Genomic DNA, 121896 nt, shown 5'->3' with positions numbered 1-121896 from the left:
TCTGGGAGGCCAAGGAGGGAAGATTGCTTGAGTCCAGTTAAGGACAGCTGGACAGCTTGGGCAACATAGTGAGACCTCATCTCTACAAAAATAAATAAAACTCTTTGGGCATGGTGGCACATACCTGTACTCTCAGCTACTCAGGAGGCTGAGGTGGGAGGATCATTTGAGCCCGGGAGGTTGAGGCTGCAGTGAGCCGTTGATTGTACCACTGCATTCCACCCTGGGTGACAAAGCAAGACCCTGTCTCAACAACAACAATGGCAACAATAACAGCAACAACACAATTTGAAAAGAGAAAACAAGTGAGACTAAGATGAACCATAAACAGGCGTTAGTTTTATTAGTATTGGGTAGCTGACCAAAGTATTTGCTGTGCTGATACATAAATAATGCCCTATGAGAGGATTCTTTTCTGCTGTGCAAATCAAATTCAAGAAACGTGCCAGAAGAAACAGCACAGTGTAGACTGAGTTGCACAGTAGTTCCTTCGCAATGCTGAAGTGGGTAGAGTAGACCAATTTATTGATTTATTTTTAGACAACATGTTTATCTTTTTGTATTTGTGCTTTAATACAGTTAAGAGAGCCAATAAATAGTTGTCATGGGTAGCCTGGTTTTAGGTCTAAAAGTCTCACAGATACACATATCTTATCTCTTGATTCATTTTGACCTGATAGCCATGTCAGGGATTTTTTCCCATGTGAAGCTACTGAAGTGAAAATAGCTGTATATCCTGTAGACACTTGGAGGGCTGTGATTCAGGGGAAGAATCTTCCCATTTCCTCCTATGAAGAGATGGAAAGAGGAAGGCTTGCATCTCATACAGAAGCTTTGATGGATTACTCATCTCGTGCTTTCCTTGGTGTCTGTCCTTGGGACATTTTTTCACATCAGGTCAAAGTCAAAACCAACAATCACACAAAGAAACTAACAGAGACAACTACATAGATGAACATCCTTACTTTTCCTTTATAAATCTTTTAGAAATGAAAAATACTGAGATTATAAACCACCATCCCCAGTAAAAATTCTCAGCACTGAGGCCCTAATGGGCTTCCCTTTGATGCAGGGCAGGTAAGCCCCAAAGCTGGGGCTTAGCCAGCGAGAGTTCTTGCCTTGCCTTTGCCCAGGAAAGAATTCAAGAGCCAGCTGGTCATGTTAGAAAGCACCTTTTTTTTTTTTTTTTTTTGAGACAGAGTCTCAAAGGCTTGGGTGCAGTGGCATGGTCACAGCTCACTACAGCCTCAACCTCCCAGGCTCAAGTGATCCTCCTACCTCAGCCTCCTGAGTAGCTGGGACCACAGGTGCATGCCACCATGGCTGGCTAATTTTTGTATTTTTAGTTGGGACAGTATTTTGCCATGTTGCCCAGGCTGGTCTCAAACTCCTGGGCTCAAGTGATCCGCCCACGTCAACCTCTCAAATTGCTGGGATTACAGGCATGAGCCACTGCGCCTGGCCTAGACAGCAACTTTTATTGAAGCAGCAGTGTACAGCAGCAGCAGAGGTACTGGTTCTGTGGAGAAGGCCACCCCACAGGCAGTGTGCCCAGAGTGGCAGCTCAGAGGCAGTTCTGCAGTCATAGTTATACCCACTTTAAATTACATGCAAATCAAGGGGTGGATTATGCAGAAATTTCTAGAAAAAGAGTGGTAACTTCTGAGTCATTGGGTCATTGCCATGGAAAGGGGCAGAAATCTCTGGGTGTTGCCATGGCAATGGTAAACTGACATGGCACTCTTGTGGGCATGTCTTACAGAGAGGTATTTTTATCTCTTCCCTGTTTTAGCTAGTCCTCAATCTGGTCCAGTTTCTGAGCATCACCTCCAGAGTCCCACCTCCTATCTCACCTTGTAGACAACATTTCACATGTGTTGTCACAACTCATTGCTGGAGGAATCAAGCATGTCCTTTGGGACTCTACTGGGAGGGGACTGTACTGGGAGGGGACCGTACTGGGAGATGGCTCTTGGAAGCTTGTGCTTGGTTACTTCTGGACCTCGCCCATGTGCCTTTTCCCTTTGCTAATTTTTCTTTGCATCTATTTACTGTAATAAATTTTAGCCATGAATGTCATTATATTTAGATTTCTAGCAAATCACTAACCTGGGAGTGGTCCTGTAGATCCCTGACACAGCCTCCTTTACTAGATTTTTCTAAGTATTAAGTGTGATTATATTGGCATTATATTATAATAATAAGTAATTAATAATAAACACTAATAAATGAAAGATAGCAAAATTACCTTATGATAACATGGAAAACTTGAGTCATATGCTAAAGGACATGAGATGGAAAAAGAGCATTAGCCAAGCCTGAAATTTTCTGCACATTTTCCAAAGTGGATTTTTAAAAAATAACCGCAAATAAGTGCAGAGCTTTTTTTTACACTAGAACAATTAGGATGCCTTATTATTGTCTGAACTCTTCTGCTTGCTTGAGTCAATGAAAACTTTACACATATTGGCTAGATATATTCTCAGATATCTTCTGCATGTAAGCAAAGGGGAGAAATATTGTGCCGTTCTGAGCCTTTGAGAAAATTTGCCTTACCCACTTCCTGTGTTTAAAGAAAGGCAATGTATTAATATCTGGCAAGAGCACATTTGAGATCGAGACAAGAAGACAACAGGATGTACTTTCTTCTTGTCAAGATAGAACTTCATGCCTGGCTAATCAACTAGAAAGTCTGATTTTTGCATGCCTCAGGAAAAAGCAATCATAGGTGGTTTTGAGAGGAGGGTTCTCTAGTGTTTCCTTCCCTCAGAGCCGAGATCTTACATGTAAATTGATGCACTTCTTCCTGGGGCATCCAGCTTTCAACCACCTTCACATTATGTTTAGCAAAAATAGATGAAAATTTGTAGCCATGTGCATATTTTGATTACTGCTCCCGCTCATATACTCAGTGACATGAAAGACTGCCAAGCTTACATAGGACCTAGCGCAAGAAAAGGCTCCGCAGCAGGTCTGGGCCCTGTCGCTTGGGCCATATGATCCTGCAGATACACTTGCATTGGAGGTATCAGTTATGAGAAAAGATGCTATGTGTTCAGTGTGCAGATAGGTAGATTAAAAAGAGAGAAAGATGCTATATGGGTTTTGTGGCAAGTGCCAGTGGAAGAATCACAACTCAAGGCCTTGGGAATCTGGAGCAAGGCTATGCCATCTCTGGTGGAGAATCACATGCCTTTGGAAAAACTACTCCTACCATGCTACAAGGCTCTGGTAGAGACAGAAAGCCTGCCAATGGTTGCCAAGTGACCAGGCAGTGAAACTTCTCATTGTGATCTGGGGCAAATCAACCAAGTTATAAGATAAGGGGACACCAGCAGGAATTCATCCTAAAATGAAGGTGCTGCCGGACTGAAGAGAAGCAGGACCAGAGGGCAGAAGTAAGCTGCATGAGCAGCAGCGCAGACTGCCAATGTACCTACCACTGTTTTCCCATTGCTGCGCCCTCATAGCTGAATGGGGGATTCTTCATTGCAAGTTGAAAAAAGAGAAATTTGAGCTTGCTTTGTAGATTGCTCTGCCCTATGTATGAGTGCAAGCTGGAAGTGGATGGTAGCTTCTCCACAGTCTGCTCAAAGGTGGTCTTGAGAGACAGTGGCAGGGGAAAATCCTCCCAATAGGCAGTGCTTTGAGGAGGGCACTTGGCTAACCACTTTGTGTGGAAAGAGAAGTAGCTTGAGGTTAGGATATATACAAACTCATGAGCAATGGCAAATGGTCTGGTCAGCTGATTTGGGACTTGGAGGGAAAAAGATTGGAGGTCTAGGGGAGAGGGATGTGGATAGACATACGGGAATGAGCATAAAGTGCATAAAATGTGAACATCCACCAGAGAGCACCCTCAAAAGAGTCACTAAAAACCAAGTAGCCAAAATGTCCTAGCCAGTTGACTGACAGACATCTCTGTCATTGGCCACCCCAGTGTTGGCATGATAGACACACGAATCAAGTGACCGTGGTAGCAGAGATTGAGGTCACTCATGGAACAAGCATTGTGGATTCCCATTTACCAAGACTGCCACTACAAAACGTGCAGCTGCCAGCAACAGAGACTAGGGAAGAAGTTGACTACATTGGGCCCCTTTCATTCTGGAAGGGCCAGCAGTTCATTCTCAAGAATAGAAACATTTTCTGTGTCTGGATTTGCCTTTTCCTGAATTCTGGGCCTCAGGCAGAGCCGCTGTGGTCTGTATCTCAGGACAGGGCTCCCAGGCCAATGCATTCTTCCTTGTTCACTGCATTCTTTCCTGGCCAATGCATTCTTCCCAGGCCAGTGCATTCTTCCCAGTTCAGTGCATTCTTCCCAGGCCAGTGCATTCTTCCCAGTTCACTGCATTCTTCCCTGGCCAGTGCATTCTTCACTGTCAGACCCTGACATAGCTGGTAGTTAGAGACTATCTATTGACTGCAAGCCTTAAAAGGCAATCTGGGCAGTGGCACCACTGTCTACTATCCAGAATCAGCTTTTTTCTTGTGTTTTCTCTCCCATTTCCCTCCAGTACTCAGGTTCCCACTGTCTCTCCCATTCCTTTTTCTCTTTCCTGAAAAATCTTAGCCTGCCCTCCGGCCAACCATCTCCAGAGCTAAGTGCAAGAGAGTAATGGGAGAAATATTTTTGTCCCCATCTTCTTTCCTTTAGTGATTGCCAGGTCTGAGCTGGGTTAAGATTTAACAGGAGCTGAGTCAGGCTTCAGTAATCATTCTTTCTGTTTGCATAGCCCTTTGCAGTTCTCAAAGTTCTTTCAAATACAGTTTTGAATTTTACTTCTCATAACTTCTCTGTGAAAAGTTTAGCATTATTTTTCATCTTATGAAGAATCTGAGGTCCAGAGAGGTTAAATGACTTACCCAATCTATACAGGTTTTTGTTGTCAGACCAGGTCTTCTGAATCCAAGTCCAGGGCTTTGTTGGCTATATCTTAGCTACTATCCCTACCTTGCAGTGGGAAGATTGAGGAAAAGACAAGAAATTACTTGCACAAAAAAGATAAGAGCTAGGCTGGTGTGGTGGCTCACGCCTATAATCTCAGCACTTTGGGAGGCCGAGACGGGTGGGTCACCTGAGGTCAGGAGTTCGAGACCAGCCTGACCAACATGGTGAAACCCCATCTCTACTAAAAATACAAAAATTAGCTGGGCGTGGTGGTGGGCGCCTGTAATCCCAGCTACTTGGGAGGCTGAGGCAGGAGAATCACTTGAACCCAGGAGGCAGAGGTTGCAGTGAGCCAAGATTGCGCCATTGTACTCCAGCCTGGGTGACAAGAGCAAAACTCTGTCTCAAAAAAAAAAAAAAAAAGCTAATGTTGAGTGGGGTGATTGCTGACTGGTTTCCAGGACCTACCAGCTGGATGTTCGTAACATACTGAATGGAAAGAACTGGACTAAAGAACGCGGTTTTATCCAAATAATTTTTGTATCTATGTCCTTTTCCTAGAGCCACCAAAAATCACTGGTTACTATCTGGAAATGGAAAATAAGCATTCTTTCCTGTCCCTCAGCCTTCACTGTCCTCCTCTGACGGTCTTCTCTTCACATAGCACCAGAGTGACTCTTCATAAAACATAAGTCAGATCATGATACTCCCTTGCTGAAAGCCTTCTGATGGCTTCCCACAACTCCTAAAAGACAACTTTTTTTCTTTTTCTCTTTTCTTTTTTTTTGTCCCACATGGATCTACCTTTATTTCTTGTGACAAAATATAACATTTATGCTTTTTTTTTTTTTTTTTGAGACAGAGTCTCACTCTGTCTACCAGGTTGGAGTGCAGCATCGCGATTTTGGCTCAATGCAACCTCCACCTCCCAAGTTCAAGCGATTCTCCTGCCTCAACCTCTGGAGTAGCTGGGACTACAGGTGCCTGCCACCACTCCTGGCTAATTTTTGTATTTTTAGTAGAGAGGGGGTTTCGCCATATGGCCAGTCTGGTCTTGAACTCCCAACGTTAAGTGATCCACCCACCTCAGCCTCCCAAAGTGCTGGAATTACAGGCGTGAGTCACCACACATGGCTGAAGACAATTTTAAGCCCTTCCTGTGGCCTGCAAACCTTTACATGGTTTGACCCCAGGATACCTCCCAGCTATCTCCCTACTCCGTTGCTCACCTACCTCCAACCACAGCAGACTCCTAGCTGTTTCTCAAACACATGGGATACATTCCTTTTCCAGAGCATTTGCAATTCCTTTTTTTTTTTCTTTTCCTGGAAAATCCTTTCCCCAGATGCTTGCACCGCTCATTCCTTCACTCCATTCTGGCATCTGTTCAAATGTCTTTCTCAGTGAGGCATTCCCTCACTGCTCCCTGTCACGCAGCCTCCTGGTTGCTCTCTTTCTCTTTACCCTGTTGTATTTTTCTTTTGGGCACTTATTACACTATGACATTATGTAACGTAATTATTTGTTTATTGTCTTCCTCCCCCTACCTCAACAATAAAGTGAGCTCCACATGGCAGACACTGTGTCTATTTTGTTCTTTGTTATGTCTTCAGCTCCTGGAATGGGGCCTGGCACACAGTGAGATTTCAATATAGACTTGTTGAATAAATGAATACATCTTTAGTTTTATTTCTTCCATTTCTTTGTGAGGAATCATGGACTCTTGTCCTTAATTCAACTCTTGGGATTGTGGTGAATTATTTATTCTGAAAGGTATTGTTATAACTCAAAGTATTTACCAAAAAAAATATTAACTTCCAGCCTCTTCCTTCTAATTGGAAGTATCCAGTTACTTCAGCTCCATTCAAGGTAGTCGGGATCCTCTGTGTCAAAGAGGAATACATGGGCTTGACCTCCAAAACATCCATGGCCAGTTCTGCCTGTCATTACCAGCTCCGGTCATCTCTTACTGCAACTTATCTTAGGAGTCCTTAACATAGAGTTCATGAACCTCAATGAAATCAAAGGACGGACTCTGGGGTCTCATGAGTCTTCTGAATATGCCAGAATATAGTGCTCATTTTTTCTAGAGGGATGGGCCCTAGCTTTCTTCAGATTTTAAAGAGGCCCCGTGCCTTCTATAGAGGCTAAGAACTCCTCAAATAGTTGTAATTGTCACCATTTACCACACCTCCATCCATTCTTTGAAGCCACAAAGCTGGGTGAGAGCATTTTATGATAGAAGAGTATTGACTTGCCGGGCACGGTGGCTCATATCTGTAATCCCAGCACTTTGGGAAGCTGAGGTGGGTGGATCACCTAAGGTCAGGAGTTCCAGACCAGCCTGGCCAACATGGTAAAACCCTATCTCTACTAAAAATACAAAAATTAGCCTGGCATGGTGCCTGTAGTCCCAGCTACTTGGAAGACTAAGGCAGGAGAATAGCTTGAACCTGGAATGTGGAGCTTGCAGTGAGCCGAGATAGTGCCACTGTACTCCAGCCTGGGTGACAGAGCTAGACTCCATCTCAAAAAAAAAAAAAAAAAAAAAAAAAAAAAAAAAAAAAAGAAAGAAAGAAAAAAAAAGCATATTGATTGGACAGAGGTTCAGAGGAGCAAAGCCCTAAAGTTCTCCTTTCTTTCTCTAAGAGGGTGTTACAACACAAAGAAATATGATTACTGTCAAAGTTGGCTATGAATACTAAAGGATGAAAACCTAGGGTCATTCTAGCAATCCATCTCTCCTTCCAGCCATCTCTAGTCATTTAGAGAATAATATGTGATGTATGTTCATAAATATTTAAGCATATCTATCCATCCATTCATCCAGTCATCTGTCCATTCATCTCTACATCCATCCATCCATTCCTACATTCCTACATCCATACAAAAAAACTCCCTATTGCAAGTATTTCTCGAATGAATCAGACACATTCTGCTTTCTTTTCAAATTTGAATCCCAGTGGTATAATTCCATTGCCAAGTCCACTGTTGTTCTCTTGTGTTTTATTTATTTATTTATTTATTTATTTATTGAGATAGTCTTACTCTGTCACTCACTGTAACCTCCGCCTCCCAGGTTTAAGTGATTCTCATGCCTCAGCCTGCCGAGTAGCTGGGGTTACAGCCATGTACCACCATGCCTGGCTAATTTTTGTATTTTTTTGTAGAGATGAGGTTTCACCATGTTGGTCAGGCTGGTCTCGAACTCCTGGCCTCGAGTGATCCACCCGCCTTGGCCTCCCAGAGTGCTGGGATTACAGGCGTGAGCCACCTCACCTGACCTTCCATGTTATCATTAATGGAGTTCTGATCTTGGAAATTAAGAATAATGCTTCCACAGTTAGGGAGACCAAGGCAGGTGGATCACTTGAGGCTAGGAGTTTGAGACCAGACTGGGCAACATAGTGGGACCTGGTCTGTACAACTTATGTTTTTTTTAAAAAACATTAGCTGGGCAGGGTGGTGCCCCTGTAGTACCAGCTACCCTCCAGAAGCTGAGGTGGGAGGATCACTTGAGACCGAGAGGTTGTAGTGAGCCACGATCACACCACTGTACTCTGGCCTGGGCAATGAAGTGAGACCTTGTCTTAAAAGTGAAAAGAAGAGAAAAAGAAAAAGAAAAGAATAATGCCTCTAGTAACAATTTCAAAATACTGTCCAACACACTTTGTTTCCTTTTTTGAGACAGGGTCTCCCATGCAATCCAGGCTGGAGTGCAGTGGTATGATCTTGGTTAACTGCAACCTCCTCTTTCCGGGCTCAAGCGATCCTCCCACCTCAGCCTCCTGAGTAGCAGGGACTAAAGGCATATGCCACCACATCTGGCTAATTTTTGTATTTTTTGTAGACATGAGGTTTTGCCATATTGCCTTGGCTGATCTTGAACTCTTGGACTCAAGCAATTTGCCCACCTCTGCCTCCCAAAGGTGGGCATTCCTGCCACCTGCAGGAATTACAGGTGTGAACCACCATGGCCAGCCCCAACACACTTTTGATGGTGGTTAATATTTATCAGTGAGAGTCAAAATAAAAATATTTTTGCTTCTTGAAATGAAAATAACTTTATTTTTCCTGTTTAAGAATTGATGTAAAAATTCACACTTTACTAAGATTTTTTAAAAAGTCAGTTAAAACCAATTCTAGTTTTGCCTAGATGGCATCACTAGTGATATTTTAGTAATTTCTCTCTAGACATTTTTCTGCAGTCACACACACCCATACACATTTACTTTTAGAAAAATGGGATTATATTATACATGCTATTTTAGAATTTGCTTTTCTATTTCATATATGATTAGTAAGTTTCATTTAACATACATTTACATCATTTAATGGCTACAGATAATCTATTGTATTGATAAAATGATTTTCTTTACTTCTCTTTTCTTTTTTTTTTTTTTCTTTGGGACAGAGTCTCGAACTGTCACCTGGGCTGGAGTACAGTGGCATGATCTTGGCTCACTGCAACCTCCATCTCCCAGGTTCAAGCAATTCTCCTGCCTCAGCTTCCCGAGTAGCTGGGACTACAGGCACCTGCCACCACGCCCAGCTAATTTTTTGTATTTTTAGTAGAGATGGGGTTTTACCATGTTGGCCAGGCTGGTCTCAAACTCCTGACCTCGTGATTCACCCTCCTTGGACTCCCAAAGTGTTGGGATTACAGGCGTGAGCTACCGCGCCTGGCCAACAAAATAATTTTTAAAACAACTTTCCATGACGGGATATTGAGATAATTCCCCTTCCCCTATTATTATAAACATTGTTGGGTGAACATCCTAGTGCAAAACATCCATGTTGACTTCTTCAAATATTTCCTTTGGATACAGTCTGTGTCTTGTTCTCATTTTCTATAAAATAAGGAGTTGAATTGGATGATCTCTAAGGTTTCTTCGAGGTACTAATTCAATTCTGGAAGATAAGTTAAATTTGGTTCTCTTGCTTTTGTATATACATACCTTGCACATCCTAGATAAGAAAATATTTATGCTATTCTAAAAATTAAAAATAAACAGTCGGGTGCGGTGGCTCATGCCTGTAATCCCAGCACTTTGGGAGGCTAAGGCAGGTGGATCACTTGAGGTCAGGAGTTCGAGACCAGCCTGGCTAACATGGTAAAACCTTGTCTGTACTAAAAATACAAAAAATTAGCCAGCTGTGGTGGCATGTGCCTGTAATTCCAGTTACTTGGGAGGCTGAGGCAGGGAAATTGCTTGAACCAAGGAGGCAGAGGTTGCAGTGAGCTGAGATTGTGCTACTGCACTCCAGCCTGGGCAACAGAAAGAGACCCACTTAAAAAAAAAAAAAAGATAAACAGACCCAGGGCTGTGGCTCATGCCTATAATCCCAGCACTTTGGGAGGCCGAGACGGGTGGATCACCTGAGGTCAGGAGTCTGAGACCAGCCTGGCCAACATGATGAAACCCTGTCTTTGCTAAAAATACAAAAATTATCCGGGCTTGGTGGCATGCACCTGTAATCCCAGCTACTCAGGAGGCTGAGGCAGGAGAATCACTTGCACCTGGGAGGTGGAGGTTACGGTGAGCCGAGATCACGTCATTGATTGCATTCCAGCCTGGGTGACAAGAGCGAAACTCCGTCTCAAAAAAAAAAGAAGATTAATTAATTAATTAAACAAAAGAAAAGCCAGACTTTTAGAGATCACTAGAGATTCTCTTGGTAGTAGTTTTGTTTTGTTTTTGAGATGGGGCCTCACTCTGTCACCCCGGCTGCAGTGCAGTGGCACAATCACAGCTCACTGCAGCCTTAATCACCCGGACTCAAGCAATCCTCCCACCTCAGACTCCCAAGTAACTGGGACCACAGGCACACAACCATGCCTGGCTAGTTTTTAAAAAAATTATTATTTGTAGAGATGAGGTCTATGTTACCCAGGCTGGTAATATGTTTTAATATCGAATTATAGCTATCAGTTACCTTTTGCCAAGCTTAAACCTGATATTGTCATGTAAATTTATTTAACAAATTTCACTTATTAGCAGAGCATGTCTGAAACTCCTCCTGGAGAATATACTTTATGTATACTTTCACGGCTTAACAGTTCAATTTTTCTCTATTGCTATAAAAACAATTTTAGTTATTCTTGGAAAAGAGAAAGGTTGTATTGACAAAACCTTGCAATTATAAGATAGAGTTATGAGTTTTTCTGCCTAAATTAAGGGACATTGTACACAACCACTGTCCTGTCCTGTTCAACATTCATGTCACAAAAGACAGAAAGGCTGAGGAACTGCTCCAGATTAACAGGAACTAAAGAGACATTACAACTAAATGCAATTCCTGAATTCCGCTTGGGTCTTGAATTCTGGATTTTGGGAAAATTCTATAAAGGCTATTGTTGAGCCAACTGAGTTTGAAATATGGACTGTGTGCTAAATTTTCTGAATTTGATGATTACGTTGTGGTTATGTTAAAAAAATTCTGTTTCCAAGAGTTACACGCTGAAGTATTTAAGTGTTAAAGGGAGTGAAGTCTGCCATTTATTTTCAAATAGTTCAGAAAACAACAACAACAACATATAACTGTGAAGACAGACAGAAAGAGATCAATTTAGAAAAGTAAATGTAGGCTGGGCACCATGGCTCATGCCTGTAATCCCAGCACTTTGGGAACCCAAGGCAGGTGGATTGCTTGAGTCCAGGAGTTCGAGACCAGCTTGGGCAACATGGTAAAACTCTGTGTCTACAAAAAATACAAAAATTAGCTGGGAATTTTGGCATGTGCCTGTAGTCCCAGTTACTCAAGAGGCTGAGGCAGGAGGATGGCTTGAGCCCAGGAGGCAGAAGTTGAAGTGAGCTGTGATCGTGCCACTGCACTCCAGCGTGGGCAACAGAGCGAGATCCTGTCTCAAGAAAAAACAAACAACAAAAGTAAATGTAGCAAAGCGTTAACAACTGATGAATCTGAGTGAAGGGTACACGAGAGTTTTCTAACTATCCTTGCAACTTTTGTAAGTTTGCAATAATTTCAAAAAAATGAAAAGAAAAAAATTTTAAAGTCTCTTTTAGAGCACATTTAACTTTTCTTTCCAAGTGGTGTGGAGTGGGATATGATCAAAGACAATTTTAGCTGTTAAATTTCAGTCAAATGTGAGATGAGACCCTTTCCACAATTTATGACTCTCATATACCACATTATCTGTTCAGTGAAAGGGAATGAATGAAGGAAAAGATAAAAATGCAAAAATAAAATAGACAAAGGCATTCAAGTGAAAAATAAAGAATTAGTGACTGTCTTCTAACAGATTAACTCCGTACTAAGAAAAATTTAACTAATAAAAAATAGAATAGTAGACACCGGGTGCGGCGTCTCATGCCTGTAATTCTAGCACTTTGGGAAGCCTAGACGGCTGGGTCTCTTGAAGTCAGGAGTTTGAGACCAGCCTGGCCAACATGACAAAACTCCATTTCTACTAAAAATACAAAAATTAGCTGGCGCATGCCTATATAGTCTCAGCTACTCAGGAGGCTGAGGGACAAGAATCTCTTGAACCTGGGAGGTGGAGGTTGCAGTGAGCCGGGATCATGCCACTGCACTCCAGCCTGGTGACAGAGTGAGGCTCTGTCTCAAAAAAAAAAAAAAAAAAAAAGAATAGTATAATGAACACCCACTTATCCATAACCTAGAGTTAACAATTGCCAACATATTACCATATTTATTATTTATTATTCATGTATTATTTTTTGCTAATGTATTTTAAAGTAAAGATGTTGCCAGGTATGGTGGCTCAGGCCTGTAATCTCAGCGCTTTGGGAGGCCGAGGCAGGAGGATTGCTTGAGCCTAGGAGATTGAGACCAGCCTGGGCAACATAATGAGACCCCTGTCTCTACAAAAATTACAAAAAAAAAAAATTAACTGAGCATAGTGACTCATGCCTGTGGTCCCAGCTACTTGGGAGGCTGAGGTGGAAGGATCGCTTGAGCTTGGGGGGTTGAAGCTGCAATGAGCCATGATTGCACCAGTGCACTCCAGTGTGGGTGACAGAATGAGACCTCATCTCAAAAACGAAAACAGATGTCATGATCTTTTGCCCCTAATACTTCAGTGGGAACATCTAAAAACACACATTTTTTTCTTCTTTTTTAAAATTTATTTTACTTTTAAGTTCTGGGAGACATGTGCAGAATGTGCAGACTTGTTACATAGGTATACATGTGCCGTGATGGTTTGCTGCACCTATCAACCCGTCATCTAGGTTTTAAGCCCCGCATACATTCGGTATTTCTCCTAATGCTCTCCCTCCCCTTGCCCCCCACCCCTGACTGGCCCTGGTGTGTGAAGTTGCCTTCCCCGTGTCCATGTATCCTCATTGTTCAACTCCCACTTATGAGTGAGAGCATGAGGTGTTTGGTTTTCTGTTCCTGTGTTAGTTTGCTGAGAATGATGGCTTCCAGCTTCATCTATGCCCCTGCAAAGGACATGAACCAACTCTTTTTTATGGCTGCATAGTATTCCATGGTGTATATGTGACACATTTTCTTTATCCAGGCTATCATTGATGGGCATTTGGGTTGGTTCCAAGTCTTTGTTATTGTAAATAGTGCTGAAATAAACATATGAAAACACATATTTTTTAAAAAAATTTTTTCTTTTTTTTTCCTAAACAATTATGTGGATTAAAATTTCTTTTCTTTATATAACATCATTAATATTCCTAATATAGTTTGGATACTTGTCCCCTCCAAATCTCATGTTGAAATTTGATCCTCAATTTTGGATCATGGGGGTAGATCTCTCATGAAGGGCTTTCTGCCGCCCTCACGGTGGCAATGAGTGACTTTTCCCTCTATTAGTTCCTCTGAGATATGATTTCTAAAAAGAGCCTGGCACCTTCCTTCCCTCTCTCTTGCTCCCTGTCACCTTCCACCGTGAATGAAAACTGCCTGAGGTCCCCACCAGAAGCAGATGCTCAATGCCATGCTTCTTGTACAGCCTCTAGAAACATGAGCCAAATAAACCTCTTTTCTTAATAAATTACCCAGCCTCGGGTATTCTTTTATAGCAACCCAAAATGAACTAAGACAATAGCTAACAAGATTAACAATAATTCCTTAAAGCACCTGATTCCTTGTCCATATTGAAATTTCTTCATTTGATCCCAAATGTGTCTTCCATTGATCCACTCAGATAAAGATCCAGTCAAAGACTACATGTTGTACTTGATTATTGTGCATTTTAAGTCTCTCGTGGTCTGAAACAGTTCCCTTCCTTGCTCTGGCCTGTAACTATTTTCCTCTTTTGACCAGCAAATAATCTGTGGTGGCAGGGTGGAGAGGGTGTCAATACAAAGTTTGACTAAGGTTGAGTATATATAACATGGGCTAATCATACAAAAATATTTTACTTATTTATTTATTTATTTTTGAGACAGAGTCTCGCTCTGTCACCCAGGCTGCAGTGCAGTGGTGTGATCTTGGCTCACTGCAACCTCCACCTGCCAGGTTCTAGTGATTCTTGTGCCTCAGCCTCCCGAGTAGCTGGGATTACAGGCATGTGCCACTGCACCCAGCTGAAAAATCTTTTATTTAAACGCCACTGATGTTTGTCTTTCCTAGAAACAAACTGAATATGAACATGGAAGTCAGTATTATTTTTACTATTTTCTCCAGCAGAATGACTTTACCACTCTCAACTTGTGGTTAGCACGAGATATTACATCTAGATACTTCCGAAGGCAGAGGGGAGCAAGAGAAGAAAAGTCATATTAGGACCTAATAATCCTCTTGTTCCCCTCAAAATCCAAACCCCAAATCTAAATCGGTGATACCGACTTTTAAAAGCAAAGCTGCAAATAGGTGATGTGGGTCCCCTCTCCCTCCCCCACTCCAAACAACTTGAGCCTTGTGTAAGCAGCTGCCAGACCTGCCCCGGGGCAAGGAAGAGCATGCAGCAGGTCAGGACGGTATATGACATGCTGGCACAAACACCCGTTGTCCCACCTCCACCCTTTCCACCCTCCGTGCGTCAGCTCCCCTGCAGCACATGCCGTGAGCAACTGTGCTGCTGACAGTGTTATTTCCTGTCACGAAATGAAATGTGTAAATGAAAGTACAAAAGAATGGAGGGATGACTGGTGGCCCTGTCACACTGGTGACACCTAGGGCCTAGCTGTAGGAAACATGTCTGGCTGGCTGCCCCGCCTCCTCACGCCAGTGCTTTTCCCAGCCTGAGCATCTCCATCTCTCAGTGATATGCTGTCCAGGCTTGGAACATTCTGCTCCTTTGGCCACTCCAGGTGTGGGCATCTCTTGCCTCCTGTTTTACATTGGTTTTTCAGTCTGTCACAGTTGAATCCCTTTAGCTGTTCACACTGTACTGAGATTATGGGCCCATGGATCTCTGTGCTGGAAGGGATGTCATTGGCACCAGCACCCACCCAACAAATAGTGGAATGTCCTTGTCACTATTGCTTATATGCAGTTGGTGAAGTGGTTAAGAGCAAAGACACCCTTGGTTCACATTCCTGGCACCTACTGGCTATATAATCTTACACAAATTACTTAGTCGCTTTTAGTTTCCTCATTTGTAAAATGTGTGGATTGGCAGGATGAATATCTATCTGTAAAACACACACAGCAGTGCCTAGCTCATAGCAAGCATTCTATAAGTGTTGCTATTTGCATATACCTGTCCAATCTCTTCATAAACACATCCAGGGATGTGAAGCTCATGAAGCTACCTTTACAAGGAAGCAAGCTCATAAAACAAGACATTTAATCTTTGGTGAATTCCAACAATCAGATACAGCTCCTTATAGTGTGTGATTATTATAGGGAAAGAAGGAAATGTGTTGCCAAAAATATACTGGGCCTTGTGGAAGATTTTTGGCTACATTCTTGTCACCTTGTGGAATTATTTATTCCCATTTTATCAATTTGCATGTGGCAAAACTGAAGCACAGAGGATTTGGGAAATTTGTCCAGAGTCAAACAATGAGTAGATGGTTGAGTCAGGATTTGAACTTGGGCTTTTTAGACTCTAGCATCTTCAAATATTGGAAGATAGTAGTCATTTTCCAATGAGACTTTAGTTTTTCACAGTGGTTGGCACATAATAAGTTATCAAATGATAGATATTGTGATCTATTTGTTTGTTTTGTTTTTTGAGACAGGGTCTTGCTCTGTCACCCAGGCTGGAGTGCGGTGGCACTATCATGGCTTACTGTAGCCTCAACTTCCCAGGGTCAAGGGATCCTCCCACTTCAGCCTCCTGAGTAACTGGGACCACAGGCGTGTGCCACCACGTGAAGCAAATTCTCGTATTTTTTGTAGAGATGGGGTTTCACCATGTTGCACAGGCAGGCTGGTTTTGAACTTCGGGCGACCTGCCTCGGCCTTCCAAAGTGTTAGGATTACAGGCATGAGCCATCATGCCTGGCCATGACTGTTAGTTTCTATAATACTTTGTATGTTGTCAAGGCCCTTTTGAACCATCCCTTCCTGCATACAATATGCATTTATTCGAACCCTCCATCAGATGCTTGGCTTAGGCTCTTCTTGGTCATGGCCAGGATGGAGTGCTCCTGAAGCAGCCTGTTTCATTTTGGATAGCTCTTATAATTGGCTTTATTCATTTATTTATTCAATGAATATCTAATGAGAGCTGAGATCTCAGTATGTCAAGCACTGAGCTATACACTGGGGATACAATGGGAAATGAAAACAGCAAATTCTTCAAAAGAGTGAAACATATTTTGCATAGATTGATCTTCCACCTACTGCTATCACTTCTGCCCTCTGAAGCAACAGAAACAAAAGGTTAATTTGTGCTCCCCACAATAGCTCTTCATATATTTGAAGATGGTTTTTCAGTTTCCTGTGTGACTAAGATTTTTTTTCTCCAGGCTCTCCTTGTAACAGTAGTATTTTCTTTAATACTGCAGATGATCCAAAGATGATGAAAGAAAATAGGTCTTATTTACTTTTTCTGAGACTCTGTTTTCTTATCTGTGAAATGAGGATAATTATACCCAACAGATGATATTGTATTACTTGTCTGAAACAGAGTAAACATGTCTGTGCATTAGTGTGCATTAACAACATTAAATAACTTTAACTATGCAAACGTGTACTATGTATTCTTATAAATGGGTCAGATTGACTAATTTACTGCGTAACCACTCTGTGGGGGTAGGTAATGAATATTCTTATTTTACAGAGAAGACAATGAAAGCACAGAGAGGTTAAGTGACTTGTCCAAGGTCACACAGCTAGTAAGTAATACAGCTGAAACTGGATCGGAGACAGCATGGCTTGAGAACACTGGTTGAAAGTCATTTTTATACTAGAAGGGGCTGAATGAGGGAGAAGAGTCAAGTGTTCAAAAGGTAAAAGGTAAATTAAAGTCCAAACTTGGAGTCTCATCTTTCACCAGTGGTATGTATCAGCTACTATTTTAAATAATTACCTACAGTTTGAAATTCAGTCTCTCAGATTCACAGTCTGGATATCTGGCCTTAAATGGGGCTTCCTTGTTCCCTGTTTGCAGCATCCAGTCCATTTAGCTCCCGCCTCACATGTTCTGGCTCTCTTTATATCCCAATGTACAGTTATTGGCAGCAAATATTAGTTAGTATTTTTTCTCGACACATCATTTGTATGTTTCTTTCACTGCTTCAAGTCACAGCTTACAAACGTATCTTTTCACTTAAGTGTGGTTTTCTTGATATAGTTTGGTTTTTAGCTATTTACCACTCTAAATTTGTCTGCTAAACAGGGAAAGCATAGTTTCAACTTAAATCATAAACAAAGGGATAATTTTCTTTCTTTCTTTCTTTCTTTTTTTTTTTTTTTTTTTTTTGAGACAGAGTCTTGCTCTGTTGCCCAGGCTGGAGTGCAGTGGTGCGATCTTGGCTCACTGCAGCCTCTGCCTCCCGGGTTCAAGTGATTCTCCTGCCCCAGCCTCCTGAGTTGCTGGGATTACAGGCACACACCACCACACCTGGCTAATTTTTGTATTTTTAGTAGAGACGAGGTTTCACCATGTTAGCTAGGCTGGTCTCGAACTCCTGACCTCAAGTGATCCACCCACCTCGGTCTCCCAAAGTGCTGGGATTACAGGTGTGAGCCACCATGCCCAACTGATAATTTTCTTAATACATATAGAGCTTTTACAAATCAATGAGAAAAAGAACAACAGCTATACAGAAAAATGAGCAAAGAATATGAACAGATAGGTCATAGATAAGGAACTAGAAATGACTCTTGTAAATGTGAAGAGATTCCCTCAATTATTACTGGAGAAACACATGTTGAAGTTCTTATATCACTTTTTCCTATGACAAAGATAGATATTTGTCTATATTTATTTCTAGAGATGTATATATCTGATTATATTCACTCAGGTGAGGCAAGGAAAATAGATACTGTCGTATATTGCTCTTGGGAAAACACATTGGCATAACCTCTGTGGAAGACTGACAATCACCTATCAAAATCCTTTGTTTAGGTCAGAGTCTCTCGACCTTGGTTCTTGACATTTTGGACTAGATGGTCCTTTATCCTGTGCATTGAAGGATGTTTAGCAGCATGCTTTGCCTCTACTCACTAGATGCCAGCATCCCTCCCCCAGAGTGTGAAATTAAAACTGACTCTAGACATTGCTAAATATACTCTGGAGGACAAAATCACCTCCATTTAAGAAGACGGGCTGGGGCCGGGCACAGTGACTCACACCTGTAATCCCAGCACTTTGGGAGGCCGAGGTGGGCAAATCATTTGAGGTCAGGAGTTCGAGACCAGTGTGGCCAGCATGGTGAAACCCTGTCTCCACTAAAAATACAAAAATTAGCTGGGCGTGGTGGCATGTGCCTGTAATCCCAGCTACTTAGGAGGCTGAGGCACGAGAATCGCTTGAACCTGGGGGGCAGAAGTTTCAGTGAGCCGAGATTGCGTGCACTACACTCTAGCCTGGGTGACAGAGCGAGTCTCTGTCTCAAAAAAAAAAAAAAAAAAAAAAAAAAAAAGAAGATGGGTCGAGATTTTTTATTGCCGCATACCAATCACCCCAAACTTAGTGGTTTAAAATAACCACTCTTTTATTTGCTTATATTCTGAAATCTGCACGGGGCTCAGCTGAGCATATCCTCTGCTGTTCTTGCCAGTGGTGGGTCAAATGGCTGCATTTATTGGTGGGGCAGGTGGGGCTAAACTCAGCTGGGATATTGAGATGGCTGGCTCTTCTCTGTCTGGTGTCTCTGGTCTTCTTTTCCCACACATGGCCTCTCAGTATAGTAAAAACTGAAGGCACAACACTGTCTCCATGTGGTCTCTTCAGCAGGTTAGCTGGCTTTAACATGACAACTCAGGACTTCCAAGGACACAACAATGAAAGCTGTCTGGCCCTCTTAAAATTGTTGCTGATTTTTAACTAAGTGATTTTTCTATGTTTTTGTATAAAGTGGAGAGTCTGTCTGGAAAATTATTGGACCTTTATAACTTCTTTTGTTTTATTGTGGTATCTGGATAACGGTAGCTCAAGCAGAAATTATGCAAAAAGTTTGCCATTGGCATCTGCTGGGTCCACAATGTTTCAAGCCTTGATTCTCTGGTCCTCAAGCCTTAACCTGCCCTGATCCTTCCTTTTCTTTTTTCTTTAGACAGGGTCTTGCTCTGTCACCCAGGCTAGAGTGTGGTGGTACGATCATGGCCTCATTGCAGCCTCAACTTCTTGAGGATCAGGTGATCCTCCTACCTCAGCCTCTTGAGTAGCTGGGATTACAGGCATGTAACCCCACGCCTGGCCAATTTTTTGTATTTTTTGTAGAAATCTCACCATGTTGCCCCGGCTGGTTTCAAACTCCTGGGCTCAAGCTATCTGCCCGCCTCTGCCTACCAGAATGCTAGGATTAGAGGGATGAGCCTGCACCTTGCCCAGTCTCTCTTTTCTCATCATCATAACTTATCTCACTTTTTAAATTCCTGTCCTCAAGGTCAACATTCTTTAGATGTTAGCTTAACTATCACTTTCTTGGACACGTCTTTCCTGACCACGTCACCTTAAATAAGCTTTTTCACAATCCTGCTCCAACTCGTGTGCAAGTGCTTTTGAAGCCTGTGCTTACATCACGCTTCTGTTGTTACAGTGGCCAAAGCAAGTCACATGGCCAAGTTCAGAGTCAATGTAGGAGAGGACCTTAGTAGAATGTAAATATTGGGAAATGTGGCTTATGGAAGGCCATCGATGTAACTTTTATCCCACTTATTACTCCTAATTTTGTTTATTTCCCTTATTACTGTCTGTATAATCATGTGTTATTATTATTTTTTTCCCCTTGGCTCACTGCAACCTCTGCCTCCTGAGTTCAAACGATTCTCCTGCCTCAACCTTCCGAGTAGCTGGGACTGCAGGCGCGTGCCACCACACCCGGCTAATTTTTTATTTTTAGTAGAGTCGGGGTTTCACCATGTTGGCCAGGCTCGTCTCGAACTCCTGACCTCAGGTGATCTGCCCACCTCGGCCTTCCAAAGTGCTTGGATTATAGGCATGAGCCACCGCACCCGGCCGTGTTATTACGTTATTGGTTTATTTGTCAGTTTCCTTTTATTAGGGGTCCAAACCCCTACTAAATTGTAGGGGCTTTGCTGTCTTATTCAGCTTCCAGAATCTATCAGTGTTTGCTACATAAGACAACAATAAATATCTGTAGAATAAATAATTGAGCTCTGAGTTTTCTAAGCTGTGTTCAGCTCATCTACAAAAGACCCTGTGTTAAGACAATCATGGAAAGGGTTGACATTCCTTCCCTTCTTTTTAAAGCACCGTGTGTATTTTCACAATAGTTTTCTGAAAACAATGACTCAATTTAATCATGTAGAAAATTCTTATATCCAAATGGACTATAAAATCAGATTTTTCTACTTTTGTCATGAATGGCATTTTTCCATTGTATTCTTGAAAACAAAAAGTAGTTGATGATTTCTGTTAGTTTGTTTACATTATTTCAAGTAATTTTTTTCCAGCTTTATTGAGCTGGAAAATAATTGACAAAAGTATAATTGACAAAAGTTGTGTATTCAAGGATACAATGTGATGATTTGATATATGATACATTTTGAAATGATTACCACAATCAAATTAATCAACATATCTATCATATATGTCATAATCCAGTAATCCTGTTTATCTTTCAAAATAGTCTCATGTTCATCCCTTACTTTTTAAAAATTTTAGACATGGGGTCTTGCTTTGTTGCTCAGGCTGGAGTGCCATGGTGCTATCACAGCTCACTGCAACTTTGAATTCCTGGGCTCAGCCTCTCAAGTAGCTATACTACAGGTGTGCACCACCAAACCTAGCTAATTTTTTAGAGTCAGATTCTCGCTTTATTGCCCAGGCTGGTCTTCAACTCCTGGCCTCAAGTGATCCTTCTGTGTTGGCCTCCCAAAGTGCTGGGATTACAGGTGTGAGCCACTGTGCCCAGCTCATGTTCATTTCTTTAGAGAGAAGTGTAGAAATTGTCCAAAAAAAGATTTGTGTAATTGAGCTGGATTGATGATAACTTTTGACATGTTGTTAATTGTGTATTTTCAAATCCATGGTGAGCTCAAGTTTCCTAAAGAGCTCCTTTGTCATCCAGGTGGCCCAGAGGCTTCGCAGGGATTTATTTATTTTTTCTTGTACTTTAGTAAGTTTGTAATAATAACTATGGAAAATTTAGAAAGCTTTGATATAATATACTTTGGGGGAATTTTGACAGCTATGTATTTATGCATGTAAGGTACTCCTAATCTTGCTTTTCCTTTCTGATTATGTGCCTTTGAAGATTACACAGGATCCTGTCTTTCTAGGCAGAACAGGTTAATACTTCTTTGCTGGTTGCCTGGAAGGAACAGGAAGGAAGAGATAAAACCTTGGAGATAATGCATGATTTCAGGATGTTGGTATTATTTCAAATTAAAGTCTATATTCATAACCAGGTTTCTCAATTCTTATGCAAATTCACTATATCAACTCTTCTGGTACATATCCATATGTGAATATAATGAAAATACACTACATTTCTTGTGTGTATTTCTTCAGTTTACACAGATCATGTAATCCTCATCCAGCAAATTTATAAGATATTAGTGGTAATACTGCATATATTGTAGACATGCTATGAGCAAATCTTTTTTTTTTCTTTTTTTTAGACAGTCTTGCTCTGTCACCCAGGCTGGAGGGCAGTGGCACCATCACGGCACACTGAAGCCTTGACCTCTGGGCTCAAGCAGTTCTCCCACATCACCCTCCTGAGTATGTGGGACTACAGGCACACACCACCAAATTTGACCCAGAAAATCTTTTTTCTTTTTTTTTTTTTTGGAGACAGAGTTTCACTCTTGTTGCCCAGGCTGAAGTGCAACGGCTTGATTTTGGCTCACTGCAACCTCCGCCCCCCAGGTTCAAGTGATTCTCCTGCCTCAGCCTCCTGAGTAGCTGGGTTACAGGCGTGTGCCACCATGCCCAGCTAATTTTTGTATTTTTAGTAGAGACGGGGTTTTACCATGCTGGCCAGGCTGATCTCGAACTACTGACCTCAGGTGATCCACCGGCCTTGGCATCCCAAAGTGCTGGGATTATAGGCATGAGCCACCGCACCTGGCCTCAACACAGGAAATCTTAATCCACAATAAATTACAGAAGCAACTTCATTCTAGCTAAGTGACTTCAGGCAACTCATTTCTCTTTTCAGAGACAGTGTCCTCAATTGTGACATGAGAATTAGGGGAATGTTTTTGGGTCTGGGTGCCAGCAGCAAAGCACAACCACTTACATAAAGATGGCTACAGAGCCCCCCCCCCAAAAAAAATACCAAGTTTATATAACTTACTATGCAACAGTGAAATTTATGCCAATTTTGAAGATGTTAGATGGGAATCAGGATGGGATATCACTTTTTTCCAGAAAGTGAAAGTTATGTTTTTGAATGAGAAAAAGAAAAATTTAATTCCCACCGATTTAATAGAATTTAAAATAAAATAATTAAATGTTTTTCCCTTCTCTGACAAGACTGCATCAGAAATTTGGCTATACTGGAACAGAATTGCTTACATCATAATTTAAAGCAAGTGTCCAGAGAGTTTGACAGGAAACATGCAGCCTTCATTGCGAGCCTATGAAGTGTGAGAATGAGGCTGGTTGGACGGAAGGAAATAAAGAAAGCACAGATGGTTTTGTAGACACGCAGCTGTTACCACAGCAAAGAAAGGTCACACTAACATTCTGTAATGTTATTGCAAGGGGTCAATGGGAGGAAAATTTTTCTAAGACTTTTAATTAAGGTGTGGATGGCAAACAGTGTATCAACACCTTACTAGTGAGGCATTAGTCACCTGCACATCAGTCTACACATGTACACTGAGTGCAAAAGGAGCAAATATGAACAGAAAAACATGATTTAAAGATGACCTAGGCAGGGTGTGGTGGCTCACCCCTGTAACCCTAATCCTTTGAGAGGCCGAGGCAGGTGGATCGCTTGAGATCAGGCATTGGAGACCAGCCTGGGCAACACGGTGAAAACCCGTCTCTACAAAAAATACAAACATTGGCTGGGTGTGGTGGCTCATGGCTGTAATCCCAGCACTTTGGGAGGCTGAGGTGGTGGATCACCTGAGGTTAGGAGTTTGAAACCAGCCTGGCTAACATGGTGAAACCCCGTCTCTACTAAAAATACAAAAAATTAGCTGGGCATGGTGGCAGGCACCTGTAATCCCAGCTACTCGGGAGGCTGAGGCATGAGAATCACTTGAACCCAGGAGGCAGAGGTTGCAGTGAGCTGAGAGCATGCCATTGAACTCCAGCCTGGGCAACAAGAGCGAAACTCCGTCTCAAAAAAAAATAAATAAATAAAATTAGCCAGGTGTGGTGGTGCACACTTGTAGCCCCAGCTACTCGGGAGGCTGCGGTAGGAGGATCAAGCTGTAGTCCCAGCTACTAGGGAGGCTGAGGTGGGAGGATCACTTGAGCCTGGGAGACTGAAGCTGCAGTGAGCTGTGATTGTGCCACTGCACTCCAGCCTGGGTGACAGAGCAAGACCCTGTCTCAAAAACAAAACAAAACAAGACAATACAAAACGCTATCTATTCAGACCCTTATAGAATAAAGCACAGTTTGAAGGAATTAATTTCTAACAGCCTGGGGGAAAACAGAAAGGGGAAGAGTGGGTGATGGTGAAGTGAGGTTCTGTCTTAGTTTGGAGCAGGAGAGTGCAAAACAAGCAGAAACCTGGAGCTGCAGAACACAGAGGTGCACAGACTCTTTCCATATCACGGTGTTTGGTCCCCTCCTCTCTCCTAAAGCCTCTGCTGACTCCTTTGTTGCCCACTCAGGGGGCAGTATCACTCATCAAACACTGTGCTAGGCCCTGAGGATTTGAAGTTGAATAAGGCTGTATCTTCAATCTCTAAATCTTCAGGTGCCCAGTCTACCAGCTGTAGGGAAGTAGGCAGGATGGGAAGGGCTGTGAATAAAACCCGCTAAATAACTGCAATGCGGTGTGGTCAGGGTTGCGGCAGGTGTGCGTATGGAGCCATCGGAGCCAAGGGGAGGCCATGATGACTGGCCTTGGAATGTTTCACAGAGAAGGTGAATGTGTGTGTGTGTGTATGTGTGTGTGCATGTATATATAAATATATATACATATATACACGTTAGGGACATTGACCCTCCCATACCCAGCCAGCTTCCATGGATAGATGTGGGGGTCAGTGCCCTTAACCCTCGTGTTGTTTAAGCATCCACAGACATTTAATATAGTCCTTCGGAGATGCAACGACATGTGTGGTGAGGGGTTAGGGCCATCAGGGTACAGGAAGGAGAGGCCTGGCATTTGTCTGGAGTGTGGCTGCTGTTTCTCATCATTAAAAAGAAAGTTCCAGCTTCCTTTAGGTAGTGCTTATTGTATTTATCTCATGGCCTTCACCTATGACCTGGACCCCAAGAGCACTCCATTTCCTATCTCCACCTCAAAGTCTTCGCAAGTGTAACCTAATATAACATTCCAATTTATCCTTGCTACTTAGGAGGCTGAGGCGGGAGTATCACTTGAACTGAAGAGTTTGAGCCCACCCTGGGCAACATAGTGACACGCTATCTCCCCTTGTCCCCCCAGATTTACAATTTAGCCAATCATGGAGGGTAAAGGAGAGATGACAGGAGGCACCAATAACAGAATGTGCTGAGCATTAATGAGAAGTGCAGTGAAGCCCCTTACAGCATTGCCATACTTAATTCTTATAATAACTGCATGGTCTAGGTACTACTATTATTCCCTTTTAAAATGAAAAATGGAGGCGCCTCAGAGAGGCTGAGCATCTGGTTGTGCTAGTGAGCTACAGCACGTGATCTGACTAAAGAGTCTCAGGTCTTAGCCAGTGTATTACCCTGTGTGAATGCACAGTTACAACCAGGAAAAAAATGCAAAATGTGGGCATCCCACTCACTGTGGGGCGTTCTCTCCTTATTTGGAAGAAATAGCACAATGGTGAGGATGTCACATACATGTAAGTGGGTGTGTTAGTCTGTTCTTGCATTGACAAAAGAGGTTTAATTGACCTCGATTCTGCAGGCTGTACAGAAAGCATGATTCTGGCATCTGCTCAGCTTCTAAGGAGGCCTCAGGAAACTTAAAATCATGCAGGGGAGGGAGGGTGGGGGCAAAGTGGGAGCAGGCACGTTACATGGCCAGAGCAGGAGCAAGATAGCGAGGGAGGAGGTGCCACACACATTTAAACGATCAGAACTCTCAAGAACTCACTCACTATCCCATGGACAGTACCAAGAGGATGGTACTAAACCATTCATGAGTAATCTGCCCTCATGATCCAGTCACCTCCCATCAGACCTCACCTCCAATGCTGGGGATTACAATTCAGCATGAAATTTGGGTGGGGACACAGATCCACACCATATCAGTGAGTGACATGGAGATGCACTGCCCAGATTTGCTTGCAAAGAAGGACTTGCTGCCGAGCTCTGGGTGCTGTCAGCAACTGGCCCTTTTGGAGACTGCCTCAGCTGCAGGGTCGCCTTGACCAAGGTCATGTCACGTCCCAGGATGAACGACATCCAATGACTGATTCAGGAGGGTATCTAATGGTCCAGTCATTTAGGCTCAATAATTCCAATGGGCCATCTCTCAGATCCCCCAGTGGGATCAATGAAGGCCATTGGGTACACCCCAGCTACTCCCTTTGCCCATGCTGCTTCCTGCCTGTCCCCCACAGGTGAAACATCTTGTCAGTGTCTCAGAGCCTGCTTCCCTGAGAACTCAATCTGTGACATCAGTCCCATTGATCAGAGAAGTCTGTGTCCTCTTACTTTGTTGGTTTCCTTCATAGCTTCCTTTCACATCAGTTTCCTTTGATTTTTTTTTTTTTTGAGACGGAGTCTCCCTCTTTTGCCCAGTCTGGAGTGCAATGATGAGGTCTTGGCTCACTTCAACGTCTGCCTCCCAGGTTCAAGCAATTCTCCCGCCTCAGCCTCCCGAGTAGCTGGGACTACAGGTGCGTGCCACCATGCCCGGCTAATTTTTGTATTTTTAGTAGAGGTGGGGTTTCACCATGCTGGCCAGGCTGGTCTTGAACTCCTGACCTCAGGTGATCCGCCTGCCTTGGCCTCCCAAAGTGCTGGGATTACAGGCTTAAGCCACCGTGCCCGGCCTTTCCTTTGATTTTTTATGTTCCAGATAAATATCTAAAAACAAAAGTTTATACAATTCTCAAAGATAGGCCACACACAGATTCAATCCCCCTACCCTTTTTTTTTTAGTTAACAGACTATATTTTAGAGCAATTTTAGGTTCACAACAAAATTGAGCGCAAGTGTAAAGAGGTCTCCTACACCCCTGTTCCCCACTAGCCCACTCCACTATCAATCAACATCCATTTCCCTTGGTTTGGGCAATAAATACAGATTGTGGAAATAAATAAGTCCTTTTTAAAACCAAAAATTTTATTAGACTAATGTATATAAATTTTTAATTGCTTGTTTTGTTTTGTTTTGTTTTTTTGAGATGAAGTCTCGCTCTGTAGCCCAGGCTGGAGTGCAGTGGCTCGATCTTGGCTCACTGCAAGCTCCACCTCCCGGGTTTACGGCATTCTCCTGCCTCAGCCTCCCGAGTAGCTGGGACTACAGGCGCCTGCCACCACACCTGGCTAATTTTTTGTGTGTTTTTTTTTAGTAGAGATGGGGTTTCACCATGTTAGCCAGGATGGTCTCTATCTTCTGATCTTGTGATCCACCTTCCTTAGCCTCCCAAAGTGCTGGGATTACAGGCGTGAGCCACCGCGCCTGGCCTAATTGCTATTTTTAACATTTGAGTGGTTTGCAGACTTGATTCCAAGAGGTTCTTACTGTGTGGCCTTGGGAAGACCCTTTAAATTTTCAAGTCCTACTGTCCCATCTTTAAAACGGAAATAATAATTAGTGGGAGGATTTAATTAGACAACATATCCCATAACATATCCTAACTCCAAGCAAAGTGCCTGGCACTTAATAAGGATTCAAAAAATGGATATTTGTAATATAAAGTTGGCCCAGCACAGGCCTCCTATGCTGCAACATATCACCCAAACTCAGTGTAGCTTACAACTGAAGTTTATTCTTTCACACTTCTGGAAGCAGGAGACTGCGCTCAGTTTCACTGGGCCAAAATCAAGGTGTCAGCAGGATCTTGCTCACTTCAGAGTTTCTAGGGGAGAATCCTTGCCTCTGTGCTGGCATTCCTTGCCTTGTGGAGGCATCGCTTCAATCTCTGCCTCCACAGTGGCCAGCCCTCCTCTGTGTGTGCTAACCACCCCCTTTCCCCTTATAAAAGTACATGTGACTGCAGTTAGGACCCATCTTGATCATCCAGAATAATCTCCCCAACTCAAGAAGACCCTTAATTGAATCACATATGCGAAGGCCCTGCTTCTGTCTATGTAAGGTAATATGCACAAGTTCCAGGACTTAGAACCTGTTATCTCTGGGGAGGGAACATTTTTCAGCCTAGCACACGGGTGACACAGTTTCTATCTTTATTAAGCACAATCCAAAACACCTTTGGACCATGAAAACAGTCTTTTGTCCCTTCCATCTTGTTATTCAAAACTATGTTCCTTATTTTAAAAACCTTTCCTCCCTGCCTATCCCAGAAGGGACAGCGGCTCTCAAAGGCAGCTGGGTGAAGTTTCTGTAAGATCTCAGCACTAGCTCGCGCTGCTGTTTTGGAGGCATCTTTCCAAGGCTTTAATTAATTAGAGGATGCATTCTAGCCCTGTTTCCCAAACTTACATATTCCCGATACCTCTGATTCAGTAGATTGCGCGACGTCTGGCAATCCAATTTTTTCTAAGTGCCCCAGGGGATTCTTATCATCAGCCAAGATTTGGAAACAGTAATTTCTTATACAAAGTCCTGAACTAATACCCTTGAAATAGGGGATTCCCCTTCACTGCCGGGTGTGTCGCGGTTACAGGACTGAGTTTGTTGAGGGAGGAGGAATGAACAACCCTGAAAACTAAACTATCCTACCTTGTATATTATTCACTGAAAGAGTTTCCTGGAGGGAAAACTTCCAATTCCAATTAAATCGAGGATGACGACGGCCCGGATTTGGCAGTCCTGCAGCTGTCACTAGCTCGGGACCTCGTGCGTCTGAGTGATCCAGCCCGGGCCGCGCCCTCACCCAGAGCCAAGGCTGTGAGAGCAGCTCCAGCGAGGGGGCAGGGTGGCGGCGGCAGGGCTGCTTCAGGGCCGGTGCCGGTGTCCTCAGAGCGGCGTTTTGGCACTGGGGTGGGCCGGGGCGTGGCTTTCGGCGCCACCTCTGCAAGCGGCCGCCACTCCAGAGTGGCGCAGGTAGGGGGCGTGGGAAGACCTAAGTATATTTATTCCGGCCTGCGAGCGGGATGCTGGGGTTGCTCCAAGGGACCAGAAGAGCTGCCCTGTGTCCCAGAGCAGGCTGGTTCTTCTGACAGCGCTGAGAACCTGGCGCTCGCGCCTGGCCAGGTAGGGGCTGTGACTGGACGCTCAGAACATTTGTGGGAGTGTGGAAATCTCTTTACGGGTGATGGGGCTCAAAGTCTGACGCAGCCGAGGGTTGATGGGGTGCAGTCACGCTCAGCCAGGGGACTTTGGGGGCGCAGTGTCAGGCTCAGCCAGGGAGTGACAGGCGCAGTACCAGCCTTATCTGGGGGTGCTGGAGGCACAGGCTCCGGTTCGGCCAGGCGGGTGTGCGCGCCCAGGAAGGGTAGGAGCCTGCAGCCGCAGCGGGGGGCGCTGGCTGGGGCTCTGCCCCGCCGGCAGTGCGCTCGGGCGCTGTTCCAGCGCGCGGCAGCGAGTGGCGCTGAGCCTCCGCTTTCGCAGCTCGCGGGGAGCGGGGCCGGCGGGAGGGGCCGGGCGGGGCCACCGCCTCCTCTGATGGCAGGCTCCTCCTCTCCCTCCGCCTCCCTCGCTCTCCACCGCCCGCCCGCCCGCCCGCCCAATCCACAGTTCCCGGCCCAGCCGAGCCGGGCTGCTTGTCTGGCCGGCGGAGGCTGAGCGCGACCCTAGCAAGCCGCGGCGCCCGCCGACCAGGGACAAGAGCGACTCCTGGGACCCCACTCTGCCCCGCGCCGCCGCCTCCTCCCCTGTTGTCGCGGGGACGCTCAGGCCCGCGCCGCCCGGGCCACGATTCTCCTCCTCTTTCTCCCGGAGGGGAAGGAACGGAGAAAGCCGAGCGGCGGCTCCGGGAGAGAGCGAGCCGAGGCCCCTGCCCCCGAGGCTCGGGGCAGGAGGAGGAGGAGGAGGAGGAGGCGGAGGCGGAGGGAAGTGCGCGTCACTCTCGGGAGGAGAGTATTTCACCTCCAGGCAGAGGCTGCGGCTGCCAGTTGAGTACGAGCGGCAGCTGCGGGCGCCGGCAATCGAGTGGCTTCCTGGCCATGGAGAGGAGATCTGGACCCGAGGACGCCAGGGACTCCTCTCCGTCTCCCTGGACCGCTGTGTAGGCACCTGAGTTAACGGACGCTAAGCGGGGTAGGGGAAGGTAAGAAGCGACTCGGTCACCCGCCCCCCCACCCCGCTCCACCTCGTTTGCTGCCCTCGGGGGCCACTGCGGGGACGCAGACCCGGGTCTCGCCCACCTTTTCTGCTCCCGGCGGCCTGGCCGGCTCCGGCGTTGGGCATTTCTGCCGAAAAGGAAAACGTCCTCCCGCCCTTCCCCCGTGCGCCTCCTTTCCCGGTTTCATCTCTGGATTGGGACTGACCCGACTCCCCAGGAGTCAGTCCTCTCTTCTTAAGAAAGGGTCCTCGGGAACGGTGTCTTGATTTCTTTCTCTCCACTCTCTCTTTTCATTACGTTTACGGGGAAGGGAACAATGGACCTTTCAAAGTCGGTGCGAACAGCCTTAAACTTTCTGGAGAGGGATGGGGTGAGGGGATAAACCCCACAGTAAGCCGATTACAGTGAAAGGTTGATGGAATGTGCTTTGCAGTCCGGGCTTCAGTGCGCGCGCGCTTGTGCGTTTGGGGTCATCTTTGTCTCCTTACAATTCCCCTGGGTTGGTGGGTCCTCCGCCCTCCGCCCCCTGCCTCTCTGTTAGCTGAGGTAAGGTGAGGCTTTAAAATCGTGTACAGCTTCCTTTAAATCTGGGGAATAGCCTTAGCCCTGGACCCTATTCCCAGCTTTTCTCTGCAGAGTTGGGAGATCCTGGTAAAGGAGGGGGGCCCTCTCTGTGAGGACCCAGAGTGCTGCTGTTAATAGCACTAGTGGCTACACCCTTAGCGATAAAACCAAGGTCCTGAATTCCCTGGATGCTCTCTGCTGAGGGTTGATGAGTGTCACCAGACTTCGACCTGGAGCGGAAACAGCTCACTTGAATTCTCCGCAGGTTAGGAAAACAGACTTTGATATATATCTCCTTTTATCAGCAGTTGGGATTAAGGATAGACTGCCTAATAATTTTTAAAACTTTCATTGTGCACATGAGCTACTCACTGCCTTGAGTTCACTCCCCTTGATTCAGTGTGACAGAGTGATGCGCTGCTGCACAGTTGCATGTATTGAGATGTGCTGCTCTTCCCGGTAAAAAGTGAGAAGAATTTAGAGAGAGGGGAAAGGGTAGAGGCTTCACCTGAGCTGAGGGAGGCCTGACTCCCCAGAGCAGCCAGGCAAATCTGTTGGAAATGGCTCAGTGTTAAAAAAACACCTTTAAAATGGTTAGCCTTATCTTTCTTTGGTTGGCTAGAATGGAGCTACTAATGCTTATTTGACCCTTGAAGGACGCTTGTTCTTTTCAGAATTGGTCTGGGTATCATACTGTGGTTGTGGGTCTGATTACCTATACAAAGGGTTCTTTTTAGTTTGCATTTCTGGGCAAAGCAGAAGAATGTGTAGTAGGCATGTCCTCTGCTTAGTAAACATTGGGTAGCACTTTAGAGTGCTTTTCTCTTCACACCGAAATGACTTCCCCCAGCTTCTGTGTACCTGCATTAGAGGATCAGTTTGGGCGGAACTGGAAATCTGTCTTCTGGCTTTCTGTTCAGTCCTCCTGACGCTGTTTTTTTCTGATGTATGTGTGCTTAAAGGCTCAGAAAACTAAGATTAGAAGCGAATTCTGAGTCATCACCTGTTCTTATTAACCTGTGAATGAGATAGTGAGCTGAGGACTCTCCTGTGTGTGGACAGGGAAATAGAATCTGTAAATTCTTACATGGTGTTTATCTGGATATTCTGTGTCACAGTTAATTATTTGAGTAGTCTCCTTCCTTGATCTAGTCTGTAACCAGTGACTTTTCAGAAATGTCAGATTCATAACAGGAAACCAGAATGGGGCAACACTTCAGTCATGTTCTAATAGGCCTAATCAATGCTGTCCTCAAACAGCTATCAAGAAAAGACAAGCTGGAGGGTAATGTAGTCTTGTGGGCCATTATCTTGAAGTTGACAGGGTACTGCTTAGAGCTACATGCTTTGGGCAAGTTTCTGAAATTGAGAAAGACAAGCCACATTTTAGAAAGAGGAAACTTAGGCCGGGCACAATTGGCTCACGCCTGTAATCCCAGCACTTTGGGAGGCCGAGGCAGGTGGATCACCTGAGGTCGGGAGTTTGAGACCAGCCTGGCCAACATGGTAAAACCCTATCTCTACTAAAAATACAAAAAAAAATTAGCCAGGTGTGGTGGTGCACGCCTGTAATCCCAGCTACTCGGGAGGCTGAGGAAGGAGAATCGCTTGCACCTGGGAGGTGGAGGTTGCAGTGAGCCGAGATCGTGCCACTACACTCCAACCTAGGTGATGGGAACGAGACTCCATCTGAAAAAAAAAAAAAGAAAAAAAAGAAGAAACAATAATCACTACCAAATTCATGGTCTTAGACTCACATGGAGTGCTGTATGTAAATGTGTGCATTGTGATGTGTGCTCTAAAATATGTATGAGCATTGCATCATTCACCCACCCACCATCCATTCAGCTAGCACTTATTAATCACCTATTGTGGTCCAGACCCTCTGGAAGCAATTGCAACACCTGCTTTGTGGAGCATTCATGTTGGTAAAGAGAAGGAGTTGAAGTGGTTGCAACCCGGGAGGCCACAGGGATTGAAGATACCTGTGTCACTTGCAACTAGAGAGATGACAATCTCTGCTATTGAAGAAATGAGCCTAGCCCCGGACATAAGGAAATGAACAATTAGAAGGTCCAATAAGTGCATGTCTGGGAGAATTACGCACAGAACGCTCTAAGAAGCCAGAGAAGGAACAGTTGGGGGTGGGGGAGCAATTTTGTGAGAAATAAAATTTGTTAAATCAGACAAAATAGTAGGGACTGAAAACTAGTGTCAGAAGTACTATCTTAAAATGGTGAAGATTGGAGGACTTGAAGTCAGACTTGGATTTAAAACAAGGCTTGGCACTTGCTAAACATTTGCTGTGGGCAAATCCCCTAATCCTTCTCACGTTGTTTCTTCACCTGAAAAAGGAGTTTTAAAATGCTTTATGGGAATGTTTTGGGGATTCAATTTGAGTAAGTTTGCTATGTATTAATATATGATAAAGTACTGTACAGGCTAATGCTGTCTGGTATCAAAAGGTACTTTCAAAAGTTTTTTAAAGCTATAAATAGATATAAATCATAGCTTAATCAGGTCTCAGCTACAGATTTTCATTTTATTGGCCCTTTCCAGAATGATCTGAATCCCATCTTGAGAGCAAGTCTTTAGACTTTTAAGCTAGTTACTGTCATATGGTATTGCTCTCTTGTCCAGGCTTCTTCCCATCCCAGCCACAGGAAATCTTTTCATTTCTCTTGGATTGTGAGCATTAGTGAGAAGAATGGGCTGTCTAGTACAGTACATCAATTGAAAAGGTCTTGTCTGGTTTTGTACGGTAACATCCATTCTCCCCTCTGCCTCCCAAGCCAAGCTAGCCCTTCTGTTTTCCTCTCTCTCAATATGATGAATATGGAAAAGGAAAAAAAAAAAAAGGAAGAAAAGCTATGCATCTGCCTTTTTGAGAGTATGAAAATCCCCATTACTAGTTTTCTCCATTTGTAAAGAGGTATAATTTTCATCTAGATTGTTAAAGTCTATTCTCTCAATAGCAGCAGCTGCTGTCTAGGCGAATCTGTTAGCAATACTCGCTTTAGTTCTCCACTTGAAATGGACTTAAGCCCATCTGACATTTTAATAAATTGCCTTTGATAGAAATCCAAACTCAGATATTTAAAACTATCAAGTGAACTGTGCCCTTTTGCCAGGGGTGCGGTGGGGAGGGGGGTAATGAATGTAAATCAGTTTTCTAGACACTGCTACATATGCTGAATCTTAGCATGTCGCTTGAAGGGACCTCAAAGATAATATTAAAACAAGGAAGTTGGGACCCAGAGAGGCTAAATAATTAGGTAAGGTCATATAGTAAATTAATAGCCAAGCAGGGACAAGAACTCCTTTGTCCCTGTTTCCAGTCAGCACTTTTTTTTTTTTCTTTCTCAGATATATTCTTATTTTATTCCTGTTTGGCTTTGTTAGCAATTTAATTAGTTTAATGATCAGATAATTTGTATTTGGGCTTTGAAAGTCACTGCTTTCAGGTTTAAGGCAGACACTATGTATATTTTTTCATTGCCTACTACTTACACATGATGGTGGGGTGATGTTACTTGTAACAAATTTCTGGGAAATAAGGAACTAAGTGTAAAAATAGCATTAGCTTTACTTGTATTTTCTATAAACAGGATGGAAATTTAAAGTACTGTAGATGTGCACATTTTTTAGAAGAAGCAAGTTCCTGGAAACCCTGTTCAGATTTGGCTTGTGAATCATAGAATAAAAGCATACTAGAATATGTTTGCATGTTCTTTTTTTTCTTCTTCAAAACTTATGGCTGTAGGTCATGTTTGCTTGTTCTTTTGTTTTCCTGGTACTTGCTTTGGGAAGCCTTTAATATTGGTTGTCAGGAACTATGTTCAGCAACTATTTTATTGCATTCCTAGGATGTGCAAGGCACTGTACTGGTTGCTGTGAGCAATACAGAGATAAATTAAGCATAGGGTTTTTATTAAAATGTCTTTAAAAAAAGTGAAAGACTCATAAACTGTATGTCTTAAAACACAGAATTGCTATCTCCCAACAAATCAGTCCTTTGATCTATAAGGCAAATCTGCTTTGAAATTGTTAATATTAGGGTAACCTAGTAACCAGATTTGTAACAAGACATTTATTTTCTTTACACGGTGAAAAGTGATAAACCTTTTTACATTTGTTGTATCAAGGGTCCATTGTAGTTTGAACAATAAGTAAAAGTTCAATATTTGATAAGAATTTTATGTGAAAAGTTTGCCTGGTAGAGATTGTGGCATTCTTAATCCTCATATTTTTTAATAAGGCTTTACCACTGGTTAGAAGTGTCATTAGGATGTTGTTGCCTGAAAGAGTTGAAATTTAAGACAATCCACATTGAGCCCATGAGAAAAGAATTGACCTCTGACTGAGTTTCATGTAAGTATCTTAAAACATATGAATATCCACTATAAATTTGATATCGTGGTCAGGTCAGATTAAGTCCCCCTCCAGTGTGAAATTGTTATCGATTTGGGGGCTCTTACTTAATTATTGGTGTGCACTTTGGAGACAGCAAGCCTTCTGTTGTCTTAATGGTCTCTGTAATGGTGATTCACTTCCCTGAAGAATGAATCATTTTTTCACATACAATGAAGTTTGGAAAGTTAATTATTAACATTTTAGGAATGGGAAAGATTTAGCTTAACACAGGGACATATGCCTGATTCCTGTTTCAGGAGGAATTAGAAAAATGAGTTCTTGAGGTTTTCTTTTTTTTTTTTTTAAGTTGTGGTTTGAAAAAACATAACATTAAAAAAATATATTTTTTTGAGACAGGAGTCTCACTCTGTCACCCAGGATGGAGTGCATTGGTATGATCACAGCTCACTGCAGCCTCCACCTCCTGGGCTCAAGCTATCTTTCCACATCTCAGCCTTCTGAGTAGCTGGGAGTACAGGCATGCACCACCATGCCCAGCTAATCTTTATATTTTTTTGTAGAGATAGGGTTTCACCATGTTGCCCAGGGTGGTCTTGAACTCCTGGCCTCAAGTGATCCTCCCACCTCAGTCTCCTAAAGTGGTGGGATTACAGGCGTGAGCCACTGCACCCATACTAACATTGCTTTTTAATGCCACCAGTGCCACCACTATAAAATCAACTTTATATGAGGATTTGAAAAATATGCTTGAGCAGGGCTTGGCTGAGTCTGAGGTTGGCTTTAATCTTCAAGTGTTTTTTCTTGCCTCCTGTTAGTGCTTGCAGCACTTGGGCTTGTCACGTAGCCCCTGTTTGCCTGTTATGCTGCTGCTAGCCAGTTTTTTTTTTTTTTTTTTTTTTTGGTGACGGGGCTGGCATGGGGTCTTGTTAGGTTACCCAGGCTGGAGTGCAGTGGCTCTATAGTAGTCCTAGCACACTATAGTCTTGAACTCCTGGGCTCAAGCCATCCAACTGCCTCGGCCTCTAAGTGGATGGGACTACAGGTGCACATCATTGTTCACCTCTTCCTAGCCACAGTGTATCCCTATTCGGCTAAGTGAAGTCCAGCTGCCACTCTAGTGCTGAGTAATTACTTGTTCATTAGAAGTTCTGCCTTTTGACTCTGTAGCACCCTTGAGTCTTGAGGAACATAGAGGAAACTGTTGAGAATGTGTAAGATGGCCCTTTTGTTTGGCTTAGGTTTCACGTGGCCTAGGAGGAGAGGGACTATGACTGTTTTATATTCTGGCCTGGAACTCACCTGCAGGTGACACCCTTTCAAAGAATATGAAAGACTTCTGTAGTGTGTCACCCTCCCCTCCCTCCCATACTTTTTAGTCACTATTGGGCAACGTGTCGTCATTTAAATGGCGGAGTTCAGTGGTAGACTTTAGTTTACACATGCAAAATAAGAAAGATATTAGTAATCGTCTGGTGGTGCACATTTGGGTGAGTAAATTTGCCAGGGCTTTTAGAAAATTAAGCTCTATTCCATTCATAGGGATTTAATAAACTCAAGCAATCACCTCCTCAGCCCACCTTCTTTGCCTCAACATTCAGTTTAATTACTTGTTTACTTGTGTTGTCTCCCTACTCTTTCTACCCCCAAATGCTGGGCTGTGAGCTTCTTGAATGTAGGAACCATGTTTATTTTTTGTACTATTGGGTCTCCAGTGTCTAGCAGAACCCTTTTCTCATAAGAGATGCTCAAAGCTGACCTTGTGCCCTGTTTGAAAAGGCTTTATTCCAAGTGGTTTAAGTTATATTAAAAATAGGCTATGTGTTACAGTTGAAAGAAATAGTCAACTTGGGTTCTGGTCCTGGCCCTGCCATTGATAGAAACTTTACTATGATGCTGGATTGAACAGCCTTGGATTATTTCAGTCTGGGCATCTCATTATTCATTTGAAATATTTCTAGTGTGAAAGGCACATCAAAACATACCCCTTCTGTTTCCTATTGTCATTGCATTTTGGTATCTGTACATCACTAGATCATGAACTTTGGCAGGTCTTTGCTTGTTTTTCAAACACATCCCTGTTGTCTTTTCATTTTTCCCACCTTTCAACATTTTGCCAACATAACTTTCTTGGTTTTTTCTTCCTGAGAAGTATTTTAATGCATTGTCTTTGGCCCTCTGCAGAGAATGCAGCCCACAGGCAGTTCTGCCCTTTGCTATAACCTTAATTAAATCAGCCTCTGTCAGGACAGACTTCGACTTTGGTTCTTTCTTTGGAAGGCCAGCTGCAAGGCTGGTGACGCGCCTGCACTTGCCATTGTGTGCCTCTGCACTGCCATCCGTCACTGCCAGCAGGTTGGAAGCCTCTCTTGAATCTTCCCAGCCAGTTGAGAACAAGGGCGAAGGGGGATGGTCTAGGATCACTGGGAAGGAAGGGAGAAAAGAGAACAGCTTTTCAATAAAAAGAATTAAGGAGAAAAAGAAATATGAGAAATATTAATAGGAAAAAAGGAAACCGAAGGGAATAGAGAATGACTGGTAGGTACAACGACCTTTTTCCCTTTTTTCTAATTTTCTGGGTTGAAGAACAATCTATCTCTCTGCAGTTTATCTTCTAGTTCTTTACTTCCACCTAGAGGCCTATGTACTTTGCTCTCTTTTTATTTTTATTTTTGGTTGCTCAGAGAGTGTTAGCTGTTCTTAATTGCTACCCTTCCTCCCCGCTTGGTCTGTAGTAGGTCTGCAGTTTTTTCCTTTTATGTTTTTCTTTTTTTGGGCATGATAATACATTTTAACCTTTTGGCCGTATCAGCCTCATTGGCTTTAGGGTCAAGCATTACTTCTCATAGACTTGTTTAACATCGTTGGAAAAAGATAGGATTAATTAGTATATTTGGGATCAGAAAAATTAGACAGCTGCCTCCTTTACCTTGCATAAATGACAGAAACATAGGAATGAATTTTAAATATTTCTTTAAAGTCATTTATTTCACTTTAAGAAGTTTTCACTTGGTTCACTTTTGGCATTAAACATTATAAATAGCAGCTCTTTGTTTTGAGGGATTCATATTTTAACAGGAGAGTCCAATGTGATTTGCCGAAGATGTGGCCACTTTAGTGAAACTGTGGCTAAGTTGCTCATCTGAATTCCTTAAATACAGACCATAGGCATTTCTTATTTTGTTATTATCAGGTTAAGCAAACTCTTAGTATTTATAGTTAATTTTTGTTTTTCCAGAGATTTATTTCCTAACTATAGTTTTTTAGTAGTTTTCTAGCAAAAAGACTATAGCTTAATACAAAAGTAAATTTTTAAGCAGGAAAATAAATCTTTCAACTTTAAATAATACTTATTCTAATCCAAAGCTTAGTATCTTTTTTTTTTTTTAAGTAAATTTAGTCTTTTTAGGACTATAGGTTTGAAATATTCTGAAGAAAATAAAAATACTTCACCGCAATATATGGCTTCCCTGGTAAAATGAGTATTTTAAATTAAAAGCCTTTAGAGATCAAAAAGTTCCTGGAGAGACTTTTCCCCTACTACAAAGATAGGACTGACCCCCTGCCATCCCCCCCCCACCTCCCCGTACCCCCCAACAAGGAGAACAATTATCCCTGCTTCTTTCCCTTTTATTTCATTATCCGTTGCAGGAAGGACCAAAAATCTAACCACATCCGAACAGCCCTATTCAAGATAAAGACTACCTCCACGGATCATTTAAATTCCAAAAAGAACTATCTAGAAGTCAATTTCTGTTTCCCCATCCAATCATTCTCCCTAGTAATCATTTATTCCCTCAATAGAATTCCTCCTCTTCTCCTTCCCATAACCTTTTTTACCAGGATCCAAGCCCTCATTCTCCCTGGAACCTCAGGATATCATACAACTTCTGTGCCTCATTGGGAAGTTGGGTTTTCCTTCTGAAGGCTCCCATGCTTACACATTAAATATGTCTTTTCTCCTGTGAATCAAACTGCCTCATGGCAGGGATTTTAGTGAACTTTCAGGGAGCCAAAAGCCTATGACCCCCACAGTTTCTTATACTTTCGCTGTATTATATTTTAATAGGTTTTTGGGGCAGGCAAGATTTTTTTTTTCTTTAAGGAAGGAGATAATCTGAGTGATACGTGGTGTGAATCTAGAAGTCTGATGCATACAGATGTTTATTATAACAATAGCTTAACTTGGGAATATCACTTATATGTGTCTAAATCGATCAAATAGATAAAGCAGGTAGGGACATATAAACAATTAGGGGTTCTCAGTCCCTTGTCCTTTCCCTTCATAGGCAGAGGTTTATAATTAAGAGTTGGTGCATTTCCCTTCTACCTCTGAACATTGACCTGGCTATAATCTGCTTAATAAAAGTAAACAAAGATCTGTGTAAGTAAACTAACTGTGCAGAGTGTCTTATTTCTTGGAAACATGCCAAACAGTTGCAGGTGATTGTGACTCATACTGATTTTTGAGAGTTGAAGGAAAAAGACAAAAGCGCTGTGACAAGGGCAAAGAAATAATGGAGAATGCGCCTTGTGGGACAGTGTGAAGGCATGTCCTGTGGAAAATCTTCTATTTTAGGAAATCAAAATATTTTACCCCCAAATATATTTCTTTGACATATTTTGAGATGTCAGCAAACAGCAGCAAACAGAAGTCACCCTGCAAAGCAGTCTTTTATGGGGGAAATTTGCATCTATAGAAAATATGCATTAATGCAGCCAGGCTTTCTCTTGTCCGGTTCTAGGAAGGATTAATTAAGTCTGACTCCTTACAGATCTGAAAGAGACATTTGCCGTCTCTCCTCTCAGGGGTGCTACCTGTGAGGTTCGGTTCATCTACATAACAAGACCACCTTTGCTTGCCAAGCCTCCTTACATAACCTGTCTTACAGCTAAAACCTGATTTACTACTGTAACCTGTTTTCGGCCATGCTCTGAGCCTGCATTCTTTCTCCAATTTCTAGAAGGTATTTACACACTTCTGTACCCCACCAGGGGGTTGGGTTTTCATTCTGAAGTCTCCTGTGTATAACACATTAGATAAAGTTTTGTGTCTTTTCCCCTGTTGATCTGGCTTTTGTGAGTTGATTTTTCAGTGAACCTTCAGGTGGCCAAGGTCCTTGGCCCCACACCTGTTTAGAGGTCTAAGGGTTTTCAATTCTTTGAGAGTATGCTAATACACAATCGAGCAGATCTCTGAATGAAAGTTGACTTAATTGTTTCAACCATATGTCCGTTTTCTCATAAATAGCTGTATGTATAGACCTAGCATTTATGTTGAATTCTTTGCAGTGGTTGTTTTTTTAAAAAATGTATATTATCCTGTGTGCTCTGGGAATAGAATAGGTGATACATTATATTCTGCTAAACTACGTATAGAAAGATTCCTCCCTACCCAAACTCTTTGAAAACCTTTATAATAGTTATTTAAGTACATAATCTTCTTGAGAGTATTGGTCACACTTAATTATTTATTTGAAACTTGCGGAATTAGAGGACCTAAAAAGTCTGCTTTGCTAAGGTTATTTTCTAATTGAACACTTTTTTATGTACAGGGTATTTGTTGAGTTCACTGTTTGTCAATGGACATAATCTGAATCTAAAACAAAACTAAATGAAACGCCCTAACCCTGCTTCCCCTCAAACCAAACCAAACCAAACCAAACCAGAAGATCTAAATGGTGATCCCTGATGGTTATTCTTTGTTGTGTTCTTCTCCTGAAAGTAGGAGGTTGGGAATGTGGAATTATTAATTGAAAATTCAAGGCAGTTAGAATCTGGTTAAATATTTTATTAGGTCAAAAGTACAAATAATTATAGTATCATCTGTTTTCATGATAATTCATGCTCACTCCTCTTTTTACTTTTTGCTGCATGTTTTTACTTTTTGGGCATACTAGTGAATGTGTTAGATCTTCTAAGATCGTAATAAAAGAAAAAATGTTCTTAGCCAAATTTTGGCCAGTTGTACTGAAACTCTCCGAAAGCAAAAATTGTAACTTGACCCTTAGGTTGAGTATTGTTTAAAAAATTATGTCCTTGATCAAAAAAGAACTGACCTGATTAGATCGTGCCAACTTCTTGGCTCTTCCCACAAGCCTGAATCTTCCATTCAAAAATTAGTTTTCTTAAAAAGCCTAGGCGTGATTTGAGAGAGCTTAAATGAATCAAAAGTATTGTATTTTCATTAGTTGTTCAATATGAGGGGATGATGGGGCCAATATGCATTTCTTGGACTGTGTGGCTGTGGCACCTTCTCTGCATTGGGTTGGAAGGGCTAGATTATTTGGGGGACTGATGATATAGCCTAGGGGGCAAGTGTCCTCAACCACCATGTAAGTGATAAGTACCTTTGTCTTGCATATTAACATCTCAGCAGCTGAAAGAACACTAAAATCCCTTTTAAAGAGCTCCTACTAGTTTTGAACTGCTGCCGCTTTCTCTGTGTTGAGAAGCCTTTCTCTTTGATCACAGCATTGAATGGCTGTCAACATAACAAAATAAAGTGGAGTGGAATGTTTCTTTTTTTCTGTGTGCCTACTGCATTTCATAATGTGTAGTTAAAACTATTACAAAATATTGTGAAAGGTTGAATTTATCTAGGTAGTTTGCTGCTCTTTATCTTTAGAATTCCTTCCTGCAGTTGTTAATAATACCTTTTAGTCACCTATTAGTTTTCATACTAGAATTGCATTTTATAAGAATTAACACATAGACTTTTTTTGCTTTAAGTAGTATTGTTCTCAATTTTCTCCTGAATCAGAGAAACTGATATAGAAATTAGTCAAATTGCCCAGAGCCTCAAGGATGTCAAAGAAGGATTAAATAGGAAATTTCTCTCTCTCTGTCTCTCTTTCTCTTGTGTGTGTGTTTGTGTGTGTGTGTGTGTGTGTGTGTGTGAGAGAGAGAGAGAGAGAGAGAGAGAGAGAGAGAGGAATCTGTAGTTGAAGAGATTCTTTGGGAGTATGCTTAGACAAAATCAAATTGATTTCTGAATGAAAGTGGACTTAATTTTTTCAACTATTTGTTTCCTCCTCAATAACTACATGTATGTATATACATATATATATACACACACACATACACACGCACATATATATATGCTAGGTATATATATATAGGTATATACATATACGTGTGTATATATACATATATATATATATATATACACCTATATACATATATATATAGCCTATCTATCTATCTATCTATCTAGCATTTTTGCTTAATTCCTTGGCAGGAATTTGTGATCTAAATTCAACAATCATTTGTTGAGTATCTACTGTATGTTGTATGTAAGCTTTTGCGAGAATACCAATCACTCCTGGTCTCAAGAGGCTTGTGGTCTGCTGCAGATGGACAAGTACATAAATTAACTGAAACATAAGGCAAAAAGTAAGATGATCCTGTAAGAGGTTTTTTTTTTTTTTTTTTTTTTTTTTTTTGTGAGACAGAGTCATGCTCTGTCACCCAGGTTGGAGTACAGTGGTGCAGTCAGTTTGTTGCAGCCTTCACCTCCCAGGCTCAAGTGATCCTCATGCCTCAGTCTAGTGAGTAGCTAGGACTAAAGGCACATGCCACCATGCCCAGTTAATTTTTTTGGTTTTTAATAGAGATAAGGTCTCACTCACTATGTTGCCCAGGCTAGTCTCGAACTCCTGAGCTCAAGCGATCCTCCTGCCTCAGCCTCTCAAAGTGCTGGGATTACAAGTGTGAGCCATTGTGCCCTGCTAATTTATGGAAACTTGAGAAGGGTTCATGGATGAGATAGTGTGGTGTTTGAAAGCATTAAATGAGAATAGCTCAATTTTATTAAAATCATGCCTCTCCTTTATTTATTTAATTTTATTTTTTATTTTTTTAGAGAGTCTTACTCTGTCACCCAAGCTGGGCTGCAGTGGTTCATTCATGGCTCACTGCAACCTTGAACTACTGGTCTCATGCAATCCTCCTGCCTCACTGCCTCCGCCTCCGGAGTAGCTAGGGCTACAGGCATGGAACCACCACAACCAGCTGATTTAATTTTGTGTGTGTGTGTGTGTGTGTGTGTGTGTGTGTGTAGAGACAGGGTGTCTCACTAGGTTCCCAGGCTGGTCTTGAATTCCTGGCCTCAAGCAATCCTCCCATATTGACCCCCCAAAGCACTGAGATTACAGGTGTGAGCCACCTTGCTTGGCCAAAATCATGCCTCTTTTTATAGGTAAAAAAAAAAAAAAAAAAGCATGATTTCCTTTAATGTTATTGAAATCTCAAAATAATTGCTTTCTATGTTTAGTTACTGTAATTTATTACCAAATAAAGTGGATGCTCTTACCAATTATACAAGTCTCTCTCACTTTGAACTGCTTTTGAGGTAATACACCAGTTTTTTTTCCCAAGAGAAGAATTTAATTTAAAATAACAGTGAGTTTTTAAGGTATCTTTTTGTGGGGGCAACTGAGAATTAGACAAAAGCACTAGCTACTTTTTGGAATGCTTATGTTTTTCCAGCATTTGTATTTTTTTTTAACAGCATTTGTATATTTTAAGTAGATATGTTTTCGTAGTCTGAGTCACTTCTTTATTATTTAATTTAATACTGCCTAAATTGCCTGTGCAATTTTCTAATTGCTTTGCTTACTTGCTTGCTTGATTCATAACCAAGCCTTTTGGGCTACTACTTTTTATAATCCAGTAAATAAATACTCACAAAACGACTCTCTCAAGGAATATCTAAATACCAAAAATTATGTTTTAAAAGCTTTGTAGAGTACATTGCCAATTTTAATATGAATGACTTAGATTATCCCCATTTTGGATTATCTGTCTTATTTTAGGTGTTGTCACAGTCTGTAGTTTGTCTAAAAATGTGTCATAAAATACTCATATGCTCCTTCTTCATAGCATGTGTTTTCCACTAGAAATACGACCATTTAAAAAAAATAACATGTGATACAAACTGAGTATTAAAGTGAAATACTGGTCTGTAGCGAAATTATTAAAATGGTGCTTAAGTTTGCCTTGAAAGCCAGAGAGGACTACATTGTCTTTTCCCTAGTAGACTCCTCTTTTGTTCTCAGGACCCCAAACACAAGTACTAACAACTTTAGGGATTAAACAGCCATTGTTGAGATTGCCTGGGAAACTTGGTCAATTTCACTTGCCTTCCAAACAAGTGATTTATTTTATTTTCTTTAAAAAATCTTTTTTTTATTATTATACTTTAAGTTCTAGGGTACATGTGTACAACGTGCAGGTTTGTTACATAGGTATACGTGTGCTATGTTGGTTTGCTGCACCCATCAACTCGTCATTTACTTTAGGTATTTCTCCTAATGCTATCCCTCTCCCAGCCCTCCACCCCTCAACAGGCCCAGTGTGTGATGTTCCCTGCCCTGTGTCCAAGTGATCTCATTGTTCAATTCCCACCTATGAGTGAGAACATGTGGTCAAAACAAGTGATTTAAAATTGAATTTAGGAATTGCATTTCTTGGGGATGCTGTAAATCTTTTTTCTGTATACCCCATAGTTCCTACCACAATCCTCTAACGATAGCAAGAGCTCACAATTAGCTTACTGAATGAATGAAATGTTGATTTTTTCACGAATAATTTAGATCTATAATTATCAATAAAATATATTTTTAAGTAATTAATACATAATATTGTGCCTGAAGTAAATCCACAAACATAAAGTGAAATCCTGAAGCAATGTATCTTATATTTTTAAAAAATTGAATAAATTGAGGAAGCTATCTGTTTAAAATATGATTTTTTTGGTTATTTTATTCTAATACATGGTGCAACACTATATTACCTCTTATGAAAAGAATCTTGTATTTGCTGCTTATACATTTACATATTTTTCAATAAAGTAGAGGTAATGGATTCAGAACATGTGTATACACATTTACATACATGTTTTGCAGGAACTTTATAGGAAAAACACGACCATGCTTATTTTTGATTTATTGACCCCTTTAGTTTGTGACAGATGCCATCTGAATTTTCATGTTGGGATCCATTTTTTGACCATGAAGACACAAATTATTCCCAGTAGGCTGGTGACTTCATTTAGCCTCTCATGCCTTTTATTTTATTGTGGGCACATCTGGAGACCCATTATCTCCCACCAAAGACCCCCGCCCCCACCAGCCTGTTAGTAATATCTCTCACCCTGAAACAATAAGGTATCAGATGATTGCAGCCTCAGAAACAAAAGATTCCCACTCCCTTTCAGAGCAGATTAGGGCTGTGATTCCCCTCCCACCCTGGTGAGCTGACACTCAAGAATACCTACGTTAGCCCTTTCTTTGTTCAGAGAGGATCATAACGGGGTCTTTATTGTACTCTTTCATTTGTTCCAGCAGAATGTCTCCATTATTTTTGTCTGCTGCTTGGCACATGCAGCAGTTCTTCAATAGCACCTTGAATGGTGGTGTTTTTCTTTTGTCATGAAGCTTGAGCTTCATCTAAATAATTACTTTTGTTCAGAAATCAAACCCCACAAACCAAGTGTTTTTGACAGAAACACTGACTCTGAGAATGTTCTTTGCCCCATGTAAAATCAGCATCAATTCCTGATTAGATTCTCTTTCTGCCCCCATTAATTTCCAGGTCGTTTGGGTCCTGGGAATTGCTTGTTTGTGGCTTCTCTAATGACCATTTTGTGTTTAATGGGTTTGCTGATAGTTTAGAGCAATTTGGAAGTACCTTTATGACTAGAATCTTATTCACTGTTTGGCAGAAGATGAAGGGGATTAATTGTAAGGGTATTGAATGAAGTCAGGTGACTCTGAGATGCTCCAGTTGTTAAGGAAGGGATGTAAGAGGTTAAACACCATGTTTCTGAAGCCATAGGGCACACCATACATTTATCCCCAGTCATTGCAATAAGAACTCTTCCACTTCCCCTTCCCTTTCCCCTTCCTCCCTCCTTCCCTCCCCCTTCCTTCCTTCCTTCCTTCCTCTTGGCAAATTAACAAAGTAAGGTTTCATTCAAAACTTATTCTTTAATTCAAAAACTTATAATTGCTCTTTATAGAGAACGTAAAAAATTAAAAAGGACTTCCTTGTTTTTGTGTGTAAGCTTCTGTTAAAAATGAAGCATGTATAGTTTAAACTTCCTTATGAAGAATTCCTGAGATTAATAGGCCTTTTAGACTTAGCACCCTTGCAAAGCTCATTCTTTGCCTCTCGATTGTTTGGAAAGACACAGTGGTGTAAGTTAAAAGCCTGAACTTTAGAGTAAAAATACCTAGGTTTAAGTCCTGGTTCTCCTCTATATTAACTGTGTGATCTTTGGGGAAGTTAATTAACCTCCCTGGGCCTCAGTTTCTCTCATGTGTAAAATGGAGGTAATGGCATCTACCTTATAGATTTGTTGTATTAAATATATTAAATGAATTAATACACATAAGGCACTAATTGTGTTAGCTATTTTTATAATCTTAACCATAATATTTGTCTGTTTTTTCAAACAAAATTTAAGGATTTAAAGAGATAAGATAGACTTTAGACTTTCTCACTAAATGAATTCACAATCTATATCGTTAAGTGATAACACAGATAGTAATACTTAAATTGCTTAATCACTAGATAAGTCTAGTGGGGAAATTAAAACACCCAAACTTGAGTGCCTAGCTATTGGAACTTTTAGGGCAACTTTGGGTCCTCATGACACATGGACTTTTAGCTTCAATTTGAAGAGCTTAGAATAATGATACTCAAAGTGTGACCTGCCAAGATATATTTTTTTAAAATGTAAAATCCAGGGCCCTGTTTGCACCAGCTGAGCCAGAATTATAGGGCAAAGAGGCCAGGAATCTAGGTTTTTAGCAAGCTTCTCTGATGATTCTTAGGCACAGTGAAAATTGAGAACAGTTGGCATAGAACAGCGGCTCTCACCTAGATGTTCATGAGAATCACTTGGGGAGCATTTAAAAGCTGCAAATACTTAGATCCCAGGGACAGCAATCCTGATTGAATTGTTTAGCCGTGGTGCCCTGAGCATTCACCTTAGCGGGTGATTACACTATGCAGCCAGGGTTGAGAAGGAGTGACATTAGAACACAAGTAATGAAGGTGATTGTCAACATGGTTTATTAGATCAGGGATGTAAGCTGACTTGATATTTTCAAGAAGTCATTATGATGGTTACCAGGGGCTGGGAAAAATGGAGAGTTACTTAATGGATATAGAGTTTTTGTTTGGGATGATGAAAAAGTTCTGAAAATGGATAGTGGTGATGGTCACACAACTTTGTGAATGTACGTAATGCCATTGAATTGTACGCTTAACATAGTTAAAATGTAAGTTTATGGTATATTTAACACAATTTAAAAAGTACTTTAAAAAAACCATTTATGATTCATACATTCCAGCTGGATACTGGGGCTCACGCCTGTAATCCCAGCACTTTGCAAGGCTGAGGTGGAAGAATCACTTGAGCTCCGGAGTTTGAGACCAGCCTAGGCAATATAGCAGGATCCCATCTCTACAAAAAATTTAAAAATTAGCCAATCATCGTGGGATGTACCTGTAGTCCTGGCTACCCGGGAGGCTCAGGCAGGAGGATTGCTTGAGCCCAGGAGTGCGAGACTGTAGTGATCTATGATCATGCCACTGCACTTCAGTCTGGGCAACAGAGTGAGACCCTGTCTCTAAAAAATAGAAATTAAAGGCGAGTTGCGGTGGCTCACACCTGTAATCCCAGCACTTTGGGAGGCTGAGGTGGGTGGATCACCTGAGGTTGGGAGTTCGAGACCAGCCTAACCTACATGGAGAAACATTGTCTCTACTTAAAAAAAAAAAAAAAAATTAGCTGGGCGTGGTGGTGCATGCCTCTAATCCCAGCTACTCGGGAGGCTGAGGCAGGAGAATCACTTGAACCTGGGAGGCAGAGGTGGCGGTGAGCCGAGATCATGCCATTGCACTCCAGTGTGGGCAACAAGAGTGAAACTCCATCTCATAAATAAATAAATAAAAGAAATTAAAAAAGAATTTACACATACTGAAGCTTAATTTTTTTTTCTTTTCACAGTAACAGTGTATCATGTATGCCACTGATTCCAGGGGACACTCCCCTGCTTTCCTCCAACCTCAGAATGGAAATAGTCGTCACCCATCTGGCTATGTTCCAGGGAAGGTTGTCCCATTGCGTCCCCCTCCTCCTCCAAAGAGTCAAGCTTCAGCCAAATTTACCTCCATCAGACGAGAAGACCGGGCAACCTTCGCATTCTCACCTGAAGAACAGCAAGCCCAGAGAGAAAGTCAAAAGCAAAAGAGACACAAAAATACTTTCATTTGTTTTGCTATTACTAGTTTCTCATTTTTTATTGCACTTGCAATCATTTTAGGAATATCCTCAAAATATGCTCCAGATGGTAAGTGTGTGTATATGCACATAGAACATATTCTAGAAGACAAAAGAGGAGGAAATAGTAGAATACTTAAAAAAAAATTTATCTTAAGTTGGCCCTAGCTAACTAATATGTAGTTAGGTAATACGAGGTGTCACTTCTTATGAATGAGAGCAATTGTTCAATAATCTGTTGGAAATGATTAAATGGTTGCTCTTCCTGTCCATTGTGCCACTTTGTTGCAGCACTCAGGGAGGTCTTGGAGTACCTCTTTTGGAAATGCTTTGAGGGCCTTCACTAAATTCTTATGGTAGGTATGATTTTTGGACTGCTGCAATTTTTTTTTTCTTTTTTTCTTTTTTTGAGGCAGTCTTGCTCTGTTGTCCTGGCTGGAGTGCAGTGGTGTGTTCTTGGCTCACTGTAACCTCCGCCCCCTGGGTTCAAATGATTCTCATGCCTCAGCCTCCTGAGTAGCTGGGACTACAGGCAAGTGCCACCACATCTGGCTAATTTTTGTATTTTTAGTAGAGACAGGGTTTCACCATGTTGGCCAGGCTGGTCTCGAACTCCTGACCTCAGGTGATCTGCCTGTCTTGGCCTCCCAAAGTGCTGGGATTACAGGTGTGAGCCACCATGCCCGGCCGCAAGTTTTTTTTTTTTTAGTCATACGTATAGTGAACTATATTAGATTTTTTTGTTTAAGTAAGTGACTAAAAATAATAATATTTGTGTTTGTGGCTTGAAATGGGCTTGGGAAGCAGTTCCAAAGGAAAAGTTTCAAATATTTTTGAGTAACAATATATATCCTGGAAGGGAAGCATCCTTTAGGATATATAAGTTCTGACACCTTTGTCTAAAAATCAGTCATTACTTCATAGTTAAATATTATGCAGGGAGATTTTAATTTCTTAAATGGTATTTTCTTTTCAAGTTAATGATATATCAATATTTTGAAAAGTTTTGAAGAAGATGGTTGCAAGTCAGCCTTATTGGAATACCAACAAAGAATTGCCTCATAAAAGAATACCATCCATCTGTCTAAAATCAAAGGACTCGGGGCTGTGAAGAGAGAAGACTCTAACAGCCTGGACTGGGTACCATATTTGTCTACAACAGATTTTTGTCAAGTTAAATGCTTCCTTAAGTGGCTGTAACAGTTCAGAGGCATTTTACTACTTATAAGACTTACAAATACTTTATTATTTAGTTTTCTTGGGTGCTTTCAAGGGATTTTTAAAATTTTAAGGTTCTGGGAGAGGTAGTGCTAGTACTTCTAAGAAAATAAACCTCAAATGAGAGAGACATGCACATTAATATCCTTATGGACCAAACAAGTAGACCACATTATGAACTTATAACATTGATTTCCATTGCATGCGGTATGACTTCCTCTCTCCTTTTCCCAGCAGAATAACCAAGTTCTCTGTGCTGATTCATAATAACCAAGTTCACTGTGCTGATTCATACTTCCCAACTCTTCTGCAGTAAAGGGATGCTAGACCAGTGGGAAATCAGAGCTGAAGTCTATGGCTTTGATTGGTGTTTTCATATTCCATCTAAAACAGGGCATTGCTGATATGGTTCCTTGAACCAACATTCTTTAGTTTCACATTTTGGCAGTGTAAAGTGCAGATCATCAGTGGAAAGATCTGGTATGCTGAAATATTTCAGGGTCAGCTTGACTGTGGTTATTGCTGTTACATAACTTTGATAATATACTCACTGCTCTTCAAGTGGGTAGCTGGGAAGGTGGGGTTGGCTGAGCTACTTTTCAGTGCTTTGTACAGACTACACATTTTCTCATTAAGTGCATTTTACTGGAAGGAAACAGACTGGAATTTTTGGTGATGGTTCTAATGAACCATGCTCTCCTGGGAAATAATTAAAAACAATTAAGAGAAATTATATAATCATTGAAGTAGGCTCCAGATCTCAAAAGACTGGATTTCCTTCTTTATAGCTGGGTACAGTGCTTGTTATAAAACTATGGAGAATTTCAGCTAGATGTTGTATGGGAAGAGGGAGGTAGAAAAGTTAAGGAATCCTCATTATTAAGGCAAAACAAATTTAAGAGTTTTTTTGTTTCTTTGATGGGAAGAAAAGCTTAAAGATTGTTTTTAGTATAATAGTGATACTCATTGACTTATCAGAAGCATTAAATATCAACAGTTATGATACTGCTGTGAGAAAAACTAATTCCATGAAATAATTGCCAAGGATATAACTGGTGAGGCTAATTGTAGCTGTGGTTAATAAGAGAAAGCATAAACCTAGGGCATTGTGAGAGCTCAGAAACAGGAAGATGTTTGCATTAGTGTTATGCAAGTTCAAAATGAGGAATCATTTTTTTTTCTGTATAGAACAATATGTTTGTGTAGCACCCTACCTCTCTACTTTTTCTCTTGTTATTCCTAAACATGTACCTGCCACCTTAATGAAAGGAATTTCTTCCTATGGTTTTTCAAGCATATCTTGCTTATTCTTACCTTAGCTGAGTTTAAATAAAGCCACCTTGGAATTCTGAACAACCAAATGGACTACTTGGATCTCAAGGGATAATTGCATTACTAGTGTTCTCATGATCCTCTTATTTAAATACTGCCCATCCTTTGGTGTCCAGCTCTCAAGTCACCTGTTCATGAAGCTGCCTCAGTTACTCCAGCCCCATGCCTCCTTTGCCTGAGGTCTTTTGAACCTCGACTGACTACCATATTGTTCAGTGTTTCATTATTTCATACTTGGTGTTTTTTCCCTCCAAAGCTTGCATATAAACTCTGAGGAAATGTGAGCTGATTCTATGCTTTATAAATTTTAAAATATCTGGTACAGAGTGGATAAATTGATGCTCCACAAATACTTGGCCATAGGTTGATCAAAATTGAAGGCGTGATTTTTTTTCTCCCCTCTTCAAAATTATGGCGGACCTTAAAGTTTTCATACATTAAATAGCTATGGCTATTTTAATTAAATACTGTTATATTTTTGTTATTATAATACCTATTCAAGAGGCAAGTTCTAATTCCAGTAAAGGAACACTACAAGTCAATAATCTCATTTTCTAAAAGGGGAAACTTGCGTATCACTCAGCTTGCTAAGTAATCTTTGGTTTCTCTAACCTGTAATTTCCTCATCTCTGAAAATGAGAAGTTATGTCTTTAGCCACTTGCCTCTTTCATTTTGTTGGGAGAGTGCACATGGCTGAAGATAGTGATGTTTCTCAGTCTTGGAGAGAGGTGCTATCAGTACTTACTTCATCATTCACTGTGTGCAAGAAGGAACTTGTGAAGACCTGATCAATGTATTATTTAGCAATTTTCATTTTTGATTTACCAGGATGTTGTGAACACATTTCTTTTCTAAAACAGCTTTCTAGTGTGAATCCCAAGAGAATGTATAATTTTGCCTCTTACTATTGGTTTATTTCCAGAGTAGATGATTCAGGGAAACTTTTTTTTTTTTTTTTTTTTTTTGGTGAAGTTTGTCCTGAACTAGATGCTAGCAATTTAGTTTTGTGGTAAAACTTTAAAATGGAAATGTGATGACAAATTAAAGGGTAAGATGGTTCTCTGCTGGTGGGAAGGCGTGGGATTTCCATTCTAATGGCAGGAAATCAACATATGTTAGCACATTTTTTGCAGATCTGCAGTAAATAATGGTAGTGCTTAGATTCGGCTATATTATTCCTGCATTTTAATGGGTTGGATGGAATATCAATGTGTTTATAGAAAATTGCCCAGATCAAAATCCTCGTCTCAGGAATTGGGATCCAGGACAAGATTCTGCAAAGCAAGTTGTTATCAAGGAGGGAGATATGCTCCGTCTGACCTCAGACGCCACCGTGCATTCTATAGTCATTCAGGATGGAGGTAGGTAATGGTTCCTGCCTATGGGAACTGCAAGGTTGCTCTTTAATGTGGGGGATATTTGATGTTCCTTATGTAGAAGACTATTTTTAGGCAGAATAGGCTTTAGTTTGTGGTGTCACTCTAACCATGGAGATTTGGAAAGATCATGAGATAAAACCAGAGAATTTATCCAGAGATAAAAAACATAGAATTTAAGAGCTTAGACCTTAGGTATCACTCAAATCAAGACCCCTGATTTATAGACAAGGAAACAGTTCCAGAGAGGTGATCTCTCAGAGCTAAATTTTTGTCACAATTCTGAGAGTGATTTTGTCACAATTCTGAGAGTTAACATGAGTAAACATATACAAAAATAAGATTCAGATTTGTAGACTCTTAGATATTTTTAAGAGAAATGATTTAACCTCTAAAGTGAGTAGGTTGAAATTCACAGTCATGGGCATTGAGAGTATATTAAGATATGAACTCTTCATTTTTCCCTTTAGTTTTCTAAGCAGATTCTTAGCGAATTCTTTTTTCCGACCTAATTGCGGAAGTGTATTTAACTTAAGGTGAAATCTATTTCCTTGTATCTCAGAAAGATGATTTAGAAGTTGGCTTACAGGGTGGTGTTCCCTGCAGGACTGCTTGTATTTGGGGACAATAAAGATGGATCCAGAAATATTACTTTGAGGACTCATTACATCCTGATCCAGGATGGTGGGGCGCTTCATATTGGAGCAGAAAAATGCCGCTATAAATCCAAAGCGACAATTACCTTGTATGGCAAGTCAGATGAAGGTGAAAGTATGCCAACATTTGGCAAAAAGTTTATTGGTGTGGAAGCTGGCGGGACACTGGAGTTACATGGGGCACGGAAGGCATCGTGGACGTTGTTGGCAAGGACCCTGAATTCCTCAGGCTTGCCCTTTGGGTCCTATACCTTTGAAAAGGACTTTTCCCGGGGCCTCAATGTGAGGGTCATTGACCAAGACACGGCCAAAATTTTGGAAAGTGAGAGATTTGATACCCATGAATACCGCAATGAGAGCAGGCGGCTTCAGGAGTTTCTGAGATTCCAGGATCCAGGTCGGATTGTTGCCATAGCTGTCGGGGATTCAGCCGCTAAAAGTCTCTTACAAGGAACCATCCAGATGATCCAGGAACGGTTGGGAAGTGAACTGATCCAAGGACTGGGCTACAGGTAGGCATACCTTCTTCCCAGATCCCTATCAGAGTCCGTGTCTGTGTGAGAGGAGAGTGAGGGTGGGGAAAGGAGCCACAGCCACAGCATGACTCAGGCATCAGAAGGGCCACTCTACCATTTGCATGTCTGGTAGCTTTGAGACATGGGGCTGGAGGATAGGACACCACATACAAAAGCTATTTTCATTGGCTTTGGTTTACAAAGCCCTTTGTGAACTGGAGTGCCAGACTTGTGAAAAGTTGAGAGCAGAAGTGTGGTACTGAAAAACAGTCAGGCAGTTTAAGGACAATTTGCCTCTGAAGATACTTCTTCCTTTCGTTACCTTCTGAAGATCATATGAAACTCAGGCTAATTGAGGCAACTTAATGAGTTTAAAGGTTAGGGCAGAATTTCATGCTAAGTTCTAAACCTGTCTTAAAAGGCTGAGGGGGTAGAATATGCAGTTTTTCTTTTTCTTTTTCTTTTTTCGGACTCCTTTGCAGGCTGATTGGAATCTGCATGTTTGATTGGCACAGGTCTATGGACCCCTGGCATATATGAGGAAGGAAAAAGTTAAAGGGCTAGGAAATTCATCCAGATAGTAGAATTCATTTCTGCTATTTATGGTTCTTGTACCCTATTCCTTTTATTTTTATTTTTAGTGACAGGGTCTTGCCCCGTTGCCCGAGCTGGAGTGCAGTGGTACAATCGTATCTCACTGCAGCCTCAACCTCCCAGGCTCCAGTGATACTTCCACCTCAGCCTCCCAAGTAGCTGAGACTACAAACAGTTGCTACCACACCTGTCTAATTTTTAAACTTTTTGTAGTTGAGGGGGTCTCACTTTGTTGCCCAGGCTGGTCTAAACTTCTGTGCTCAAGTGATCCTCCTGCCTCACCCTCCCAAAACATCGGCTTCATAGGCATGAACCACCACACCCAGCCTTCTTGTGCCATATTCTAATTAACTGTGATTTCCTAACGCAGTTCTGAGTCTAGGGGAAGTAGCCGACCTAACATTTCATTTAAAAGACAGAAGCTTTTAATTCTGCTGAATGCTTTTAGTAAAGTCAGGGAATATCTGTGGTGGAAAAAGTAAGAGTACCTCAAAACCGACATGCCGTAATGATCTAGTTACTATTTTTTCCTTTGATAGTAGGTTGTTGGAATGGGGTATTACCTACAGCAATTCTAGAACAGGCTAGAAAGACAAAAAATAGTGAAGAAAAACAGTCTGTAACATTTTAGAAATGGCTTTTATTCATGTAGGGGATATTTAGGAGATGCTAAGTGCTGGATACCCATGGATGCTTAGACGAAAGGACACTGTCTCAGAGCCCATGGTTAATCTAGTGGATAAACAGAGACCTAAATAGATGATGATCATACAGTGAGACATGCTGCAGTTACAGGGTGCAATGGGAGCGTGAGTATTAACAGAAGGAGCCTCTCAATTGGCCTAGTGAATCAGTACAGGCTCCCCAAAGGCAAGAGACTTGAAAGAAGTTCGGGAGCGTGCTGTGTAGACAGTGGAGAAGAAAGCTTTTTCAGACCAAGGGAATTCCATGTGCAAAACCTCAAAGGGTTTTTTTTTCTTTCTGGTTTTTGTTTTTGAAATATGATACACATGCAAAAAAGTGCCAAAAATAACAATGTAGAGCTTAATAAGTTGCCGCAATGTGATGCCTGTGTAGCCACCACCCAGGTCAAGAAATAGGACATTGCCAGCAGCCCAGAAGTTCCCTTCCTCCCCTCTGCTATGCATTAATCACTCTCTTCCCCACCGAAGGGAGCCATGCTCCTGAATCTGTGGGATCTACTAAAGTTTAGGTTTGCCTGTTTTTCAACTTTATATAAATGGAAGCCGACAATGTTATATTTTGTGTCCGGCTTCTTTGCACAGTGTTATGTTATTGAATGCTATTCATATTGTTGCATGTAGTGCTGGCTCATTTTCTTTTCTTTTCTTTTTTAATTTTAAATAGAGATGGGGGTCTCACTCTATTGACCAGGCTGGTCTCAAACTCCTGGCCTCAAGTGATCCTCCCATCTCAGCCTCCCAAATTGCTGCGATTACAGGCATAAGCCATGTGCCCGGCCGAGGCTCATTTTCTTTGCTGTTTATTTTCTGTCGTATGAATATACCACAGTTTATTTATTGGTGGCCATCTGAGTGGCTTTCCAGTTTGGACCTGTTACAAAATTGCTTCCTTAAATGTTCCTTGATCCATCTCTTAATGTACATGTGCATGTATTTCTATAATATATAAACCTAGGAGTGGAAGCATGATCTTTTCTAAGTTAGATACCTACTTTGTTTCATTATCCAGTAATGCCAGGGATTACAACTTGTATTTCTTCATGCTACTATTGTTTCTAGTTTTGCATGATCATTAGCTGTGACCATTTTGACTTTCTTAGGTTCCTCTCCCTACTGGTTTCTAAATTCCTTTTAAAATATTGCTCTTGATTTCATAGAGAACTTAGAGTTGTGATCTTTTGCCAGCGTTCCATTGCATTGACGTTATCTCCAATGTACATAAACACATAGGCCTTTGAAGATAATGTTCTGGTGCGCTGAAATTTTCCCTCAAGTGGAGGAGGGAAGTAGGAGTGTTTTGGAGATAATGTCGATAGAAGAGAAAGAACATTGTTTTATAGTTGCTGAGGCAGTTCTGGTAAAGAAAGGAAGCCTGTGATAATTCTTCCTCTCTTTTCTTCTCCAAATAGGAGATAATATATTGAGACATTCTTTATTTGATTCTTTCTGCTTTATCAAGTGGTATAAAACAAGCTACAAAGCATTGTCGTCCAAAGAGTAGCTAATCCATACAGGGGCGGCTGTGGAATTTGTAAGGGTGTAGGCATGCTTCGGTTAACTTTTATCTGTGAATATCTAGCCATCTGTCAGACACAGATTACATTTGTTATTTTTTTTCTAGAGTGGGAAGTTGACATTTTTCTTTTCGTGTTTTAAACCAGGAGTCTTAAAGCAGATTTTCTGGTTTTTAAAAATTGTCCCTTTGCGTTGATTGCTTTTGGTCACAAGTTTGAGCATGTCTCTCAGATATTTAGTATCAGAAATGTTTTTAGGCCGGGTGTGGTGGCTCATGCCTGTAATCCAAGCACTTTAGGAGGCCAAGGAGGTCAGATCACCTGAGGGCAGGAGTGCGAGACCAGCTTGGCCAACATGGTGAAACCCTGTCTCTACTAAAAATTAAAAATACAAAAATTAGCTGGGTGTGGTGGTGGGCACCCGTAATCCCAGCTACTTGGGAGGCTAAGGCAGGAGAATCGCTTGAACCCCAGAGGTGGAGGTTGTGGTGAGCCGAGATCACGCCATTGCACTCTAGCCTAGGCGACAAGAGTGAGACTCTGTCTCAAAAAAAAAAAAAAAAAAAAAAAACCAGAAAAGAAAAAGAAATAATGGTGTTTTCAAACACATTGCTGTCAACAAATAGACATATAGTATATAAAATTTAAAATCTGTTGGATAGTGATTCTACAGCTTTGATTTAATTTAGGAACGTTAAGAAATCTCTGCTGGCTGCGGTGGCTCACACCTGTAATCCCAGCACTTTGGGAGGCCGAGGCAGGCTGATCACCTGAGATGGGGAGTTTAAGACCAGCCTGACCAACATGGAGAAACCCCATCTCTACTAAAAGTACAAAATTGGCCGGGCGTGGTGGCACATGCCTATAATCCCAGCTACTCGGGAGGCTGAGGTGGGAGAATTGCTTGAACCTGGGAGGCAGGAGGTTGCGGTGAGCCGAGATTGCGCCATTGTACTCCAGCCTGGGTAACAAGAGCGAAACTCCATCTCAAAAAAAAAAAAAAAAAAAAAAAAAAAATCTAACTCAGTTCTCAACCTTGCCTGCACACCTGGAGACTTTAAAAAATCTTGACACCTAGGGTGCACCTTAGATCAATTATGTCAGGAAGAAGGATAAAAGAAGGATAAGACTCCCAGGCTACTGAAGGTTGATGATCACTACTCTAACCTCTAGTCTATAATTTAGGGGTTTTCAAAGTATGGTGCCCTGACCAGCAGCATTAACATAATGTGGTAACCTGTTAGAAATACAAATTCTCTGGTCCCATCTCAGAAACTGAGAGAGTGGGGCCAGCAATCTAATTCAGCATGCCCTTCCTTTCTTCTGTTGATCCTGATGCGTACTGAAGTTTGAGAACCACTGCCCAAATCAGTGGTTTTTAAGCCTAACTGCATGTTCCAGTCACCTGGGAACTTTAAAAACATAGTAAGACCCTGTCTCCAAAAAATAAAAATAAATTATTGCAAACTACAAATGCTGTACCCAACCTTTTGCAATTATTAACATGATTCCCTTTATCTGGGATGGGGTCTGTGCATTGATATATTTTTCAAACTCCCTGGGTAATTCTATTATGCAATTAGATTTTTGAGAACATTGTATTAATAGAAAGTTTAAAAGAGAGCATGTGATAATCATTTTAAGAGAAAGTAAATGGATTTTGGCCAGAATGTTATGTGTGATATGGATGTGTATTGAGGAAGTAAGTCAATGATTAATTGAAATTGTAGTCATCGGTCTTTCACCTATTACAGAGCTGGACAAACAAGTATTTAAAAAGTAGCTGCATTTCCTTCTAGGAGAACTAGGTGCAGTCAAGGTTTGGAACTGCAGCCTCATATAGAAAAAACATTAGGGATTGACGAAAATGAAATATGAGAATTAAACAGCACTCTGTAATAACATCTTTGTCAGGGATTTTGTGAATACCATGACAAGTAATCAAATGCACATGCTCTTTTTCCTTCTAGGCAAGCTTGGGCTTTAGTTGGTGTCATTGATGGTGGAAGCACTTCTTGCAATGAATCCGTGAGAAACTATGAAAATCATAGCAGTGGCGGGAAGGCTCTTGCCCAAAGAGAATTTTATACTGTGGATGGCCAGAAGTTCTCTGTGACAGCTTATAGTGAATGGATTGAAGGTAGGCAAGTAGAGTTTATACTCTTGTAAGACACTGATAAGTATTATGACAGATTTTTTTTTTCTAAGAATAGTATTATGTTCAAATGACAGTCCGCCTGGTTAGATTTCTCAACTAGTTGAAGTTGAAACTTAGTTTTCCTACTGTGCTTAATCTTTTAGAACAAAATCCAGTAATCTTTTAGAACAGGGGTCTCCAATCTTTTGGCTTCCCTAGACCACATTGGAAGAAGAATTGTCTTGGGCCACGCATAAAATACAGTAACACTAATAATAGCTGATGGGCTAAAAAAAAAATCTCATAATGTTTTAAGAAAGTTTATGAATTTGTGTTGGGCTGCATTCAAAGCTGTCCTGGGCCACATGTGGCCCACGGGCTGTGAGTTGGACAAGCTTGTTTTAGAACAAAGCTGAGTTGGGGGTGCTGAAACTAGAATAGACCATTCTCTAGTCTAGAAACAATCTTCTGGGCTTGGCGTGAAGAGATGATCTATTAGGGATGAGGAAGCTGGAATCAAGCCCCAGCTTTCTGCCTCCAAGATGACTGCTGTTTCTTTGCCTCTGCCAAAAAGCATAGGTGGTAGATAAGAAGCGTTTCTTAGCAGGAATTTTGTCCTGTAAGTGGAGTTTAGTGGTCCTGTCTCCAGTACCACTAAAAAAAAAGTAGTCATCTTTTTTTTTTTTTTTTTTTTTTTTTTTTTTGAGACAGAGTCTCACTCTGTCACCCAGGCTGGAGTGCAGTGGCATGATCTCACTGCAACCTCCGCCTCCCAGGTTCAAGCAATTCTCTGCCTCAGCCTCCCAAATAGCTGGTATTCTAGACAGGGGATAATTACTGACAGACTTCTAGTCAACGTTTCCTTTGTAGGAAATGTTATTTACATTTCCACATTAGTGATAAATACTCATTTTTGAAAGATGGTATGTTCTAGTTATCGTAAGATATTGTTCATGTCTCATGTTCTCAGTGACTTACTTTCTGGAAGAGGTAGAAAATTTTCTTCAGGAATCAGAGAATGAACTTTTTTTATGTTTCCCATTCAGTAGTGCTAGTAGGAGATAATCCGAGACAGGATTTTCTTTTAAAGCCAAGAAAAAATGTGTTAGTGACTAATACAAATCTTCCCCATCTAACCTTCTGGCTTTAAAAAAATTTAACAGATAGAAACAAATTCTAGTGATCTTTCAAATCAAAATTTATTTGTCTAGTAGTCATCTTTTTTTTTTGAGACGGAGTCTCACTCTGTTGCCCAGGCTGGAGTGCAGTGGCCTGATCTTGGCTCATTGCAACCTCTGCCTCCCAGGTTCAAGCAATTATCTGCCTCAGCCTCCCAAATAGCTGGTGTTACAGGTACCCACCACCATGCCTGGCTAATTTTTGTATTTTTAGTAGAGATGGGGTTTCACCATCTTGGCCAGGCTGGTCTTGAACTCCCGACATTGTGATCCACCCGCCTCAGCCTCCCAAGGTACTGGGATTACAGGCGTGAGCCACCATACCCGGTTAGTCATCTTTTTCTAAAGCATTACTGAATTTTTGTTTTTTTTTGAGATGGAGTCTTGTTCTGTCGCCCAGGCTGGAGTGCAGTGGTGCGATTGTCGCTCACTGCAGACTCTACCTCCTGGTTTCAAGCAATTCTCCTGCCTCAGGCTCCCAAGTAGCTGGGATTACAGGTGCGTGCCACCACGCCTGGCTAATTTTTTTGTATTTCTATTAGAGACAGAGTTTCACCATGTTGGTCAGGCTGGTCTCCAACTCCTGACCTCAAGCGATCTGTCGATCTCAGCCTCCCAAAGTGCTGGGATGACAGGCATGGTTGCATTACTGAAATTTTATATGAAAAAAAGAATGTTTCTTAATTGCTCTTAGGGGAATTTATTTTGTTGGCAAAAATGTGAAATTTGGGGTAGGGGTTGTTTTTGCCTCCATGAGGTTTTCTTTATTTGTTCTTAACCTGCTTGTTTTGATTCTTGGAGAGTATAATATAGAGGCTTTGAAAGAAATTGGGCTCTGGAATTAGATTAGCTTTAAATTGGGGGCTCTACCATATTTAGCTGTTATTCAAACTCCCTGATCTTTGGTTTCTTCATCTCTAATAAATATAATAGCTCCTGTCTCTCACGGTTGTTTTGATGAATGGGTATTATGCATGTGGGATCTCAACAACTATTAGCTATCATTATTGTTGTTAGAATTACTATTATTAATATTATTATTTGTATAAAATCTTACAGGCTTTAGTATCTGGCAAGACACATATTCAGAAAACATTTTAGATTTGTTAGGCACTTTATTTCTGTGCTTTATAGAGATAGAAAAGCAGGGTAGATCAAGAGTACAAAAACAGAATCCAAGACTTGCCCAGGTTAAGTTTTATCTGGATAGTTGGCAGAGCCGGGTACGGTGACTCATGCTTATAGTCTTAGAGCTTTGGGAGCTTGAAGTGGGAGGATCACTTAAGGTTAGGTCTGGGCAACATAGTGGGACCATGTCTATAATTTTTTTTAAAGACTGTAAGAATACATATTATTGGTTGTTCCTTGCTTGAATTTCCCCACTTTTGATTCTCCAAAGTGAATGTGTTCTTCTTTCACTCATATTGTCATCCCTTAGAGTTAGCATATTTTTTTTCTTTTTCTTTCTTTTTTTTTTTTTGAGACGGAGTCTCGCTCTGTCACCCAGGCTAGGGTTCAAGCGATTCTCCTGCCTCAGCCTCCTGAGTAGCTGGAACTACAGGCACGTGCCACCACACCTGGCTAATTTTGTATTTTTAGTAGAGACGGGGTTTCACCATGTTGGCCAGGCTGGTCTTGAACTGCCGACCTCAGGTGATCTGCCCACCTTGACCTCCCAAAGTGCTGGGATTACAGACTTTTCTTTCTTTCTTTCTTTTTTTTTTTTTTTTTTGAGAAAGATCTTACTCTTGTCTCCCAGGCTGGAGTGCAGTAGTCCAATCACAACTCACTGCAGCCTTGACCTCCTGGGCTTAAGCAATCTTCCCAGTATCTGGGAGTACAGGCATGCACCACCACACCTGGCTAAGTTTTTGATTTTTTTGTAGAGATGAAGTCCCACTATGTTGCCCAGGCTGGTCTCCTGGACTCAGTGATCCTCCCGCCCTAGCTGCCTAAAGTGTTGGGATTACAGGAATAAGCCACCACGCCCATCCTAGAGTCAGCATCTTAAAGTAGCCACAGGGTAGTATGCTGTTAATTAGACGACAGAGAAGTACTGATATTTATTAAACAGCTATCTTTTGAAATGTCATGTTTTCCTTCTCTGTCAGTGTTATGAAGTAGTTCTCATCTATTTCATGGACATTTCCGTTAAATCAGTTTTTGATTTATGACAGATTATATCATGAATGTTAAGAAGCAGAAAACATTTCTATACTGGATAGCATGTAAAAGAAGCCAAGTTATGAAGTTGGATCAGATTTTCAGTTCCTGTCTGCTTAACTGGGAACTAACTTTGACTTTCAAAGAAGATATTAGGAAAGATCAGTAATTAGTAGTCATTAGATTACATAATTTACATCATCCCAGGAAAGGAGCTGAGTTGGACAGGGGCACCATCATGTGACCTCAGGTTACATTGCAGATCATACTGGTCATACTCATCCATTCAGTAGACATCCGTGGATACATACCACAAACAAGACAGAGTAGTGCATACGTAAATAATGTACCCTGCTACCTTCACTGATGCAGCTTCCAAGGAGGTGAGCAGTCCTCCCACTGGGAAGGTATGAACAATACCAGGCAGTATACCGAGAGAATACCGGAGAGAGAGAGGTTGCTTCCAACAAGGATGTTTGGGAAGTCCTTAAAGAATTGCCTGAACTTCATAAAAAGGACAGTATGTTGGTTGGTCAAGAAGAATGGAAGGACATTTTAGGGGAAGAATAAATCACCATCAAAGGCACAGAGATGAAGGGTTTTCTGAGACAGATTTTTATGTTATTTTTTTGAGAGAGGATCTTGCTTTGTTGCCTAGGATGGAGTGCAGTGGCACAGTCGTGGCTCACTGCAGCCTCAAACTCCTGTGCTCAAGTGATCCTCCCACCTCAGACTCCCAAGTAGCTGGGACCACAAGCGTGTGCCACCATGCCCAGCTACTTCTAAAAATATTTTCTAGAGATGGGGCCTCGCTCTGTTGCTCAAGCTAGTCTTGAACTCCTGGGCTCAAGTGATCCTCTGGCATCGGCCTCCCAAAGTGTTGAGATTATAGGCGTGAGCCACTGTGCCCAGCCACAAATTGTTATTTTATGTATTATTTTTGAGACAGGGTCTTGCTGTGTCTCATAGGCTGGAATGTGGTGGCCCGATCATAGCTCACTGCAGCCTTAACCTTCCTGGCTCAAGCAGTCCTCCCACCTCAGCTGCCCAAGGAGCTGGGGATGTAGGCACACACCACCATACCTGGCCAATGTTTTTTTGTAGGGACAGGGGTCTCACTATGTTGCCCAGGCTGGTCTCGAACTGCTGAGCTCAAGTGATCCCCCTGCCTTGGCCTCCTGAAGTGCTGGGATTACAGGTGTGAACCACCACGCCTGGCCCACAAATTCTTATTCTTAATATTAAGATTGTTAGTGTGCTAATGTTCTATCCATTTTTCTGTGCTTGGATCAACTTGAAGCACTGGGTATTTATTACAGACCTATCCTCTGCTTGACAACTTCTGCTGGAATATATGTACTTGTCACATATTAGGATGGTTTGGGGTCAGTATAACAGTTGTTGCACTGAGTTAAATATAGCAAGAGATTTGGGGATCTAGAGCCTTCTTCAAAAGTATAAAATAATGGTTTACTAAGGTGACATCTTGTGTTCCTTCATGGCTAGAGGTACATGGGGCACTCACCCCTTGAAGGCAGGGATCTCTCTGTTTTCATATTTTTATTACTTATATCTGTAGAGTGACTAATACATGGTAGCATGCGTAAAAATTTGCTGAATCGTGGTTATCTTAACTTTTGATTTGTGAATCAGTGTGAGGGTTCATTTTAGAGAGAAAAAAATACTGTTAATGTATCACTTTCTTTTTCTTTTTTTTTTTTTTGGTTTAGGCGTTTCTCTTTCAGGATTCCGGGTAGAGGTTGTAGATGGAGTGAAGCTAAATTTGCTAGATGATGTTAGTAGTTGGAAACCTGGAGACCAGATTGTGGTCGCAAGCACAGACTATTCCATGTACCAAGCAGAGGAGTTCACTCTTCTTCCCTGTTCTGAATGCAGCCATTTTCAGGTCAAAGTCAAAGGTATTAAACTGCTTAGAGTACTTCTTGGGAAACACACTATTTTCTTGGGATTTGATTCCTGAAATCCTTTTTCCTCTCAGTCACTACCATCACTACCACCACCACCATCACAATCATCAGTATTGAAAGTCATAGCAGTGGAGTGCATCAAACACTAGATTCCAGGGAATATTAGATAAAAATAGCTATTGAGCAATATTCTTGCTGCTAATGATACATATTGCTTCAGTTTCTTTGTATAAAAAAAAGATGTCAACTAGAGAAATTGATTTTCCAAGGTCTTTTCTATTATTTTAAGTTCTGGGTTACATGTGCAGGATGTGTAGGTTCATTACATAGGTAAACGTGTGCCATGGTGGTTTGCTGCACCTACCAACCCTTCACCTAAGTATTAATCCAAGCATGCATTAGCTATTTTTCCTGATGCTTTCCCTCCCGCTGCCTCCCCTCCATTTTCTTTTGTATTAATTTTCTACTATCAGATAATAGTAAACCCAATGATGAATTAGATCCATTTATTAATAGAAGTATTTCTTAATTAAAAGAAATCCTATGGTTTTCGAGTGCCTATTTGATTACCAAAAACAAAAACAAAAACAAAAACTCATTGATATTTAAAATGGAATCAGATAGGTATTTTCTTAAGACTACATTTCCTTGCTGGGAGCAGTGGCTCCCGCCTATAATCCCAGCACTTTGGGAGGCTGAGGCAGGTGGATCTCTTGTGGTTAGGCATTTGAGACCGGCCCGGCCCATACGGTGAAACCCCATCTCTACTAAATATACAAAAAACATTAGCCAGGCATGGTGGCACAAGGCTTGTAATCCCAGCTGCTAGGGAGGCTGAGGCAGGAGAATCGCTTGAACCCAGGAGGCGAAGGTCGCAGTGAGCTGAGATCATGTCACTGCACTGCAGCCTGGGCGACAGAGCGAGACTGCGTCTCAAAAAAAAAAAAAGACTACACAAAGAAATTCTTACTGTAAGTTGCATATTGAAAGAATGCCTGACACTTACCGGGCACTCATTTTGAGCCTGGTACTAGGCACAGCCCCTTTGTACATTGCTTCATTTATGGGATTCATTGTGCATTTCACTCATTCTATTGCTTTTCTTTTGAACTCAACATTATACATTTATGGTATAAAACAAAAGAGTTTACAGTAACTGTTCAGTAAGTGCTTCTTTAGTTTTTCAGTAATTTAGAGTAATAGGTAGAGCTTCAACATTTAAGGAAAAATTTTCTGCTTTAGAAAAAAATAGTGATTGGCTCACCTGGCCTTTTTTCCCTGTGCTTCCGTCAACATTGTACTTTTCCTTCTTGATAATACAGGGCATAAACAAAACAAGAACACTGCCCCAACAAAAAAACCCCAAAACTATGATACCATCTGGCATTAATTTTTTTTGGAAATTCCAACTCTTGTTAACAAGTCTGCATGATGAGTCTTCATGAACTGTCCTCCCAAGATTTATGTGTATTTTTCCTTCCTGAGTTTATGTAATAAGATCATCAGTGAAAAGCTCATTATTAAAGTGCTTCTACACTTCCAGTAAATGTGGGAATTTAAAAGAATGCATAATAACATAAAATAAGAAATGAGAAAGAAAAGATGGTAATTTATCTATTGTTAATGTCCAGTTGCAGATTACTTCAGCTTTCAGGTAAAAGCATAAACAAGTTGACACCCTGATATTAATATCTACACACCATTTGTTTTATGGACTCACTATGCATTTGGTTCTTCATATGCCCTAGGGGAGGAGACCAAGAGCGTATGGACAGAAACTGGAGAGAAAGATTATAGATCATTAGATTCCAGATTATTAGTGCTGTTGAAGGGAGGATTGAGCTGCTTCAGGAAGGAACAAGCTTTCTGTCAGTGTGTGGGTTTGAGAATTGGCAGAACAGTTAGTAGTGAGGGTTCAGGCAGTGGGTGGGGGCTGGACTAGATGATCTTTAAATTCCCTGTGTTGGGAGGCTGAGGCAGGAGAATGGCATGAACCCGGGAGGCGGAGCTTGCAGTAAGCCAAGATCATGCCGCTGCACTCCAGCCTGGGGGACAGAGTGAGACTCCGTCTCACAAAAAAAAAAAAAAAAAAAAAAAAAAAAAAAAAAAATTCCCCGTGTCCTGGGATTCTGATTCTGAAGTGTCAGAGAATGGGAGCAGATGATAAGTTGTCAGGATCATCTTGGGGTTATGGAATGAAGAGAATGTCTTTTTGAAGTGAGTTTCATGTTTTCTTTGTTCTAATATTCTTTTTTTTCCTTGCTCATATCAACCAGAAACCCCTCAGTTCCTGCACATGGGTGAGATCATAGACGGTGTAGACATGAGAGCTGAGGTTGGAATTCTTACCCGGAATATTGTGATCCAAGGAGAAGTGGAGGACTCATGCTACGCAGAAAATCAGTGCCAATTTTTTGATTATGATACCTTTGGGGGACACATTATGGTAGGCAAAAGGATTTGATTATTTCTTTGAAATCCTGGTTGCTAAATATATGTTTGAAGAAACTGTCAAGTTTTGGAACAAGATATAAATGGATATTAAAAGCAAATCATGTTTTGTTTCTCAAATGACAATGAGGAGGTTTTAGATGATTAAAATAGAATGTTATGACTTCAGTTAGTTGACCTGGACCTCTAGTTAAACCATTTAAGAATTGTTCCATGAAGAGTCAAATCAATATATTGGGAAGAACCAATTACAGAGACCAAAAAACAAAACAAAACAAAAAAAAACTGAAGGCTCTTGGTTGGTATCCATGCATGCGATTTCTGAAAGAATCAATTAGTTTTTTTAAAAAGCATAGTATTACCAAAGGGTTAGCAATACTAGCAAGCACATGCAAAATATGTTCCTATAAAAATATTTTTTGTATGCAAATTTTTGTTCTGGAAAAATTTTGAGCACTTACTATATGCTAGGCAGTATTCTATTAATATATACTAATCTGTTGGACTTCTGGGCTGCATTTTGGCTACATGTGTTTTTAAATCACTTTTTGTGCATTGAGTAGGCTGTGGTTGTAAGTAGTATTTCTGTTACAAGGAATTTTTTTTTTTTTTTTGAGATACAGTCTCATTCTGTCACCCAGGATGGAGTACAGTGGCATGATCACAACTGACTGTGGGCTCAATATCCTGGGATCAAGTGATCCTCCCACCTCAGCCCCGCCAAATAGCTGGGACTACAGGTGTACACCACAGTGCCTGGCTAATTTTTGCATTTGTTTTTTTGAGACAAGGTTTTGCCATGTTGCCCAGGCTGGTATTGAACTCCTGGGCTCAAGCAATTTGCCCACCTTGGCCTCCCAAAGTGCTAGGTGTGAGCCACTGTACCCCGCCTGTTACAAGGATTTCTGAAATGTCGATCAGTACTATTCCCTTGTTGTTAGTAATACGATTGAAAATCTAGTGTTTAAATATATTGAGAGTGCTCAAACTTTGGATCACAGAAGAACTTTTAAAAGTAACTTAAGCCAACAATATTATGTGCTAACTAAAACACTGGGGAGGATCTAGAAATAAATAACTATTTATCAGACTCTGATGGAGGTTATAGAAGTGAAAGAACAAGACGAGACTGGGAATGACCAAAATATTTGAACAAATCAAAACACTTAGCAGAGATCATTATTGCAGCTTTCCTGATTACATTTGCCTTTATTCCTAATTGGAGGCTATTTTTGTGGCTCTTTAAAGTATTTGCTTTTGTAAAGAAGCATTTCCTAAATTATTAACTGGCAATCTGGGAAAACAGGATGCAAAAGAAAATCGAATGTTTTAATAAGTATTCTCCTTTGGATGTTTTCTACTAGAACAATATTTTTTGCTACTTCCCTATTCTGAAAAGTATGAGTTTGATTTTAGTACCTTGACTTACAGATAATGAAAAATTTTACTTCAGTCCATCTTTCTTATGTGGAATTGAAACACATGGGTCAGCAGCAGATGGGGCGATACCCTGTTCATTTTCACCTGTGTGGTGACGTGGATTATAAAGGAGGATACAGACATGCAACATTTGTGGACGGCCTGTCTATTCATCACAGCTTCTCAAGGTGCATCACTGTGCATGGGACAAATGGCTTGCTAGTAAGTAGCCTCGCATTAGGTCAACCCATATTATTGAAATAGTTAACTCTCTTTAATTCTCATGTCTTCTCAATTTTATATATGTAAACTGTTTAGCCACATGCCTTGCTCTATCCTGCCTTTTCTGAGCATTCCACGATTTTTCTGTCTGAAGGAAGCCTACCTTTCCAACCACCCAGAGTATCCTCTTTTAAATTTAATTCAATTTTATGTCTTGTATTTTATTTTTATTTATTTATTTACAACTTATTTTTATTTTTTTCCCCTGTGGGACCCAAGCAGATTATCCCCTTCAGAGATAAATTAAGCCTGACATTTCACTTTGCCCATTCTGCTAAGGTTCAAACCTGTTTTTCCACTTGTACTGAACATGCTACACTGGATAGCGCTTGTCACTTAAATCACAATCATTCTTGTTACCAATGACATTAATATACTTTTATTTCTGCAGATAAAAGACACCATTGGGTTTGACACACTAGGTCATTGTTTCTTTTTGGAAGATGGTATTGAACAGAGGAATACTTTGTTCCACAATCTGGGACTCCTCACCAAGCCGGGTACTCTCCTGCCCACCGATAGGAACAACTCCATGTGTACCACCATGCGAGATAAAGTGTTTGGAAATTACATTCCTGTGCCTGCTACTGACTGTATGTGAGTAATTGGCGGAGAGAAAAACCCATGAGTCAGGGCCTTTGACTTTTGGGGAAGAGGTTTTGGGGGAAGTTTTTAGTGGGCAGGAGTTTTTATGAAGAATGTTTAAATCACCTTGAAAAATGCCTTGCAGGGCTGTTTCAACTTTCTGGATTGCTCATCCCAACAATAATCTGATTAATAATGCAGCTGCAGGCTCACAGGTAAATAACGTTAAAGTGACCTCAGATGTTTTAATGTTTTTCTTGTTTATAAATAGTCTGGTTTATTTGGATTTAATGTCATGTGTGCCAGTGTAACCCAAGCATGACATTGTTTTCTGGTACTACTTGTTTAGTTGAGAGCAGAATACGGTAGAGATGATTATTCTATTTCTCCTAAATTCTTTGTGCCCGTTAGTATCTTTTTTGTAATTTTTTTTTTTTTTCTCGAGACAGAGTCCCGGTCTGTTGCCCAGGCTGGAGTGCAGTGGCGCGATCTTGGTCACTGCAAGCTCCACCCCCCGGGTTCACGCCATTCTCCTGCCTCAGCCTCCTGAGTAGCTGGGACCACAGGCGCCTGCTACCACGCCCAGCTAATTTTCTGTATTTTTAGTAGAGACGGGGTTTCACCTTTTTAGCTAGGATGGTCTCAATCTCCTGACCTCGTGATCTGCCTGCCTTGGCCTCCCAAAGTGCTGGGATTACAGGCGTGAGCCACCACGCCCGGCCTGTGCCCATTAGTATTTATGAGTTTAATAAGAGAGATGCCAAAGGGGGAAAAGAAGTGGGCTAATCACTAGGGTTATGTTATTTCCAGAGTGTATTTTTGGTGTATTAAGTACAACCTTTCTGGCTTCTCATATTTAAGTCATATGTGGCCAAGTAACTGATAATTTCAATTTCAGGGTGTTGATAAAAATAGGCTTACGTCAGGCACAGTGGCTCACGCCTGTAATCCCAGCACTTTGGGAGGCCGAGGCTGTTGGATCGCTTGAGCTCAGGAGTTCGAGACCAGCCTGGGCAACATGGCGAAACCCAATCATCACCTCCCCCTACACCCTCCAAAAAAAAAGCCAGGCCTACTGGTGTTTGCCTATTGTCCCAGCGACTTGGGAGGCTGGGGTGGGAGGATACTTGAGCCCAGGAGGTGGAGGCTGCTGTGAGCCAAGATTGCGCCACTGTACTCCAGCCCGGGTAACAGAGTGAGACCCCGTGTCAATAAAAACACACACACACACACACACACACACAAAAACCCCACAAAAAAGACCTTAGCTTTTCTTTATGAGAATGGATTATTTTGGAGAATACCATGACAGTTGTCACTCTGGTCAGGGGGCACACCCTTTTGTTGAATGTAAGGCTTTATATACAAGTGGGAATTTCATTTCCTTGGGAAAGCAGCAAAACTCGTTATGATGAATTAAAACACACATGAGAATAATTTTTAAGAGACTAAATGATATTTTTGGGTAGTAGAAATGTCCCCTGGATAAGTTTGGAGAAATTTGTATTTATTATTGAGAATTTTAGTGTTACTAAAACTGCTCATTTAAAACCTAAATGAATCTTTTTTTTTCTCCCTGAGACAGGGTCTTGCTCTGTCACCCAGGTTGAAGTGTAGTGGTGTGACCTTGGCTTACTGCACCCTCTGCCTCCTGGGCTCAAGCCATCTTCCCACCTCAGCCTTCTGAGTAGCTGATACTACAGGCACATGCCATCATACCTGCTGAGATATATATATATACGTATATATATATATATGTATATATATATATATATATACATATATATATATATATATACGTGTATATACATATATATATATATATATAGAGAGAGAGAGAGAGAGAGAGAGAGAGAGAGAGAGAGAAGGTTTCGCTGTGTTGACCAGACAGATCTCGAACTCCTGGGCTCAAGCTATCCACCTGCCTTAGCCTCCCAAAGTTTTAGGATTACAGTCATGAGCCACCATACTCAGGCTAAATGAATCTTTTTGTTTTTTTGAGGTGAAGTCTCGCTCTGTCCCCCAGGCTGGAGTGCAGTGGCGCAATGTTGGCTCACTGCAACCTCCGCCTCCTGGGTTCAAGCGATTCTCCTGCCTCAGCCTCCCAAGTAGCTGGGATTACAGGCCCCTGCCACCACGGCTGGCTAATTTTTGTATTTTTAGTAGAGACTGGGTTTCACCATATTGGCCAGGCTGGTCTTGAACTCCTGACCTCAGGTGATCCGCCCGCCTTGGCCTCCCAAAGTGCTGGGATTACAGGCATGAGCCACCGTACCCATCCACTAAATGAATCTTTTAAGATAGTATGCTATCGAGATTGTAACTGTGTTGAAGACTGCAATTAAAAAAATGAAATTTGCAGTGATACCTAAATATTCATATTTATACATCATGGCTATTTAAAGTTTTTAAAAGGAAATAAATACCTAGCATTGTTTGCTAAGATGAAGCAAAAGATTAGTTGAAGGGAGTATTTATTTGAGATAACAGGAAAAAAGGCATCAGTGGGTGATGGTTTGAACTCATATCTGTTATTTTCTTTAAAAACATAACACATAATCTGAAGGTCCCTGTCAATTGAAGATTCTATTTGACAGGGCAGAAACCCAGACATTTGATCATTTTAGGTTTTCATTCATTGATTTTTCATCAAATATTTTTGAGCCTGTATGAGGTTTGTGCTAGAGTTTCTAACTGGAAAGTGAGTTTTTGAGTAAAGATGACCAAGAAGTTGATGCACAGCCATCTTCTGATCTATGTAACATTATGCGTCAACAGTCAGAACAAAGATTTCTTTTAGCTCTTTTTAGAAGTCAGGGCTTGAAGATTAAAGCAAATTGCCGAGAGTTCATGAAAAATAGAAGGTGAGGCTGCCAGATACCCTTACTGTGGCTCATGTGAGAAAAGAAGAAAGCGTTGCATGTATGTTCGTCCTTTTTATTCTGTGAGCTGTTTATTTTCTCTCTAGAAAAACTGTTCCGGTAAAAGCTAATTTGGGCAGGGTTTTTCCTCCCAAAGTAAATCAAACCATTTTTTTCATTGTACCTTTCCACTGCCTTTTACAAAGCTCCTTTTACCTGTGTTGACACCACTGTGTTTTAACAGGAAACAGCTGCTACTCCCCTTATCCCCGTCCCACTCCCATCTCCATCTCCATTGCATCCTAGGATGGTCCACTCTGCCCTCAGCTTATGGGTTATGGTATGGAGTTTTCTTCTGACCCTCCAGGTCTTATCCCGTCAACTTGTCTGTTTTGTGCCCAGAAGAGTTGAGGTAGCAAACATTTTTCAGAGTAGTTTGTTTTGTTAAGACCCATTTGTAGACTTTTATCATGGAAAATGTTACACATGGCATTCATTCTGGTGTGTAGGTATAAATATATGTTTTCCATAATTCCTCTCTCATCTCTCCTCCCAATGGACTCTATTTGTTACAGCTAGTAAGTACTTATTAGGTATATTATATTTTAATTATCTCTATCTTTCTTATTAGACTATGAATTATTTGAGAATAGTCTTACTGTATACCTGGCATATAGTGGGCACTAAATAAATGTGTGCTGAATTTGAATTAATGCTGTCCTTTTACACTGTATGATTAAGTTTTAACAAACTATTTAATCGAAGTTCCATAAAGTGAAGTTGTCCTTCACATTGGGCTGATTTTTAATTGAGTTGTAAAATAAAGATTTGTCATGGGAATTAACATTTATTTCCATTTTTATGTCTAATTTTTGAGTGTCAAAAAATTTTAAACTGTTATGTTCCTATTAAGGTCAGTAATACTGAAATTGAACAGACAGGGCCCAGCCTGAGACAGTATCCTGATTCATACGTGTGGTGGTTTTTTTTTCTTTGGCAAAAATTTGCCTCAGGACAGGAAGGGCATTAGACTTGTTTGAAAGAAGTCAGTGATCTCTGCGTGCTGGTGGACAGTTGTTTAATAGGCATGACTCATCTATTGAACAGGTTTGGAGGTAAACAGATAAAAACCATATTGCTTAACATCTGTGCTGTCTTGGTTACATGGAAAGCCGATTTGGTTTTAATTCTGCATAACTTTTAACGTAGATAATGATGGAAAAGTTTTGAAAGTGAATTTTTATACCAGCCAATTATTTCTCTTTTGTCCAATCCTGCAAGCAAAATTAAATTTGCTTTTTTAAAAAAATACATGATATAACCACTTTGAGACGTGTGTACAACTTTTTATTGTCAATTCTGAACCTGCAATAATGAAAAATTTGGGTGAAAAAGATTAAACTTGCTGATGAAGAAGTTAGTTTATGAGAGTGTTTCATAGATATCTGTATAAATTAGGCTTTTAATGGGCTTGTCCTTTCATTTGTAGGATGCTGGAATATGGTATTTATTCCACAAGGAACCAACTGGGGAATCCAGTGGATTGCAGCTCTTGGCAAAACCAGAACTCACTCCATTGGGTATATTTTATAACAACAGGGTCCATTCAAATTTTAAGGTAGGTTTCTAAGTTTTAACAATTAGTACATATGCTAGACAGTGTAAAGGATGAACTATTGTGATTATATTTTAGTCCACTTTGTGCTGCTGTAGTAGAATATCACAGACTAGTTAACTTATAATGAGCAGCAATTTATTTGGCTCACACTTCTGAAGGCTGGGAAGTCCAAGATCAAGGGGACAGCATTTGGTAAGGTTCTTCTTGCTGTGTCATCCACGGTAGAAGGGCAAGGAGAAGGCGAGAGAGCTATAGAACAAATTTGCTGCCTCAAGCTCTTTTATAATCAGCATTAATCCATTCAAGAGGGCGAATCCGTTATGACCTAAACACCTTCCATTAGGCTCTACCTCCCAATACTTTTGCACTTTCTAACACATGCTTTTTGGGGGATGCATTCAAACTGTAGTAGATTATAGCTGAGAAATGTCAATTTTTGGTAGAACTTGTCATCAGAGAAAGTAATTTGTAATTAAAAACAGACACCTAACCCCTCCCTGTTCAGGATATATAGAGAGCATTCCATTTATACATACCTATTGCGCATACAGGTATGTGCAACACATACATGCACGTGTAACCTGAATAATTACATAATGGATTTGATTCATGTGTCCTCATCCTCTCCCTTGTTTCTTCTCACCTCTTCCTCCCTCTCAACTTCTTTCCAATCTTTAATGTCGTTACCTGTTTCTAGGGAGGTACACATTAAATAATATCCTTCTAGGGGTTGATAAGCATAATTCATCTCTTCTTTTTGATTCACAGTGGCTGGTAGAGTGTCCTATTAGGCATTATACTAATTATATAAATAGTGAAATATTGCTTAAGAATAATTGACCTAATTTAAAATGATACAGATCAAGTAACCTAAAGGCCATTAGGAGTTTCCATTTTTTCATGAAATTTGGCTCTAACCCTTCGCCCCCTGGTGATAAATACATTTGGTTTATTTTGTGCTCACAGGCACTTTAATGTTTTGTTATGTGTGTGATGCCCAGATCCTTTACCCTGATGTGACCCGCACCAGAGTTCAAGGAATACTTTGCATTTATGATACTCAGAGGATCCTTTAAAAACCTAAGTGTGTTACAGTTTGAAGAGCTTAGAATCACTTGATGAAGAGTTGAGGAAAAACTATACAAAACTGATTTTTGTGAGCTGAATAGTTGATTAAGTTAATGTTTATTGAAAATAGCATTTCATAGTAGAAATCCTCAATTTTTCTTAATTGTAAATGGTATAAAAAGCACCTCATTCTAATGGAATTTTTTTTTTTCTTTTTTTGAGACAGAGTCTTGCTCTGTCGCCCAGGCTAGAGTGCAGTGGTGCGATCTCAGCTCACTGCCACCTCTGCCTCCTGGGTTCAGGCAATTCTCTGCCTCAGCCTCCTGAGTAGCTTGGATTACAGGCATCTGCCACCATGCCCAGCTAATTTTTGTATTTTTAGTAGAGACAGGGTTTCACCATTTTGGCCAGGCTGGTCTGAACTCCTGACCTTGTGAACTGACTGCCTTGGCCTCCCAAGGTGTTGGGATTACATGTGTGAGCCACTATGCCTGGCCCCATTCTAATTGATTTTTAATGTGCAGTAATTTACTCAATTAATAAGAATATTAAATTTAATTGACATGAGTGGATGATTAGGTGTTAATTTGTTAAATTTGGAAATGTCTGTCCAGGATAATACTTTATAGCCAAAGGAGATTGAATTCTTGGAGTACTCAAAAAGAAACATGTCATTTTGGAATAACTCATAAACACATACATGCACACACAGGCACACACCCACATGTGTGCGCACACACACACTGGTCCTTATGGCTTCAACTGCTGATGCCTCCCGAATCTGTACTAGTCCAGGTTGGTCAGGCTTATCCTACTGCTTACTGAGTACCCTTTGAATGTCTTATGGACATAAATAAAACATGTTGCAAACTAAAATTCTTATTTTTAGGCCCAGACCTATTCTCATATGTCTGTCTCAGTGAACAAAACCACTACTCAGCTGTGGCCTGAACCAAAAATATATGAGCTTTTATTGCTTTCATTCCCTCACCCACAGAATTTTATCAATTACAAAATGATATCAATTCTACTTAGTAAATAATTTTCGTTTTATCTGTTTTCCACTGTTAGTATGGCCATGAGTCTAGATCATCTTTATTTCTCTTCTGGATTACTGAAATCATCTTCTACCTTATTTGCCTCCTTTTTTTTTTTTTAAATTCTCTTTCAATCCATTATCCATTTTATAGCTACAGTGTTTTTTCCTTAACTTGCAGTTGGTTACAATGCGTTTATTAAATTCCTATTGTCCTGACTTCTGTAGCACATCAATTCCATGTGATCTGATGTTTGCTCCTCTTTAGCCTTCTCCATTATATTTCCTTCCTTCGTACATTTTTGTTTGTCCATCATGGTTTTGTTTTTTTTTTTTTTTTCTTTGGCTGTTCCATGCTCTCTGCCATCTCTAGACGTTTGTACAAACTATTCCCTTGAGTTATTTTCTCTGGCTCTTCAGCTCCTTCCTCCCACCTCCTCCCCTGCACCACCAATCCATTCTTTTGCTTAATTTCTCTCCATCCTTCAGGTTTCAGCTTTAAGAGGTCACTTCTTTTAGGAGACATTCCCTGAATCCTCTCACCTCCACCCACAAAAAAGGCCTCTCCAGATGCCCTTCTTTTCTGCTCAAACCTCATCTGCTTCCTTTATCATATGCTTATCGTTTTGGATTGTAATTATTTATTTAATTGCATGTCTTTCTGCTAGTTTTTGTGTTAGCAACAACAAGGATCATATTTTTCTTGTTAACTAATGTATAACACTGGGTGCCTACCAGTAAGTATTTGTTGAATGACTAAATGAGTGAAATGAGTTAAATGAGTAGAAAATATCCAGGAAAGTAGCTGTTTTTTTTTTTTTTACAGTACCTTTGCTGTTGATTCCCTGCCCCACTTTTTTTGGTAGAAGTGATAAGCTAAAATCTATTTTCATGAATCATTGTATATGTTGTTGTAAGTTGGGATTCATATTCATTCCAGTCCATTATTTATATTTTTCAGGCTGGCTTATTTATTGACAAAGGTGTCAAAACAACCAACTCTAGTGCTGCTGACCCAAGGGAATACCTCTGTTTGGACAATAGTGCAAGGTAAAGCTGGCTCTTTTAAGTCACACTCAAGCTATACTTTGCCAAAGCAAAACTTTCTAACTGGAGTTTATTGTGCTCTTTCTGTGGTAATACATTTAAAATAAAGTTTTAGAAGTTCGTAAAAGGGTTTTTGGAAAACCACTTATTCTGTTGTCCCAGGTCCTGTGACTGGTCTTTTATCTTATTGAAATACTAAAGAGGTTGATGTTTTTCTCCTTTTTCATTGCTATAAATAGATGCTAGAGAGAGTTGCAGAAAGAGAAAGAAAAAAGAGGAGATATGTTGAGAAAGTTTCCAAATTTGGTGTGCAGTATGATTCATTGAAAAATAAGTTAAACTAAGATGTTTAGTCTCATCCTTGAAAAACCAAACCATATAGAATTTATTCTTTGTGGTCAAAATGAATACTGCATTTAATATTTCAAAAGGAATGATCCCAAATTTGATGAGCAACCTGGTTCTGGTTCAGCCCTTTGTAGCCTCAGATTTACATCATAGCCAGGCTCTAGGTTACTTTCTTTTGTAATCACAAAATGCATTAGGTATGGATCAGCATTTCAGCAGAGTTCTCTTACATGCTATATATGAGCCAAAATAAAGAAAATGTCCCAGATGAAAATAAACTTTTCTGGAAAAGATGGTGACTTAAAGTCATATTCAGTAGAACCTGTGTACATATTATTATTTTCCATACTTCAAATTGATTGACCAGTTTATGGAGTTGATAGAGTGCTAGATTTAATAGGCTTTGTTGACAGACACTTAGGAAAAGAATACCAGGCCTGATTGTTCTTCAAAGAATCAAGTAGGAAGCACACCATAGGTTGGTGAGCCTGACTTCAGGGTGAGGCAGATTCTCACAACACTTTAATAAGACATGAGGTCAGAAGAAAACTGGGGAAAGTCTAGTTTGTCTTGAGGATTCCTCAAACATCAAGTTGAGCCTGAAATATGTTGATGCAATGATCAGATAGCATTTGAGAAACCAAGAAACTGTGGGCGTTTTAAAAAATAAAACACAAAGAACTGGATACCTAAAAGCTGATCAACAAATGAAGTGAAAAAATAGAAGAGATAAACTTAAGAAGAAAAAAGAGTATATAGATGACAATAAATTATGAACTAAGAGGAGAATATTAGCTGGCAAATAAAGAATTCTATCTAGAAGGTTACTGCTGCTTTTTTAGCTTTGAAGAGTTTATTATAATTGGTAGAACTAATATAATTTATTATAATTGGTAGAAAGTAATGTGTTCTTTGCTTAGCATTGCCAAAAAATCCATAAACACAATTGGTTCTCTTCCCTGCCTTAAAAACTTATTTATGTATATATATTTATGTATATTTATAGTAATGTGTATGTGTATATATGTGAATATATGTGTGTATATATATGAATAGAGTAAATATATTTGAGTTCATTGATGTTTTAATTAGACTTGACAATAAAACAATTTACTCATAATGGCTTAAGTAGTTCCTTACTAGGTGTGTGTATGTGATATTATGAAAATGGTTATCTTTCTTCTCTCCATTATTTATTTCTCTTACTAGTTTATAACTACATACATATTGATAAGGAATTGGACTCCATTTGGAAGTTGTTATTGAAAAGAACTGATTATAGCAGAAAAGGAACAAGAGCTTGTGCATATACTGAACTAGTGTTTAGACTATGCTCATATATATATTCATGCAATTTAGACATGGTAAAAATGATAAAAACTAGCATAAATGAGTAATAAACCAGCTCATATATTAAACACCAGGCTTAGAAGATCCAGAAGATATTTAATCTGTTCATCAAAGAGGAAGCTGACTGAACAGTTAATCAGGGCCGGGCGTGATGGCTCAGGCTTGTAATCCCAGCACTTTGGGAAGCCAAGGCGGGTGGATCACCTGAGATCAGGAGTTCAAGACCAGCCTGGCCAACACGGTGAAGCCCCATCTCTTCTAAAAATACAAAAAATTAGCTGGGCATGATGGCAGATATCTGTAATCTGAGCTACTCAGGAGACTGAGGCAGGAGAATCACTTGAACCCTGGAGGTGGAGGTTGCAGTGAGCTGAGAACATGCCACTGCGCTCTAGCCTGAGCAAAAAGGCAAGACTCCATCTCAAAAAAACAAACAAAAAAACCTGTTAATCACATAAGCCTTTCCTTGTGTCTTCAAGACGTGAAAATATAGGAATCCAAAGATGGAAAATTTTAACTGAAGAAAGCTCTTGGTTTGAAATTAGGAAATTTAATCTACAAGAGTGAAAGGGCATTAGAACCACCTAGTACATTTAAAGCAGAGGACAATTAAGAGACAGTTGAGAAGTGTGCTGAAAACTCAATGATGATAATAAGAAAATCGGGAAAAAGTAACTATTGTCTATATGCCAAGTGGGAAAGAAGATGGAAATAAAGGGTATCAAAGCAAGTGGTCAGTTACTGATTACTTTTTTTCTCCCTGTACATGCCTGGGCACTGTGGGGGTGTCGTGATTGATTTATATTGATAGGAAGTTCAGAGAAGTTGAGATGGTTACAGCAGAGAATCAGATGCTGCCTTATAGTACTCTTTTTTTTTTTTTTTTTTTGCTTTCGTTTAGAACAGTATGTCTCCGTTCCGGAACTCTTCCATCTGCTTACTATTATGTAATGACTACAAAGCTGTTTGGCAGGAACTACAATGCCAGAGAGTAGATGTTGGCTTAGAGTCAAACTTTTTACCTCTTAAGTCAGAGCTAGTTAGGGTAAAGGGACTTGGGCCATATAATCTAAAGATGGATATGACACTCTTTATCTTCGCAGCTACTACCCCAGTTTATACCACACATGCATCTGTCTGAAACACATGAAGATCCTTCTGACTGGTCTCCTTAGAGTCCATTCTCTATAATCCATTCTCCAAATAGCAATCAGTGATCTCTTAAAAGAACAAAAAAGAAATTTGATCACATCCCTTCCTTGATTCCATGCTTCCATTGACTTCCCATTGCATTTCCAATGGAGACCCAGATCTTTACCTAGCCCTTGCCCTCCTCTCTATTCTGTCTCCCTTGCTTCTTTCTCTCCAGCAAACTTCCTTGCTGTTCCTGAACATGCTAAGCTCACTCATGCCTAAGGACATTTGCACTTGCTATTTTCTCTCGATAGCTGCCTCTGCCATCATATCCATTTAGTGAGCACCTACTGTGTGCCAACAGCTGTGGTATTAGCATTAGGCAAATGATGTTTCCTCACTGGTTGAAAATCTCTACCTGTTGAATTGGTTTCTGAAAAGCTGTGATTTCTTTTTTTCTTCCGTTCGTTTTGTAAGATTAAGACAGAAATGATTAAAAAAAAATAGGTGGCCTTATGGGGCCATTTGAGTATTTGAATATCATGTATTTGAGTATTTGAGCATCATGGGGCCGTTTGACTATTTGAGTTGTTATAGTGGACAGTTTTTGACACCAACTGTTTTTACCTTTTCAGTAAGGTCCTTATAACTGTTTTAGAGAGAAGAAAAAGAAAAGGTGAAGTTCAGTATTTATAATAAATATGTTAATTAAATACAGTCTGGCTGGGTGCGGTGGCTCACACTTATAATCTCAGCACTTTGGGAGGCTGAGGTGGGTGGATCACCTGAGGTCAGGAGTTCGAGACCAGCCTGGCCAACATGGGGAGACCTTGTCTCTGCTAAAAATACAAAACTTAGGTGGGTGTGGCGATGGATGCCTGTAATCCCAGCTACTCAGAAGGCTGAAGCAGGAGAAATGCTTGAACCCGGGAAGCAGAGGTTGCAGTGAGCCAAGATTGCGCCACTGCACTCCAGCCTGGGTGACAGAGTGAGACTCTGTCTCAAAAAAAGAAAATATTAAAAAATACAGTCTATTTTAAATTTAGGCATTTTAATGATATTGAACCCAGTTTTGTCTATATCTAAACATTTAACCAGCATACAACTCAAATTATACTCTAGTTCACATATATGTATGTTGAAATATATTATTAATTTATTAAATAAGTTTATATTGGTAACATGTACCTTAAGGATTTGTAAACACACATGACATACTTCCTGATCTGGGTTTTTTTGGAAATGATTTTTATGCAATAATATTCTGCAGTGTCCATTTTAATTGATTTTTCAAAAACAAACTAAGAAGATGTAAAAGCAGTTGGTTCTCTGGAAACTTGTGGTTAAATAAATGTAATTTCTTCTTTGAATGTTTAAAATGTAAGTAAGTTGTATCTTAAGAATTTTTCATTTGTTTTGGTCAAATTTAAATTCTGCTTCTTGACACTTAAACTTATAACTAGCTAATTCCTATGGCTTTTATGTTATATTTTTTAAAATTCTTTTTTTAACCCCTAGATTTCGACCTCATCAGGATGCAAACCCCGAAAAACCACGTGTTGCTGCTCTAATTGACAGGCTCATTGCTTTTAAAAATAATGATAATGGAGCTTGGGTCAGAGGAGGAGATATTATCGTTCAAAATTCAGCGTGGGTATTCTCTACCAAGTTATTATATGATGACACTGATGTATTATTTTTCAGATTTTTTTTAAAGCCAGTAGCATGAAAGCACAGTGATGATTCTTGGAATCATATTATTATTATTAAGACAGGACAAGCTCTGAGGAAGTATGCTAGAGTTAAAAGACCACAAATGTTTGAAGTTGTCTCATTCTGGTGCTTTTATTGGAACAGAACTTATCCGGTGACATGAGAGTTTTTGATGAAATTGAACAGAAACCGGGAATTTAACTTTATATAACAAGCATGGTCTATGTCAGAGCGCTAAATAAAACTACCTGGATCTTTTCCCTTCCTCTTGAAAACTCCTTAGTTTTTCTGATGCTCTTCTATTGCCATTCAAAATAAAAGCTTTATAATTCCAACTCAGTAAATCTGTTGACTTATATCTTAACATGACTTGAGGCAGTAAGTATCTCACTTTTTTTCCCATTTGTATAATTTTAGGAGTGGTCTCATGCATGTTGAGCTAAGATTTAGTGTTCAACAGTCTAGAAAAATGTGTGTGTGTATTTTTTTTTCTGGCACTGAAATTAGCTTCTTGGCATTTCACATCATTTCTGAGTTTTTTCATCCAAAAAACTGATACTGTGTTGAATCTGTAGAAATGGCTTCAGAATCATATACCACAGTCTAGTTGTTTTTAAAACATAGTTATAAAAATAATAATTATAGCTAATACTTTGATACACTGCTTACTGTTTGCCAGGCACTGTTCCTAACATTAGAAATTATTATTTTTTGAGACAGGGTCTTGCCCTGTCACCCAGGCTAGAGTTCAGTGGTGCAATCATAGCTCACTGCAGCCTCAACTTTCTATGCTCAAGCAAACCTCTCACCTTAGCCTCCCGAGTAGCTGGGACCACAGGCATGTGCCACAACGCCCTGCTAACTTTTAAATTTTTTGTGGAGACAGAGTGTCCCTGTGTTGCCCATGCTGGTCTTGACTTCCTGGGCTCAAGCGATTCTCCTGCCTCAGCCTCCCAAAGTGTTGGGATTACAGGCATGAGCCACCATACCTTGCCAACACTAGAAATTATTTAGTATGTTTAATACTCTCAAGAATCCTATGAGGAAGGTTATATTTTCATTTCAACTTACAGATGGGAAAAGTGAGAGATAGAGGTTGAGTAGGTTGCCAAAAGTCACACAGCTAATAATTGACAAAGCCCGGATTTGAACTGGGTGCCCTCACTGCAGATTCTGTGCTCCTAGTTATTGTGAAATCAAATTTTTGTGTGGTCATGTAGAGAGTAAATATTGGGACCTTTTGGATTTCATGATAATTAAATATTGAGAGAATTACCTCTTTTTACATAATATGGTAAATTAAAATGTTCTTCATTCTCTCTTCTTTTACAGATTTGCAGATAATGGAATAGGACTGACCTTTGCCAGGTTTGTAATTGCTTAAAAATACTTACTTATTTTAAAGCTTTAAAATAACCCTTGATTTTTTTTTCTGATAATACACAGGAATGTTTTATTATTTTTTTTAACATAAAAAAAATTAGCAACCTCTTCCTGATGCCACTAGAGGGCCAAAAATACATTTTTTTTTTTCTGGATTAATTGAATTCATAGCAAAGTACTAGGTTAATATAGCTGGAATTTCACAGAAGGATAATTTCTGCTTAGAAGAAAACACTTGCGATTTAGACTAAAGTTTTTAAAAAGTAGGGGAAAAAAGAGGAAGGGAGTAAAAGTAGGGAGAAAATTAAAAAACTAATATTTGCTTTCTTAGAAGCTGCTCTAATTTAGCAAGTTTAGTTCTTTAAGAACTAAACTTTTTGTTCTGTATGTTTTTCTACAGATAATAGTCATTCTAGTTGTCATGTTAAATATGCTTGTCATTTAATTCTTATATTCAGGACAAGTTTGTTCTCCTCATTCTCAGTGTTATTGCTTGAGACTAGAGCAATCAATTATTGCTGCTAAATTAAAGTTTGTTTATATATAATTTGTAAATCATTTATTAATTCATATGAGGGCTGGACATACCGGCTCACACCTGTAATCTCAGCAGTTTGGGAGGCCAAGACAGGAGGATCGCTCAAAGCCAGGAGTTTGAGACCAGCCTGAGCAACATAGCAAGACCCTGTCTCTACCAAAAATAAAAAAATTAACCTTAACCAGGCATAGTGGCATGCCTGTAATCTTAGCTACTCTGGAGGCTGAGATGGCAGTATCCTGTGAGCTCGAGTTCAAGGTTGCTGCTCCAGCCTGGCTGACAGAATGAGACCCTGTCTCTTTAAAAAAAAAAAAGTATATATATATATATATATATATCTTAAGAGGGATATATGTATGTATATATATATTAGGCTATAAGTAGGTATAGGTATTTTTATAGTTTAAAAGCAATTTCAAGGCTGAGTGTGATGGCTCATAACTATAATCCCAGCATTTTGGGAGGCTAAAACAGGATGATCACTTGAGGCCAAGAGTTTAAGACCAGCATGGGCCACATAGCAAGACCCCATCTCCACAAAAATTTTAAAAAATTATCTGGGCATGGTGGCACGCATGTGTGGTCCCAGCTACTTGGAAGGCTGAGGTGGGAGGATTGTTTGAGCCCAGCAGGTCAAGGCTGCAGTGAACCATGTTCTTGCCATTGTACTCGAGCATTGGGTGACAGAGCAAGAACCTGTCTCAAAAAAAAAAAAAAAAAAAAAAAGCAGTTTCTGAAGACTTGTGAATGTGTATTAGAAAAGCTATTGACTTCTTTTAAAACTTTTAGCTTTTCAGTTATAGCATGCCTACATTTGGGAATACATTTAAATTTTCTGGAGAAATGTAGCTAATGATTGTTCGCATTTTAACAGTGATGGAAGCTTCCCAAGTGATGAAGGTTCCAGCCAAGAGGTATCTGAATCTCTCTTTGTTGGGGAGAGCAGGAATTACGGCTTTCAGGGTGGTCAGAACAAGTATGTAGGCACTGGAGGAATAGACCAGAAGCCTCGAACATTACCCAGGAACAGGTAAGCATTGCTTTAGCTGTGGAGTGTTAAATTTAAGCAATAAAGGAAAACCTAACCCTCAGGGAAGTTTCTGTGATAATCCTGGATGGATTGGTTCCTACCATGAGACTCTTTTCCTATTTTATCATTTATTACTACTACTGCTACAGCTGCTACTGCTACTACTATTATAATTATTATGTGTATTATCCTCCTGAAATTTTGGAGCATTAGTTATTAAACATTTCATAGATTTAATTATCAATTTTATAACAAAGAAACTTGTCTTGTTTCTCATTCCTTGTATAAGACCTTATATAAACTGTTTTTTTTCTTCCTTCTTGAGCCATAGAAAGTTGCCAAACCCTAAACTATGACATTAGGTCAGTTTTTCCTCAATGTGTGTTGTTGGTTTTCAGAAATAACTACTGGAAAAAGGAAATTACCTACTGAAAAGAGTCCTAGGAAATGAGAGTTGATTGATGCCAAAGTTAACTCAAAACCCCACCACAGCTGTCTAATTAATGGCAGTTTAGATGTTGAAGGGAATGGGGTAGGCTCTTGGCATGTTTTCTGTCATCATCATCACAGAGTCATTAAAATTGTACTTAGCACGTCTTCAAAGCTTTAAGGAAACTATTAACTAATAATTCATATCTCAGTTCTGAGGCACAGTTTGGACTTCTCATTTTACTTGTGAGAAAACCAGGTAGAAAAATATTCAACAGTGTTTTTAGGCCTCACATCTGAGCCCATGTCATAATTCTTTAAGAATCAACTCCCCTAGAGGAGTGCTGTCGCAGAATGTTGGGCTAGAACAAGGCAGAGGAATGGGACATACAGACTGTAGCTTTGGGGAGTGGTGGCGCAGAGTGAGGACTCGGGGGAGAGCTGTACTATTTTCTGGAAAAAGGTCACCATGCTTGGCTTCTCACCCCTTGTGCTTGTTGTTGTGGAATATCGAGCACTGCTATGTGCTACACTCTGTGTGGAACTCGTGTTAGCCCATAGAAGCCATTGGGAAAAGAACTTCATGGATTTTTTAATTGCTAACATGTATTAAATGCTTATGATATGTCAGGCCCTGTTGTAAATATATTTATTTAATCCTCACAAAGCTCAATGAGATAGGTTCTGCCAGCATCCTGTTTTACAAATGAGTATCTTACTAAAGGTAGAGAAGGTGGAATTCAAACCCAGTTAGGTTGTCTTCAGTGCTGTGCTCTTCACAATTAGGCTCTTGCTGCTGTTTCTAAGGTGTAGATTTTTTAAAAAGCTGTATTGGTTGTCATATGGGCTGCAATGTGATGGTCGCCAAATCAATTTCACTCTGTATTTTATATTGACCTCCAGTTTTATTTCAAAATGCTTTTTGCTGTTTGGTAAGGAGGATTTTCCAAAATCAAACTTTCTCATTATTTAATGGAAACAGCTTTAATATGATCATATCTTTACAACTTGTATTAGTCCGTTTTCACACTGCTGATAAAGACATACCTGAGACTGGGCAATTTAAAATCAAAAGAAAGAGGTTTATTGGACTTGCAGTTCTACATGGCTGGGGAGGCCTCACAATCATGACAGAAGGCAATGAGAGCAAGTCACATCTTACCTGGATGGCAGCAGGCAAAAAGAGAGCTTGTGCTCTCTTTTTAAAACAGGGAAACTCCTGTTTTTAAAACCATCGGATATCGTGAGACCCATTCACTGTCATGAGAACAGCACGGAGAAGACCCGCCCCCGATTCAGTCATCTCCCGCTGGGTCCCTCCCACAACACGTGGGAATTATGGGAGCTACAAGATGTGATTTGGGTGGGGACACAGAGCCAGACCATATCACAACTTTTTCTACAGGGGAGAACCATGTTGAGATGTATACTTAGAAATATTAAATACATCATGATGCGAAGGTTTTCAAACTAGGCTATTTGGTTTTCTTGCTAGCATATATGCTTTTGCTGTAAAACATTGCCTAGTTGTAGAATAATTAGTTGCTATAGAGATCCTCTGCCATGCAATTAAAGAATTAATAGGAGAGGAACTTAAGGAATTCAGAATATTACCAGTTCCTATACATTAATTACAGTTATTGATTTATGATTAGTAGGCTAAGGAGTTTGTGTTTGAACAGAAAGGGGGAAAATGAATAAAACAAAATTCTCAGTCTAGCTAACCCTGTTGACATGGTAAGCCTTGAGGGCTCATGTTTTCACACTTTTAAATGTATCATTTCACCTTTGTACCATCATTTAGTGGCTTGAGAGGTGGTTCTCTGCCTAAGCGCAGACTTGTCTTTTGTTCTCATGGTTGGAGATTTGGAAACGAAGACCAAAGTACCTGAGGTTCCGAATAAAAGATCTTAACTGAGTTGATTCTAGGAAGACAAAGTCACCTCTTCAGAGAGGCCTCCATTCTGTCTAAAATAGCATCTTTCTCCCCACCCAATCTATGATAATGTTGTGTCTTATGGTCTCTATAGCACTTATTTTCTGAAATGATCCTTTGTTTTTCTGTTTGTCTTTCCCACTACAGCATATGTTTCATTCAATCAGGTATCTTGTTTTGGCTCCTACTGTATCCTAGAATTTTGCTTAGTTCATACCGGATATTTAGCTGTCTTCATAAAACAAGTAAGTGAAGTGCTGCTAAGGGGACAGCCCATATGCATTAAACAAAATCTTGTATTTCCACAGGACGTTCCCAATTAGAGGCTTTCAGATTTATGATGGGCCCATTCATCTCACAAGGAGCACTTTCAAAAAATATGTGCCAACTCCAGATAGGTACAGCAGTGCAATTGGCTTCCTCATGAAGAATTCCTGGCAGATAACCCCCAGGAATAATATCTCCCTCGTGAAGTTTGGTCCACATGTAAGTATGTTCTGTAGTTCTTACGTAGTGACTATGGTGAAAAAAGGAGGGATAGCACATTCCCAAAGACAAAAACGCAAAGGATTTGCACCGAGTCTGTACGAGTGGGAGGAGACATACACACAGAGCCAGCTCCTAATTCCATGCACTCTCTCCCATTGAGTTCAAGGGGAGAACAGAAGTCCCGTGTGACTCTGGGTATGTTTGACATTCAAGTCATACCTTGATAGGGAAAATGACTTCAAGTGATGATACAGAGGTTGTAGAGTTTCATAGGAACAAGAGGACATACGATTTTGGAAAATTCAGTGAAATACGCTGGTTGGGTAGCCCATTTCCACTAAGAGATTTGGATCCTTCCTGCTATTTTACTTGTCTGAGGGCTATTCTTCTGGGGGACTAGAGAATAAGAGGTTGTGAATAAAGCAGAATACTGTGGCAGTGTGATACAAATTAGGTTATTTCTTTTTTCTTTTCTTTTTTTTTTTCTTTGAGGCAGGGTCTCAGCCTGTCACCCAGGCTGCAGTGCACTGATGTGAACGGTGGCAAAGTCATGGCTCACTGCAGCTTCAACCTCAATTGGATGGATGGCTCAAGCCATCCTCCCACCTCAGCCCCCTAAGTAGCTGGGTATACAAGCATATGCCACCACATCTGGCTACTTAAAAAAAATTTTTTTTTTTTTTTAATAGAGAAAGGGCCTCATTAGCCTGGGCTGGTCTTTAACTCCTGGCCTCAAATGGTCCTCTCAGCTTGGCCTCCCAAAGTATTGGGAGTGTAGGTGTGAGCCACTGCATCTGGCTGAAATTGGGTTATTTCTGATATAAACTGTTGGAAGGTTTTTATGAAGATTGCAGATAGACTGTAAAAATTACCATTTACAGTACAGTAGCCCACAGGAATGGTTTTCTTACCAATTTCACCAGTATTACCTGTACCCATAACTCACAGGACAATCTGATTACATGCCCCCAGGCTTTCATCATCTTGCCAGTTCCATGGTGGCAATGGCACAAGACAGAGAAGTCTCAGGACATCTAGCTGCCTGTTCCCACAGGCAGCCACACCTGGGAAATAAGTCATCATTCTTTCATTCACATCCACCCACAAACTTAATAGTTGCCCAATTTAAAATAGAGCTTGATAGGTTTATCAAAGTCTATGTCTGGTTTTCTACAACAGCTTGGGTGTGGATCAGAGGCACAAGTACAAATTGGAGTGTCAGCTTGGTTGGCTGGTTCTTTTTTAGGCCATGTGACTCCAGGGGATGGGTAGGACTAGGCTGGTAGATGGCACCCACATAAATCAGCAGGATGAGTCTTGGATCCCCTGTCCAGTACGGAGACTTGCTGTTTCCTTACTGCCCATGTGGACCTCCCCGTAGTTCTCTATGCATCCTGTTTAGTGATCACTGGCATAGGCATACTGAAAAGCAGTTTGTTAGATACTGCATTTGTTGTCCTAAAGTTATAACAGCATAATACAATCCATATTGTTTAAGTCCAGCAGTTCATCCAGTCTGGAGTTTTCTATGGTGGGGATGCTCTGAAGCTTATAAAAGGAGCGGTTTGCAAAATTTGCTTTACTTAAAAGGGTGGAAAATATGCTCTAAGCTTTTCTCAGATTTAACCACGTAGGAAAAGAGAAGTGTGGAACCAAGAACTTGCCGCTACTTGTCCTAGACGTCACAGTTTTCCATTGAGTTGCTTATCATTTAGATGTTCTGTTGATTTAAAAACACACCAGGGCAAAAAGTGCATAAAAGCATTTAAGAGAGGTATCTGCCTGACTTCAATAGCGTTGGTATTATATAATTTACTGCTAATAAGAAGCAGCTAAAGACTGTAAAACATGTCACCTGCAGCCCATTTTGCAGCTGTACATTATGTGTTTGATAAAGGCTTTAAGTAAACTCTACTGGATGTGAAAATTGTTGAGCTGAGTTTGGTCTGTATTGAGGAGCGAGATAGTAATATAAGCTTTTTAGCAGATTCTAGTGAGTTTATCAATAACTCAGCCATACTAAGTCAACACTTAAATTGTGTTTCTGTTTTGACCTGTACTTATCTGTTTATTTTTTTGGTGGGGGGAGTCATATGAACAAGTAACTGAAGCATTTGGAGATAAAATGATTAACTAGCTCTGAAGATAACTTATCATAGATTTTTTATTTCATTGAGATATAATTTACATGTAGGGAAATGCACAGATCTTACATGTACAGTTTATAATTTTTAACAAATATATGTGACTGCATAGTCTCCCTTCCCACAACTCTTCTGCTTTCTCTCCCCACAAATGAGTTTTGTCTGGAGAACAGGTAATAGTTTTTAAGTGGGGAAAAGAAGAATACAAATAACGATGAAGTTTAACATTTGCCCATTAAACACCATAAGGTTTTGGGAAATTCCCCCCAACCCCAGCATGTCATTAATTGAGTAGAAAACTCAGGCTGACTTGAGTGCCATAGCTGACAACTATGAACTGTAACTCAGAACTGCTCTAACCTTAAAGCAATCACAATGGACCTGCAGTTGAGTCATTGCAGGGGATGCTGAGATAGCAGGAGCCCTCACTTTGTGATGTCTTTCTTTTTCACTGTGGTCAGGTCTCTCTGAATGTCTTTTTTGGAAAGCCTGGTCCCTGGTTTGAAGATTGTGAGATGGATGGTGATAAGAACTCCATATTCCATGACATTGATGGCTCTGTGACAGGATACAAGGATGCTTATGTGGGAAGAATGGACAACTACCTGATCCGCCATCCAAGCTGTGTAAATGTGTCTAAGTGGAATGCAGTGATCTGCAGTGGGACCTATGCACAGGTAGGCTTAGCAAATGTATAATGCTCAAGTTCCTACCAGCTCCTGCCAGCACTGCTTCTGTGAGAAGTACTCTTCAGCTTTTCAGTGTGATTGACATTTTCCAAAGTATGATCTATCTTCCTGTCCTGTCCTGTCCTTTCTTTTCTTTCTTTCGATTCATTAGGAGTCATGGACTCCTGGAATTTTTCTTAAAACTCCCCAACTCCAGATCTGTTTAAGAGGTGAAAGAGTGAGTCCCAGAGAGGAGAGCTGATTTACCCTGGGTTAAATGTGGTTGGAACGTAGTTGGGACAAGAACCCATGTTTCTTGACTCTTAGGTTTTCTTGCCACACTACAGCTATGCCCTCTAAGAGGGATTTTTATCCTTTGCTTTTGGGGTCAGTAATCTCTACTTAATGAAAGAATCTGACTTTTGAGGCAAAATATCAATAGGTCACATGAAAAGTGAGATGTTCCCGGGGACAGAGCTGGAGATTAGGAGTGAGTGGACAAGAAAGGAATCCAAGGAAAATTTCCTAATTCTATTATGATATAATGTCTATGAAAATATGGAGGAGATGATATACATTGAGAAACACCTCTTTGAAGACATTAAGCATTAATGTGTATTAACTTGATGCCTAGTATAAGAGGATGAACTAATTTGCAACGTAGTATATATGGTTAAGAGCACAGATTCTAGAGCTAGACTGCCTGGGTTTGAATTCTGGCTTTGTTATTTTCTAAAGTATGCATTGGAAAAGTTAATTAACTTCTCTATGTCGGTACACAATGGGGATAATAGTAGTTACTCTCATAGGAGGCTGTTGTGAAGATAGAGTACATGCACATATGTAAAGCATTTAGCATATGGCCTGGCACATAGTTCAGTGCCCGCTGCTCTTAGTATTATTTAAGGAGAAGAGCTGTAAGTTGCAAAGGTGATTTTAATAGTGACATTTTGGTGGATGGAAGAGATTGCAGAATGGAGGTACCAGCTGCCCAGGATTTTGAAAGGAGCAGATCCTGCCCCCACCCTCTGCCCCATGCAGACAATTAAAGGGTAGGAATTTTTATTTATTTATTTATTTTTGAGACGGAGTCTTGCTCTGTCGCCCAGGCTGGAGTGCAGTGGCGCAATCTTGGCTCACTGCAAGCTCCGCCTCCTGGGTTCACGCCATTCTCCTGCCTCAGCCTCCTGAGCAGCTGGACTACAGGCGCCCGCCACCATGCCCGGCTAGTTTTTTTGTATTTTTAATAGAGACGGGGTTTCACCGTGTTAGCCAGGATGGTCTTGATCTCCTGACCTCATGATCCGCCCACCTCGGCCTCCCAAAATGCTGGGATTACAGGCGTGAGCCACCGCGCCCGGCCAGGATTTAATAATAGACTGTCAGAGGAGATAAAGGAAATAGATGATCAGAACATGGAGACGAGAATTAGAGGAAGAGCAAGGGATTTTCCACATAGAATTGGGCTGTGATAGCCCTAAAGACAGGAAAGAAGCCCCTTTCTTTGATTTGCTGCTAGATGTTCTTTTCGTAGCATGGGCTCTTCCTGGGGAGGATCCGTGCTGTGCTATTTCCCCTCTACTGAGCTCTGCTCACTTTGCCGGTCAAAGGTGTGTTTTCGGGCTCCCGCTTGTCACTTCTCTGAGCCCCCTGAATTACATGTTGTTTCCACCACCTGAGCTTTCAATAATTGGAGCTTCTTGGATCAGAATTCTTCTTTGTTCTTCTGACTTTGAATTACGACAATTAAAGCAGGTGATTTTTAAATTTTAAAACTTAAAAAGTTTAGATCCTTATCTATAGACTAAACAAAGGGCTTAAGAGGAATAAAGACGGGAGAGACTTTCTGGTTTATTTTAGTGGGGGTATTAGCTTCTTTATTGCTATGGGATTTCTCATTTCCATGAGCAAAAATAAAAAATACTAAAAAAAAAAAGTAATACTTGCCTAAGTCCCAGAAGGGATGGAGAATTAACTACAGTAGAATAAAGAAGAAAGGAACATGGTTTATAATGTGATTTATTTTTTCCATTTATCTTATTCTTAATCAGAATTGCCTTCCCCAAATTAAGTTTACCCATCAATGCCTAGGAACTATAGACGTTCTAGAACTGAAACAAAACTAGAAAATAAAAACTAAGGCCGGGCATGGTGGCTCACGCCTGTAATCCCAGCACTTTGGGAGGTTGAGGCAGGTGGATCACCTGCGGTCTGGAGTTCGAGCCCAGCCTGGCCAACATGGTGAAACTTCATCTCTACTAAATAGAAAAAATTAGCCAGGCGTGGTGGTGGGCACGTGTAATCCCAGCTACTCGAGGGGACTGAGGCAGGAGAATCGCTTGAACCCAGGGGCAGAGTTTGCAGTGAGCTGAGATCATGCCATTGCACTCCAGCCTGGGCAACAAGAGCGAAACTCTGTCTCAAAAATAATAATAATAATAAATAAATAAATAATAAGCTTTTAGCCTTTTTGTAGCTACAGTTTTGGCTAAAGTTCTTGCCAGCCATGAGTATTCATGCATGTGTGCGTATATCTATCTGTCTGTCTTAAAGTGGCAGGTACACACTAATGAAAACTATATTTTTTAAGTGATCATAAATGTTTCTATAAATATGTGGTTATGGTAGCTCTTTTATAAATTACCATTGCAACTACCAATGTGACATATTTTTCATTTATTCAACATTCACTCAGTAAAGCATTCAGTCCTTTGAATATCTAATGTATTTGAGAATATTAACCTGATCTATATTACAAATCAGAGTAGTAATTCTGTTTATAGATGAAGAAAGAAATAAGTCATCTAATACTCCTCAGGGGGCACTGGGAATCGTAGGACTATGGACCAGAAATTTACTCCTGAGAATTTGAAATTTGGGCCAGAAGCCCAGTTCTGCAGCCATTTGTTGTTACTTAGAAATGATGTAGTATGCCAAAAATGGGAGCAATTGGATCTCAAGATAGAATGATCATGATTTAACTATTTGTAAATATTTTTTAGTGGAATATGTGCTTTTTTTTTTTTTCCTTTTTTTTTGAGATGGAGTTTTGTTTTTGTTACCCAGGCTGGAGTGCAATAGTGCTATCTTGGCTCACTGCAACCTCCACCTCCCAGGTTCAAGCAATTCTCCTGCCTCAGCCTCCCAAGTAGCTGGGATTACAGGCACCCGCCACCACACCTGGCTAATTTTTGTATTTTTAATAGAGACGGGATTTCACCATATTGGTCAGGCTGGTGTCGAACTCCTGACCGCCAGGGATCTGCCTGCCTCGGCCTCCCAAAGTGCTGGGATTACAGGCATGAGCCACTGTGCCTGGCCGAATATGTGCTTTTTAATGACCTGAGGGATAAAGGTACTCAGGGAGAAAGATGGTGATATAGGGAGAGTTAAGGTTACTAAGGCAGGGGACAGATATGCAGTGTATGTACAGCCTCCTATATATATATACACACACACATACACATATATAAATGTACATGTAAATATACATATACATAAATATATATAAATATATGTTAAACATAAGTATGTTTAAATTAATATATATTATATATTGAGTATATATTTAAATGAAGACAATCAATAGTCTTAAAAATGTTTCCTGTCTATTTTAAATCTTTAAGCGGTGTCAGTAGAGTATTAAATAATTGAGGTAGTTAAAAAGGACATAAAATTGAGGAGTCAATATGGATAAGATTATAGAAATGACAGGGAAAAATACAGAAGTATTGTAGATTAAATGTCAATATTCTGCTGCTGCTTTAATATTCTGGAGAATTTGGTTACAGATACTGATTTGTTTTAGGAGATTTGTTCTAAGAATTTTCCTTTGTAGGATACATTTGGGGATGGCTTTGTTTTGGCATGGCAAGTAGCTCTAATGCCACTGGAATACATTCAGGACTTTCAAATTTGTCTCAGTTTAATGTTTTTTCAGTTGTTGCACAGTACTTTATAACTTTTTTTTTTTTTGAATGGGTGAAAAATGGCTTTGTGGGCTGACGTAGGTCATGGAAAATTGAAAGCCAAAGCTCTAAGATATATAAGTTTTTCATCTCTTGGTTTAGAAGAAAGTCTCTTAGATTTGAGTAGAGGATATCAGTTTTCACATTAGTTTACTAATTTTTTTTTGTATGTGTGTTCTTTAGACTGAGAGATTTCTTTGACAAGCTGTATAAGCCACAGAAGTTTTATATTCTGATGAATAAGCTGGCCTGTAGTGGTGGAAGCGATGATGAAGATCTTGGCTAGCAGAGCACATGGTCTGTTTTTACCATTTCTAGTTTAAGTAGGCTGCACTATAAGTGGCTGAGGATGTAGTTGGCTGCTGCTCACTTAGTCTGGCACAGATCACAGAATCTCCCTTTTCAAAGTTGAGACACTTGACTTTGTGCTGAAAATGTCTTTTTAGCTGTTTAAATTTTCATTCTCTTCCCTTTACTTCTTGATTATTTTTTCAAGGTCTATGTACAGACATGGAGCACTCAGAATCTTTCTATGACCATTACACGAGATGAGTATCCGTCCAACCCTATGGTGCTCCGAGGTATTAATCAGAAGGCTGCCTTTCCACAGTACCAGCCTGTCGTCATGCTGGAGAAGGGTTATACCATCCACTGGAATGGGCCGGCACCACGGACTACATTTCTATACCTCGTCAACTTCAACAAGTATGTTTCTGTTACTGTTATTTCAAATAGTTGAGCAAGTAGTAATTTAGTGGAGAAAAAGAATAACTTATGTCTCCTTTGCAGCAAGCAAAGAAAGCCAATTTTACATACTTTGCTTCTCTTGTGGGGAGGCTGTATATTTTGTGTTGATGGAATTAAAGAGATTATACAAATTGAATCCTGTCATTTCAAAAGCTTTTTTTTTCTCTGTGGTCAAGTTATTATGCACATAAAGCCATTCAACGATAGGTTTTAATACTGCTGAATGCTTTAATTCCCTCTAGCTGGGATGGGAAGTAGTTTTCTATGCTCTTCCAGTGGAGCATTTGCTTACCTGAAAAATTAAAAGATTTTTGAGGCTGAGTTTAGACTTGGCAGAAGAAAGTAGTGGGATGGATTAGTAATGCCTGCTAGGGGCAAGAAGTGAAAGAGTTGGGACATGAAGGCCAGGTATTTGCTAGCCCTGCCTGAAAGCACTATTTTATCCCTTCTTGATTTCTCAGTTGTCTGTTCTAATCACAGGCAATCCAAGGGGCTATTTTTATAATTGATTTATTCAAGTGTTTATTGTGTGTAAGTTGACATAAAGGTGAATGAGAGAAGTACTTGCCTTCTAGGAGTTCAGAGTAGACAGGTAGAAAAAACTCAAGTAGATAGATAAACCAAAGCTATTTTTTAGTGGACAAATGATAGAGCAACTATTAAATAATTCTGCCTAAGGGAGTTGAGCCAGGCTGCAGTGAGGAATGATTCTGATGAAGCAATCTGTCTTGTTATATTAATAAAAGCACAGTGTTGGGAAAGGGCCAGTTCTCCTGGGGGAAATGATGGAGTCAGTGTGATGGGGACATAGAGTGTGTCAGGGGAAATGACAGAAGGTGAAACAAGGAAGGTGGGATGGGACTATTTAGAAAGGGAGGGGTAAACCACATGTATCTTATCAATCTAGATACATGTGGCTATTAACCCATGCGACTCCATGAAACTGCTGAGATATGTACCTGAAAAATTGAAATGGCTTGTTCACCTGAGTCGTCATCAAGCCCTGACTTGTCAGAACACTCTTAAAACATCCAGTTGAAATGAACATAGAAGGACTAGAGCATGTAGGAATTCAGCTTTAAGAAAGTCACTTCCAAGGATGATGAACATCGTGGCAGATGCCCTTGTTCTGAGATTGTTAGGGCTCTGGCATGTGCTCTGAGCTGAACCGTTACCATTACTGTTACTGTTTTCCTGTAATCCTTGCTGCGGCCCTCTGTGCCCCACCCACACAGTCAACCAAGCCCCAAGGCCAGTACTCATTCCTGTCTCTTCCTTTTCCCTCATCACTCCATCTTATCCGTAACTGCACCCTGTTGGTTCCAGCTCCTAAAGTCATCTAAATCTGTCCACTTCTTTCTACCCACAGTGTTTGTGGCTAAGTCAAGCCCTCACCATCTCTTGCCTGGCTCCGTGGAGCAGTCCCCACTTCAGTCTCCCCACCTCCAATCCTTAGTCCACATTGTGGCCAGAGTGAGATTTCTGAAAGCCCAATCTAATATCATCAGTGAGTTGCAGAGAAGTCAATGAAAGAAACAAACAATTGTCAGAGAGGATGGAGAAATGTCAAAGGGTGATCAGTACTCTATAAGTTATATTGGGCAGAATTATGAATTGGAGGTGAGGTATGACAATAAAATGATATGCAGTGTTTTGTAAAGTACCGTGCATACCTTTCCATCAGATACTGAGCAAGTAAAGACATTTTAAAGTGAAAAAAAATGCTGAGCCTAGAAGTTTCAAAAATCCACATGGGCATGAAATTCAGTCATACTTGTTTAATTAGCTGAAAGTTTATAAAAATTACACGATGGTCAGAGGCAAAAGGAAGAGATGGACAATTTTTTACCCCTCAATTTAAGATAATTATAGGGAAGTCATAGATTTTGTCATAATGCCATTTCTGAAAATAACACTTTTAGAAGTTATGAAGGCAGTACTTATTCATTAAACAAAATAAGGAAAATATAGAAAAACATAAAGAAAATGGAAATAATCTACAGTTCTCCTAACCAAAGCGAGGCATTGTAAACATATATAGTACATTCCCCTCTTTCTAACCTCAAGTTGCTTTGTGTCTATGGATGTGCCATAATTTTTTTAACTACCCCCCTTACCCCATGAACATTTAGGTTGTTTCTCCTGCCCGCCCCCCCGCATTTTGCTATTATAGACAATAATTCATAGAACATCTTTTCTATCTTTTGTCTGCATTTTCTAGTTATTCTTTAGTGGGGTTATTTTTTTCACTTGAAAACCTAGGTGAACAATATTTTTTTTTTTTTTTTTTTCCTTGAGACAACATCTTGCTCTGTTGCTCAGGCTAGAATGCAGTGGTGCAATCTTGGCTCACTGCAACCTCCGCCTCCTGGGTTAAGTTGATCCTCCTACCTAAGCCTCCCAGGTATCTGGGACTACAGGCGTATGCCACCACACCCAGCTAATTTTTGTACTTTTTATACAGATGTGGTTTTGCCATGTTGCCCGGGCTGGTCTTGAACTCATGCACTCAAGTAATCCACCTACCTCAGCCTCCCAAAGTGCTAGGATTATAGGCATGAGCCACTCCGCCTGGCTATGTGAAGAATTTTAAGGCCTTGTTACATATTATTTAAACATTTTTTAGAATGACAAAAAAGTTTGGGAAATAGTGATGATGATTGAACAACATTGAGAATGTACTTATTGCCACTGAACCATATGGCTAAAAATTATTAAAATGGTAAATTTTATCCTAGGTATATTTACTATAATAAAAAGGTCAAAAAAGAGAGAAAATGATAAAAAGTGGAAATGTTTTTAATTTTTAAAAAGGATTAATTTTATATTTAAGGACACTAAGAAAATCCTAGGGCCATTTAGTGATATGCATCAAAAGCTTTAAAAAGGCATATACCTTTACATACAGCAATTTTCCCACTAGGAACTCATCCTAATACATTTATAAAAGGTAAAATTATAAACAAAAAAATTATTTAGAATGCTTTTGCCAATGTACAGTTCCACTCTCCATATATTAGTGTTTCTATCTTGTACACCTATACCCAACCATCTCACTTAATTTTCTTATCTTTTTAGAGTGTCTAAGTCTGTTTTATCCAACTTTTTAATGTTCTTTCAAATCCTCTTAAAACTAAGAATTTTTAGGGCTGGACACGGTGGCTCACGCCTGTAATCCCAGCACTCTGGGAGGCTGAGGTGGGCGGATCACTTGAGGTCAGGAGTTCGAGACCGGCCTGGCCAACATGGTGAAACCCTGTCTCTACTAAAAGTACAAAAATTAGCCGTGCATGGTGTTGTGCCCCTGTAATCCCAGCTACTCGAGAGGCTGAGGCAGGACAATTGCTTGAACCTGGGAGGCGGAGGTCACAGTGAGCTGAGATCGCGCCACTGCACTCCAGCCTGAGTGAAAGAGCAAGACTCCATCTCAAAAACAACAACAACAAAAAAACAAAAACAAAAAAAATTGTAAAGGCTCATATTTTTGCTGTATATCTATTGATATGAGAAATTTGAGCAACAGATGAAGGTGGGTGATTTGTTAGTATGCCATGGTTCAGAACTTCCACTGTCAGTGGCCCAACACACAGAAGAAATTTAAGGAGGAGAAAACTATGGGCAGGAAGTGGAAGAAGTGGCACATGAAGGACAGTTATCTGCATACGCTATAGTACTTAACAGATAATGGCTGAAGTGTAAACTAATTTTTTTATGTTTCTCCTTTAAAGGAATGACTGGATTCGAGTTGGCCTTTGCTATCCATCAAACACAAGTTTTCAAGTTACCTTTGGCTATTTGCAGCGGCAGAATGGCTCATTATCCAAAATCGAAGAATATGAGCCTGTGCATTCACTGGAAGAACTGCAAAGAAAGCAATCCGAGAGGAAATTCTATTTTGACTCCAGCACGGGGTAATTCAGTGAAACCAGGGAATGAGAATTATTCCTATTTTTCTTTAATGGTGAAATTGCTAGTTCTTCAGCATCGCGGCTGTTTAGTGAAGCAGCTGATGTGGGTAATTCTCTGCACATCTTCTCTATTAGAGGTTTAGAGGGGAACTAGAATGGCTCGTAATTATAGTTGGCAGTAGGGATCGAGTGAAGATGTTTGCTGTATACGTATTGAGGCAATTTAGAGAAAGAAATTATCCCTTGTCGATGAAGAATCAGTAGGCCCAGTTGGAAATTACAATAATTTTTTCCCATAATAATGTTCTTCATATGATTATTTACATGTGATATAGTTCATATTTCAGTGAAAGCTCATTTTTCTCTTCCTGACTTAGGCTATCTTACAAGTTGACCTTGAGTTTTTGAAAATCACTGTGTAACTGTGGAATATTTGCTTTCAACTTTCTCTAGGCTGCATCTTTCCACTTTTTAATTCCAATCCTGTTCTTCTGGGGTCCTGTTGGTTTTGACTGCTTTTACCCAGTTACAGTCTCTCAGCCTGTGGGCTATGGTAGGCTCCATCTCCTGTACTCTTCCAGCAGGTAGCGTGTTCCTTCAGCCTTTCTCCTCACGCAGACATTCCTCCTATATGCCATTGTCTATGCACTATAAAGATACCAATGGAAAGAAGATGCATTTCTTCTGCAAACTCACCGTCCATTGAGGAATGTGGGCATGTAAATCAAGTCATTAGAGAAGGAAAGGTTGAATGCTCTCGGTTCTATATTCAATGTGGCTTTTGGATTGCCTCAGAAGTTCAGCCTAGAGTAACCAGTGACATCCTGAGAGGGTGATCCTGGAGCTAATTCTTGAGAAACACTTAGGAGGAGATGGAAAAAGAAGTGGGTGAGATGTCTTACACAGAAGAGACAGTGTGCACAAATGCATGGGGGCATGGTAGAACATGGCATTGCGTGTTTGGGGAAAGGCAAGAAGTTCAGAGTGGGGAGAAGGGTGGCGAGATTGACTTGGGGAATGAAGTCGGGGCTCAGTTGTTAAGTGCCTGGTTAGCCTTTAAATAAGATGCAACTCATTTGCCCTCCCAGTCCCCCACCAGCCAGTGTTATCAGCTTAAAAGTTTTATTGTCATAATTGTCTCCAATTTTTAATTTTTCTTTCTTTTTCTTTCTTTCTTTCTTTTTTTTTTTTTAAGAGACGGTGTATCCCTATGTTGCCCAGGCTGGAGTGCAGTTCACAGGCATAGTTGTGGTACACTACAGCCTTGATCTCCTGGGCTCAAGTGATCCTCCCACCTCAGCCTCACAAGTAGCTGCTGCCACCACACCCAGCATTGATTTTCAATTTTTGTTTAGACTTAAACAACTACCTGGACTTTCATTCTGTAGATGATAGAACTTCCAGATTCCCACTTGATTTTCCACAAGAATAAAAAGAATATCCACATTTGGAAGGATAGTCTGGTGACAAGTTAATGATTAAAAGTGTAAAAAGATGGAAAATACTTTCTGATCTGGGTATTTCAAGAATCCTGAGGTCCTAATTCTTTTTATTAGATTGGTGCAAAAGTAATTGCGAATTGCGGGTTTTGCCTTTTTTTTTTTTTTTTTAATGCTCTCAGTCCTAGAGATACTCAGTGTGCCATTTGAGCTGATTTATACCTCATAATCTCAACTTTGTACTGTTTATTGACCTCATTAAAATGTGAATTCTTCATTTCTAGTAATCAATCACACTTGATCAAGTTTTTTTAGAATCTTGACTTCCTTTGGTTTGGAAGGACTGGGTTTGCTGATAGAGATTGAACTGCTACCTGGAAGTTAGACTTTTTCATTCATCTTGGCAGTGGGAAGATAATTCAGAATGGGTGGGATGGACTGTTCATTTTGCCTGGTTTTGGCCCTAATATAGACCGAAGGAACCCAGGTCCATCTGCTCTTCATAAATATCACAGGAATTGATTTGAGACTTTATCTTGGCCTTAGCCAAAGAAGTCACAGTTCCTGTTTTTATTATTTCAGTTTTATGCCTTAACCAAAATGATTTATGAATGAGAACAACAAAAAGAATGAACCACACTAATTTACCAAATCCTAAACTCAACACATTATGTATAAAGTGTTCCAAGGAATTTTTGAGCCAAACCAAATTTCATCCCCCCAAATTACCTATCGAACTAATTCAAACCAGAAATCAGCTTTGATATGTTCCACAACAATGGAAGCAGGGTATGACATATTTCCTAAAGTGTTACTGCATTTGACTTAGGACCCTTGAAGGATAGAAAGAAAACAGAAATAACTATTCATTTTGTAATTTATGTTTTAAGGAAAAGTTACTAATTGGAGGAATATCCCTTTTGGCCATGAGCTGATTTGAGGAATTTTGTAAGTTTTTGAGAATAAGTCTAACTACATGGATTGGTTTCTGTTTTGTGCAGGTTACTGTTTTTGTATCTCAAAGCCAAAAGCCACAGGCATGGCCACAGTTACTGTTCATCTCAGGGATGTGAAAGAGTCAAGATCCAAGCAGCCACAGACTCAAAGGACATCAGTAACTGCATGGCCAAAGCATACCCACAGTACTACAGAAAGCCGTCAGTGGTCAAGCGGATGCCGGCCATGCTCACTGGACTCTGTCAAGGCTGTGGCACTCGGCAGGTAAACAAGGATGAAAAGTGGTCTGTGGCCAAGGAGAAAAAGTCAGAGGGTTTCTTTGCAATAGGAGCACTTTTCTTTGAAACATCTATATTGCCCATTTATGGACATTGCATGGCATCTCCTGAATTTTGGCCCATGCTAAAATGTGAAGCGCGTAAGAAGCAAACTAGTTCAAATTTATGACAGAGATACTTGCCCCTGTGATACGTCAGTTTACCTTGAACAACTGCAGATTTTCCACAGTTTAAAATTAGAGGTTGCTATGTTGGTCCTCATTTTTTTTCTTTCTCAGATGTTTGATTCTGTTGCAATATGACTGTTGGATTTACATGCCAGTGATGTAAAAAAGATACTTTGTTTTGTTGGCACAGTGTGAAATTTCTTTTCAAAAATACAGCTAATATGAAAATTGTTTCCTTTTTATAAGGTGGAAATCCGCTCTTATTTTTGAAGCATATGCTATTATATCTATCTGTAATTAAAGTACAGACTATCACATCACTTTATCATTTTTATTTAAAAAAAAAGTACCGACTGACTTTGGTTCGAAATGCAAATGCTTCTTCTAACATTCTTGATTAGATGGCCGCCTACTGGATCTCAAGAAAGCACTGCAATGAAAGTGAACCCAAAATATGAACTAAAATTGGGCATACAGAAGGAGTTCCAAAGGAAATCAGATAATTCCAAGTGAAAAAACAAAGGATGGAGCTGCCCTGATTTATATTTCACACAAACAAATATGGGCTAAGGGAAATGGTTCTCAAAGTGTGACCCCCAGACCAGCAGCATCAGGATCCCCTGGAAACTTGTGGAAAATGGGAATTCTTGGGCCCAACCCTCATCCTACTGAGTCAGCAACTGTGGGGCTGCGGCCTGGCAATCTATTTTAACCAGCCCTGCAGCTGATTCTGATACATGTTCACATTTGAGTTCCACTGATAATTTTTTTTAAAAAGCAATAATTACCACAAATATGCATACTGCCTATTAATATGGAGAAAACTAAATCTTTCTTTTCATTTCTTCCTATTCTAAGTGATTTAAGAAAACAAAATTACTTCCACTAGTAAGTTCCATATTTCTCTCTCTTTTTTTTTTCATTATTTATATCCATTCATGGCAGTAAGACCAGGAAGAAAGAGGTGGATTTATGTTTCCCACTAGAATGTATAAGTCTTTTTTTGTTTTGTTTTGCTTTTTGTTGTTGTTGTTGAGATGGAGTCTCTCTCTGTTGCCCAGGCTGGAGTGCAGTGGCATGATCTCGACTCACTGCAACTTTGCCTCCCGGGTTCAAGGGATTCTCCTCCCTCAGCCTCCTGAGAAGCTGGGACTACAGGTGCATGTGACCACACCTGGCTAATTTTTGTATTTTTACTAGAGATGGGGTTTTGCCATATCGCCCAGGCCAGTCTCTAACTCCTGACCTCAAGTGATCTGTCCGTCTCAGCTTCCCAAAGTACTGGGATTACAGGTGTAAGCCTCTGCACTGGCCAATTTTTTTTTTTTTTAATGGCAACTCTACTATCAGTCTTAGTCTCTCATATTTCTGAGCCACCTCTACTCTCTCATACAAGTAAAATCAAAAATCAACCAACCAGAGAAACCAACAACAACAAAAACAACCCTGTATATGAAAGTTATATGATTCCTTGCCAGGCTGATATAATAATCTGACTGTTAAAGTGACATTTTGAGGTAGTCTTTGTGGGGAAGTAAATTTTCCAGCCTAATTCTCAAGCTGGATTTGTTAAGACCCTTCAATACTGAAGAGACTTTGTATAATCTATAATAAACATTATAACTTATAAAAATAATTTAATTAACATTGGAAATATTCTAGGCCTATGTTGTTAAATGATTCCATGCACTCATACTTAGCATTCTTTATCTTTTGTGCATGAAGCATTGATCAGAATTCATTTTTTTAAAATGTATTGATTACTGACTTTGTGCAGTTGCAAAGTAGTTGAAGTCGCTGGGAACATCGCTTTTACTTGAAAATTTGTGGGTAATTTTTTTTTTCTTAAATATAGAGGCGGGGTCTCACTATGTTGCCTAGGCTGGTCTCAAAGTCCTGGGCTCAAGCGATCCTCCCACTTTGGCCTCCCAAATTGTTGGGATTACAGATGTGAACCACCATGCCCGGCCTAATTTTTGTTCTGACTGTCAAAACCAAACACATTTATATTAGGAGTAAATAGGAAAATTCACAGGAATTTTTGACCCCAAACTTGGAGACTTCAAAGAACTACCCAGCTTCCGACTTGGGATCATTTTGACTGTTTATTTTTTGTTTTTTGTTTTTTTTGAGATGGAGTCTCACTCTGTCGCCCAGGCTAGAGAGCAGTGGTACGATCTCAGCTCACTGCAACCTTCATCGCCCAGGCTCAAGCAATTCTCCTGCCTCAGCCTCCCAAGTAGCTGGAACTACAGATGTGTACCACCTGCCTGGCTGATTTTTGTATTTTTAATAGAGGCTGGAGTTCGCCATGTTGACCAGGCTGGTCTTGAACTCCGGACCTAAGGTGATCCACCCATCTCAGCCCCCCAAAGCGCTGGGATTACAGGCATGAACTACCATGCCCGGCTGATTGTTTATTCTTGCAGGGAAGTTTTTAACATTGGTTTATATGGACAGTGTACCTCTAAGTGTTAAATTGTGTGAGAGTTAAGTGTTTTTGAATGAGAAGAGAGCCCTTAGGGAGGAGACAGGTTTTGGAGACTGGGAGTAATTTGGAGGAGTACAGGGAAAAGGGAAGGGCATTCCTGGGAAGGGAACAGCATCAGCAAAGGCAGAGTGGCAAGGAAGAGGGTGGAGTGCTTGTGGGAAAGTGAGGCCCTGCCTGAGTGTAACAGCACAGGGAAAAATAGGGGCCTGTCTATAAGGCACAACTCTGTTTATGGAATGCCTTGCAGGTCACAAAGAGGAGTTGAGACCTGCTCATGTTCAAAGTTAGTAAACGTTTCTTAACAGGGTAGTCCTTGTTATCTACACTTCTTTCCTCATTCCTAGAGTGACTGAGGGACCATGGTCTGAAAAAAACTTTAAAAAATATTTGTGCCTGTTTTTCCATAAAATGTTTACAAAGATTTAAATATAAATATAAAGCACATTTATTTAATCAGTTATGGAACTGAAGTGAACAACAAGAATAATATTTATTTGAAACTGGGATTGCTCCAGAAAATGAGGAACAAATATATACTTACTGTGTTAAGAATATCAAGATGGAATTCTAGGTCATGAAATATGTACAAAAAGTTCAGAATAAGAAATACAACCACTGGCTTTAATTATAATTAACTTTATATTGAGGGAACCTTTTGGAGGAAGGTAAGAGTTGCCATAAATATGGAACTTCTTCTCTGTCTAGGTGGTGTTTACTAGTGATCCTCATAAAAGTTACCTCCCTGTGCAATTCCAGTCACCTGATAAAGCAGAAACCCAGCGTGGAGACCCGTCTGTTATTTCTGTAAGTACCATCTGGTGTTGTCTTAGTCTGTTCTAGGTGGTATAACAAAATGCCATAAACTAGGTAGCTTATAAACAACAGAAATTGGCTGGGTGCGGTGGCTCACACCTGTGATCCCAGCACTTTGGGAGGCCAAGGTGGGCAGATCATAAGGTTAGATCGAGACCATCCTGGCTAACATGGTGAAACGCTGTCTCTACTAAAAATACAAAAAATTAGCTGGGCGTAGAGGCGGGTGGGTGCCTGTAGTCCCAGCTACTCGGGAGGCTGAGGCAGGAGAATGGCCTGAACCCGGGAGGCGGAGACTGCAGTGAGCTGAGATCGCGCCACTGCACTCCAGCCTGTGCAACAGAGTGAGACTCTGTCTCCAAAATAAATAAATAAATAAATAAATAAATAAATAAATAAAAATAAACAACAGAAATTTATTTCTCACAGTTCTGGAGGCTGGAAAGTCCAAGGGCAAGGCACCAGCAAATTGAGTGTCTGGTGAGCCTGGTTCATAGATGGTGCCTTCTTACTGCGTCCTCACAGGGTAGAACGGTCCAGGGGTCTCTCTCAGCCTTCTTTTATAACAGCACTGATCCCATTCATGGGGGTTACACTGTTGTGTCCTGATCACTTCCCAAAGATTCTACCTGCTAATACTGTTACCTTGGAGATTAGGATTTCAACATAGAAATATTTGGCAGGACACAGACATTCAGACCAAAGCAGATGTGTACACCGTCACAGCTTCTTGCTTTTATCTTCTATCTTGGTGACATGAATTACTTCTGGCTATAGTCACTGGTTTGTCATCACATTTTCTATTGTTGGTAGCAAGCAATACAATAGAGGTATAAATAACTCCTAAACATTTGTGTTTTTAAATACATTTAAGAAATGTTTTTTTCCTGAGTAGATTGTGTTTATTCATTAACCTTATTCTTTGAAACTTAAAATAAGCTTCAAGATTGTTTAAGATATGGGAAATGAAAGTTTTAACATCTCTTCGGCCTTTTATTTTAAGGTTGCCTCTTCTCTATTTTTTCAGTTGAGGAAAATGAAGATGCAAAGTGTTAGTTGTCTTTTCTAAGTGGCTTGATGGAAGTATAGACATGAGTTGCAGTGTCAACACTAGCATTTGCGCATAGAGCAAGGTTAGCCACTGAGAACCAGGTCTCAGCATGTGGCCTGTCCAAAATCAGGTTGACCTAGGTGCCACCATACAAAGAACTCTTTGGGTGACAGGTATCCAGCCTTTCAGGTAATACTCAGCCAAGGCCTGTGCCATCTCATGTGGTCTTTTTAGGGGCTTGGTTTTTTTAGTGGTGGGCAACATAATCACAAATCCACATATATGTGGAGAAAATTAAATTTTACTTTTTTTCTTAATTTTTTTATTGTCATAAAGTACACATAAACTTTACTATCTTAACCATTCTCAAGTGGGCAGTTCAGTGGCATGAAGTCCATTCATATTGTTGTACAACCATCACTACCATCCAGCTCCGGAACTTAAGTTCTACTTCCCAACTCTGAATTAAGACTATCCCTATGTAACTGTAGCTCAAAGACTCTTGGTTTTTGTTGTTGTTGTTGTCGTTTGTTTGTTTGTTTGTTTTTGAGACAGGGTCTCCCTCTTCACCCAGGCCAGAGTGCAGTGGCGCAATCTCGGCTCACCGCACCCTCCACCTCCCAGGCTAAATTGATCCTCCCACGTAGCTGGGACTAAAGGCACATGCTTTAGTCCCACTTGGTTAAGTTTTAAAATATTTTTTATAGAGATGGAGTCCCACTGTGTTGCTCAGGCTAGTCTTGAACTCCTGGGCTCAAGTGATCTTCCTGCCTTGGCCTTCCAAAGTGCTGGGATTACAGGTGTGAGCCACCACACCAGGTTAAAGTTTCTTCAAGTCTGTGTTTATGCTTGTTCCCCTCCTTTAGCAGTCCTGCATTTTGTAATACACCCGTGATGTAATTTTATTGGCATGAAATTTGCTAGCTCAGCATCTGAATGCAGTCAGCTGCATGAGGAACCTGATCCCAGCCTGTTAGCATGGTAACTGGTGGGAGTTGCATGAGGGAAGCAGGTGGGTGCTGAGTCTCACTGTTCTAGTAGTTTACTAGGTAATAGAGAGAGAGAGAGAGAGAGAGAGAGAGATGGGGGGTAGAGAGAGAGAGAGAGAGAGATGGGGAGAGCGTTTTGCCAAAAAAAAAAAAAAAAAAAAATATCAGGCAGGCTATGCCCCAGAGTCTGAAAACATTGTTTGACTCTGTTGTTACACACTGGGTGCCTGGGACTCTAGAAAAGTCATATTTATCCCCAATGCTTTTTACATTCATTATCTGAAAACTCTTCCCTAAGATCTGGGATTGCATTAGGGGTTTTTGGTTGTTTTTTTTTTTCTTTTTTTTTTTAAGATAGAGTCTCGCTCTGTCATCCAAGCTGAAGTGCAGTGGCTTGATCTTGGCTCACTGCAACCTCTGCCTTCTGGGTTCAAGAGATTCTCCAGCCTCAGCCTCCCGAGTAACTGGGATTACAGGTGCTAGGCACCATGCCCAGCTAATTTTTTTATTTTTAGTAGAGATGGGGTTTCACCATGTTGGCCAGGGGGCTGGTCTTGAACTCCTGACCTCAGGTGATCCACCCTCCTCAGCCTCCCAGAGTGTTGGGATTACAGGCATGAGCCACTGCACCCAGCTGCTTTGGGGCTTTTTTTTTAAGACAGTGTCTTGCTATGTTGCCCAGGTTGACCTTGAACTCCTAGACTCAGGTGACCCTTCTACCTCAGCCTCCCAAGTAGCTGAGATCACAAGCATGGGCCACAGTACCTTGCTTTGCTTTAGTTTTCATGGAAAGTATTGTGGGTTTTTTAAGCAACAGGCTTTGGGGATACTTTTCATGGGGGCAGTCTGAATATGTTGAGGACTGTTGGGTATTTTTTTTCTTAAGTGTACCTCAATTTTAAGTAGTGAGATTTAAAAACATAAGGAAATCATATCTAGTCTTTCCACATATAAAATTTACTTCAAATGCTTCCAGAACTATTTTCACTGGATTGGTGCAATTAGCTAAAGGGCTTTTTTATTTATTTATTTTTTTTTTCCTGAGACAGAGTCTCACTCTGTCACCCAGGCTGGAATGCAGTGGCACCATCTCCGCTCACTGCAGCCTCCACCTCCTGGGTTCAAATGATTCTCCTGCCTCACTCCCAAGTAGCTGGGATCACAGGCATGCACCACCACGCCCGGTGTATCTCTAAGTAGAGATGGAGTTTCACCTTGTTGGTCAGGATGAACTCCTAACCTCAGGTGATTCACCCACCTCAACCTCCCAAAGTGCTGGGATTGGATTACAGGCGTAAGCCACCACACCTGGCCTTAAAGTGCCATTTTGAATACCAGTGAGATCAAAAGTGATTAGAAGTAAAATTTAAATATTATAATTTCCCCAGGCATGGACAGGTGTAGTGGTAAGAACATTTCTCCTTTGTTAGCCTTTAGCATACTTTATAATTTTACACCTTATAAACAGGAACAGTGCCTATGGGTTTAATTAGTGCTTAGTTGTTTTGTTTTGCTCCTTCATTTTTGGCTGAGAAATTAATGATATTTGGAAATATCTGGAGTTCCTTTTTCTTGAAAAGGTCACAAACCACTGATTTAAAGAGGATGACTTTGAAAATTTAGCTCACAATAGTTGTGAAATAAATGTAGTAGTACTTTGTAGCTTAAATTCCGGTAAAATTATCACTTTGTCATTTTGATCTCAGAGGAGAGCTATTATTTGTAGCAAACTACAAATATAAACTAACGTGGAATTCCTGTGGATCAAGGCATGATACATATTTATATGTGTGTGTGTGTATTCTTTTCTGAACCAATATGACAATAAGCCATCTACTCTGAAGTACAGAGGCAGCCATCTATCATTGACTTATAAAGCTTTGACCCCAGTGAGAGTGTGTGTAAGAAGGAATACCTTGAACACTTCAGAGTGAAGTCACCCAGCTTAGCTGAGTGGGGGCCACCATGCCTTGCTCAAAGCAGGTTCTCCAGTCAGCAAACATCAGTCAAGGCAGAATCTATAGGCAGTGCCTAGGAACACAGACGCAATTTCAGATGGTGAGGAAAAAGCAAGTGAAGCACACAATTTGAATCTTGGAAATATACTTTGAATCATGGGTTTAGAAGACACAGGGAAAGGGCCGGAAAAATGAGTCATCCTGCAGATGTTCTCAAAATGATGATGACAGCAGAAGATGTTTTTGCATTCTCAGGTCAATGGCACTGACTTTACCTTCCGAAGTGCAGGCGTCCTCCTCCTTGTTGTGGATCCGTGCAGCGTTCCATTCCGCTTGACGGAAAAAACGGTTTTTCCTCTTGCTGATGTCAGTCGCATTGAAGAGTATTTAAAAACAGGCATCCCTCCAAGGTAGGTCAAGCTTGTGCTGTAACAGGGAAAAGCCACCTTAAAGATGTGGAGTGCTCCAAACTGATAATGCCTGGTCAAGTCCGATTTTTTACTCTCTGGACATTCAGGGCACTATGCAAGGTGTTCATTCCTCTCCTACCTCAGATTGACGCCCATGTCGTCTAAGCTGCTTATCATTGACAAGCCATTGCTTACCTGTGGCAGAACTTGGATGTTGCAACATTTTGCAAAATGGTGGGAAGGCTCTTCAGAGGAAAAGAGCTCATTATTTGGAACATTACTATCCCACTTTTTATTTTATTTATTTTTTGAGTTTCGTAAAACAAATATCAGAGCATTATACTTTTTAGTATTAAGTTGATATACTTTGTCCACAACTCCCTCAGAAGGCTTATTACTATTTTGAAGTGATTTTCCAGGCAGTTTACCTTTGCAACCCTCTGTCGCACTGACGGTCTTGGACAGCATTGCACTATGATTGTGATACAGGAAGTCATCACCTGGGTCACTTGGAAATGACTGGAAAAGAGTAAATTGATTTTTGAAGTGGCTGAGTGTGCAATCGCTCTTACAGAGCACTAGTCTGATTGGTTTTCTTTGATGTCTCTGAAGAAAGCTGCACAGGAGAGAAACCTTTCTTTTTCTGGGTTGGTGAGACCCTGCCTGGAGGCAAGGAGATGAACTCAGGGTGTTTTCTGCCTTTGCCGCAGATGTTGATTTATACACCCGCTTTCATTTAATGGAACCATTAAGGAAGGAACTTAAGCTTTCCCCAAATTAAAGGCCTATCTAGCTTTAGAATCATTTTCCAATAGCTTATGCTTTATAGAACCGGATGCCAATAAATTCTATGAAGTCACTGGATTATTTGGATGTAACATTAAATGTATATATGTCGTTCTGTCTTCTGGCTTAAGACACTTGTACAGCCTCAATTTTCTTGCAGGATTTAAAGATTTTTCCTAATGTTGAAAATACATGCACTCACTTCCCCTAAAACAATCCAGGACATAAATCTCACCACAAGTATTTAGGACAACATGGTAGTCCTGCAAGGTACCCCATAGATTTAAGAGGTAAAACCAACTCATTAACAGAAAGGCTTTTAAGATACTGGTAATGCTGTTTCTTGATCTGCCTCTGGTTATGCAGATAGGTTTCGTTTGCAAAAATTCAGTGTGTGTGTAACATTTTAACAAAGTGTTAAGAAGGTATGGAGCAACTGGCAGTGACTTCTAGGGAGACTGAGCACGTGTCTATGTGTATAGGGTTGCGGGGTGACCTGTAAATGATCTTATGGGTAATTCTGACCTATTGAAGAAGGTCAGGTCTGCAGGGTAGCCGTGCTTAGACTGCTGCACTAATTTTAGATTGTGTCACCACTGCTTTAGAAAGACTACAGTAGGCCAGGCACGGTGGCTCACACCTGTAATCCTAGCACTTTGGGAGTCTGAGGCAGGAGGATCACCTGAGGTCAGGAGTTCGAGACCAGCCTGGCCAACATGGTGAAACCTCATCTCTACTAAAAATACAAAAAACTAGCCGGCATGTTGGTGGCACCTATAATCCCAGCTACTCGGGAGGCTGAGGCAGGAGAACTGCTTGAACCTAGGAGGCAGTTTGCAGTGAGCCAAGATTGTACCACTGAACTCCAGCCTGAGCAACAGAGCGCGACTCTGTCTCTAAAAAAAAAAGAAAGAAAGAAAGACTACCATAAAGAACCCATACCAGCATGAAACTTAAGGTACTTAATCTTAAGAACCATCGAGACCCACATTAAGACATACCACACAAATTTCAACTTCCTGTAGGTATCCTTGATGACTCTGAAAATAAATCAATCTAATGTTACCTTTTAATTAATAAGAGCTACTCAGAGCCCCCTAAACACTGATTTGTTCTTGAAAATTTTTGTTTCAGTAATACCGGCCAAGAGTTCAGGCACAGTGGCTCATGCCTATAATCCCAGCACTTTGGGAGGCCATGGCGGGACGATTGCTTGAGGCCGGGAGTTCAAGACTAGCCTGGGCAATGTAATGAGACCCTGTCTCTATGAAAAATTTAAAAATTATCTGGGTATGTGGGCACATACCTGTAGTCTCACCTACTGAGGAGGCTAGGACAGGAAGATCCCTTGAGCCCAAGAGTTTGAGGCTGCAGTAAACTATACTTGCATCACTGCATTCCAGCTGGGGTGACAGAGCAAGGACCCTATCTCTAAAAAAACAAAAGAAAACAAAAATAGTTGCCCAGGCTGGAGTGCAGTGATGTGTCCACAGCTCAATGTAGTCTTGACCTCTCAGGCTCAAGTGACCCTCCTACTTCAGCCTTCCAAGTAGCTGGGACTACACGTGCACACCACCAGCCTGGCTGGTTATTTTTTGTTTTTGTTTTTGTTTTTAATTTTATTATTTTTCTAATTTTTTGTGGAGATGGAGTTTTGCTGTGTTTCCCAGGCTGGTCTTGAACTCCTGGGCTCAAATGATCCTCTCATCTCAGCCTTCCAAAGTGCTGAAATTAAAGGCATGAGCCACTGCACCCGGCTGGCCAAGAACATTTCTGATTAAAGTTTTTGAAAGAGTGAGTTTGTATGTGTACACACACACACACACACACACACACACACACAGAAAATAAATACATTATTAAATATATTGCTAAAGGATATGCAACAGAAGTTGAATAAAAGGAGAGACTCTGTTTCTGAATGGAAAATTAATAAATGTTAATTTCATGGACCAGTTTCATGGAAGATAATTTTTCCATGGACTGGAGGTGGAGGGGGATGGTTTCAGGATGATTCAAGTGCATTACATTTACTTAGTTAAAATATAAATTTGACACATTTCCATTAGTGTCCCAAAAGGTACTTTTCTACTGTACTTGACAGTTGATACTGTAGTTCATCTGGAAGAATAAATGAGAAAGTAGTAAAATATAAACAAATTACAGTAATACAAGGGCTTGTTTTTATCAAATATTAAAATGGACCGTGAAGCCATAGGCCAGCATAGTTTTGGCAGAGAAGAGCAAGATCAGAGAAGAACGGAGAATCCACAGATAGGTCCAAGTATGTATGTTGGCTTACTATGTGACAAAAATGGTAATTCAAACCATGGAAAACACATTTAGTCGTTTATTTATTTTTAGAATTGTGTTTATCCATTTATTTAATAAATAGATAATAGAACTTAAATAAATAGAGTATTTGAAACAAAACAAAACCATTCTCCCATGTTACAGTAGACTTACTCCCTGATAGACAATGGAGAAGGAAGGGTGAGGGGTGGATGACAGGAAATTACTGAATAGGCACAGTGTACATTATTTGGGTGATGGATACCCTAAGTGCCCTGACTTCACCACTATGCAATCCTATGTATGTAATGAAATTGCACTTGTGCCTCACAAATTTATACAAATTATAAACAACAACAACAACAATAGACTATTCCCTAAAAGAGCTGTGCCCCAGACCATCCACTAGGTCAGCAGTCCCCAGCCTTTTTGACATCAGGGACTGGTTTCATGGAAGATAATTTTTCCATGGACTGGAGGTGAAGGGGGATGGTTTCAGGATGATTGAAGCACATTACATTTACTGTGCACTTTTTTTCTATTATTATTACATTGCAATATATAATGAAATAATTACACAGCTCACCATAATGTAAAGTCAGTGGGAGCCCTGAGCTTGTTTTCCTGCAACTAGATGGTCCCATCTGGGGGTGATGATCAACAGATCATTGGGCATTAGATTCTCAGGAGCACACAACCTAGATCCCTCACATGTGCAGTTCCCAATAGGGTTCTGCTCCTATGAGAGTTGAATGCCACAGCTGACCTGACAGGAGGCGGAGCTCAGGCTGTAATGCAAGTGTTGTGGGGTGGCTGTAAATACAGATGAAGCTTCGCTCGCCTGCTCACCTCCTGCTGTGCAACTTGGTTCCTAATCTACTGGTACCCATCCATGGCCCAGGGGTTGGGAAGCCCTGCACTAGGTGAACGTACGTAAATGATTTGGTTTATGTATGCGTTACCCCTTGTAAGAGCAACGTGTGAAGCCCATGGTGGTGGGGTGGAAGAGTGGGAATTGGATGGAAAATCATCTAGACTTTTTTCTTTTTGGAGTTCTGCTTTTATCTAATATTTCTATTCAGCAGTCAGTTCAGAAAGATACTCAGTAGAAAGATACTCATGCTGAAGGATTGAAATTGGCTCTGACTTTCTAAATTTCACATACAGGTCCATTGTTCTGTTGAGCACAAGAGGAGAAATAAAGCAGTTAAACATTTCACACTTACTAGTACCTCTGGGATTAGCCAAACCAGCTCATCTTTATGACAAAGGTTTGTATTTGTATTATTTCATGAAGTTCTTACAGGGCCAGCAACATAGGTAATTTTATGGTGCAATTCAGCTACCAGACCATTTTCATGAGCTTGTTTGCTGGAGTGGGTATCATTAAGATGATTTCTAAATAAGGGCACAATGTGAGAGGAAGTGTGTTGGGATGTGGTTTGTTATCTGGGGCAAAAGGTGGGTGGTGAGAGTTCATTTGCTGATGTAAGGAAGTGCAGAGTTTTTTAATAGCTGCCTTTGTTTTGCTCACCTCCGACTCACCTCCTATATTCTCTTGCTGGAATGTAGCTATAAAAATTGATTTTTTTTCTTTTTCTTTTTTTTTTTTTTTTTTAGGGAGTACCATATTTTTGGGATTCAGTGGAAACTTTAAACCATCATGGACTAAGCTATTTACCAGTCCTGCTGGACAGGGCCTTGGGGTGCTTGAACAATTCATACCTTTGCAGCTGGACGAATATGGTTGTCCCAGAGCCACCACTGTCCGCAGAAGAGACCTGGAACTGCTAAAGCAAGCTTCAAAAGCACATTAGAGACTAACTGTAACTTAAGTGCTGGGGGAAAAAAAATGTGAACTAACTTATTTAATTTATGGCATTTTAAAATGACACTGTTAACCCAACGGAACCATTTTCCAGTTTGATACAGAATGGGGAGAAAAGAAAGCGTTTGAAATTATTGCTTGGATACCAGCTTCATGCACCTTCTAGTTGTACAAAATGTTAAAGACGTTGTTTGTATTTGTAAGGCTGGTGTATTCAGAGAGCAGATCTCTTATTCCTCACTTTCCACCCCCGTATTTTGTAATGACCATGAGCAATGTTTTTACTTTTTGTATAATGGGGTGGGGTGGAGTGGGGGCTTCTGAGAGTCAGCCTGAGGTCTTTAGAGGACCAGCTATTGTAGCACCTTGGATACTTGAAGTTTAATGCTCAGTTGGGTCGGGTGGCAGTTGACTTGGTGGCTGGCATGTTCAGCAGTGCCTGGGGCCCTGTTTCTGGGCAGCCTTTGAGGATTTTCTATGATATTGAATGACAGTTTTAAGTGGCAACTCAGGCCCAGCTCATGCCCTTTTTTGCCTGGACATGTGCTATTTTTATTCACTTATATATCAATTACTTGTAAGGGTTAAACTTTCAAACAGGAAGTATATTGGGACAAAAGGGCTCTTGGGGATTAGATATCCCTTTAATCTGTGACCATTGGGCAAAAAATTTTCCTGCAGCAAAAGTCTGAGGCTGTTGGGACCATTTTTGCAGCTTTAATCCTTAGCCTCTTTTGACTGTATATTTGTGTTTAAAATGCAGAGCTCAACTGAATATTTCCTTTTTTGTTTTGTTTTGTTTTGTTTTAAGAAGTAGGTTGTTTTCCTGAACCGTAAACTTGTATCATTTTAACTTGCACAAAGGAAGTCTGTTCTTGGTATTGCTCTTGCACTTGGGTTTTTTGTTATTGTTTTGTGTGGATTTTTTAAAGCTTTTCTGTTCACCCTCCTGCCAGGAAAATCCCAGAAAGCTTAATGATACCCCAAAATGATTACACCCAGGGAGGAAAAAAAGGAGCGCTTTCTAGGGTCAGAATCGTGGAGAGAATACTCAGAAATGAACCTCTTTAAAGCCTTGCAGGAATGAGTCACTCTTACTTAATGAAATGTTAAAGCCAATTAAAAAGCATGCTGTGATGCCCAGCTTCCCTTTCCACAGGGTGCATGCGTCTCCTGCTGGTGAATCACATGCGGCAAGAGGCAACTGGCTCCACAGCCTGGGATGCTGCCGTACCAAGAGGAAAGAAGCAGCAAAATGCCTTTACGTTGTTCTAAACCCCCGACGCATAAAGTGTAGAGGAGGGATGGCCAAGGGTGGGTGGTAGAAAGTGTGTTCAGGCTGACACTGGCAATGAGTACAGATAATTTCACTTTCCTCTTCTAGGGGCAAAGGCTGATGGCCTCTACCTTTGTATCCAGGAGAAACTGCAGAGCAGCCCTGTGACTTTACAAAATATGCTACCTCAAAGTGCTACCGATAAACCTTTCTAATTGTAAGTGCCCTTACTAAGGGCACATGTCTTAATCAAAGTTAGTTTTTTGTTTTCTGGTTTGTTTTTTTTTTTTGTATATTGATGAATGAGATCTTACCTATTAAATATATTATTGGATTATGGTTCCTGAAGGTCATTAGAGTGTGTGTGTGTGTGTGTGTGTGTGTGTGTGTTTTATGACTTAAATATCTTTACGTGTGTTTTTTAGAGCTTGGTTCTTTAAAGATTTGGAGAAGATATGTAAATTACCAAGGCACTTGGTTTTTCTGTTTTATATACTAATAATCAGGGCCTAAGTTAAATAAAAATATGTGTGCATGTATTTTATATATGTGTGTATGTGAATTTATTTATTATTTATTTTATTATTATTGTTATTATTTTTGAGATGGAGTCTCGCTCTGTCACCCAGGCTGGAGTGAGGTGATGCAGTCTCAGCTCGCTGCAACCTCCACCTCCCAGGTTCAAGTGATTCTCCTGCCTCAGCCTCCCAAGTAGCTGGGATTACAGGCACCCGCCACCATGCACTGCTAATTTTTGTATTTTTAGTAGAAGTGGGGTTTCACCGTGTTGGCCAGGCTGGTCTTGAACTCCTGACCTCAAGTGATACTCCTGCTTTGGCCTCCCAAAGTGCTAGCATTACAGGCATGAGCCACCGCGCCTGGCCTGTATGTGAATTTATATCTCTATCTATAAATTTAAAATTCCAGATTCCAGCTGTAAAGAAGTTACTGACGGAAGTGAGGAAGACACTTGGTGGACAGAATCCACCAAGTAAATATTGTAAGAGTAAGCTTCAGAAGGGCAGGGACTGTATTCTCCAAGGCAGAGGTTCTCCATCTTGGCTGCACACTGGAATTACCTGAGGAGCTTTAAAAAAAAATATAGAGGCCTGGACTTTACTCCCTTCCCCCCAGATTCAGATTTAATTGGTGTTGGGTGCAGCCTGAGCACTGGAATTTTTTTTAAAGCTCCCTGGATGATTCTAATATGCAGCCAGGTTTCGGAACCACGGCACTAATATAATAGGCCCACTGTTTAACTCCAGTCTGTAATTTTTTTGTGACTAAAACAAAATTGCATTTACCTATTATTTTTATTTGCATTTCCTATATTACTCACAAAACTCCCAGCCCTAAACAAAGCATTTCTCTATTGTCTCTTTTTAATAGAAGCTTTTAATACAGTTTTTAGTCCTCAGTCCTCTCAAATCATTAAATTGGTTCTATACACTGATATATACATTTCAGGGAATTGGGAGCTAGCAATCTGTTCTATTTCTACCAAGAAAATATATTCAAAGGTGATTTATAAGTTCATAAGCATTTTCCATCAGGTGAGGCAGTTGGTTGAGCTCCAAAAATGTGGTCGTCCACAAATCAGCCAGCTGACGAGCAACACAGAGGGCTCTCATGTATCCACAGACTAGGGTTTAAGTCTTTGCTGTGATTCCTGCCTCTCCACCTGAGTCAGCATGCCATATATTATCTTCAGAGGCTGGAAGAGAGTGCTGGCAAGAAGATGAAAGGCAGACGCACCATCTCATGGACTATGACTGCAAAGCAGCCTCTAAGCTGATGTTTAGACTCGGGGATGGGAAGAGAGGATTTATGACTCCTCTGTTCTCTAACTTCATCAAGAGACAACACATCCTCATGCCATTAAAGTGGGTTACTTTGTCTTGAGGAGGGGAAGGTAATGAAGTGACAGATCGAGGCTTGAGTGCTTTAGATAACTACAGTAGGTTTTCATTCCTTAAGAGATGAGGTCATGTTTGGATGTGTCTGGTTGAGAAGCATTTCAGTAAGAAGGAATGAGCTTAGTTAGTTCAAGTGTTTTTTTCTGTTGTTCCTAGTAGATAAACACAATACATAGATTCAATGATGACAATGTTTGTTAATTTCATCATGCAGAGTTGGAGCTTACTTCTGGAATTCTTATTTGGTTTCCAGATACTTATTAAACAATGTTTAATAACCTGAGAAATTCCCCTGGAGGTAAAGACCTTTAATAGGGCAGCAGATTTGTATCATTACTGTTAGTTATGATTACATTATTACTGTTATAACCCAGTGTGCTGGAAATGTGAGCAGACACTATTTAAGCTAGTTTTCAACAAAAGGTCATGGAGGGAAAAAAAATAAAGGAACTCCATTCCTGGTTCCTTGCTCACAAATGGCAAAATGCTGTTCACAGACTTGCTAGACCATTTGAGTCATTTGGAAGAGAAAAGGTTTTTTTGTTTTTCCCTTATTTATCTTCAATTTGAGAAAAAAACTAATAAAAGGATGCTTCAGTAGGCCCTGGTGTTGTGGATAAGGGCACGCACACTTTTTATTTTTATGTGGTAAATTTAGAGAATGACTGACTGAACTGTGATTTCTAAATGAGGAACTGTGCCCCACAGGACATCCAAAATTATCAGCCATAGCAAGCTGTGAACATGTTATATCTGAAAATACAGCAAAGGGTGGACCAGAAAACATCTTTATAGATGTGTTTTTGTAATTTTCCTAAGAGGGACAAAATAATTAGTCTAAATATGAAAAATTAAGTTTTAAAGTTCATCCATAGAAAAGCTGGCTTCATGATCACAATTGAAAAATCCGAGTTGGCAAACCTCTGCCTGCAATTCTGAGCTAGGAATCATTTTTATGTTTTTAAATATAACAAAAGAAAGAAAAAGAAGAGTAATATTTTATGTGGTGAAAATTCTATGACATTTAAATTTCAGTGTCCATAAATCAAATCTTATTGGAACACAGCCAAGCTCATTCTTGTATACTTATTAACTGTGGGCAATTCCTGCTGCAGGGGTAGAAATGAGTAGTTGCTACAGAGACTGTCAGTCCAAAAATATGTACTGTTAGGCCCTTTACTGAAAAAGTTTACCAACCTTTGATCTCAGTGTAGTGTAGACCAGCGTTCATTGTCCTGTTCTTGGAACCTTACCACATTGTCAGAATTTTTTAAATAGCAACTTAAGGAAGAAACCTGCATCAGAATCGCCTGAGGTGCTTGATGAAAATGCAGGATCCCAAGCCCCAGCTCAGACAGGAGAACTGGCGTTTCCAGGAGTTGTGAAGCTGGGAATATTATGTTATAACAAGCTTTCCAGATGTTTCTTGTGAACACTAAAGTTTGACCATCTCATAGCATGTAGTGAGGCTGTTCTTCCTTTCCCTCTTTCCCTTCAACAGAGAACACATCTGAACAAAATTGATTTTTTTTAACCTTAATGATTCTATCTACACAGTCTTCCCTAGAACTTTTTCTGACTAGGGCAGATTTCATATTGGGCAGAGTATGTGGCTGTTACTGGGGCAAAGGTTTGGAGCCCGTGATTAAGTCCTCCCGCCATGATGCCTGAAATACCACTACAATGATTCCTTTGGCTACAGTTATTCCTACTCTGAAATCCCAGCCATTCTTTATTTTCTGCAAGTTTGTTTTATTATTTTAAGGATTTTGAAGGAAAATGTACATTTGGCCACAATTAGGCTGCACAGACTAACAAAAACATAAGTTTATTTGCTTTTTGATGAAACTATCCACCCTTTTTACTAATTTTACATTTATTGAAGCTCTGATTGATAATTTCAGATGTATTTTTTTGTGAGGTAGAATGAATCATTTCATACAAGCAGTTTGCTTTGTAAGCAAAAACCTTTTAATGCATGAACTTTATGGAGGGCTGCAGGAGGTGGCTGAGTAGTGGATAATGAGATTGACCCTTGCCAGGGAAGAGGGTGGGTGTGGGAGGTTCACCTTCTCCCATCAGCCCATGTTGATTGTCAACATCCAGTTCCTGAGGGAGGAGCGCCTGGGTCAGGTAGGTTTCTGATGTGGGAGAACGCAAGACTTCCAAGTCTTAGGAGGCAAGAAACATCCTTAGCTCCCACTATGGGTAGGAGAATGAGAGAATTCCGATGGGAGAGAAAGATGACAAAACTTGTTGACTCTTTCAAGAGTGCATGCAGTCAGTTGTTTTTTAAGTAAAATAGTTCTTAGAGGAAGTGAAGTGGAGTCAGGGTAAAGTGTCTGATACAGTTACTTGCTGTAGGTATGGTTGTTTTGCTGACCAATCTAGGTTTGATTCCGCTAAGGCTCTCTACTTAGCGGTGGTCCTAGGAGCAGCTTCCTCCTGAGCCTCAGGTTTCTCATCTATAAAGTGGATCCATTAGTAACTTTTGTGAAATTACAGGGGGGATTAAATGAGAACAGCTGTGGCTCCTGAACATGGCTGGTCATCAGAAACACGTGATGGTTTGTTTTCTAAAAAATTAGATTTCTAGACTCCTGTGAATTCTAATTTAGTAGTGTTTTTGTTGTTGTTGTCTTGAGGGTTAAGGATTAGGGAATGTGGATTTTTAAAAAACAAACTTCTAAGATTATGCCAGTTTTGGGAACCACTGAGGATACCTGATGCAAACCCTGCCCTAGTTTCGACACACTCTGTTGCTGTTACTTGTATCTAGAAAATGAGACCTCAGGCCAGGCAATACCCATTTACTGACTTGGTTTGAACATCACGAGGTTTGCATTCATGCTCTTAGTTGCCCTAGCACCATAACTCAACAAATCAGCTGTGTACAGACTGGAGCTATGAAATGTGGAAAACAAACAAACGTGGAAAACATGTGGCTTTACCCTGTTCTGCTGCTAGTATGTATAGTTTTTAGCTCTTCATTCTTGTGAGAGGAAACTTTAGTTCAGTTAATAATTTGTCTATTCTAACCCCTCTGTACCATAAACTAACAGGGATCAGAAGCATCTCATTTCTAACTATCTCTCAGGTTTTTTTTTTTTTTTTGAGACAGAGTCTCGCTCTGTCGGCTAGGCTGGAGTGCAGTGGCACGATCTCGGCTCACTGCAACCTCTGTCTCTCAGGCTCAAGTAACTCTTCTGCCTCAGCCTCCTGAGTAGCTGGGATTACAGGTATGTGCTACACGCCCGGCTAATTTTTGTATTTTTACTGGAGACGGGGTTTCTAGTTGGCCAGGCTGGTCTTGAACTCCTGACCTTAGGTAATCTGCCCACCTCGGCCTCTCAAAGTGCTGGGATTACAGGCGTGAGCCACCGCACCCAGCCCACTATCTCTCAGTTTTTTAACCACACACAATTTCACTTTTCCTTCCTATCAAGTAGGAAAAAATGCTAACATGTAGTGAAATGGTTTAGAGCTAAGGTTCATATAACAAGCTGAGCTGAGTTGAAGGACTTGGAAAATGAGTGCCTTTGACAACAAACCTTCCCGTGTTTCTGTGCCCCATTTCTGCTTAGTCACACCTCTGCCCCCTCCCAACTGCCCAAGTTCCACTCCTGTGGCCCTTGTTATACTGGAAGACCACATTCCCAGAACTGTTTCGTAACTCATGCTCCACTGCTGCTCACATGTTTTCTTCTAACCCTCAGGATCCTCAGCCCTTGCTAAAGTATTTCAAAATCAGGTCAGTCCTTATGTCTAAAACAAATTGTCTCTTGGGAGACAATGTGATTTTAAATATCTGCCCACAGCACCTTATAGTTCTAAAAGTAATGTGTATCTGGAATTTTTGTTGACATATCTGATTTGTTGGCTTTTAGAGGACTTTTGCCCTCCAGCAGCATATCGACCTCCATATGAGACTGATTTCGTCTGTGTGTAGAGGAAGTTACAGATCTGGAAAATTCACACCCTGGAGAACTAGTCACTGGGTAGTGAAGTCAGTACATCTACAGGATATGAGTATTTGTACTTGAGTAGAATCCCTTCTGATTACCTTCCGGAAGGTCATGGATTATACTGTGATTTTCCTCCAGCTTAAGCAATGTTCTCAGAACACAGATACTAGATGAGAAACAGTACCTGGCTCTGAAACATATAATCTACTCAGATTCCAGGCCCAGGGTCCTGGCCACAAGAAAGCATGTTTATCCTAACATCTTCCTGGAAGCTGTGCTCTGTGAGCACTGGAAAATTCTTTCTTTTTGTAATGTCTTGCATTTCTATAAGTCACCTGTTTTAATAGCTAAGAGGAAGAGATTTGTTAATTATAGCTTTCCTTTGTTGCAGCTCTATATTGAAAACATATGCCAGAAAAGTTAAGGAAAGATGCAAGTGGATAGATGATACATAAACAGGATTAGGAATCATGAGGATTAGGGGCTTCCTGTGCAGTTTTTTCCAGGAACTGACCCCAGGAAGAGGGTCAGTTACCAACATAAAATTATTTTTGTGAGGGGAAGGTGTGATTTTATTATATTGATTATATTTTATTTTATAATCAATATATTTTATAATCAATATAATTATTGATTATATTTTATTATATAGATTATATTGATAATCTAAATTTTCTGGCTGTTGTTTCACATTCCTTGAAATGAGTCAATTTGTTGATTTCAGTCATAATTTACTGTAATATTATCTAAAATAATTGGATTTAAAGTCGATAACAAGTGTAAGTGTTGGATATTTTGGAGAGTCAGATTCTAAATTAAGAATTTAGTATTTTTATTGTTGCTACCTAACACAAGAGGCTCTTTTTATTTGGTGCTAACTTTATCTGTTTACAGAAGACAAGTGGCTAATATGAAGCATAAAGGTAGCGAGTTTTAGACTTAAAGAATGGTAACATTGGAAGTAAAAAATGAGGAGGAAGAACAGTGACTCTACCTTGGTTTTCTTTCAGTTTTCCTACCATCTCTGCTCTTCCACTAGCAGGTCAGAGCCAGTGGACTCTATCTATTCATTGAATTTCTGAGTGTGCTTCAGTGAGAGAATATTTTTCTAAACAAATTCTGCCCTCCTTGTTACTTTGTGTGTATGTGTGTGTGTGTGTTGCTCTCATAGTCTGAGAGTTCATTTGTTGTACTAATGTAATTATCTTGCTGAGGGCTACAAAAATAATGTTACACTGGTGTGTGTGGTAGGTAGACTCCTGCTTCAAGGGAAAAGTTAAATCTGTTAATTACCATGGGGAAGTTAGCTACTTAGATATACCCACCTGCTTAGTATGAGTTTCTAAGTTTAGAAGGAATGAGGGCTTAGCTTCTCTCTGTGGTCAGACTTCTGTGAGTCAAGTTGCATTGAAATGGGCTGTTGAATAGTGGATGTTAAGGTTTCAGGTACCACTTGGAAAAAGAACAGGTTATAAAGGGGAGGCTACCCTGTATTAAAGAATATCATCTTCCCTGGACTCTGGCATTCTCTTTTGTTTACCAAAGCCAAGGATTATGTTTCTTAAAGTGAGGTTTATGGCCAATATCCATCAGAACTATGGAAATTGCAGATTTATGGACTCCATTCTAGGTGGATTGCGTTAGAATCTTGGGTTGAAACCTAGAAATCTGCC

The 121896-nt window shown here is 40.5% G+C and overlaps 1 protein-coding gene across 6 annotated transcripts, besides 13 other annotated features; it reads left to right on the top strand.

Annotated features, from left to right (window-relative positions):
* Nucleotides 2760-2849: an enhancer, noted in NCBI's record as "active region_28454". NCBI's record gives its function as "activates an Ori minimal core promoter by ATAC-STARR-seq in GM12878 lymphoblastoid cells {active_cell/tissue: GM12878}" and the evidence as "EXISTENCE:reporter gene assay evidence [ECO:0000049][PMID:35858748]".
* Nucleotides 3386-3934: an enhancer, noted in NCBI's record as "H3K27ac hESC enhancer chr9:74409234-74409782 (GRCh37/hg19 assembly coordinates)". NCBI's record gives its function as "activates a minimal SCP1, AML or CMV promoter by ChIP-STARR-seq in primed H9 embryonic stem cells {active_cell/tissue: H9 hESC(primed)}" and the evidence as "EXISTENCE:reporter gene assay evidence [ECO:0000049][PMID:30033119]".
* Nucleotides 3935-4484: an enhancer, noted in NCBI's record as "H3K27ac hESC enhancer chr9:74408684-74409233 (GRCh37/hg19 assembly coordinates)". NCBI's record gives its function as "activates a minimal SCP1, AML or CMV promoter by ChIP-STARR-seq in primed H9 embryonic stem cells {active_cell/tissue: H9 hESC(primed)}" and the evidence as "EXISTENCE:reporter gene assay evidence [ECO:0000049][PMID:30033119]".
* Nucleotides 28718-29399: an enhancer, noted in NCBI's record as "H3K27ac-H3K4me1 hESC enhancer chr9:74383769-74384450 (GRCh37/hg19 assembly coordinates)". NCBI's record gives its function as "activates a minimal SCP1, AML or CMV promoter by ChIP-STARR-seq in naive and primed H9 embryonic stem cells {active_cell/tissue: H9 hESC(naive and primed)}" and the evidence as "EXISTENCE:reporter gene assay evidence [ECO:0000049][PMID:30033119]".
* Nucleotides 28718-30081: a biological region, named in NCBI's record as "hESC enhancers GRCh37_chr9:74383087-74383768 and GRCh37_chr9:74383769-74384450".
* Nucleotides 28786-114886, top strand: CEMIP2 (cell migration inducing hyaluronidase 2). 6 transcript variants are annotated; one of them, XM_005251869.5, is made up of 24 exons: nucleotides 28786-28880; nucleotides 47867-48209; nucleotides 51911-52051; nucleotides 52673-53234; nucleotides 58020-58189; nucleotides 63258-63446; nucleotides 65732-65901; nucleotides 67338-67547; nucleotides 67999-68204; nucleotides 68338-68407; nucleotides 72543-72671; nucleotides 75737-75825; nucleotides 80173-80304; nucleotides 81700-81735; nucleotides 83163-83318; nucleotides 85992-86169; nucleotides 88778-88993; nucleotides 93449-93657; nucleotides 97428-97610; nucleotides 100048-100267; nucleotides 103645-103743; nucleotides 108006-108160; nucleotides 112406-112509; nucleotides 112859-114886. In XM_005251869.5, exons 2-24 carry the CDS (start codon nucleotides 47879-47881, stop codon nucleotides 113053-113055), a joined length of 4152 nt encoding a protein of 1383 aa, XP_005251926.1. In that variant the 5' UTR covers nucleotides 28786-28880; nucleotides 47867-47878; the 3' UTR covers nucleotides 113056-114886. The 6 variants fall into 6 exon arrangements, with proteins under 6 accessions (XP_005251926.1, XP_047279092.1, NP_001336713.1 ...); NM_001349784.2 differs by lacking the exon at nucleotides 28786-28880 and adding an exon at nucleotides 29739-29895 and having other exon boundaries at nucleotides 67338-67513; NM_013390.3 differs by lacking the exon at nucleotides 28786-28880 and adding an exon at nucleotides 29739-29895.
* Nucleotides 28975-29644: a silencer, noted in NCBI's record as "silent region_19944". NCBI's record gives its function as "represses an Ori minimal core promoter by ATAC-STARR-seq in GM12878 lymphoblastoid cells {active_cell/tissue: GM12878}" and the evidence as "EXISTENCE:reporter gene assay evidence [ECO:0000049][PMID:35858748]".
* Nucleotides 29400-30081: an enhancer, noted in NCBI's record as "H3K27ac hESC enhancer chr9:74383087-74383768 (GRCh37/hg19 assembly coordinates)". NCBI's record gives its function as "activates a minimal SCP1, AML or CMV promoter by ChIP-STARR-seq in primed H9 embryonic stem cells {active_cell/tissue: H9 hESC(primed)}" and the evidence as "EXISTENCE:reporter gene assay evidence [ECO:0000049][PMID:30033119]".
* Nucleotides 35006-35150: an enhancer, noted in NCBI's record as "145 bp enhancer 224 fragment used in the MPRA reporter construct; PK_construct_602". NCBI's record gives its function as "activates an SV40 promoter by MPRA in HepG2 cells {active_cell/tissue: HepG2}" and the evidence as "EXISTENCE:reporter gene assay evidence [ECO:0000049][PMID:23512712]".
* Nucleotides 35072-35085: a transcriptional cis regulatory region, noted in NCBI's record as "HNF1 motif; enhancer activity is reduced when this motif is scrambled". NCBI's record gives its function as "necessary for full MPRA enhancer 224 activity {active_cell/tissue: HepG2}" and the evidence as "EXISTENCE:site-directed mutagenesis evidence [ECO:0005528][PMID:23512712]".
* Nucleotides 40760-41403: an enhancer, noted in NCBI's record as "OCT4-NANOG-H3K27ac-H3K4me1 hESC enhancer chr9:74371765-74372408 (GRCh37/hg19 assembly coordinates)". NCBI's record gives its function as "activates a minimal SCP1, AML or CMV promoter by ChIP-STARR-seq in naive and primed H9 embryonic stem cells {active_cell/tissue: H9 hESC(naive and primed)}" and the evidence as "EXISTENCE:reporter gene assay evidence [ECO:0000049][PMID:30033119]".
* Nucleotides 43651-44338: an enhancer, noted in NCBI's record as "NANOG hESC enhancer chr9:74368830-74369517 (GRCh37/hg19 assembly coordinates)". NCBI's record gives its function as "activates a minimal SCP1, AML or CMV promoter by ChIP-STARR-seq in naive H9 embryonic stem cells {active_cell/tissue: H9 hESC(naive)}" and the evidence as "EXISTENCE:reporter gene assay evidence [ECO:0000049][PMID:30033119]".
* Nucleotides 53554-54418: an enhancer, noted in NCBI's record as "H3K27ac hESC enhancer chr9:74358750-74359614 (GRCh37/hg19 assembly coordinates)". NCBI's record gives its function as "activates a minimal SCP1, AML or CMV promoter by ChIP-STARR-seq in naive H9 embryonic stem cells {active_cell/tissue: H9 hESC(naive)}" and the evidence as "EXISTENCE:reporter gene assay evidence [ECO:0000049][PMID:30033119]".
* Nucleotides 107078-108277: an enhancer, noted in NCBI's record as "CDK7 strongly-dependent group 2 enhancer chr9:74304891-74306090 (GRCh37/hg19 assembly coordinates)". NCBI's record gives its function as "activates an origin of replication core promoter dependent on BRD2, BRD4, P300/CBP, MED14 and CDK7 cofactors, with strong dependence on CDK7, by STARR-seq in HCT116 cells {active_cell/tissue: HCT116}" and the evidence as "EXISTENCE:reporter gene assay evidence [ECO:0000049][PMID:35650434]".

This window comes from Homo sapiens, chromosome 9 (genome assembly GCF_000001405.40).
Source record: "Homo sapiens chromosome 9, GRCh38.p14 Primary Assembly".
Lineage (NCBI taxonomy): Eukaryota > Metazoa > Chordata > Mammalia > Primates > Hominidae > Homo > Homo sapiens.
This window is presented reverse-complemented; position numbering and strand designations above follow the sequence as displayed.

Bases quoted from the DNA above. Each gene is read 5' to 3' on its own strand.
- CEMIP2 (XM_005251869.5), top strand. From the start codon at position 47,879: ATGTATGCCACTGATTCCAGGGGACACTCCCCTGCTTTCCTCCAACCT. The intron at 63,447-65,731 runs GTATTAAACTGC...CATATCAACCAG, and splicing joins TTTTCAGGTCAAAGTCAAAG to AAACCCCTCAGTTCCTGCAC. The intron at 100,268-103,644 runs GTAAACAAGGAT...TTCTCTGTCTAG, and splicing joins AAGGCTGTGGCACTCGGCAG to GTGGTGTTTACTAGTGATCC.